The 144,179-nt window shown below is 40.1% G+C and overlaps 1 protein-coding gene and 1 pseudogene across 1 annotated transcript; one reads left to right on the forward strand and one right to left on the reverse strand.

Moving 5' to 3' along the window:
• Window positions 1-44,994: 44,994 nt before the first annotated feature.
• On the reverse strand, window positions 44,995-115,996 carry Arsj (arylsulfatase family member J). Its single transcript, XM_032896633.1, has 2 exons — window positions 115,603-115,996; window positions 44,995-46,696 (listed from the first exon to the last, which is right to left on the reverse strand). Exons 1-2 carry the CDS (start codon window positions 115,992-115,994, stop codon window positions 45,295-45,297), a joined length of 1,794 nt encoding a protein of 597 aa, XP_032752524.1. The 5' UTR covers window positions 115,995-115,996; the 3' UTR covers window positions 44,995-45,294.
• On the forward strand, window positions 63,166-63,772 carry LOC116895325 (annotated as a pseudogene).
• Window positions 115,997-144,179: the final 28,183 nt, after the last annotated feature.

The raw sequence follows: 144,179 nt of genomic DNA on the forward strand, positions 1-144,179 counted from the left end.
CCTACTTTTCCACCTTCTTTTACTCTTGAAGCTTTGACCACTTCCCCAAATCCTGCCACTAATGAGGACCAAATAGTCAACATATGATCCTGTTACAGTATTCAAGCCATAATGATCCTCCATTAAATGCCCAGAACAAACAAACATGTTGTAAACCATGGGACATAGAATTTAATCTGTTCACCATTTTTTGCTTTTATTACTACTATTTCTTTTTCTTGACTTGTCTTGTTTATCTAATTTCTCTCACTAAAAAGTTATTGGTTCCCTGAAGGAAGAGAAATGAATTAAAAACAAAACAAGAGGGTGTGTTTTAAGATTTCTTAAACAAATGCTTTCTTGAGGCTATTCACATCGTGTTTAAGGGATGGAACCAGAGCACATTATTAGGCAGTTTTAGTTAAAATGGAAATCTTCACATTATGAATAAAGGAGAAAGCAGCAGTGTTAAATGCAACTTATATATTTGTACTGTATAAGGTTTGAAATGATAATATCTCTAATATTAATTTTTAAAAATAAAAGTTTCCTCTGGAGATAAATGTTATCATAAGTTTAAGGGGAAATTACTTTATAGAAGTTATATAAATTAGATTTATTTTTTTATAACGGGTTAGGTTATGAAAGGTGTTAGATAATGAAAAGCTAATATTAAAAAAACCAAATTCCTTGAGAATTAATGAACAATTAGTTTTACTTTTTACAAATTATTTTGCCATTCTGTGTTCTTGTCTAGGGCTACTCAGAGTTGAAACTCAAACATAAAATACGAAAAAGAAATAATACTTCTTACTTAATGTGGAATAAAATATTCATATTTAAATGCTCTTGGGACATAAATGAAACCATTATTTTATGTATTTTTATGTGTCTTCTGTTTTAATACATCTTCTAAGTTTCAGAACATTTTCAAATCTTAATGCCCTGAAGCCCACACACTGAAGCCTTACGACAGTCAACAACTCACATGATTTCCTTTGACATGGAGACACGTGGCCAAATGAAAAGACTTGATGGAGATGCCCTCATGACAATGACTTTAATTAATATTTATGTTTCAAGGAAAGCATTTTAGCTGATTCTGGGGGCTCTCAAGAGAAGAAAAAATTTTCCAAGCGGCTTTGCATTCCAAGAAAAGAAGTGAGTATTCAAACTATTATTTGGCTTTTGGAAACAATGCAGAAGTTGATTCCTCAGGAATTTTTTTTTTTTTTTTTTTTATTAGGCACAGAATTTTAAATGATCTCTTCAATCTCTCCATACACAGGCAAAACCATGTGCCATTGAACTTACTGAGCTTGCCAACTACCTAGAGAAGGACACTTATCCCAACCTGCTTAACCAGGAGGCCAGTTCATCGTACCGACCTCCAATGACGGAAGTGAATATGACAGACAGACCCCCTTAACTGCACCTTCATTCACCACCATCCCATACCCGCTTCAGGCCCAGATCCGCAGCACATTTCTTGCCAACAATCATTAAATGTCCTAGAAGACTTTCATCATCATCAGCTACAGAAATCTGGGATATGCTTCTTGGGTATCACCAGAAAGCAAGTCTTGGTGTTCGAGGGAAATGTCATGGAAAGCAAGACAACCGATCGTCTCCTCGAAAATTATCTTGGCTTGGGATTTTTTATGATGATCTTGCCGAAGATCGTGTCGCCACTGGTTGGGCCACTTAAGCCTTGGCAATCTGGTCAGCCATTATCGCTTTTGTCCTTCCAGCCTCGGACACCAGGACAGGAAATCTTAATTATGGATGAGTTTTCCACAAGGATGTTCCCCTCACAAGTGATATAGGAAACAGAATGGACAAAGAAGCATGGGGACTGAAACTAGAAAAATGATGGTCCTGTGAATGGGTGAAGAACTGAGTGCACAACTCTTTAGAGCCAACTTTCCTGTTAAAAAGTAAGGAAAACCTGATCGACTTTTGTAGTCTAGTGGGTAGACAGTGGATGTTTCTTAAACATTAATGTTCTCTCTCAGATGTTCTTTTTAACTCACCTTTAAATACTTCACACATGAAACCAACAATATGTATAAGCAAACGCACATGCAAACACATGTACTCTGTTTAGATTTTTAAGGGGCTAATAATGCTATATATATACAGGTTGTTAATTAGTCACATAGCTTTATCCTCTATTTGGAAATTGTTTATAGCCAGGACTAGTGGTGAATGCCTGTGAGCCTATAATCCCAGCAATTGGAAGGATGAGGCAGGAGGACTGCCTTAATTTAGAGACCAACCTGTACTACATAGTGGATTTCAGGCTAGCTCAGCTTGCATAACAAGACAGTGTCTAAAAAGAATAGAAAAAACCAACAAGAAAACTAAGATAAACTCTAAAAACAATTATTATAAAATGGTAGTAACAACTCTGTACATATGTTCACTATATATACACACACATAATATACTACACACACACACACACACACATGCATGCACCCACACACATAAAATACACCACACACATAATATACAACACACACACACACACATATATATACATATATATATATATATAGACATATACATATTTCCAGGAAAAATTTATACTCTGAAATACACTTTTCATGTAGTTAGGAATAAGGATGTTGATATAGGGCTGCCTATGTTTAAATCCTTCTGGTTCATCACTACTATGTGTGCAACTTTGGTCATGTAATTGGCCTTCTCTCTCCTTCAAATTTGTGTACTAAAAAAGTGGGAGTAACAATAATATTAATACTATATATAATTGTTGCAAGAATTAGTTAACATGTATAAAGGACATGAAATGGGACCAGTACACAGTATTATAAACCTATTTAAATGATTGATATGAATTTATATATTTAAAACTATGAAATAAAACAGGTATGTATTTAGGAATTAATACTCTCTCTATACATATATCCACTCTGTAGAATCATAATTTTCTAACAACTATATTTAATACTGTTTTCGTTGTGTTATTGGGGCATAGGATGAAACCATTATTTTATGCATTTTCTTGTGTCTTCTGTTTTAATAAAATTTCCAAGTTTCAGGACCTTTTCAAGTTTTAATGCCCCAAAGCCCACACTCAAGTTTTAAAGGGTTACTGCAACCATCCATAAGTCAAGGATCTCCTTGACATGAAGGCTGGGGTTGAAAGGCTTGCCCATACTCAGGGATAATAAGAACGCATATAAGTGGTCACACGCCCATATAAACACATACGGATAAAAAAAACACATTCACGCACAATGTAGCTAAGAAAGCTTTATTTTGAAAACTGCTCTGCAATATTGTTTGGGCCTTGAAAACATCCAATGGCTTTCATCTCTTCTTCTCATAGTTCTGGAGTTTCTGAAAGTCAGCCCCAGAGTCCCTGGAAAGATTGAGGAGTCAGATAAGCTCAGAGGTAGTGCCAGCTGATGCTTTTATAGGCTTAGTCTCTATGAGATCCTGTAGATTTCAAGGGTCTCTGTGAGCTTACCATCTTTTAGAAATTATTTCTCCAGTGTGTGTTAGTCTTGATTAAACTAGGCTATAGATTTTTAAATGGCAATGCTTATTCCATATCAGGGATGCATTCATTGTGCAGAGGAAAAGTAATTTTAGGCATTCACTGTACATGCATTTGTTATGAATGTGTGAGGCAGAGCTTATATTTATTTATATTTGTTATGATGAAAGGCCTGATTCAAAATATAAATATAGCTAGAAACATTGTTCACAAATGATATCTGATTTCTTATGACATTTTGTTTCTATGAAAGAGTGCTGTGTCATTTAGAAAATGTTATATATATTTTTAGAAGCAAACTCAGCTACTTATAATTTCCTGGTCAACTTTTGTTATTTTACATCTGTCTTGACTGTCTAGGCTCCCTGAGAGGTAATACAGAATTAGAAAATTCTTAATAAAAGTGCCCTTTCTTCCTAAGTCCTCTACGCATGCCTAATTAATAAAAAATCCTATATCCCAACCACTCATCCTTTGATCATCTAGCATTGTATCAGTTTAGAGTTTCTCCTGCCATAATTTTGGAAACGTTGACTTTAACGCACAAAGAAGCAGGTTAATGATTTGTAAGGAACGAACATGATGTGAGACTTCTTTGCCTCAGTCCTCCATTTCCCCATCAGGCTTTACACTGCTGTGGGAAAAACAGCTGACATGGCCAAATGGAGGGACGGAAGGGAAGGAAGGAAGAAGGAAGAAGGAAGGAAGGAAGAAGGAAGGGGAGGAAGGAAGAAGGGAAGGAAGGAAGAAGAAGAAAGGAAGGAAAGAAGAAGGAAGGAAGAAGGAAGAAGAAGGAAGAAGGAAGAAGGAGGAAGGAAGAAGAAAGGAGGAAGGAAGGAAGGAAAAAAGAAAGGAAAGAAGGAAGGAAGAAGAAGGAAGGAAAGAAGGAAGGAAGGAAGGAAGAAAAAAAGAAAGGGAAAGAAAAGGAAGGGAAAGGAAGGAAGGAAGAAAGGAAGGAAGGAAGGAGGAAGGAAGGAAGAAAGGAAGGAAGCAGGAAGGCAGGCAGGCAGGCATTGTATTTTGTTGAGGTTTGGAGGTCTTAGTTTACTACCCTTAGAAGCTGTGCCAGGAAACAGCTCACATGATGACTGTGACATCACAGTAGGGACAAGGAACCAAGGCCAAGGATGGGACTCCAGTGTCTGACTTCCTTCATTCAGCCCCTTCCATTTCACTCCCCCTCCACTGGTTTTGTTCAGATTTAAGACTCAACACTGATCCCACTCGGGTCTCGGCCAGAGCCTCCATGTTAGCTATCTAGGAAGGCATCCATGACACACACTTGGGTGCTTTTTTCTGGTATCACTGCCCATTAAATCGTGCTGAATTAACCATCAGCTTTTCTTTATTAACACTTAGCACACTTGTTTTCTATTTTAAACAATAAAATGATACAATTTGGCATTATTAGCTCATTCTCTGGGGGCATGCCCAGGAGTACTCTAGCAATTATGCAATGTTTATCTCCCAGTACTTGCCAAGGAAGAATGACCTGGTCTTCTCTACTTAATGCTTTTGTTTTTAAAAGTTGGAATGGATCAGATTAGGAAAAAACAAAGAACAAAGGTTTTATTAGATCTGTGCTCTTTGGGCTGGCTTAAAGGCTAGGCTCACAAACTAAAATATAAGGTCTGTGCTCTTTAAAGTAGCCAGATTCTCTACAATTTATTAGAGACACCGCTGATTTGAGAAAGAGTGGTTTTCTTCCTGTTTGACTTTTCAACCTTTCTTTCTAAAGTCCACATGAGCAAAGAGGCCAGCTCCTCCAGGTTATAGTTTGAGTAATGTAAGCTGTGGAAACAAGCAATCAAGAGTTCTCATCCAGAGGACATGAAACTCCTTAACTTTAAAAGTGTCCTTGAGCAGTAAACAGATATGACAACAGACTGGACACGCTCACTGGTGACATCCCTTTACTTTATGAAGACAGATCTCTGACTGAAAACCACGCCAGTCCTCCATCTACTTCCAAAACAGCTAGTGAATATATGGATTGCAGTTCGCAGCTGTTAGGATCAGAAAGGCAAAATCACACCACCAACACACAGCAGAGAAAGGGAGAGGAAGAGACGATAAAGGTCAGGCAGGAAGTAATTTCCACACATAAAAAGTCTGAGAAACATTAGAAAAATGGGATGAGGATGTCAGTTCATTTTGGAGCTTTAAAATTGAAATCTACCTGACTCTAACACAGACTAGAGGATGTAAATGACCCACTGTGTGAAAGAGCCATATCACAGGACAGTACTCTGGGATTCAGGTCAACATAGAAGATGTTAGATTAAAAAAAATAACTCTTTTTGGAGCAGATTAGACAAAAGTGTCTGCTTGTCAGCAGCATGATATACATTAAGAGTTCCCAAGAAAATGAGTGGAAACTCTTATATGTACAAAATAGTATGATGAAAGGACCAGGCATGCAAGTAAGGGTAAGCTTTTAGGCATATAATTAACTCTTAATGTATGGATTATTTCATAAATGGTGTAAATAGACAATGCAAAGAACTAATAATATGCTCTACATTAAGAAAATTATGAGACTTTACTTCAAGAAAGAAAAAGATAATAAATAAATAAATGAAGAAAGAAGGAAGGAAAGAAGGAAGGAAGAAAGGAAATATTCACATGTCTCATGTGTAGAGGCATAAAGTATTTTTTAAGGGAGGACACAGGTACAGCTCAGGAGTCAATTGACTTATGTTATGTGAAAGTATTACATCTTGAAAAATGATTCTAAGAACATATTTGTATATATTTATAGATATTTGCTTATTTTTGTATGATTTAATGGAAAATAATAACCTAAATAAATATTAATTATAAAGTTGTAAAACAACTTTTTGTTGAATCTAGGAAATGCTATATACTACTAGTCAAAATTAGGTTTTTGAGATTTCATCTCACACCCAGTGAGAATGGCTAAGATCAAAAACTCAGGTGACAGCAAATGCTGGCGCAGGATGCGGAGAAAAGAACACTCCTCCATTGTTGGTGGGGTTAAAGACTGGTACAACCATTCTGGAAATCAGTCTGGAGGTTCCTCAGAAAATTGGACATTGAACTGCCTGAGGATCCAGCTATACCTCTCTTTGGGCATATACCCAAAAGATGCCCCAACATATAAAAAAGACACGTGCTCCACTATGCTCATCGCAGCCTTATTTATAATAGCCAGAAGCTGGAAAGAACCCAGATGCCCTTCAACAGAGGAATGGATACAGAAAATGTGGTACATCTACACAATGGAATATTACTCAGCTATCAAAAACAACGACTTTATGAAATCGAAAGGCAAATGGTTGAACTGGAAAATATCATCCTGAGTGAGCTAACCCAATCACAGAAAGACATACATGGTATGCACTCATTGATAAGGGCTATTAGCCCAAATGCTTGAATTACCCTAGATGCCTAGAACAAATGAAACTCAAGACGGATGATCAAAATGAATGCTTTACTCCTTCTTTAAAAGGGGAACAAGAATACCCTTGGCAGGGAAGAGAGAGGCAAAGATTAAAACAGAGACTGAAGGAACACCCATTCAGAGCCTGCCCCACATGTGGCCCATACATATACAGCCACCCAATTAGACAAGATGGATGAAGCAAAGAAGTGCAGACAGACAGGGAGCCGGATATAGATCGTATCCTGAGAGACACAGCCAGAATACAGCAAATACAGAGGCGAATGCCAAAGCACACCACTGAACTGAGAATAGACCCCGCTGAAGGAATCAGAGAAAGAACTGAAGAGCTTGAAGGGCTCGAGACCCCATATGTACAACAATGCCAAAGCAACCAGAGCTTCCAGGGACAAGCCACTACCTAAAGACTATACATGGACTGACCCTGGACTCTGACCCACAGGGTAGCAATGAATATCCTAGTAAGAGCACCAGTGGAAGGGAAGCCCTGGGTCCTGCTAAGACTGGAACCCCAGTGAACTAGACTGTTGGGGGAGGGCGGCAATGGGGGGAGGGCTGGGGGGGAACATCTATAAGGAAGGGGAGGGGAGGGGGATGTTTGCCTGAAACCGGAAAGGAATAACACTAAATGTATATAAGAAATACCTGCTAATTAAAAAAAATTAGGTTTTATAGTTGTGCATTTGTTATTTTCTGATAGTATCTTTGTTAATGTTTCATTCATTGCTGTGAAGAGACATCATGACCACAGCAAATCCTATAAAGAAAAACATTTAATTGGGGCTGGCCTACAGTTTCAGAGGCTTAGTCCATTATCATCATGGTGGGGAGCATGGGAACATTCAGGTAGTCATGGAGTTGGAGAAGAAGCTGAGAGTTCTGCATCTTGATCCACAGGTAGCAAAGGAAACTCTGTGCCACACTAGACATAGTTTGAGCATAAGAGACCTCAATGTTCATCCCCACAGTGATGTACTTCCTCCAACAAGGCCACACCTACTCCAGCAAGGCCATACCTCATAACAGTGCTACTCAGTATGGGCCAAGCATTCAAACACATGAGTCTATGGCGCTTATATCTATTCAAAACACTACAGATATATAAAATTATTATGAAAAATCAGGAAATCTTAGAAAATTCTTATCATAATGTTGAAATTCCAGTAAATGAAAATCTCTTCTTTCTTGTCAAAAGAATGGACTCTATCTGTAAGTAGAAACAAACCCTTGCTGCATCTCTTAAGGTTTAATCCAGTTGTGGAGGTCAATCAGATGGTCAAGGTGATTTCACTCTTTGTAAAGGCAAGAGATACTTAAGCTGTGGAAAAAGAATGAACATTTCAGTTCACAGATTGGTAATCTGCCTATTTTTCTTTTTATTAATTTCTTAATTAGTTATTTTAAAGAGTATCATACAATGTGTTTGAGGACCTGCCCTCCTTTCTCTACACAACCAATCCTGTATCCTGTTTTTGTTTTTGTTGTTGTTATTATTTTGCTTCTTTTTTTCACTCATCAAGTTCAAGTTGTATTGGCACGTACTCTTAGATTTGGCCTTCCACTGTAGCATGACTGACTTTCCAGGGGCAATGTTCTTAAAGAAAATCGACTCTCCTCTCACCCTGTAGATATCATTGCCAATAACTCCTCAGCTTGGGTTGGGATTTCATGCCCATCTCTTCTCTCCATGCTGGGGTTTGGTCTGGTTTGATCTTGCACAGGTCTTATTCATATTGTCACAGCCCCAGTGAGTTCATACGTGCAGCTGTCCTGTTCTGTCTGGAATACTGTTTTCTTTTATCCACACCTCCCTGTGCCACTTCTGGCTCTCACACTCATTCTGTTTTCTTTTGTGCAATGTCTTCTGAGCCTAGAGAGGTAGGGTGTGATACAAAAACTCTTATTGTCTTATTTATGGCTGAGCACTACACAGTCTCTTTTCTTTGTGGGTTTACTGCAAATAGAAGCTTCTCTGATGAAGGTCGAAAGATGCCTCAATCTATGGGTATAAGGATAAGTCATTAGGGGTTGATTTAATATCTGTACAGCAGGATAACAGTAATAGGTTATCTCCTAGGATTGTTGACTCAACAATGGTGCCAGGTTTTATTCTGTGAAAAGGGACTTAAATCCAATCAGAAAGAGGTTGGTTATGCTCATGTATGGCATTTGAGCTGGTATGGCGCCAGCAGAAATGTACTATAAATTTCAGGTTCATAATGGGGTAAGAATATTGATTACTTTCTCCTCAGGTATCCTGCACATTACCTTTTAGCATCATAGTCAATAGAGATGAAGAGTTCAGGTTAGCAGAGCCTGATATCTCTGTGTTCTATGATGCAAGCACATGATATCTTCAGACACAGAGTTTTGCTGCCAAGTTCTGGAAAGTAACCAATAGCATTAATTGGGGGTCTATAGAAGTTGGCTAATAACTCCAGAAGAGGTAACCCACTCCTGGCATTGAGCTTTTTATTTTTAAACTGTGTCTGGTCAGGCGTTGGTGCCCACTTTTCTGGGTAGAAAAATCATACCTTTCCAATTCTTCTCTCTAAGGTCTTGTCTCAGTATGCTTTCTCTAACACATTGGGCTTGGTTACTGGATCCCCAAGGCTCTTCTTCCCGCCAGTGATCCTCATCTGCCTGCTTACTCAATAGCACCATGTTTTTCCTTCTCTTCTCCATTCTCTTGTTCTTGGCAGCTGCAGATATTTACTGCTTGCCTGTCTCAGAGTTTTTCTTTTAGAGTCTAATAAAACTGTCCTTGAGTATACATTTTAGTCTTCTCCTACGTTCTTGTATTAGTGAGATTTAGTGGAGAATCTCAATTTTTTTTCTGTTATCGTTATAAGCCATCTACACAGAGAAGCCTTTTTCAAACGTGTGATTTCCTCTCCTATTCTTAAAGTTAAAAATAAATTGTACGATGAATTTTTTTTTTACCTGATTTTATCTTAGTAAAGCTGCCCATTGTGGGATTTCATTCCTGGACATGTCTGACTTTTCTTGATTAGAAGGTAAAATTTTTCTTTTGTCCTAAATCCTTTGATTTTCCAGGAAATTAGGCTCTGTTGAAATTATAGAAATAAAGTATGCAAATGAAAAATTTTTGTCCCACTTGTCTAAACAGACAACTGGGCTAGGGTGAAGCTTCACAGGTCACAATTATTATAATGTGTAATGGCCACATTTCAGAAATCTAGCGAGACAGGCTGCCTTATCTTTAAGATTAGAGTTTTCTTAGCAGTTGTGGATAAAACTGAAAACTATGACATCAATTGTATAAACAGTAGTTACTGCTGCTGGCCATTCACAGTTTGCCACATCTCCCAGGCAAAGAGTAGATTTCTCTGTCTTCAGGGTAGAAGTTCATCAAAGAACTGAAAATGGAACTGTCATGTGACCCAGTTACATCAACCTCTGTACATACCAGGACTCAAGTCACCCTCTGTTTTGGTAAGTATTAAAAAACTGGTAACCTCTTATCCCTAGCATCGGCACTTGTGGGGCCACATGGCACTGTGGGATGTCCTTATCTCAGTGACTCCACACTGCCCCCAAGTACTTTCAGACCCAGGTGGTCTGTGAGCCGTTCCAGCGTGGCACCTTGCCACACTAGTCTTTAGAGTTAGTTCCGGCACCCGTGGGGCCATATGGAACCAACCAGAATTTATCTCTGGTTAGTATCTCTCCTGGCGGCTCTCTGCTAGCCGCAAACTCTCTGGTTCCAGCTACCCAGTAAAATCAGGGCTCTAGAAGTCCAACATAGGCTGACCTATCATGGCTCCCTGCCACGGACTCTGCTCACACTCCCAACAACCCAGTGAAATCATGACTCAATAAACTGTAATTTATCAGATTTATATGTTAAATTCTCAATCCACAATACATCCTCACAGTGAACTCACAACCAATTGATAAAGATATAAACTGCCCACCTAGATAAGATAAATCTGCCTACAGAAATCCATCCCAACTACCTTGGCAAGTCAAGACCACCTGGATCTGGGGCATCCTTCTCCATCTCCATCTTGATTCTCCTTTTCCTTCCTCCTTCCTTGTCCCCACCTTAGATTTTTACTGTCCAATCATGACCTTGACCTAACTCGTGCCAGCCCTTGCCTGCTTATTGACATCAGCCTACAACCATCCACGGATACTTACACATCGTGTTTATTGCTTCATATTCACAAAAGCCAGGAAATGGAAATAGTCTAGGGAAAAAAAAAGGGCAGGGAATGCATAGAATAAAATTGTATTTAACTATTAAAATCATATTATAAAGAAAATGGATGTTATTGAAATCATTGCTAATCAAAATAAGGCTGTCTAAAAACAATTAAACACTATGCTTTTCCTCATATGCTGATCCTATACTGAAAAATAACATAGATGTTTGTGGGTATGTGAGGGGTGTGTGTGTGTGTGTGTGTGTGTGTGTGTGGATGTGTGTGTGTGTGTAAATTAGAACGGGAATCCTTCAGAGAGAGAGAGAGAGAGAGAGAGAGAGAGAGAGAGAGAGAGAGAGAGAAGATCTAAAGGGATGAAAGAAAGGAGAGATTAATGGAATTGGAATTCCTATATCATGAAAGCAGAGGGGAAGACTGCATGACTGCATGGAAGAAAAGACCCAGCCAGATGAAGGGAACAGAGCACAGGGGAGAGCACTGAAGACGGAAGGATGAATCACAACAAAATAAATGACCTGAGTGTATGAAAATGCTGTAATGATGCCTGCTACTTTGCCTACTAACTTTTAAAAAATAATTGAGAAGACATATCCAGACACTTCGTAGTTTCCATCCATTATCTCTTAGAGAGCCTCTACTCATATGATGAGTGTCAATCACCTGTCTAGAACAAAAAAGCCTATGGGGAAAAAAAAATCTCAGACGATGAGGATTTATAAGGAGAACAAGAGAGGACCAGCCAAAACTTTATTGTGGGTGATTTGTGGGGGCGGCCCTGTTTGCATCCTCCAGTGCCCACTTTCCTCTTTCAGATATTGCCTGGACAGGCCAGAGACTAGCCTTGGCCTGCTGACACCTATACAGACGGCAGACGTGTGTCACTTCCTTGTTGAGATCTGGAGTGCGTTACTATGCAGTAGCAGGCAGCAGAAATGCAACGTGAAGCAGATGTGGCTCATAGCGTGGGAGTGGCTATCGGCACATTTATCATCCCCCTTCTTTTAGTTGATCCTAAACTATGACTAGAACAAACATAACAGGAGGAGAAAGACCTGAATGTTAAGGACGGCAGAGAAAAAGGATGACCAGGTCTCTGCTCATATTTTATAAAATAATCTATCCTTTCTTCTGCTTACCCCTGCAGGACGTTTCACCTCCCAGCTGAAAATAATTCAGGGCAAGGCAGCAGGATTTTAAATGGCTTGTCAAATGTTCAGGACAGGTAAAAACTCATAATTGCATATAGCAGAATCAGGTTTCAGTCGTAAGGTTACTAATAGTGAAGAAACCATCTATCTCTATTTTTATATATAGTCCCTGCCTTTATGCATATCACAAATGAACAAATAAATAAAATTGATGTACTACATCAAGTGTCCCAATTTTGCCCTTATCAGTCCTATTTAGGGAGTCATTCAATGAGCCTCACTGAGCCATATTCTCTTCAGCAATAACATAGAGTTAAACAGTATATTGGCCTTGTATTCTTGCTGGCAAGTATGAAGTAAGTTATGGTGGTTTGAATGAGAATGGCCATTGTAGCCACAGATGGTTGAATGCTTGGTCTCTGGTTAATGGAACTGTTTCGAAGGATTGGGAGGTGAGGTCTTGTCGGGGGAAGTGTGTCAATGGAGATGGGCTTTTAGGTTTCAAAAATTCATGCCAGGCCTAGTTTCTCTCTGTTCCCTCCCTCTTTCCCTGTCTCTCCCTTCTTCCCTCCCTCCCTCCTTCCCTCTCTCCCTCCCTCCCTCCATTTCTTCCTCCTTCCGTCCAACTCTTTCTACAACTTAAGGATCAGATGTGAGCTCTCAGTTACTTCTCCAGCACCGCATGCCTGCCTCCTACTATAACCCCCACCATGATGATGTTCATGGACTCACCTTCTGAAACTGTATCCAAGCACCCTACTAAACCCTTTATTTCCTAAGTTGCCTTGGTCACAGCGTCTCCTCACAGCAATAGAACAGAAACTGGGACACAAGTGTTCACAGGAAGAAAGATCTTAACAAATGTTAACTATAATCACTTCTCTGGATATTAGATTTTGATGCTCACTTTCTTTTCCGCACTTTGTATTCCTTCTTTTTTTCTTAGAACACCAAGTTACTTTTATATCCAGTAAACAAAACCCAGCAGAATAATCTTGAAGAAAACTCTTGGATAACACAAACTGAGAACAGAAGTCTAAAATAACCATAAAATATCACAGAACAGTCTGATTTTCAAACTATTTTGTGGCTTAGAGATGGTGTCTGTCAGAATAATTCAACCCACTTTCTAAAAGATTTCATCAGCGTCCTTTGAAACCTTAGCAAATAGTCAGCAAAAAAAATGGGCTTTCATAATAAAATGGATCTTATTTTATAGTTTACCCCTGACTGTTCTTGGATATCTTAAGTTGGTCCGACGCCTGCCGGTGAAGGCAGCAGTATTTTTATCTGCCATTGAGGAAACATCCGGTTGAACTTAGAGATTCTTCTGAGCTTCTGGCAGAGAAGTGGGAGCTGACATTTATCCTCGCTGGTCTCAGATTGATGTATTCATGGAACCTTAATATTACTCAAAATAAAGTACAGGAAAAGCACAAGGAATTTGACTATTTTTGACTGCTAGTTGATCCTGGTGTTGATGGAAATCTGGCAGTGATAACATAGCAACACAGACTAATGACTTCAGAGTCCTGGAATTGGAGCCTTTTCACTTCCCACTGGTGGCTGTTAAGGTCCAAGGCAGCTACTGACTAGCTGCCTATCACCATCCCAATGTCTTCTTCCTCTTAAGTGTAGGTTAGCTTTACTGTTAACCTTTTCTTTGTGTTTTGTCGCACAGCTCTTCTTTCAGAATGCATTCAGATGGAGTAGCATAATGTGGATGTTTTGAACAGAATATATATATATATATACATATATAAATATATATATATATATATGAAAATCGTGCAAAGAGAAAAAGAAAATAAACACGAGAGTCATAGCTTGCTTGCCAAGAGCTTCTCTGTGCCTGTTGGAAACGGGTAATGATTTTGACTCTGTGTGTTCTCTATTAACCAGCAAGTGTTAAAGAAAATGAACCATTCAATTCAGGGAATCACTAAACTAAATGTGACCTTACCAACAGGCACTTAACCAATATGAAGCAACGACTCAAAGGAGCTGCATCTCCTCCACAGCAAATATATTACTGCCTTGCCAAGGGCACTTTCTTGTTTCATTGTGACGGAAAGCCTTGTAAGGACTTGAACAGATCCACAGTACTTTCAAGCAGGAGTTTGCTGATGCTCTGAATGAAGCCAAGGACTCAAAGTTCCTAGACAGGCTTGGAAGGACAGCAATGGCAATCCTCTCAAGGAATCCCCACCCAATTACAAAATTTTCAGTGAAGTTGTTTTAAGAATTGTATCACATTATAGCTACATTTCCAATCAGTGTCAACATTGCATTCTTTTGTAGGAGCTGACTTTCAGAATCATCAGGGGAAGCAGGAGCTACCTTGTATCTTCATATAGACAGACCAAGGGACCAGCTATGGGCCGGACAAAATTCTCCCAAGAAAACCAAAATAATATACAGAGAGGAAGCTTATGCAAGTTTGATACAACACTAAAAATATGCAGAAATATCTTTTTAATAAAAGAGAACTTACCTTAAAGAGAAAATATTAATTGACAGGCGTGGGAACATCAACAAAGTGGAAATAAACATGTGCACTATAAGAAGCTATAGTTCTGAAAGGAAAAAATGTTACAAATAAGATTGTAAGGACCTGCAGCATTCTTCCAAATGTTGGAACAATGTTAACTCGTTTTTATTAAAATACAAGGATAGTATTTAAGTTAGGAAAAACTATGTCAGGCATTTATTTGATAAATCATAAAAGTAAAACTTTGAAGTAAGAGTATTGATTACGAATAAATCTTCTATGAATTAGTAATAAGTTTAAGTCCACATTGAGGTGATCAAGAAGAGGCAAAGCTTTTGGAGCAGGCAAAATGGCCTGGTCTCACTCTGGCCAGTTAGGTAGAGGGAATCATTCTGAAGGAAAGTTTGGGAGGAAAGTGGCTTTATGCAGTTATATTTTTTTTCACATAGTTTTCAGAAAAACATTCTGAACATTTAGTTGGATAAAGCATACACAACATTTTCAGGTGTTTGATAATGTGTAATGCCAATTTGCTTTCTGTGGCAGGTAGCCATGTAAACATCTAGTTTTCCTCCCTCTGGTCTAACCTAGATTTAGTATGAAGTATACAAAGGCTATCATATGAGGTCGCATACTGTGTCCTTTGGTACTGATAGTCAAAAGATACCTTGTAGTAAATTGTTTTTCTTCACTAACATTCAGCCAATTTTCCTCCAAGGGAACTTTATTCAAAAACTCTTCCTTTTCTATTTTTTCCTCTCTACTAATTTAAATATAGGCCAATCCAGAATGTTTTAGCTTTCTAATTATACAAGTTAACTGGCAAATGACCTTGGTGCAGTCATTGCCTACAAAACATATGTTTTCAGATTCTTTTGGCTCAATCTGCCCTACCTAAGGTCTGTGCTTGCTAATGCCTTTTCAAGACTGGTCTCACTCCCAGAATTAACATACATTAATTAACATAAACAACATAAATTAACATTATTAATTAACACTAACAATAATTTTAAAGTATACAATTTTTATAGAATAGGAATAATGCCCAATTAGAGACAAAGTTTGTTTTATTTGGAAATGTACAATTTGCTCAGATGATTTCTCGAATGTACTGTTAGTTTAATTAAATGAAAACGAAAGAAATAAAGCTAACTCTATTGTACAAGCAGGAATAGTTGACTATGTTGTAAGCCTTCTGAATCTCTTTTACATCCTTACAATCCCTTAAATCTAGATTGGAGAGAAAACAGGATAGAGGGGAAAAGGGCAGTTTTGGTACAATACAACCAGGTGACTCATTCACGCCATCATGTCTTCCCTGCCATGATGGACTATGTTCTCAACCAGGATCTGACTAACTCCTTTGTTTGTTAAATTGCCTTTGTCGGGACATTTTGTCACTGTAATGAGAAATGTAGCTAGTGTACCTCTTCTTCTGACCGTGAGTAGTCAATTCTTCTTCAAATTTGTTGTCTCTCCTGTCATATACATTTATCAGAACAGATCTTAGGTAGATATTAACATATGCTGGCTCTGGGTGAGTAGAATTTAAAATTAATAACAAAAAGTCCTTTAAGACTTCCTAGTTACAGGATATTGTATGCATGGTTAAGAAGAGGAAAGAATCATATTGCAGTATGAAATCTAATGGCCAAGTTGAGAGGGCTTGAGGTTGGCTCTAAGAACCTAGAAAGACAAATCCCAAGTCTCCAGTGGAGGAAATAATTAAGAAACCAATTTCCTCGCAATTTTCTGAGTTACAATAAAATATTAAAACCACAAGTAGGCAACCAATATGGTTAGCAGAAACAAAAAACATGATGTGTACCTGCAAAGACTGTCAATTTTGTAATGATTCTAAAATCTAGGAAAGGAAAGAGAACCATAAATATGCACAGAGGTTAAGGTGGTATTAATAATAAAAACTAAAACTAATAGTTCTAAAATTGAAATACAAAAGTGAGCTAAAATCTGGCTAATGAAATTTTATTAAATGGATGAAGACAGAGTTCTAGATATGAGATCTATTTTAAGAAATGATCTGGGATACAGCAAGAGAGCAAGAGAAAAACCATTCTGAGTGGGTACAGAGGGAAAAGTTTCCAGATACCTGTGATGACATCTCTGAAACAAGAGGACATTGTGTAATGGAAACATTCGAAGAAAACTGCCGTGCTTCTGAGCCTGGGAGGGCATAAATATAGAATTCAGGATATGAAGTAAGTTCCAAGGAGGAAAATAAAACTAATAAGCAACTAAACATAGGAGAATCAAGACATGAAGAAAGCCAGTCAAAGCATCACAGAGTGAAAACAGATCGGTCACAAAGGAAGAACAATCAGATCATCAACTGATGTTTCAGCAGCAGCTATGAAAGCCAGATAGCCCTTGCATAGTGTATTGCCACCCCTGGAGAGAGACGCTCAGTTGCCATGGAGTTACGTGGAAGGAGGAGCTTTAAGAAATGACGTGAGGGAACATTTCACAAAGATAGGCCATACAAGCTGTGGTTGCTAGTACAGTCTGGTCTCCTCTGGTGCATAAATTCTGGGGCTGCATTCAGACCATTTTCTCTAGTGTCCCGTGGATTGGGACTTGGGTTAATGGGGACAGAAAACCCTTTCAGCCCGTTTTCTTTACAAGCATTTCAGTTTGGTTTGGGGGTGGAGGATGAAAATCTAAAACTGTGTTTCCCATATATGGCAAGCTGGGCATAATTCTTTTGTGATCCTTTTCTTTTCTTTTTCTATGTTAGTAGGGAAAGCTCTTCATTGCTTACATGCACCCTGAGGTGGAAACTCTTCCCTCCTGTGACTGGCAGTTTCTTCTTTGTGGTAGGTTTGTTTTCTAAATGTCAGATGCTTGTTGGCTCTGGAAGGAGTCTAGGCAAATTGCTTTCCTTTATGGTTCTGTAACTTGGTTCAACCAGTTACTATCCCTCATGTCTGCAGTAGAAGACGGATACATTCCTATTGTGGAGTGAAGTGGACATTTCTTGTCTCAGAAGCCCTCATCAATGGTACTGGGAAGATCACTCAGCAACCTCAGCGAGTGTGGGGGATGTTTCATTGCCTCACCTGTACAGTGGCCATGGCATTGCTCTTCCTTTGCAGTTACGTTTCCCTTCTTGCCCTGCAGTTCTGACATGGCATCTGTACGTCTAGAACACCACAAGTCAGCAAGGCTTAGAGAATTTTACTCAGTTACAACTTAATGGAACACCACCCTGGCATCCTCAATCTGGTAGGACAGGAGGACTAAGACTTTATTGACCCCAATTCCAGTTGTCCTATGACTCCTTGCTAAGACTCATGACTTTCTCTCAGGGCTTTTTCTTCCATTTGGAACTTGCCAGACCCTGAGGCAGTGGAGCCTTGAACCCTAGGACCTCTCCAGCCAGCCCGTGTGCTGAGGAAATACAGTAATCTTCCTGTACTCCCTGGCACACTGCTTCCCCCGATCTCCAGCATCTGCACCTGCTTAAGCCACTCTACTCTCTTCGCTAAAGCAGGCCCCAAATCCTGTTCTCTGTCCCATCTTTGTGAATTTGCCTGACTCTACACCTTCCATATCCTCCTCGATTCCCAGGTCTACCTATCATGGATCCCACAACTTTGGACCCAACCTAATAAGCCTTACTGTTTCCTTTACTAACCTCAGGTTTGTTCTGGATGTCATATTTAGTACTTCTGCATATATACCATATTCAGTCCACATGCACAATCGATATAAGATATCCATATGCCCAGATCTCATTCCAAAATCAATTGAAAGGTCAAGGCAGTTTGTCTGTTGTTGGTCCATGTCAAACCATCCCCATCTCCCCACTCATCCCTGGCCCCTCCCTCCCTCAAACCCACCAGTCCTGTAGATGTTCTCTTATGAGAACCACCTAGGTAAAATTTAGGACAGAGAGCTTAAAAGAACAATTATAAACCCCTTCAAAGAATCCATGGAGCTTAAAGAAGACAAACAGGTCGATGAATATAAAGAGAATGAGCGCAAAAGGAGCGCATGCCTGAGCGACACCCAAGAAAATGCAAACAGGAAATGTTAAACAAAATGACACAGATAATCCAGGATTTGAGAACCAGACTGTAACAGAGGGAGAAATCCTGAGGAGAACTCAAGCTGAAATAAGATGGAATTGAAGAACTAAATCATACAATTAGAAAACTCTGGGGGAAATTCTTACAAGTGAAATGAATCAAATAAAAGATCCAATGTCATGACTCAAAAGACAAAGGACTCAGACCACACAAGCATAGAATATGAAAGAGTACACACACACACACACACACACACACACACACACACACACAGAGAGAGAGAGAGAGAGAGAGAGAGAGAGAGAGAGAGAGAGAGAGGGAGGGTGAGGGAAGAAACTTACAGGACATATGAGACACCATGAAACAATAAATATACAAGCTATGGGCATAAATAAAGAAGAATCCCAAATACAGGACATAGACCAGATCTTCGGCAGACTTTTGAAGAAGAAATTTCCTTAAACTAAGACAGAAAGAGACCTGTACAGACACAAGATACACAGAGAACACCCAGTAGACAAGACCAGAAAAAGGAAAACCCCACAGCATATCATGGTTCAAAAACACTGAAAATACAGAACAAAGAAAGAGTTTTGAAACTGGCAAGAGAAAAAAACACAAGTCACACGCAATGGGCAACCCATGAGGTTAAACACTGAATTCTTAATGAAAACTTTGAAAACCAGAAAAGCCTGAAGCATAGACTCTGTATTCTACATAGCCCCATCTGCCCATCTAGATCACTGAATCCCGCAAAACTATCTACTATAATTGAAGGAGAAAGAAACTCTCTGTGGTACAAAAACAAGGGTAAGGAATTCATATTCCTCAAACTAATCCTAAAGAGAATACTAGAAGCAATTCTTGAGACTGAAGAAGGGAAGTAGTACTGAAAGACCTCAGAAAGAAAACAAATGAAGCAGTAATTATTCAAATATCCAGCACAAGTGAGAACACAAACAAACAAATCCCCAAATGATAAACGATAAAGTGCAGTGAGCACACTTCTCAATATAACTTCAGATAGTAAGGGCACCAGCTCCCTGACTAAAAGATAGTATGGCTGAAAGGATTGAGAAAGCACACAATCTCTCTCTTTTTTTTTTCTGTTGAGTACAAGAAACTCATCTTAGCTATAAAGATAGGCTTGAAGTGAAAGGATGGGGAAAAAAGGGTATTCCAAGTAAATGAGACCAAGCACGTGGGCAGAACTGCCCTTGCATCTGGGGGGAAAAAGATTTCATGCTAAAACTTATCAAAAGACATAAAGAGGAACACTTTATTCTAATCAAGGGAGTGATTCACCAAGCCGACATTTCAGTCCTAAATGAATGAGCATTCCGGTTTGCAGAGCTGTTCTGAATGAATAGCCAACAGAGGCACTGGGTCTGAGAACTTCTGGCTGTTTATTTCTTTCATAAATTTAATTTTATGAGACTTGCCCAAACTGTACTGGACTCTGAAGGAAACTTAATTTTTTTTCTATTTTCATTTCTGTTTTCTCCTTAAAAGGATTTGTGCAGTAATAATAAAATTTGGAGATGATACAAACAGTTGTTTCCCCATATCTGTATAAGAAAGTGCAGGTTTCCCCCATACATACTATTGATCATGAAGTAAAATTGGTAAGCATTTGATTGGTGTTTGCACCCCCTCATCTGACAGTAAGCTAGTTTGTTTACAAGTTCTTATGGATTCCATACTGATAGTCCCCACAAGCCTTTCGTCATCCAAAACATTAAGTACTAATGCAGCATCTGTGCTTTTAACATAGTGTGTGTGTGTGTTTGTGTGTGTATGTGTTTGTGTGTGTGTGTTTTCGTGTGTTTGTGTGTGTGTTTCTGTGTGTATGTGTTTGTGTGTGTGTGGTATGCATGTTTGTATGTGTATACATGTGTGTGTATCAATGGGGTTCAGAGGTCAACATAGAATATTGTCCATGATTGTTCTCCACTTTAATTTTGAGACCAGGAAGTCTGGAGCTCACGAATGGCCTAGCCTGGCTATTCAGTGAGGACTCACCTGTTTCCCAGATACGCCCTTGTAGTGCCACCCCACCGTGTCAGGATTTTATGCGGATACTAGGATCCAATCTCAGCACCTCATAAACAACAGGGAGCTGATTAACTGGACAATTTTCCCAAGCCAGGCACAGCACACTTCGAACCACTCTATTTCTTCAGAAAACAAAATTTGTCAGTAGTCCTCATTTAAAATTATGGCAGGTAGTCTTTTTCATTGACGGACTTCTCAATAATTAGAAAAATAGAAAGTAGCTGAAGGAAAGTGAAACCTCCTTTCATTACATTTAGGCATTCGGTGTGTCTGTGAATGGACGTAGGGAATTTGTGATGATTCTCTTGGGGGCGGCATGAGCTTTGGAAGATGCTAAGACTTATGGATGAGTTTACTCTGATACAACATTTTAATAAGCTCTCTGGGGTGAAGTGTCACAAACCAGGATCCTATGAATGGCTGGGAGATGGACTGGTGAGAATTGGTCTGTCTCTAAAGTTTCCACATGAAGTTAAAAGTGGACAACATTTTTTTCATAAATGTACAAAGCCACATACTGAAAGAGAAACCGATTCTATTTTGTGAAAGAAATATAACTTCAAGATACATTAAAGGATGTCATTCTGAAATAACTATTACCTTTGTTTTATTCCGAAGTAAACATATGTATAAATAGCCTCAGATTACTTTGAACTTACTTTCTACTGTCTTTGTTGTTGATGTCGGAGATGGTGTGACAATACTTAGATTTTAATTACTAGAAAGTGATTAAAAATAAAAGTCCAAAGAAAACCCCACAAAGCTTCTTGATCCTTGTTTCGAGATATAATGCACAACTACGAAATGTCAGCTTGTCACCTATGAGCTTGGGCCGCTCACTTACTATTTTTGTTTCTCAGTTAATTAACAGATTAAAACACGCAAGGGAGAAAGGACAGAGCTGCTGAGCTCTTTCCCGATCCTCTCATTTAAACAACCCATCATTTCTAGAAAAGAGAAGCCTGTTTGCTTTCCTCATGCGGTGTTCTTTTAGTTGAATATAGGAAAGTAGAAAACAGAGTTCTTTCCTAGCAATCCCTATTATGAACCAATTCCCCATTTCCTATAAACTCTGAGAGGTACTTACATGTAGTCTGAATGTTAAGAGAAGTGGGTGCATTGTTGTTACCTTGTACCCGTCCACCATTTTGAAGAGCGAAAGTGTGCACATTGCTGCCTTGTTCTTTATGATTTTATGCTTTGGTGACACCAACAGACACTTAAGTCCTCTGGCTTCACTCTTCTGACTTCAATGCCACAAGGGACAGTTTCACATAAGATCTAACATTAGCATAGCACCATAGCTCCTCATAGTCTTTATTTGCAAATTTATGTGAGGCTCTGTGAATTAAACTGTATACGTGTTGTCATGTACTTTATTTACTGGAACAAGGTCTTACTCTATACCTCAGGCTGACCAGGAAGTCACTGCAAACTCACTCTGAATCTCTTGTCTTTGCCTCCTCAAGGTTGGGATTGTAGGGATGAGCATTTGAACCTGAATGATTCCATGTCAGAAAAATAAGAATGGACTTGAAATATCTTCATATTAACAAAACTAAAGATGGTTTCAGAATTATTTGAGATGAATGGAAAATGGCCAGTGATGCTAGGTCGTGAAAGGCTTCCAGAGGTCTGGTGCATGAAGTTTAACACCACAAAGAAAAATAAAGATGATTACATTCATTTTGAAGAAAAATTTTGAAACAAATATAATTCTTTCTTGAAACCTCTCAAGTTAAAAAATGATCAGAGAGCCCAAGTACATTTTTGATATTGATACAAAAATGCAATGCATTGAGCAACAAACATAAAGTATTTTAGATGTACACTAAAGAGTGTTTTTGTACTTATGAGCTTTTAAACTTTTTCATGCAATGCATTTTTATCATATTTTTCTTTTCTCTAACTCCTCCCAGATCTTTCCCACCTTCCTACCCATCCACACCATGCTTTCTTAGAGCTCAGAGGGCCTCCAAAAAGAAACTGGAGATAGCATACACTATCAGCTTGAGAGCACGCCTAAAAGCTCTAGAACAAAAAGAAGCAAATACACCAAAGAGGAGTAGAAGGCAGTAAATAATCAAATTCAGGGCTGAAATCAACCAAGTAGAAACAAAACGAACTATATAAAGAATCAACAAAACCAGGAGCTGGTTCTCAGAGAAAATCAACAGGATAGATAAACCCTTAGCCAGAGTAACAGAGGGCACAGGGACAGTATCCAAATGAACAAAATCAAATGAAAAGGGAGACATAACAATAAAATCTGAGGAAATTTAAAACATCATCAGCTCCTACTACAAAAGCCTATACTCAACAAAACTGGAACATCTGGATGAAATGGACAATTTTCTAGACAGATACAAGGTACCAAAGTTTAATCAGGATCAGATAAACTATTTAAATAGCCCCATAACTCCTAAAGAAATAGAAGTAGTAATTAAAAGTCTCCCAACTGAAAAAAAAAAAAGCCCAGGACCAGAAGGGTTTAGTGCAGAATTCTGTCAGACCTTCATAGAAGACCTAATACCAATACTCCTCAAAATATTCCGCAAAATAGAAACAGAAGGAGCGCTACTGAATTCCTTCTATGAAGCCTCAATTACACTTATACCTAAATCACACAAAGACCTTAAAAGAAAGAAAACTTCAGACCAATTTTCTTTATGAATATCCATGCAAAATTACTCAATAAAATTCTCACAAACTGAATCCAAGAACACATCAAAACTATCATCCATCATGATCAAGGAGGCTTCATCTCAGGGATGCAGAGATGATTCAATATATGGAAATTCATCAATGCAACCCACTATACAAACAAACTCAAAGAAAAAAAACCCCACATGATCATTTCATTAGATGCTGAGAAAGCATTTGACAAAATTCAACAGTTCATCATGTTAAAAGTCTTGGAAAGATCATGAATACAAGGCCCATACCTAAACATAGTAAAAGCCATATAGAGCAAACCAGTAGCCAACATCAAACTAAATGGAGAGAAACTTGAACCAATCCCACTAAAATCAGGGACTAGACAAGGCTGCCCACTCCCTCTCTACTTATTCAATATAGTACTTGAAGTTCTGGCCAGAATAATCAGACAGCAAAAGGAGGTCAAAGGGATACAAATTGTAAAGGAAGAAGTCAAAATATCACTATTTGCAGATGATATGATAGTACACTTAACTGAGCCCAAAAATTCCACCAGAGAACTACTAAGCCTGATAAACAACTTCAGCAAAATGGCTGGGTATAAAATTAACTCAAACAAATCAGTAGCCTTCCTCTATTCAAAAGATAAACCGGCTGAGAAATAAATAAGGGAATCGATGCCCATCACAATAGTTACAAATAATATAAAATACCTTTGTGTGACTCTAACCAAGCAAGTGAAAGATCTGTACGATGAGAGCTTCAAGTCTCTGAAGACAGAAATTGAGGAAGATCTCAGAAGATAGAAAGATCTCCCATGCTCACGGATTGGCAGGGTTGATATAGTAAAAATGGCCATCTTGCCAAAAGCAATCTACAGGTTCAATGCAATTTCCATCAAAATTCCAATTCAATTCTTCATAGAGTTAGAAAGAGCAAACATAGCGTACGCAAATTCATTTGGAATAACAAAAAAACCAGGATAGTGAAAACTATTCTCAACAATAAAAGAACTTTTGGGAGAATCACCATCCCTGACTTCAAGCTGTATTACAGAGCAATAGTGCTAAAATCTGTATGGTATTGGTACAAGGACAGTCAGGTAGATCAGTGAAATAGAATTGAAGACCCAGAAATGAACCCATGGTCACTTGATGTTTCACAAAGAGGCTAAAATTATCCAGTTGAAAAAAGATAGCATTTTGACAAATGGTGCTGGTTCAACTGGAGGTTAGCATGTAGGAGAATGCAAATTGATACCCTGTACAAAGGACATGTCCAAGAAGATTGAAGATGTCCACATAAAACCAGATACACTCAAACTAATAGGACAAAAAGTGGGGAAAGGTCTCGAACACATGGGCACTGGGAAAATCTTCCTGAGCATAACACCAATGGCTTATGCTATAAGATCAAGAATCGACAAATGGGACTTCCTAAAATTGCAAAGTTTCTGTAAGGCAAAAGACACTGTCAATAAAACAAAATGGCAACCAACAAATTGGGAAAAGATCTTTACCAGTCCTATATCCGATAGAGGGCTATTATCAAATAAATACAAATAACTCAAGAAGTTAGACTCTAGAGAATCAAACAACCTTATTAAAAAATGGAGTACAGAACTAAACAAAGAATTCTCAGCTGAGGAATACTGAATGACTGAGAAGCACCTAAAGAAATGTTCCACATCCTTAGTCAGCAGGGAAATGCAAATCAAAACAACCCTGAGATTCCACCTCACACCAGTCAGAATGGCTAAGATAAAAAAACTCAGGTGACAGCAGATGCTGGCAAGGATGTGGAAAAAGATGAACACTCCTCCATGGTTGGTGGGTTTGCAAGACTGGACAACCACTCTGGAAATCAATTTGGTGGTTTCTAACTAAGTTGGACAAAGTATTACGTAGGACCGAGCTATAACACTCCTGGACATATACCTAAAAGATGGTCCAACATAAATCAAGGACACATACTCAACTATGTTCATAGCAGCCTTATTTATGATAGCCAGAAGTTGGAAAGAACCCAGATGTCCCTTTGCTGAGGAATGGATACAGAAAATGTGGTACATTTACACAATGGAGTACTAGTCAACTATTAAAAACAATGACTTCATAAAATTCATAAGCAAATGGATGGAACTAAAAAATACAATCCTGAGTGTGGTAACCCAATCACAAAAGAACACACATAGTATGCACTCACTGATAAGTGGATATTAGTTCAAAAGCTTGGATTATCCAAGATACAATCCAGAGACAACAGGAATCTCAAGAAGACAGAACATCAAAATGTGGATGTTGCTGTCCTTAGAAAGAGAACCAAAAATATTCACAGGAGGAAATACAGAGACAAAGTTTGGAGCAGAAACTGAAGGAAAGGCCATCTAGAGACTGCCCCACCTGGGTATCCAGCCCATATACAGCCACCAAACCCAGATTTTGTGGACAACATTTCTGATGCCAAGCAGTGCAAGTTGACAGGAGTTGACAGGAGGTATAACTATCTCCTGAGAGATTCTACCAGAGCATGACAAACAGGAAGGTGGATGCTCGCAGTCAACCATTGAACTGAGAATGGGTTCCCATTGGAGGAGTTAGAGAAGGGATTGAAGGAGCTGAAGGGGTTTGCAACCCCTTAAAAACAATAACAACTAACCAGCGCTCCCAGGGACTAAACCACCATCCGAAGAATAAACATGGACTGACCCATGGCTTCAGCTGCATATGTAGCAGAGGACGGTCTTGTTGGGCACCAGCGGGAGGAGAAGCCCTTGGTCCTGCCATGGCTTGGCCTGCCCAGTGTAGGGGAATGTCGGGACAAGAAGGCAGGAAGGGATTGGTGGGTGGCTGGGGGAATACCCACATGAAAGTAGTGGGGGGACGGAGTAGGGGGCTTATGGATGGGAAACTGAGGAAGGGGATAACATTTTAAATGTAAATAAAAAAATACATCAAAGGACACAACCTAAAAAGAAAAAAAACTAAACAAACAGAAGAAATCTAATGCAGTAGCAATAAACCGCTAAAATGATTGTCCCAACAAAATATTTTAGTCAACTATAGTTATTTTTTAAGCAGAGGAATTTGTTCCTTATATTTTAAATGTAATTTTTTAAAAGAATAGAATAGAATACAGTTTATTCAGGGCATGGGGTGGGGAGTTAAGAGGGTAGTAGGGCAGAGAAAGCGAGCAGGGGAAAAAGAGAGAAGTAGAGAAATAGGAGAGTAGAGGCTGGCCATGAGCACATGGAGGGAAGGGGACTCAGAGAGCAGGGACAAAGGGGGTTAGAGAGCAAGAGCAAGTGGGGTCAAAAGCACATATAAAATTTAAAAGTAGACACCTGTTTTTAAAGTGAAAGATACTTGCTTTCAAGTAGAGATATGCATTTGAGTTATCAAACATCATCCAGTCTAACAGAAGAAAGGTACACTAGTGAGATTTTGTTTAAAAAGTTCAGTATATTCACATGTTAGTAACACAAAGGCGACATCAGATGAGAATAGAGGGGGACTATAACCAGGTGTTACCGAGTTTCTGGGAAGGAACTCTGCACTTATGCTTCCATGGCAACAACTTTTCTTCTCACGCTCCCCTGTTATCCTTAGTTTTAAAAAACGAGACAGAATCAAATAAATAATAGTAAGACATACTCTTATCTCCCTTTGTGATAGGGTTGGAGAGGAGTTTGGGAGAGGTGTATAGCATCCACAAAAATGAAATTGTGAGAGAAAAATTTTAGGAACCTTAATGTTAGCTTTTTGTCTAAGCTCTGCCCCACAGTTACCTGGCAACGGCCAGGTGTACCTGACTCAAATATAAAAGGGGCTGCTCACCCCTTCAGCTTTCAACCCCTCAGCTCTCACCCCCTCAGCTCTCTCTTGCTCTTGCTTTTTTTCTCCTGTTCTGTCCTCTCACCCTTTCCCCCTCTCCATTCCCCTTCCCCCTTGCTCATAGCCTGGTCTCTCTCTCTCTCTCTCCTCTCTCCTCCTCCCTCCCTCTCCCCCTCTCTCCTCCCCCCTCCCCATCTCTCTCTCCCTCCCCACCTCTCTCTCTTCTCTCTCTCCCCCCATCTCCATCTCTCTCTCTCCCCACCCCACTCTCTCTCTCTCCCTCCCCACCTCTCTCTCTCTCCCTCCCCCACCTCTCCTCCTCCCTCTCTCTCTCTCTCTCTCTCTCTTCTCTCTCTCTCTCTCTCTCTCTCTCTCTCTCTCTCTCATGCCCTGAATAAACTCTTATCCTTACTATACTGCCTTTGTGGCTGGTCCCTCAGGGGGAAGGGATGCCTCAGTGTAGGTCTCAGATGTGTCCCCTCCTCGTATACCTGACTACACATCCACCAAACATATTCCCTCTCTCTTTATCTTTTTATAAACACAACACATATTCTCACAAGCTTCTATGTATGATGGAAATCAGCTTTGTTGTTTTGTTTTGCTTTGCTTCGTTTACCTATCCATTGGAGGTGACTTGGCAGATAGGAGCTGCTCTTGAGTTAAATGTAGACTCCATTGTAGTATGCTCACAATCACTAGCTGGAGGCTTGGCAAGCGACTGTGAGGTCTTGGCTCATTGACTGTACTGACTGCCTTTGCAAACTGTTACAGCAACCCGTGCTAAGTGGGCTCGATATTCCTTAACACACGGAGCTCAAGTGCATTCTGCACATTCAGATTTCCCTGCTACCAGCTTCCTTCCAACAGCAGGAAATGCGATGTCTTTAGAGGCTGCCACGTTCCATTGAAAGGTGCACTAATTGCTGGAAAGATGTTGTTTATGCCGAGCTGAAATGTGTCTTCCAGTAATCTTACCTGATTAGCTTACTTTAGTGAGTCACCCACGGCAGTTCTAAAAAAAAACACTTTCATCTATTCATGAGCTTCAATGACTTTGAGTTAATGCCTCATATAATGTGTTTAACAAAGATGCACACAAATATACCTCTCAGTGGTTGCCATCTTTAAGTCATTACTCAGTATAAATCACAGTAGTATATCGTCATGCTCTATGTAATGAAGTCTTTGTTGGTTAGCAGTAGATCTCACGTATGATGGTTATATCCAGTCATATACCTGGTGATGTAATCACTTGAGTTTGTGACGTTTTTGTGATTCACTTTACCCTGTGGTTTGAATGTGAAAAGTCTCCCGTAGGTTCACACGGTCCCTGGCTGCTGGCACTGTTGTGGAAGGACGGATGTGGAACTTTCAGGAAGGAAAGCCTTGCTGGAGGAAGAGAATCACAGGAGCAGGCCTTAGGGTATGATTTATTGCTCAGTTCCACTTCCCATTTCCTCTCTGCTTCCTGACCATCAACACAATGTGGCCATCCACCTCTTGCTCCTGCCACCAGGCCTTTCCATTCTTGGTGGACTGTATCATCTCAAATGACAGGACGAAAGGAGCTCCTCCATCTTTAAATTGCCGCTTTTTAGGCAAATCAGTCATAGCCTCGCAAGGTCCCTCCATAAGTGACAAATCAGTAGACTTAGCTTACTAGCAATAATAGTGTTCTTCTTAAATTTGGAAGTGTGTGTGTGTGTGTGTGTGTGTTCCTCCCTTCTCTATGGGAGTTGTTGACCCAGGAGGACGAAGGGAGTAAAATTGAAGGACAGGTTTTTGAATGGCCTTTGAATACAACAGAAATGGTGGACTTCCAGGATCAGCATCAGAGAGGCAGCTCAGCTTTATTTGGGGTGAACTAAGGGTCATACAGTTTTTGGAAACAGCGTAGGGATTTCCAAGGTGGATATATATCATTGGCTGGAGTTTAGAATATGAGGAATGTCTCATTAGCATAGAGAGGCATTCCAGGAACTCCAGGCGCTTGCTGGACAAGTTCTTATAAGGATATAGAAAGCTGAACCTGTAATCTTGACGAGGCAATGTGACATTCTGCAGGTAAAGGATGTGGTGGACTATGGCCTTCAGCAGCAGGGCCCACACATATCACTTTATATATTTTTATGAGTAAGTAGGCATAAAACTATTCCTTGGTTCCAACTCTTTTCAGACTGGAGACTAAGAATGAGGTGCTGAGAGAGGTAAACTATGTTAACCTATTAGTAAACTATGTTAAGCTATTATAGCCCAAGGATGAGGCAATAGCCAGTAAGACAGAGGTTGTGTCAAGATAAAAGGTTGGTGGCATCTATTTTTAGACACCATGACTTGCAAAGAATTAATTTTGTCTTTTGTTGAATCACTTTTATTTAGTCCAACTTTTCCCTTCTCACAGATAAAAAGCCCTGTACAAATGTCTAATGTAAGAGCACATGGCTTTCTTATGAAGTATTTGTTTTTCTCATTAAAAACAACAATAACAGTACTGGATCTACCGAATGAATACCCGAGCTTTTGTGTGCTCTGTAGAAGATGCACGTGAACACAAAACACCTTTTGGTACATGTCTTTCCTCCTTTCAATACCAATGATGCCAGTTTGACTTAGGCAAAAGGAGCAAACATAAGTATTGATCTCTTATTTATCTCACGTCATTGACATTCATTCTTTCTATTCCCACACAGTCATAAAGAACAGTCCAAGACACTGATTTAATTTTGAGTACTTTAGGAATTCATAGACAACATATGTTCTGCAATGAAGGGAAGGCTGGGTGAGCGACAATGCCATGGCGATTTGACTGGGTTACATACATTTAGGAAAGCTGCAGGGGATCCAAAATTTGAAGGATGAACCAAGGTTCTCCAAAGAAGTATTAAAGAAAAAGAGCAGCCAGCTCATCGGTGCCCTTTCAAAATTAAAAGGATGTTGAACAATAGTCAAAATTCCACATGCCAAATTGTCTCACTCTGCTTCACTATCGATAGTGAAACTGGGGTTTCAGAAATCAAAAATCTGCAAGCAAATAGTGTATTCCACCTGCTTTAGTGTAAGATCCAAGATAAGAAAACACAGGGTAACTCTCCAGCATGGGTGGGGCAGGATTTAATGAATAAGAACAACTACCAAACCAGCCAATAGGATCTACAGACTGGCAATAATGCTCACAGTGAGGTAAATGCCAAGAAGAAGCTCTCTGTAAAGGGCAGATCAATCATGGAGCCGATTATCTTTAGTAACATGCCGCAAGGAACCCAGAGCTTTTTCACATTAATAAAAAGAAAGACTTACCTGCAAATTGTAAAGAGAACAGAAAAAATTACGGTGAAGTGGTCAGAATATGCTTTGAGGGAAGAGGTTGTTCATAGCATTTTAATGAAAAGTTTACTTCTCGGGCTAAATTTGAAGAAGAAATTAGACAACTCACAAATAGCTACCATTTCTTCAGATTAATCAGGCTTACTTAAGTTGGGAATAATTCAAACCACATGGTAGAAACCGTTTTTTTCATAACGTAATACAAATTAGGCAAATGCATCAATGCCTGAAAGTTAGCAGACTATAATTTAAATGTTTCTTGTTCTTAAAGGGTTAATGCTGTGGTATTGGGGACAGTCATCTATCTTTGTGTACACAAGTTTTTAAATTATTAATTAGTATTATGTGTTTGTAAGCATGTCTGATGTGTATATGCCAGGAGTATATATGCTGTGCCAGGAGCACATGTGTATGTTCCAGGAGTTTATGTGCTCTGCCAGGAGTGTATGTGTATGTGCCAGGAGTACATGTGTATGTGCCAGAAGTATATGTGCTGTGCCAGGAGTATGTGGTATACCATGTTGCATGGTTGGTGGTCAGAGGATCATTGAGGAGCTAGTGTTCATCTTTCATGTTTATGTAGGGTTTATTCTTTCAACCTTTATGGGTCTAGGCACCTGGATCCGCCATCAGGCTGGGTAGCAAGTGAATTACCCACTCACCCTCTTGCTGTTGTTACTCACCACTTCTTAAATTTTATGTCAGTTTTACTAACAAAAAAAGGATTATGATTACTAATAGATAACTAATTCTTATTCAAATCTCATTTCTGTTATGGATTTTTTTTTGATATTGAAAGCATAAATTTAATGAGAAACTTCATAGCTTCTGTTTTGAATGCCAGTTCTATATGTATACAAGCTCCTTAAGTTATATAGACTTTAGGCCTACCTAATTTTGATGTTTGGTGGTTTCATTTTTTGTAAGTATTTTTATAATTAAGATTATTAAACAGAAATAGGCCAGGCAGTGGTGGCGCATGCCTTTAATCCCAGCACTCAGGAGTCAGAAGCAGGTGGATCTCTGAGTTCAAGGCCAGCCTGGTCTATAGAGCTATTTCTAGGATAACCAGGGCTATACAATGAAAACTGCGACTAAACAAATAGAGAGAAAAAAAAGTTATGAATGGAAAACAGGAATAGCTTAGAGAAAGACGAAGTAATATTCATACATATGAACAACTCATAATCCAGAAAGCATAGCTTTAGTTGTCCCACTTCAGGGTAAATAGGCATTCACTTAAAAATGGCTAGCCCTGCAGTATGTCCCTTTTACAGTAGAAAATGCAGCAAGACATGAGGTTGGAATATCATTACTCACACAAGCATAGCCATAATTTAACATGCAAAGATGATTATGAATCTGATAGTGATTAATTAAGTCTTTTGCTATTATTGGATATCCGTAATATCTGTAGCCAAAGGTAAAGATGCTAATATTTGAATATCAGCGGTTAGGGGACAGAGTAAGGCACAGTGACAAAAAGAACACAGTATACATAAAAATGCCATACATAAGGTTACTCTGTATGTTAACTTAAAATTAATAAAACAGGAAACAGGTGCATAGGTTCTATTGTGTTTAAACAGTCAAGTTTCTTTAGTTTGTAGAGCTATTATATTGATTATAATTACTTTAGGGGGTGAAGAAGAAAAGGATGGGCAAGAGAAAAGAGTCAGTGAAAGAAGAGATCAATAGAGTGGTGGGTGGAATACTCTAAGAAATAGAAAGATAGCACAGAAAAATTTTAGAGCAATGGAGTATTCAAGAGGAGTTATGCTTTCCCAGTAGAGCGCCATATAACAGGAGAGCATATATGCAGGGGCAGTGTATTTTTTAATTATAAATTATATTTAACACTTTTATGGGAATTGAGTTTGGACTGTGACTATTGGACATGACTCAATTGTGAATTAAATACACAGGCAGATTTTATTGCACTTATGACTATGATTAATTGTATTCATATTAGCTATGTAATCTTAACTATATTGCCTCACTTGTGATGTAATTGTAAAGGAACTGATTTGAACTATTCAAATCATAATAGGGATGGGGGATGTGGTTCAATGGAGAGTCAGCATTTTAAAATTCTGTGTTCTGTGCTAATTGAATCCTAGAGTGTGCAAAACACTCTGTTAACTCTATCTTGTTTTTTTCTTGTTGGAATTATGTGGATATCTTGAAGTGGAAATTCTGTTTAATGGGATAAGCACAGAGTAGCCATGTTAATATGTTGTATGTAAGGGACTCCATATAGGTGGTGTGAGAGAGAAGTGTAACACAAGTACAGGAATTCCCGTAATCACAGTTATATAGATCAATAAGACTTTAAAACAGGACAGTATTTCAATACATGACTCTCAGGTGAAAACATTGACAAACTTTCATGTCTTGCTTTTAATTGCTCTGAAGTTACACCATGACCAAGGGATCTTACAGAGGAAAGAGTTTGTTGTGGGCTACATTTCAGAGAGGGAGTCCATAACCATGGCAGTAGGAAGCATGGCAGCAGACAGGCTCACATGGTAATGAAGTAGTAGCAGAGAGTTTACACTCTGTCTTCAAACACACACACAGAGAGAGAGAGAGAGAGAGAGAGAGAGAGAGAGAGAGAGAGAGAGAGAGAGAGAGAGAGGAGACAGAGGGAGGGAGAGAGAGAGAGAGAGAGAGAGAGAGAGAGAGAGAGAGAGAGAGAGAGAGAGAGAGAAACTGGATATGGAATGGTATGGGCTTTTGAAACTTCAAAGCCTATCCCAGTGACACACCTCCTCCAACAAGGTCACACCTCCTAATCCTTCCCAGACAGTACCACCCACTGGGGACCATTTAAACATGTGAGTTTTGGGGGACCATTACTATTCAAACTACTACACCCCAGAAGTCCCAACTGTACCCTTTTAAGAAGCACCTAACACTTCTTCCTCAACAGAATGGCATTTCAGTGTATGAGTATATGACATTTGCCCTCTAACAGTTGGGTGTTTGGAAAACTTTCCAGCACTGAGCTACTAAGAAGACTGTTCTCATAAATTTCTACACTTTTATATAAATATTGGTGAATATATAAAACACATTTTTGTAGGTATAAACCTAAAAGTACATATTCTGGGTTGTAGTGGCATACATCAACAACTTGATGTAAATGAAAAATATTCTATATGTACTCAGCTTCACCAGCACGACCAAAAAAGGTCAGGTGAAGTGGTAGTATTGAGTCAGCCTCTTTTTCAGTCCTTTCAGGTGTTTACCATAATCACTAATATTTTGTAGTGCCTTTTTATTGCAGCCTTCCCATAGACGTGCATAGCTGGAGTGTTATGGCTTTCACGTGTATTTCTTTGATGCTTAATGGCTCTGAGATCATTGTCGTGGATTTGTATTATCTTCCATAAAGAATGTTATACTCGTTCTCTTATTGATGTGTATGCATTTGTTGAGTATTTCAGGAGCTAATACATTTTGTGAAATGTATTAACTGTAAACAATTTTCCCAAGTGACAGCTTTCATTTAATCCATCATATACTACATAGTTTACTCTTTGTAAGTGTAAAAGTCGGAGATATTTGGATATTACCTATGCAATTCCTATGGGCAGTTCCCATGGTTCAGTTATAAAATACTCCCTTTATCCCTAAAATTTACCTCACCCCTATCTGTGGCCCTTCCCTATTCCAGTGTGCACCCACAGACAGCTAGGAAGCAAATATTTTCATGTTTCAGAATAGTTAGAGCCTTCTGAGCAAATGTTGCCAGAGGTCAATAAACATTTTTTTCTTCAGAGCCAATGAACGTGTGTCTGTCTGGGTTTTTCACTACCTCTTACCTGTCCCGAAGAATTCGTTTGTATTTCAAAGGCTTACAAATGAGAATCCTAGGTGATGTCCTCAGTGTGGTGCCTGCCTTGGATGCTTGGAGACCAGAGTTTGGATCATTAGTATTCAAATACATGCTCAAGTGACACATATGTGTAACCTCAGCTCTGGTGGTGGTGGTGAGGTGCAAAGCACACTGGAGCCTCAGAACTCCATCTAGCTAATTGGTAAATAAATTCTGGTTCAGTGAGAGACACTCTTTGAAATCCAAATGGAGAGTGGTAGAGGAAAATGACACACGTGCGTGCGTGTGCCCACACCCACACCCACACCCACCCATACACACACACACACACACACACACACACACAAACACACACACTTCTCCCTTCCCTCATCCAAAATTAAAAGGTGAAAGGGGAAGGAGGTTTCTTTTCCTCAGAAAGGAGGGGAGGGGATGCAACAGATGTGATTTCTTTTGTTAAGCTCATGGTTCCCAAACGCAGAGTTCCTATCCAATAGTGACCCTAGACTCGTGCATGAGCTTTGAACATGGGCCTTGTCATCATTACTGTGCTGTGTGGACTCTGGCTTGTGTTCTAGAAGACTCCTTTCTTTGAGATACCATGTAGAAGTGAAACGTAAGCAGAGAAATCTGTCCTGGTTCGCAGCGAGAATTCACTCCACACACACACAGGAAAAATAAGCAAAAAGCTCTTTACTTGCAGTGTGCATCCAGTTCTGGCTAATGCCCCCAAAGGAGCTAGCCTCAAACCAAAACTTTTGCTAAGCTATGTAGAGCGTATGCTTATGCATTCCGCTTACATGATTATACTTAAACCCTTTTCAAGCCTCGGCCCCAGGTTACACTTTGAACAATTTAAACAGAGACAGGAGATTGTAAATCTGGAATCTTAGGCAAACGAGAGACTTGCACAGCAAAGACGCTGCCAGCATTGTTTTGTAAGCTGTGGTGTTGTTCTTTTCCAATTGCTGTCACCCAGGGTCATTTTTCCAAACAAGGCAGAATTATGTTTTTCCTAAAAAAATAAACAGGGCTTTAAGTTGGGCCAGGGCTTAACATGATTGTCACCTTGTGCTGACCCTGAGATGCCTGATAGAGGTGAGGGTCTCTGATAGGCAGAAGAACCTATTGAGTCACTGTCTCCTTTGTTATGGGAATGAAGCCAAATAGTTGATCAATTCTGATCACCATTTACATGTTAGCAATCCTAACCTTGGCTTGTTCCAAACAAGCCTGGTTAGTGCACTACTTATTTTTGGGGTGCTTTAGAGGAAGAGGCTCCTTAGCTAAACTCTACTTTATGTAACCTAATGTCTCCTAAGCTAGTTTATTGGTAAATTCTTTATGACAGCAATAATATTACTTCAAGCTCCTTCTATATCAAAACCTCATTTATTTTGCTGACAATGATGGTAGTTTGTTTGAAATTGTTCCCTTTTCTGTTCTTGCCTCTTCCTTCTTCCTTCCCCATCTTCCTCCTCCCCCTCTTCTTCCTCCCCTTCCACCTCCTCCTCCTCTTACTTCTTCTTCCCTTTTTTTTTTTTAAATCAAGACAGTCTCGCTGTATATAGCCCAGGTGGCCTTGAACCCTGACAATCATCCTACCTTAGCCTCCTGAGTGCTGGGAATCTAGGCTTGCACCACAAGGACTGGATTTTGAAAGATGATTGTGTAGAAGAAAGAGAAGAGAGCCCCACTTATGACTGGTAGGATTTGAGGGAAGCCAACGAGAACTGAAGCAGTCATTTTCAAGAGGGCAGAGAAAGTGCTGGCTTGTGCTGAGGGCAGTGGGGCAGTGGGTCAGGCAGGTCAAATGCTGCTTTCGTCTTCAGTTCCAGAGGAAGGAAAACAAGATCTGGGAACATCCAGGTTTTCTAAAGAGATTGTCTCAGTCCCATCGAAGTCAAAGTGGATCATGCTTTAGGTACATTAGGTACTTAGACATCGCTTTTGCTAAGAAGCAGTGGCTGACAGGGTAGCCAAAAAGATCTGTACTGGTGTCTACCTGATTTTGCATCAGTGCTTCATCTGCAGGTAGCCATGAGAATCATGCAAAGAGTACCTATCCAAAGGCCATAATACCTCATCTTTCTTATCCCCTTCCAAAGCTGCAGGCATAATGATGAGTAACCGGGTGAACTTACCAGCAATGTGTTGCAGCATCCTATTCCAGATCTCTAAAATACATCTAAAGGTCTGTATCCTTTGTTCTAAACCTGCAGTCACCTAGGATTACAAGCAGAACGAGCCCTAGCCAAATAGAATATCAGTGCCCAATGAGGACGAAGCTGTATCCTGAAGTGGTAGTTATCATCTCATGCAAACTGGCTTGTTACCTCAAGCAAGGGTCTTCTTTGAACCACACCGTGGAACCATAATTGAGATAACCATTAAGGAGACTCTATTCAGAACCAGGGCAGTTTAATCAGGAATGCCTTTTGCACCCTGCCCCAATTCTTCCCTTATTTAAGTCTAAAGTTTATGACAGCACCTCGAGGATGAGCTTAGGGTCACTCCATCCCCATTTCTGCTCCCCTTTCCAATGTGCACGCTCATTCAGTCTCCTTTCTCTGCTTTGCCCATCATCCATCTAACAGGAGTACTGGGGTGTGTGGCTGACCATAGCTGTTGAGTCTGGAATAACAATTACTTGGGAGATGTACAACAATGCAGCTTGAGGCCGGTGTGGATGCCAGGGACTTCACAGCACAAGCCAAAGGGTAGTTAAAGTGGATCTTCTCCATCCCACAGGTTGCTTAGGCCACACTGCCCTGCAGCCTGCTGGGAGACAGCAGGACACCTCGGCAGCTGGGAATTTTGTAGCTGGAATTCTGTGGTAACTGTAGCTTTCAGTAAAGCTTGAAGGAAAGAAAAATAATTGATAACATTATGCAGCTGATATTAAATCTAAATGCCTAGTAAAAATAATGAAAGACAGTTTGCTTACTTTTCTCTCAGTATGGAGGGTTGCTTCTATCAGGAAATGCTAAAAATAGAGTGGGATCCTGCATAGGAGATGGTGACAGATATGTTATCCCACTTCTCCTTAAAGGGATCCCTTGGATGTTTGGTGGCAGAGAAATTTTAAAAAAAAAAGTAGTTTTGAGTAATAAAGGATTTTTTTCCCTAACCATGTAAAGAATTCCACTGACTGTCACACACAGATAAGGTGACTTCATGAGGTGACAATTTTAGGTGAAAGGAGTTTGGACCCCAAGACTTAGGAAGGTTTATCATGATGCTTCACAAGATGTATGAAGCTTTACCAAGATACTTACTTGTTTGTTATAGCATGGACCTGCCGAGGAGAAACATACTTATCAATGGTCCGTATCCTGAGTTTTGTTTTTTTTCCCCATCTTTATTAACTTGAGTATTTCTTATTTACATTTCAATTGTTATGCCCTTTCCTGGTTACCTGGCCAACATCCCCTATCTCCTCCCTCTCCCCTTCTCTATGGATATTTCCCTCCCCATCGTCCCCCCCATTACTGCCCTCCCCTCAACAATCACGTTCACTGGGGGTTCAGTCTTGGCAGGACCAAGGGCCTCCCCTTCCACTGGTGCCCTTACTAGGCTATTCATTGCTACCTATGAGGTTGGAGCCCAGGGTCAGTCCATGTATAGTCTTTGGGTAGTGGCTTAGTCCCTGGAAGCTCTGGTTGGTTGGCATTGTTGTTCATATGGGGTCTCAAGCCCCTTCAAGCTCTTCCAGTTCTTTCTCTGATTCCTTCAATGGGGGTCCTGTTCTCAGTTCAGTGGTTTGCTGCTGGCATTCGCCTATGTATTTGCTGTATTCTGGCTGTGTCTCTCAGGAGAGATCTACATCCGGCTCCTGTCAGCCTGCACTTCTTTGCTTCATCCATCTTGTCTAATTGGGTGGCTGTATATGTATGGGCCACATGTGGGGCAGGCTCTGAATGGGTGTTCCTTCTGCCTCTGTTCTAAACTTTGCCTCCCTATTCCCTGCCAAGGGTATTCTTGTTCCCCTTTTAAAGAAGGAGTGAAGCATTCACATTTTGATCATCCTTCTTGAGTTTCATGTGTTCTGTACATCTAGGGTAATTCAAGCATTTGGGCTAATAGCCACTTATCAATGAGTGCATACCATGTGTGTTTTTCTGTGATTGGGTTACCTCACTCAGGATGATATTTTTCAGTTCCAACCATTTGCCTACGAATTTCATAAAGTCATTGTTTTTGATAGCTGAGTAATATTCCATTGTGTAGATGTATCCCATTTTCTGTATCCATTCCTCTGTTGAAGGGCATCTGGGTTCTTTCCACCTTCTGGCTATTATAAATAAGGCTGCGATGAACATAGTGGAGCACGTGTCTTTTTTATATGTTGGGGCATCTTTGGGGTATATGCCCAAGAGAGGTATAGCTGGGTCCTCGGGTAGTTCAATGTCCAATTTTCTGAGGAACCTCCGGACTGATTTCCAGAATGGTTGTACCAGTCTGCAATTCCACCAACAATGGAGGAGTGTTCCTCTTTCTCCACATCCTTGCCAGCATTTGCTGTCACCTGAGTTTTTTATCTTAGCCCTATCCTGAGTTTTCAATAGTTAAGCTCCTATCTCAAGAGCTAAGAATGAAGTCCCTTTAAAATCTCCTTTAAAATTAAATGTATACGTGTATATATAAATTATATATGTTTGTACACATATATATAAAATATTATATATACATATATATTTACATCATTTAGCACTCTTTCCTCTAATTCCCATCTTCCCAAACCCCTTCCCAAATTCATGGCCTCTTTATCTTTAAATACATATAACATATACTTAATTATATATATGTATGAATAAAAATGTAAATGCACCTTGCTGAATCTTAGAAAACGATCTTGCATACACACCATTACAAGCCATTGTCATCCAATACTTTCTTCTAGTATGTTGATCCTGATTATTCTGGTCTTCAAAAGGACTTTGTGCAATCCTTTGTTCTGTGGGCACAATAGACTGTGTCCTTTAAAGTGTCTGCAAGCCCACTGATTCTTCTGTATACCATTTACCCTCCCCTGTTGAGGAAGGGGAGTGGGGAAATCTGCATCCTGTTGCATCATGCATAGACCTTCGCTTTGTGAATACTTTTGTGCCCATAGGTAATTTGTGTCTTTCTCCTATTAAACAGGCCGGCAGTTCACTCTGGGACCCCTTCAGAAGGCCCAGACAAACTCCTCCTTTTGCCCGCTTGTTTATTTGAATTTCATGGTCGTTTAGAATTTAAATGTCAGTTGATGCCACATTTCAGTCAGTTCTCAGTGCACAAGGAACATTAATTCTGGAAGCATTGATCCTGGGAGAATTCACATGACGTAATCACATTGATGGCTGGGTTTGGATTTTTATCTAGAAGACAAATTTTACGTTTGATTTGTGAAAAATAGCATGTTTCCCACTTAATTATCAGTAGAAAAAAATGGCAGGTAGTGAATAGGCAGGGCATTTCTAATGAGCCTTTGTGTTATTACATCTCAACATGGGGAGTTATTGTTCCCTGCAGTTGTATCTGTCAGTTGACAGAGACTGTGACAGGATTGTGGCAAATTTGAGAGAAAGGAAATACAATCAGTACTTGGGTAAGTATAGTTTAAACTGATTAACTTCCTAAGAGAACATCTTGATGCTAGTCAATGAATCAGTCCTATCCAGTCAATGAGTCAATGCCATTCAGATGTCTAGCCAGTAAGATGAGTAAGAAAGGGATATCTTTTCCAAAAACAGAATTCTTAGTCCGTCAATCTGGAGGCTTTTGAAAAAACAAACAAAACCAAGATGTGAACCATAAACATAAGCTTCCATATCCCTATGGAGACACAAAAGTTTATCTGATAACTACATTTTTTTTTCCTTTCCCAAAGTGGTACAAATGGAACATTCACAATTCCAGCCCCTATGTTTCTGTCCTGGAGATTGCTTAAAGCTAGTGCATTTTGTATTACTCAAAGCTGTGTTAGAAAGGCAATGTTCTATGTTACGAGGAAATAAAAACGATATAGATAAAGCTTGCATCCATTTTATTTGATTTTTTTGCTCAGCTTTTTACTGAGACACTCTGTTCCAGTAATAAGTTTTTATGGCGCTAGAAACTTCGGTACTTTATGTCAGTTTTGTTATTATGAGGAATGGTATTACACATAATTAATTCTAAACTAGGCATGGTGGCACGTGCCTGTAATCTCAGCACTTTTAGAAGTAGAGGCAGGATGATCAGAGGTTCAAGATCGCTGTGGTGGTACGGATAAGAAAGATCCTATAAGCTCATATATGTGAATGCTTAGTTTCTAGTTGATGGATTTTTAAGGAAGGACTAGGAGGTGTGGCCTTTTTGGAAGAAGAGTGCCACTGGGCAGGGGCTTTGAAGTTTAAAATCTCTCCCTGGCCCAGTCTCTTTCTGCCTCTGACTTGTACATATAATATAAGCTTCAGCTGCTTTTCCAGCATCATGCCTGCCTGCCTGTTGCTGTGTTTCCCGACATGATGGTTATGGACTGACCCTCTGAAACTGTACATGGACCCCTAATGTTTGTCATGCTGTCTCTTTACAGCACTAGAACTGTAACGGAGCCGTCATCCCCGTGTAGTTCAGTTAAGTGCATTTGTAGCCATTCTGGGCTACATGAGTCCTTGTTTTTTTTTTTTTTTCTTTTTCTTTTTCTTCTTTTTTTTTTTTTTCAGGGCTGGGGACCGAACACAGGACCTTGCGCTTCCTAGGCAAGCGCTCTACCACTGAGCCAAATCCCCAACCCCCTTGTTTAAAATTGAAAAGGGAACCTGGTCATGGTAGTGATGTACTCCTGAGATACAGAGGCAGGAGGATCACAGTGAGTTCAAGGACAGCCTGGTCTACGCAGTAACTTCTGGGACAGTCAACCATAGAGAGACAGTGCCTGGGGAGGGGGGTGATTAGTTCTGTTTTTAATCTATGAAACCCTCACACAAGAAATGAAAAAGAAAATATAAGCAAACGTAGCTGGATAGCAGAGTATGTGATTTCATTTATTCATTCAAATCTATATTGAAAGCACTGTGTTTGGGGTGTGGTTTATGTAGATGAACAGACACACCGGCCTGTGTAAGATAGCATACAATGCCATTAAGAAAGAGCAAGAGGAATCGTGGGGTCATGTTGCTGGGAGGGGATGGCCATACCCTTGCATATGCCACTGCTATGTCACTTAACAGACACTGAACCAATAGGTGATTAAACATGCTTCAATGAGCTCTTCCTCTAATCCTTAGGTCTTTTATACAAATTTTCTGTTTGGCCCTTCACTGACCTTTTCTTTTGCTTGTTTTTATTGAGTACTTACTTGACTAGAGAGTACTTGGCTAGAAAGTAACCTGCAGACGGGTAAACCACTGTAGAGAGCTGTTAAATGAATGAGTATCTGGATGCATTTCCCCCTTAAGAAACAAAATAGCTACTGGCTTATCGGGTGGGGATTGTTTGGTGGGCTAGGCAGTTTCTTCCTGTCAACTGCTGCACAATTTACATGCTTATGAGTATTACTAATAAGAAGAAGCAATCCCGGAGGCAAATTCCTTGGAGAATCAAAGTGTAAAATACATTGACTATAATTATTCAACTTTCAGTGACACAGCTTCCCAGTTAAGATTTCTAATGGAAACTCGATCCAGAAAAATCATAATATCCATCAATTTTTAGAAAAGTGAGAAAAGGCATATAAACGAATATGAAATGAGTTTTTGCAGTAGACTAGACAGCTAAGAGCTCTGTGATTTCAGAGACTGTAAGGTTCTTGGTGCCAAGGTGTTTCATTACTGGCTTCTCTGTTTGAAGAAAGCATTCTTAATCTCCATTTCCATCCTGTGCAAATAGATACCTCCACAAATTATTTTCTGGCAGAAGCAGTGGGGGTTTCTCTGGTCTTTCTCAGTAAAGGATCAGAAGTCCTAAATGACACGGTTTATACTTGAGAGAGCCACAGGCAGCAGAGAAATGAGTCCTGAGGGCCTGCCGTAGCCAGAAGGGAACGGGCAATTCGGCATGGAGCTGGAGTAGGTTAGACGGAGCCCTGCCCAGCCTTTCCTTCTGAGGCATCTGGGGATGCACCGTGATTTGCTGAGAGTACTTGGGAGATAATTTTGTTCATTCTTTCAGTTTCCAAGGAGTGAGACACTGAGACTTTTCTTCCTTAGCCCACCCAGGACCACAAGCTAAGGGTAGGAGGGAAACTTATTGGGAAAGGAAGCTCTGTGGGAGGGGGCAGGGTGATCAGAATACATTGGTTACCAGTACAAAAACGACAAATAATAAATAAACATATTTTGAAAATAGCAACAGATAATTCCAGAGCCATTTCCTGTCAGGAAACTTTTGGCTTGTATTCAGTATTAAGAGTTTACTGTTATTTATAGAGAACCAGTAGTCCCCTCACAATAGGTAACACTTACTGGGCTCTAGTGTGGGTTAAAATTAATAATCTTAATTTACTTCCTTCATCTTTCTTTGGCCCCTCTGCCATACTACAAACATGAAGAAGATTGCATGGTAAGATTCTACGCTTAAAGAACAATCGTACAGTCCGCCAGAATCCTAGTACAATATAATGGATTATAAAGAAGAATTTTTATGATAAAATCAATGGCAAAAAGCTTTGTAGAAATTTTTGTCTTTGTAATTATAATGCAAAGTTTTGAAATTATAATGCATGCTTTGAAAAGGCATGCATTAAAATGATACTGCTAGTTAATGTTTTAATGTTTTTGTTTCTTTGTTTTAGTTTCTCTCCTAGGGTCTAAAAATCTTCGTCTGGCCTGAAAATTGCTATACAGACTGGACAGGTTTTGAACTCAGGGAGATCCACTGGCCTCTGCGTCCCATGTTCCGTGATTAAAGGTGTGCACCAATATGTGTGGATCAACCAAGGATTTTTTTTTAAATCTATTTTTCTTCTAAACTCTGTTTTAGCTTAGCTGTGGTATAACAAAACCGTATGTTATGTTACGTCATAACACCATTTTACATTCTACCGAAAAAAGGCCTGTATTGACAGTGTTCCCATAAGACAAAACTTCAGGAAATGCTCTATAGCAAAATGGAGCATCACTCTTTAGAAACAAAGTAGTAAAAGTAAGCATTTTTTTTAAACTCATCTTGCCGATTTTAGTATAGTTTCAGAGCTTCCACAGGTTTTCAGAATCATGGGCAGCTGCCTCTGTTTTCCTATATTTGCGCAGTAAATGGCGCAGGCCCCGCCCAACTCCTCCGTCACTTCCTGTCTGATCATTGTTCCTAGCCACAGTTGCTGCTGTCTGTGACTCTTTAAATGTGGCCTCGCGCCTTCTGCATTAAGAGAGAGCATACCAAAGAAAGTTCTATGCCAGGACAGTGGCTGCTCCCTGGCCCTGAGATCAGCTCCATTACAGATAATCATTCTTCCATCCTCTCATGTTCCATAGTGGGTTTTAAACTAGGCCCCACTTAATCTGTATTTTCCATTTCTGTTTTTCCTGACTCTGTATTATATGTAAGAGTAGGGTCATTGTAAATATTATTTGTCAATAACAGAACACTGTTCTCAATGCAGTAACCACATTGGGAGGGGGGATCTCTTCATTTGCAAAATATTTATTACTGTGTTAGGACACTATCTCTTCTAAGGCCTGTTTGCAAAGATCTTTTTTGCCTGTAGTCAGGCAAGCTGGTACATGTCCATTAGTCACAAGTTCAAGGCCAGCCTGGGCAGCTAAAAAGACTAACAAGATTTTTATTTGTCAAACTGAATAATATGGTTGTTTTTGGAAGTCTAAAAATTAAATCAGAAAAGTCACACTATTGCCATAAAATAAATCACTTTAATAATTAATATACATAAATAGTTTATGTTGGGAACAATAAAGTCAAATCAACTCTGTATAACAACAAACTTACAAAAGTTTAAAAATATATTCATCTCCCTACATCCAAATAATGGTAAAATATGGTGACTGTAATTTTTCTGAATGAGTTTCCTTTTATAGTTTATGAACAACCATAAAATTACAGTAACTTATGGTATTACAGTGCTTAGGAACCATAAAGAATTGAAATAAAATTCTTACGTAGAAACTAAAATAAAATAATTAAAATCACTTGCTTAACTTTTTTGAAGAAATAAATTAGGCACTTTATATTGAAATTCTTGTTCTATCAAAGTGTTTGGGACATAGTTACATTCACTTCTGGCAATGCTCAGACATTATCCGCTGTTCCTTTAAGCAGGATGAGATGAGGGGCAAGGTGTCCACGGAAGAGAAGCAGGTTTTTCTCAGGCGACAGCAACGTGAAATAAAAGTAGCTTAAAAGCCCAAGTTTCATGTGATACATACACAATTTTTCATCTAGAAGCACTGTTTTTTAGGTCTTTGAGGGAACACAATCTCTGACTACATCCAAAGTCATTTTTTAATCGTGTTACCCTGTAATTACCCTGTACTCAAGACTACCGCGGGTCACAGTCCCTCTCGTGATTCAAGGGATTCAAAGCATTTTGTTTGGTCAACTGACTCATGATTCGTCACGGTTTACACAGACTAGGGATAAATAAGTAGCCGCTTTCTCCTCCTTGTGTGGCCTGCAGAAGCATAGCCTTTGGCACCCAGGAGGGTAGTTTTGTCCACGTGGCAGCCAGGTGCCAGAAGTCTCTGGCACAGAGCAATGTGAAAACAAGCCCGAGGCGCTTGGCTGAGGTACGTCTGAGCCAAATTCTCTGAATTACCTAGAAACCAGGCAATATAAGTTTAACCAAAGCATTTAGCCAGTGGTAACTCTTGGGTGGCATTTTGTTGAGGAGCGAGCTGCCCTCTGCTTCCTCGTCCTAGCCTTACTTTTCTTTTGCAATTTTTTAGCCTTGGTTTTGTTTGTCTTCTTTTTCTTGTTTTCCTCTTTATACCACGGACCCCAGACTCCTCCGTTGAGCCTAGGGTTGCTTCTGGGATCCTTCGGGGGGTACCTGACAGGCACCGCCGTCTTGTTGAACTGTGACAGTCTCCGAAGCAGCTTCTTCACGATGCCTGGGTATCTGCTGGATAGGTCCACCCTCTCATATGGATCAGCTGTGATGTTGAAAAGCCAGATACTCTTGCCAGTTGACAAGGTAATCCTCTCATTGTGCCACCGGTTTGGGCCCAGATTGCTGAAAGCCTGAGGGGGGACCCAGTCACTGTAGCCAGGATTTCCTGTGAGCAGTTTCCAGTGCTGCACCCGGATGGCCGACTGGATCGCGGTGTTCCAGATTCCATAGCCTGCTGCCCAGGAACCATTTTTCGCCTTGGTATAGATGGGGTCAATGTTGTGCAAAATATCCACTCGGGGTGAACGAAGACCTTCGCTTATGGTCTCCCAGATATCGTATCCATCTAGCTGAATGTCTTCATCAATCTGTCCTTCAGCCAGTGAAATCAAGGTCGGGTACCAATCGGTGATGTGCACAAGCTCCTTACACACCGTTCCCTTGTTTTTTAGAAGTGGGCTGTGCACAAAGCCGACTGCCCGGATGCCTCCTTCCCAATATGTTCCTTTGCTGCCTCTGAGAGGCCAGTTACTTCCTCCTGCTGTGGGCTGCCCGCCATTATCTGAGGAGTAAATGATAATGCTATTGTTATAGAAACCATACCTCTTTAGAGCCAGGGTCACATTGTGGATCGCTTCATCCAGGCAGGAGAGCATGGCCGCATACCTCCTCCTGTTTATGTTGATAATGGATCGATAGTGTTCAAAGTACCTGCCGGGGGCTTGCAGTGGTGAGTGGACAGCTTGGTAAGCAACGTATAAAAACAGAGGCTTTGTGGGGTCATGGGAGGCTAAGATTTGCTGCACTCTCTGAGTGTACATCTGTGTTGAGTAGATGCCATTGTCGTAGTCCCAAGCGGCATTGTCGTTTTCATACAAGTCATAGCCACACACCCCAGGACTGTCACATTTGTAGTGTGTGTAATAATCGCCACTTCCCAAAAGGGAGCCAAAAAAGGTGTCAAACCCTCTCTTGGTAGGCATGCAGTCTCTTCTGTAAAATCCCAGGTGCCACTTCCCAACCATGTGGGTTGAGTAGCCGACCTCCTTCAGCTTCTGAGGTAGGGTTGCGTTGTCCAGAGGTAGACAGTTGGGTTGGGTGGGTCTAATGATAGAATGCTGAAGTCCTGTGTGTATCTGATACCTTTGGGGGAAAGAGCAAACATTTGGTCAAGGCAGGATGAAAGGGGCATTCTCTATACAGATGATTCTTAAATAAAGTTTCTGTCAAGATCAACTCAACCCCAAATTAAATATGACCAATTGAGTAGCTCTCTTCTACTTCCCTAGTTTCAAGTGGCTTCCCATTTAACAGTCGAAGAGCATTTTCAGTGCTTTGGAAACTATCAAAGTCTTTTAAAAATCCTTATAAAACTCAATTAAAATAGTCTTTTAATTACATGACAGAGTGCTAGTAATATAGAGACGAATGCACTGGATTAGAGTATTATGGATTTCATACTAGCGTCTGAATCATATCCTGAGATCATGTCTCTCAAACTACCACTAGTGTTCTAGAACACAGGCAGAGTTATGAAAATCCCTGGGTAGCTTGTCGTGCAATATTTCACACTTCATCCTCAACCCACTGGATCTCTGAAATGGAATTGTTCTTCTAGTTCCACAGGAAGTAAGAGCACTTCTGTTTGCCTGTGCCTCCCTCCCCCATCCCATTCCTCCTCTCCTGACCCCTCAGTAAACTGATTAGAATGAGGTGTAGCAAATCTGAGTGACCTTTCTACAATGTATTAAAATGACAAGGAAGCGAATTTCCAGCATTTTCCCTAGATGTTTTCCCAAGGGATTATCCCCCCTCCCCCAAGAACCCGTTACTATCATAGTAAACATATGGGGTTACTGTGAGTCCATTTGCATGGACTGTTAATTCATGAAAACAGAATTGACTACAGGTCAAATATTATTAAGTATGGTCAAAATAACTTTTAAAATAGAACACAAACACAAAGGCTGTAAAAATTTAGGTCAAAAATGAAGGTATTCTTGAACTCAAATGATTTGCAAAGAAGAAAATTAAGATAGAAAACCCAAACTTGGGCTAGTTTCTTTGTAAGAATTTTATTTCAGTTCTTTAATGTTACTGAGCACTGTGACACCACAAGTTACCGTACCATTATGTTTGTTTATAAAGCATAATAGGAAACTCATTTAGAAAAATTACGGCCATCATTTCTTCACCATTATTTGAATGTAAGAAAATGATTATATTTTTATGTTTTTGTAAATTTGTTGTTATGCAGAGTTCATTCGACTTTATTTGTTTTCAATATAAACTATTTATGTATATTAATTATTAGAGTGATTTATTTTACGACTCGGTAAATGAGTTTAGAGCCTCAGGACCCACATAGGAAAAGTTGGTCATGGTGGCTTATACATGTATCCTAATATTGGTAGGGACAGGATACTTGGAGCTACACACACACACACACACACACACACACACACACACACCACTTTTGTCCCCAGTGATGTCATTTGTATTTTGGGTGAATAGGCCAATTTGTGTCTGAGTGCTTTGCAGGCAGTGTGATGCGAGTCTGAGTGTCTCAGTGTTAGTTACACATGCGCGCTGATGAGGTAGTGGGGCCTGTGCTGACCACATCTCACTGTGCCAAGCTGCATTTGCATCTGCCTTTCACCCCATTCATCATTAGCAGTCAGCATTTCACATCAATCCCAATGGTGGGAACTGAAACTAGAGCAACTCCTAAAGACATTTCACAAGCCTCACTAAGGACCAAATGCAGAGGGTGTCATCACTGTTCTTGACAGTTTTGGTCTAGCTGAGGATCCCTAACAATCACTTGTCACATCACTAGTTTGGTACATGAAAAAATTGAGAAAGGCCTACCAAGTTAAACCTGGAAAGAATTTAAAGGAGGAAAGTCTATATTTGTAAAATTTTATCATTAATTCACAGGGCTATGTTATTGCTTAAATAATTATCATACATAAGCCATGCATTGACCTGAATGCATATTTAATTCCTCAAACGGCTAAAGATTTTAAGCCTTTGTAATTAAGTTGGTTATTTTTTACCTAGTGGTAGAGACAAAGGAAGTGATGCTTATGAAAATATAAGAAATGTTTGTTTAAGCTGAGGAATGCCGAATGGCTGAGAAACACCTAAAGAAATGTTCAACATCTTTAGTCATAAGGGAAATGCAAATCAAAACAACCCTGAGATTTCACCTCACACCAGTGAGAATGGCTAAGATCAAAAACTCAGGTGACAGCAGATGCTGGCGAGGATGTGGAGAAAGAGGAACACTCCTCCATTGTTGGTGGGATTGCAGACTGGTACAACCATTCTGGAAATCAGTCTGGAGGTTCCTCAGAAAATTGGACATTGAACTGCCTGAGGATCAGCTATACCTCTTTGGGCATATACCCAAAAGATGCCCCAACATATAAAAAAGACACATGCTCCACTATGTTCATCGCAGCCTTATTCATAATAGCCAGAAGCTGGAAAGAACCCAGATGCCCTTCAACAGAGGAATGGATACAGAAAATGTGATACATCTACACAATGGAATATTACTCAGCTATCAAAAACAATGACTTTATGAAATTCGTAGGCAAGTGGTTGGAACTGGAAAATATCTTCCTGAGTGAGGTAACCCAATCACAGAAAGACATACATGGTATGCACTCATTGATAAGTGGCTATTAGCCCAAATGCTTGAATTACCCTAGATGCCTAGAACAAATGAAACTCAAGGCGGATGATCAAAATGTGAATGCTTCACTCCTTCTTTAAAGGGAACAAGAATACCCTTGGCAGGGAAGAGAGGCAAAGATTAAAACAGAGACTGAAGGAACACCCATTCAGAGCCTGCCCCACATGTGGCCCCATATACAGCCACCCAATTAGACAAGATGGATGAAGCAAAGAAGTGCAGACCGACAGGAGCCGGATGTAGATCGATCCTGAGAGACACAGCCAGAATACAGCAAATACAGAGGCGAATGCCAGCAGCAAACCACTGAACTGAGAATAGGACCCCGTTGAAGGAATCAGAGAAAGAACTGGAAGAGCTTGAAGGGCTCGAGACCCCTATATGTACAACAATGCCAAGCAACCAGAGCTTCCAGGACTAAGCCACTACCTAAAGACTATACATGGACTGACCCTGGGTTCTGACCTCATAGGTAGCAATGAATATCCTAGTAAGAGCACCAGTGGAAGGGGGAAGCCCTGGGTCCTGCTAAGACTGAACCCCAGTGAACTAGATTGTTGGGGGGAGGCGGCAATGGGGGGGAGGGTGGGGAGGGGAACACCCATAAGGAAGGGGAGGGGGAGGGGATGTTTGCCCGAAACCGGAAAGGGAATAACACTTAAATGTATATAAGAAATACTCAAGTTAATAAAAAAAAAAAGAAATGTTTGTTTAGGGGAGAAAGGGAAAAAGAGAGGGAGGGAGAAGAAAGAAGAGACAAAACTGAAGATGGGGAAGATGTTAGCAGATAAATGAGAGTCAGTAGTGAACTAAGAGGTGTCTGCTTCATTCAGAAGATGGGGAAGTGTTGGCAGGTAAATCAGAGTCCAGAGTCACTAGTCCATTAAGAGGCTTCTGCTTCTCTGAAAATAGAAAGGATTCCACATTGGGAAATTTTGAGCTGATAACATAAAGGCTTGCCAATAGCTCCTAAGGAATGAGAGAATTTTCAGGTAATTTTCTCTATTAGTAGTTTCCAGTCTCAGATTACAGAAAAGAGTTTGGAGCAGAGTGTGGGACCTTGATGAAGTAGGCAGGTGTTGGAATCTGATATATCTGAGTTTGGATTTCCACCGTTATCTATGAGATTGCAGGCAATGATTAACCCTCTGATCTTCAGTTTCCTCATCAGGGAAATGAGGGTAATCATATATGCTGGGATGTTGTGGGTCTTCAAAAGTAGCACAGACTCTAGGGTAGGGAGGAGAGTTAGAAAATGGTAACTGTCCCCATGACCACCTGAACGGATAGGCTGGTATGTCATGACATATTTGTAGAAAGTTTTAGAGTTCGTCGATTTTCTGTCATATGTATAATTACACTTAATCTTCAGTACTGTCAGGAGAACTCACATCCTGTGTGTTCATTTCATGGCTGGGACAGCAGGGAGGCAGAGGGTTATAGTACTTTTATGAACTGCCTCAGTTGCCCATCAGGCTGTGACACTGAGTTTGGAATAGCATGGCTATGTCTGTTACTCATTTAGTTTTTTGTTTTTATTTAATTTTTTTTTTCAAGACAGGGTTTCTCTGTGAAACATAGCCTTGGCTGTCCTGGACCTGTTTTATAGACCAGGTTGGCCCTGAACTCACAAAGATTCTCCTGCCTCTGCTTCTGGCTCTGCCTTCTGAGTACTGGGATTAAAGGCATGTGCCACCACGCCAGGGGCACTCGTTTAGTTTTTTAAACTATTAGTTACTATGACTGCTTTCGGAAACATGGAGGGCAGTGAAATGTGAATGGTTAGCAAACCAGATAGTGTGGCTTATACTGATCACAGAAATATTTGAGATTTTTAGCAGAACCCATTGGGCAAATGCAAAAAGAAAGTCTTGCCATGTTATCACCCCACACCCCCACCTCCACCCTCACGCATGACTCCTTCACTTCCTAAAGCTTTGGTATTTCCTAGTCATAATCAAGATATAGCTAACAGTGGAGGTGACTTAAAGGTACAACTTCTCTTGCCTTAAGATCAGGTAGAGATGGAGGCAATGTCTGTCAATCATAAGGAAAGCGAGCATGCTGCTTCTCTTTGCTCCTTCTCCCACCAAGAACATTGGTAGATTGTTTTAATTCAGGCAAGAGAAGGACAAAAGCAGAGATGAGTTTGCCTGAATATTTGGGGTGAGCATAGCTTTCACTTGACAGAAGACAAAGCAGATAACTTCAAAATATACCACCAAATCCTGACTGAACAAAAGGTAGTTTCTTTCTTCTCTGATCTCAACTCATTGAAGAAAGAGTCTAAAGGACCCCTATTAATCAAGAGATCAAAGTTAATGTGATTAGTAATGAGACAAACCAGAACTGCGTGGAATGCTACTGATCTAAAGAGGAAGCTTTAGGAAGGAAAAAACATACTCTCTGCAGCATTCCAACCAAAGATATGGAGCCTGAACTTACTACAGGATCATGTTGTGCTAGGAAGGGTCTCAAAGAAAGGGGTGTTTCCAGTTTGAAAGGAATTAAGGGAAAATGATGATCAAACAAGTGATCCTAAACTACAGTGGGCGTGACTGGAGAACTGAAAGAACTAAAGTGACTCTCGAGAGTAATTGAGAAAAGCTGTGTTGATTTCCTAATTTGATGGTTGCCTGAGTCTACCCAAGAAGAAAAAAAAATGCAATAAGGGGGATGGTGTGTTATAGGATAACAGTATGAGGGGGTAGCGACTCCTCACACTAGAAATTAACTCCAAGAAATTTAAGGTTTCTGGGTATGCCTGCAATTTTTCTACGAATATGAGATGGGTTCAAGTTGAGTAAGACTAGACAAAAAATAATTATAAGTGAAAAGTAATTCGGTTACAACTTCAATTAGTTTAATGTCTACAAATGGAAACTACAAAGGAGGATTCAATGAGGGAAAGACTGGGAGAACACCAACGTATGGGCAAGGAAAGCTGATGTTAATGGCCTTTGGGAAAATCATATGGAAACCCACTATGCTAAAAACTTCCTAATTTATATTCATATATTAAAACAATTTAAATGGAGTCATTGTATAATGAGGAAGACAATACCCCAATTAGACATCTTATTCTCCCATGTAAAATTTCCAGTAGGTTTTACATCTAATTGAATCATTGGTCAAAGGGTTCCATGGGCTGCCCAAGTATCACAGACCATTGTCAATGCTAATGGTTGCTCTCTATAACCTAACGCTAAGGTCCTGGTGCTGAATGTAACACTTATGTTTTCAACCATAGAGAGGTCAAGCTTGTGTCTAATGGCAAGTGTTCATAGTGCCGAAGGGATTTTATGTTATGGAAAGAGAAAGGTGATCATCACTGTCAATGAGCCACAAACCCTGTGACCTACAATAGTGACCAACCTGCAAGAGACACTGGTACAATAGTGGCACAAATGGTGTGAGAATAGCCAGCCACTTTTCGACGACATTTAAGGTCCATTCTGTGACCTAGAATGCACGCCTGATGGCTAAAGCGGCCAAGAACCTCAACCTAGATAGGTCAGAAACCTACGGGGAAACCCAATACTACTATTATTTTGCTAAAAAAGAAAACATAGCAATAAAAATGATCCCTAATGACATTGCTGTACCCATACATCAGTGACTTTTTCAGCCTTCATCAGAGAAGTTTCTTTATTTAATAGATGGTGTTTGTATATGTATGATGCGTGTTAAAATTCATTTTGTGTTATTAAAAATAAAATAATACTCCTTGAAATATAGTTGACTTCTTTGGTCTGGCTACTTTGGGAAGAAAATGCGTGAACCTGGCACCGATGTCCGCTCTGGTAAGAGCAATAGCCATCATTCTCATTTTCCTTCCAATTGAAAAGAAACATGCTAAGTGGCCCTTTCAGCTTCGCAGACAAACATAGGAAGAAGCTTATAATCTTTAAAAAAAAGATACTAATTTGTATCACTAGGTATTAGATATTATAATTAAAAAATAATTCAATTTGCCCAAGAATGTAGGATCAGATTATGGTTTAAACTAATTATCCGTTTAACAAACCTTTATAAACAGGATACAGAGTGAATCCTAGTAGTTCTGTGAAGACTCTAAAGTCCAGAAGCAGAAAATAAGCCATTAGTTCAGTGCAAATTGATTTCAACAGGAGGGAAACAGATATAGGAGATCGTAGCTCATAAATCAAGTAACAGATATTAGTATGCCTAAAATAATATGACATACTGTGAAAGGTATTTATGTATCACTTGCTTTAAGAAGACTCTGCTCTCTTGCAGAATAATTCTATTTATAGGCCTTAATTTCGTCTTTTAGCTAATCGTACCCTGGAGGTTGGTGTAGCTGGATATGAGTGTCAGAAGAGAAGGACTAATTTTTCACTTAACAGTCATTTTTCTACTATCGTCCAAACACAATGCTTACTTTGGGACCATAGAAACAATTAAAATGGTCTCTGCTCTCAAAATACTCAGTCTAGTGAATAAGACCAAAAAGCAATTAGAGAACTCTCTGATTAGCAGCAAACACCCCGGCATACTTCCATTAAGTGCTTAAGGGCAGGATCAAAAGACTGCTCATCTGGGGCCATGTTTAGAAATTTAGTACAATCATAGGAGTATCTTGGAGATGCTGATCAAAGAAATTGAAAGAACAAAGAATAAAGCACACTGTCAGGGGAGCTAGACTCTGAAATGGTTCATTTAAGAGGAAGCATCAACCAGGTGGGGGCTGAAGGAGAGAGGAAGAATGTTCCAGGGACTGGAGCAGAATATTCAAACTTCAACCTAGGGACGCGTGGCTCTTCACTGATGAATCACTTTGAATGCTGTGCTGTCTGGTTTTATGTGCCAAATTGGCATAAGCTGGAGTTATCACAGAGAACAGAGACTCCCTTGAGAAAACGCCTCTATGGGATCTGGCTTTAAGGCCTTTTCTCAACTAGTGATCAAGGTGGGAGGGCCCAGCCCATTGTGGATGGTGTTATCCCCAGACTGGTAGGACTGGATTCTATAAGAAAACAAGCTGAGCAAGCCAGGGGAAGCAAGCCAGTAAGCAGCATCCCTCCATGACCTCTGCATCAGCTCCTATCTTCAAGTTCCTGACCTGCTTGAGTTCCAGTCCTGACTTCCTTTGGTGATGAACAGCAATGTGGAAGTGTAAGCTGAATAAACCCTTTCCTCCCCAACTTGCTTCTTGATCATGATTTGTGCAGGAATACAAACCCTGATTAAGATAAACATGAAAGATTCACACATGTCTTCCTGGGACATAACTTGATGGAGGCAGGAAGCTGCCAAGTGACACAAGCTTGTGTTACAGCGTGGAGCAAACTAAGTATTTCATATAGGTCACAGGTTGGCACAGGAGTGCTGTTCAAAATAATGCATAATAAGACGCTTGTATTAGAAAACTCATTCAGACGGTAGTGAGGACAGATTAGTGAAACAAGACACACTTGGGACTATTTACCTAGTCAAGAGATAAACAGTGTCAGCAAAAACTAAGATTAGCACAGTGAAATTGAGCTATGGGAACATTTGTGTTTATAATAGACACTCGATAGGGCTACAGACTGTGGGTGGGGAACAAGGAAGACAGAATGTTCCAAGTGGGCTCACCTTGTCCGGGTGTGAGGGGGTTTCTTACACTGAGTTATGCATCCCGGGAAGAGACATTGGAGTGAAAGGGAGGACAGCGAGTCCAGATATGTGTTGCTAAAATGTACAGTGAAGTAGGGGAGATTCAAAGCTTACAGGCAGCAGTCAAATTCATTAGACCATAGATAGGATAGAGCCGAAGACCCAAAGTGGGAACCCAGAAAATGCCCCATTTTGGATTAAAGCAAGAAGTGCTAGCAAGAGGCTGAGGATGAAGCAGCCAATGGGAACTAGAGCAATGGAGAATTTTTAAGAGTTAGACCCTGAAAGCATCAACAAGTTGCAATACAAAAATATTTTAATAGAAGTCGGAAGAAAACACAGAAGGGGAAGAGATAGTGTTTTGTGAGTGGAGACACAGATGGGAGTTGGAATGTGCAGATTGTTGAACATGGACGTGGGGCTGTAAGAGCTGATGGGGAAAATGCTGACAATGTATCACCAAGAGAAAGAACAACGGTTGAAGCAGAATGACTGTTGTATTATAAAATGTTTATGACAAACATGTTTAGGTTCAATGAGGGTAGGGTCTTTGTTCACCACTATATCTATGTTACCTAAAACTGTATGTGGTCCATACATCATACATATTTTCTAGAAAGTTGTTAAATGAATGAATAGTGTAGCATATTCGCAAGGAGAGAAAAACAAGTGAGACTGTATGTGAAACTATTACAGATGATTATTTCTATGCTAATAATTGTAGAAGACACTTTTACTTTCTGTTCTATAAACTGATACAATTATATATAACTGAAACTTAGATGATTGCATTAAAATTAGTCTTTTCTGGGGTTGGGGATTTAGCTCATTGGTAGAGCGCTTGCCTAGGAAATGCAAGGCCCTGGGTTCAGTCCCCAGCTCCAAAAAAAAAAAAGAACCAAAAAATTAGTCTTTTCTACTCCGTGTACATAATAATTCTCATTGAGGCTACAAATTGTGTGTGCATGTGTATGTGTATTAAAGGTCCCCTGAGAGGCTCTGCCAGAGCCAAACCAATACAGATGCAGATGTACACTGCCAAACACTGGACTGAGGGTGGGGATCTCAATAGGGAAGTTAGGGAAAGGACTGTAGGAGCTGAAGGGGTTTGCAACCTCATAGGAAGAATAACAATACCAACCAACTAGACCCCCCAATGCTACCAAAGACTAAACCACCATAGAGTACATGGGATAACCATGGCTCTAGATGGATATGTAGCAGTGAATTGCCTTATCTGGCATCACTGGGAAGGGAGCCCCTTGGTCCTGTGGAGGCTTGATGACCCAGGATAGGGGAATGCTAGGCCGATGAGGCAGGAATGGGTGGGCAGGTTGTGGAGGACCCTTATAGAGCCAGGGGGTAGGTAGGAGGGTATCACAGGCTTGTGGAGGGGGAAACTGGAAAGGGGGATAACATTTAAAATGTAAATAAATAAAATGACAAATAAAAATAAATAAATAAAAATTAAGAAAAAGAATTCATTCATATCATCAATGCTGTCTTTCCTAGTAGGAGCATTGACTCTGAAGACCTTTAGAATAAAGGGGTGAGCGCAATAGATTGAACTGTTCTTTCAAAGTCAGAGAACACTCATCCTTTCACTGAACAACTGGATTCAGATCATCTGGCAAGTAACATCCAAATTCCTGACTGTGTCTAATCTTTCTTGGTCATCAAATCCTCCTGTTTGTCCTTGCAATTGCTCAGCTGATCCCCAATTGACTAACATCTATGGCATCGTATATTAATCCACACTAAATGCACTTTTCCTTGTGGAAAAGGCCTACAAAGCACGGGGCTCCTCTTTGCAAATAGTTTCCACCAAGAGGAAGATTTGTCAGTAGCACAGAGTCTTTTCTCTCACACTCTTTTATTCTTTAGGGGGGGGAGTTGATATTAATTATTTAATATGATACTTTATCTCTTCAGAATCATTCCGTGGAACCTGGGTTGGTCTCTGATACTTTCTCCCAAGTGCTAGAATTCCAGGCTACTTCATAGTAAGAAGCTCTGTAGACTTAATGTGTAATGACTAAGATTTCATGTGGAATTTACAAACTACCACATGTCCATCAAAAAGAATTCCGCTGCATGAGATTGATGGATTCTTTCTTTGATAAGCTATTTTCAGGAGAAATTTTGAGGAGCAGCTTTGTGGGCACATTTAATATTCTCGATTAGACACGTTTCGAAGACACAAGTATCACCTGAGATGCTCTGTCCATAATTCCGAGTACTTACAGTGTTCTCAATATGACCGTAGATTACTATGAAATCAGTGTAAAGTGTTCATGTTCAGTCTCTTTATACCAAATGGAAAATAATATTAAATGTTAAACCATTAGTAACGATCAGGCTATGTTACAGAAAATATCCTTAAAAAGTGTCTTTGTAACAGTAATTAGGGGATCACTGTTAAATATAGTCCCTGGAAAAAATTAAAATTCTTTCAATTAATTCAAAAGTATTCCCTCTCTCCTTCATATGCATCAATCTACAGAGATGAGCTTTTTTCCTACAGATATAATTGCCATATTTAAGACATGTAACGTTTCTTTGTAGTTATGCCTTTTTTTCTTTTTTGTGTAGTGCATGTACTTGCTCACGTGTGTGTGTGTGTGTATGTGTGTTGTATGTATGTGTGTGTGTATACATGTGTGTGTATGTGTGTGTATATGTGTGTTGTATGTATGTGTGTGTGTATACGTGTGTGTGTGTGTGTGTGTGTGTGTGTGTGCGCCCACATGCATTCATGTGTGTGGGTGGAATCTGGTTGTCTTCCTCCACTGCTCTCCCTTTACCTTACGTTTTGAGACCGAGTCTGCCTGATCCAGCCGCTCAGGCTCTATAGTTGTGGTTAGAGGTGAGCTCCCATGCCTGGCTAGTAAGGGTTTAAATGTGGGTCCTGACAATTCCAATTCAGGTTTTCATGCTTGAGCAGCAAGTACTTTTCCAAATGAGCCTTCTACCCAAACCCGGAAGTCATATAATTTTGAAAAATAAAAAGAAAGTTATGAATAGTTTCAAATTTATGTTCGGTGAGCGATTCTGTAGCTATTAACCCAAGAAAAATTTCCATTCATGTATAGAATATTTCCTTTCAGCTGTGGTTAGGAAGTACCTGTCAAGCAACTGAATGTCTTTGCTCCTGTTAGACTGTTAGACTTGTTAGATTGATAATGTGAAATTCGGATCTCATTTCAAACTTGCATGGAGGACATTGGCGTCTCCGCTCTAAGGCATATAAAAAGAACTGAAACTCAAGATGGCGGTTCCCAGAAAAATAAGAAACAAAGCACAAATTTAATTTAATAGAAACTTCACTTCTCAAGCCCTTAACCTTCTGGGTACCGTAGTTCTGGTGACGGTGTCGGTGAAGAGAGGAAATACTGTGATATAACATGTATCTAGAGCAGGGGACATTTTTATGACTTACAGGGAGCCAAGCAAATAACACAGTTGTTTATTCCCATCCCAGCTGTTTTTCTTCACTTTCAAAGGATGTTTATAATTCTGGTATGAAGCAGTTTCAGCCCATAATGAATTAAGCAAAATTCACATTAATTGCTATAACTAGAGCTGATGGCTGGGATGGTTGACATAGGCACACTGGAATAAAATGTATCCATCAATTTACAAGTATTAAGTTTCTTTAAAATCTGAAGCTATGGCTTTAATGTGCCTGTGATTCAGCCCTTTTATTAGTGTATCTTGTAAATTCTAAGAATGATAATAGTTGACTCTGTTAAATGCAAACACTGGCCGCTTTTTGTTTTTTTATTTGTAAAATAAATATTATTATTATAAAATAATAAAATAATATTAAATTACAATTATTTCATTTCACTCTTTCTTTTCCTCCCTCAAACCCCTCCCACTACCTGCTACTTGATTCCTGTCAAATTATGGATACTTTAAAAAATCATTTTGTTTTACACACACACACACACACACACACACACACACACACCACACACCACACCCACACCACACACCACACACACACACACACACACACACACACACACACACACACACACACACACACACACACACACACCACACCACACACACACACACACACACACACACACACACACCACCACCACACCACACCACCACACACACACACCACACACACACACACACACACACACACACACACACACACACACACACACACACACACACTTCTCATTCAGTGTACCCTTACTTGTCTGTATATGATTTCGGGGCTCATCAACTGGTATTGGATTACCAAATAGGGCTTTCAGTCCTGTGAAAAACTATATCTATAGCACTGGACCATATTTTAATAGTTCGGGATTTGTTATTAACATGACAATATTATGGATCAATTCATAGAAACAAAAAAAACATGGAATTAATACACAATGAAGTATTAAACTTTTTTAGTAGCTTCAAATGCCACTAGAAAATTAGCATGGCCAAATTTGTTTGTTACCATAACATTTATCATAAATTATTTTCCTTACCCTATCCACTACAAAAGCATAGCTGTTAATGCTTTGATTTTGTACAGCAATTTTTCTTTTCATTTAGCTTTCTCCTTTATGTAGAAAATTACTCAAAAGTATTTGTGTATCCACTTCTTAAGGTTTTCAGTATATGAGATATTTTCTAGTGGCAAGAACCACTTTTAAAATCTGAAAGAAAAGTGTATATACCCAGATGGTCTCTGATAGACACGTCTCTTGCCTTAAGCACCCCTGAGCGAGAAACTCCCCACCCGGCTTTATTCATCTAGCCACCTCTTATTTCTCTTGCAGCAGGGAAAATAGACTTCTATTGTTATCACAAAATACAAAACCATTTTCTCCGTGAGCCTATAGAGATCCTATATTTTCCCCAGGAATGATGTCCTCAATTCCTAGTGAAGCGACCAGGAATCCTTGCACAGAGAGATTACTGCAGTCGGGTCAGAGTCCAGAGCCTCTGTAGGTGAGGCTGCCCACTAGAGGGCTCCACGTTTTATCACACCCACACTCTCCAGAGACTCTCCGAGAAATGTCTCTCTGGTATTCATAGCTGGATCTCAGAGGATCACCACCACCCATTTCCTGAGTGACGAGTTGGAAAGAGAGTATTATTTGTTAGAAACCAGGATTTTGGGATGATTGGTAGGTACCCGAACCGTGCTTCACTTTTGGTTATTCTGATGACAGCAGTAGAGGCATCTTCCAGCATGGAACAGCCAGTCAACATGGTGATATTGTGAGAAGCCTGAGATAGGTTGGTGGAGAGCGTAAAGCCAGTGTGGGTTACATAGTGAGCCTCAGTGAAAAACGTTAGGGAAAAAAGAAAAAGGAAGGAGGGGGAGGGGGCTTAGGGAAGATAAAAGTAGTCCAGAAGAGTCAAAACATACAGGCTCAAATCTTGTTCTCAGGTAAACTGAAACTCTGGTTAATCGAGCTACCCTGAACCTTAGCATCCCCTTTGTAAAGGACACGCAAACAACACCCAAGCTCCACCAGGCTTTGTTTCTTTTTTCCTTTTAAGTGAGGTATAAGTTTAAATAAAACAGAAGGTATAATGCACATGGTATACATTTTAGTAATATTCACTCTGATCTGTCTTATTTCCTCCCCATCCATCATCCTTCAATCTCCTTCTTCCCGTTCGTTGAATGCAAATAAAGAATCTCAAACCAGATTGAGGTAGAGCCTGGAGTTGGGTCCTAGGGCTGCTTTAAGGGCAATAGGATGGATGGCGTTGTCTTCCCTTTCCCTGGGGTTTGGAATGTGTAAGCATCTGTACTCTTATCCTCCTTTTGCTGGACTAATTATGTTAGTCTCTTTAGATGTCTGTGAAGGAAGGCAAAGAGATCTTCCCCACTGTGAATATGGAACATGGTTCTTGCTAATGGCTCAGATTTATTTTCACACACACACACACACACACACACACACACACACACACACACACACCCCAAAGGAGACAATTTGAAAAAAAAAAAGAGAGAGAGAGAGGGGGGTGGCTAGGCATTTGAACCTATAGGAATATTTATGATATGTCATTATAGTTACCAATAAACAAAAACCCACTCAGTTGTTAGACTTTCTAGTGTTAATTTAACATGTACATTTTGATACATCCCAAAATGGAGGTAGATTTGTTCCTGAAACTTCTCTTCGGAGTGTTTAATATGATGTTTAGTGTATGTATGAGGGATGTCTAGTTTTAGAGCAGAACATGGGATTCAGCTGAGATCAAGGACTCAACTGCAAACAGAGCCGATGGGACTGAGAACCTCTAGCAATGAGCAGAAATCTCCCGAGACTGCTGCACGGACAGGCGTTGCAACCAACTTTAAACAGATCCAAGAGAACCACGTTCCAGGCAGCACCTTGGTTACGCTTCTTCTCAGTGCACACGAAGGGGACTAAGAGTTCTTAACAATTAATTAGACATTCCATGCCTTAACATGAGTGAAGTGTCTGTGTTAACTGTAATGTACTGACCCAGTGATAATTATTCACACTGTTCAATTAAACAGAGGAGTCCTTCTTGGATATTTTATGTATTTACATTTCAAAGGTTATCCCCTTTCTCCCTCCCCCATACCCCTTTCCCCTCACCCTGCTTCTATGAGGATGCTCCCCTTCCCACCCACCCACTCCAACCTCATTGCCCTAGCATTCCTCTACATTGGGGAAACAGCCTTCACAGGACCAAGGGCTTTTCCTCCCATTGATAATGGACAATGCCATCCTCTGCTACATATGTGGCTGGAGCCATGGGCCCCCCAATGTGTACTCTTTGGTTGAGGGTTTAGTACCTGGGAGCTCTGGTGGGGTCTGGTTGGCTGATATTGTTGTTTTTCTTATGGGGTTACAAAGCCCTTCAGCTCCTTCAGTCTTTTCTCTAACTCCTCTATTGGGGTCCCCTTGTTCAGTCCAATGGTTAGCTGAACTATCTCATCTGTATTAGTAGGGCTTTGTCAGAGCCTATCAGAAGACACCCATATCTGGCTCCTGTCAGCAACCACTTCTTGGCATCAGCAATAGTGACTGGGTTTGGTAGCTGCATATAGGATGGTAGGGCAGTCTCTTGATGACCTTTCTTTCAGTCCCTACTCCACTCTTTGTCCCTGTATTTCCTCCCATGAGTATTTTGTTCTCCCTTCTAAGAAGGACTGAAGTATCCACATTCTGGTCTTCCTTCTTCTTGAGCTTCATATCCCTTTATAAACATCCTGATTGCAGCTCCCTCCTTCATTTCCTCCCACCTCACAGATCCCTACCCCATTACTCCCTCCTCTTTTCCTCAGAGAAGGGGAAGGCCCCCTTGGGTAGTACTCACCCTGGACTAAACCTTTATGTAGAGATAGAAAAATTAAAACTGCTGTTCAATGATCACAGTGATTATCTGGATCTAATTACAAAGGAGCTTCCATGAACATGAAAGCTTTCACAGAAAAGTCTTGTTTGCATGGTCTTCACTATCATAAAATCTTCTCTAGAAAACATTTGGTGGCTGTTAGGTATGAATGAGAGCGCTTAATCAATATAACACTCTGAGTAAGTGAAACACCATCCAGGATTGCTTTGTACTCTCCCACGTTTGCAGAAAAACATCTGAGTAACTATTGCTGAAAAGCTAAAGGACTTATCACCATCAGAAAAAAAATTAAAATTAACAACATGTGTAAGGAGCCTTGGGTAAGAGGAGTCCGGGGGCCTTTTGGTCCCAATGTGCTAATATAAGAAGTTTTCACCAGCAATTGAAAGCTGAAAGCTGAACTGAATTTTTCTAAAATAAAAACTTTTCATACAAAGAGAAATCACGGGCTGGGGAGATGAAATGGTTCAGTGGATAAACTGACACACTGCTTGCTTGCTGTCAAGTGTGGGGACATGAGCGTGGATCTCCAGAATCCAGGTAATGTTGGATGTGCTGGCATGCAGCTGCGATCCCAGCATTTCTACTGTAATGTAGAAGACAGAAACTGGAGACTTCCCATGAGTTACAGGCCTGCTAGCTTGATGTATACAATGGCAAAGAAACAAAAGGCCTTCGTTTCAAGCAAGGTGAAGGCAACGACCAGGGCTCTCTTCTTCCTTTCACATGTGTCCTGCCATCATGTGATACAAAGAGAAAAGGACAGTCATAGAGAATGCAGAAACCTGGCCAGGAAGGTCAGTGTGTGAACGTGGCAGTAGCAATGTGTCTTCCTGCTGTTGATGTCAGGGTCACCGTGGCAGAACACACGACCCCCGCCTGTCCGGGTGATGGGAAGCCCACTACTGTTTGCTGTGACCTCATGGAGGGTGGCAGAGGAAGTGACAACAAATTCATTGTTAGGTTAGCTGGCTTCTTCAGAGTGGCTTCCTCCATCGCTGCTTTGACCGGCATCCTGCTGACTGGTAAGAACCCCGTCTCTTTATTTAAATGTAGATGTACACTATCTCGTTCAGGATACAGACAAATTTATTTTGCCAACTGGAGCTAGAACCCCAAGGCAGATTTGAACTAGCTTTCTTTACCCTTGGACGATGTTGCATGACAGGGGCTGCATTCGGGACAACGATCTTCCTTTAGGATTGAAGAAAACCCAGGGCGTGGTCTGGTCCCACCCAAGAAATGTACAGATTTTTGAATATGGTGACTAGGCAAGGGGCACTTTGGGCTAATACTCTAGGTTCACTGGCCTTGCTCTATAGTGCTTTCGACGTTATCATTAAGAAAACACGGGGTGCAGAAGAGGGCCTCAGCACAGTAGCAACAGGAATCATGATGGGAATGTTGTATAAATGTACAGGTGGTCTTCGGGGAATAGCACATGGTGGCCTGGCAGGACTGACACTCACCAGTCCCTGTATAACTACTGGGAGCACATGAAAGATTCCCTGCACTAACAGTCACTCTGAAGATGTCTGCCACCTCAGGAATGGGGGACACTTCATAGTCATCCAGATCAATTAATAAGTCAGTCTGGAGTTGCTTTCTCTCTTGTACCTACCAATTACTTTGAACAATTGGAGATTGATTTGCTGTGACAAAGATTGTGGATGCTTAGCCTGGAGTGCACTGCTTGCCCTCAGTGAGTGGAAGCCACACCCTTTGGTGGCTCACTGAGAATGTGGAAATGATCTTGCACCTCCTACCCCCAAACTGGAAAACCACTTACTCTTCAAAATCAGGCCGTACTTTTTATTACCATGTTAATTCATTTAGAAATCTAAAACTTAATATTGCCCTGTTTTCCAAATAAAGGGCAAAAATACAACAACAACAACAACAACAACAAACAAACAAACAAACAACAACCATAACAACAACAAAAACCAAAAACCTGTGTGTCACTCTAAAGGTTGACTGAAGAATTGTGATACACACTCATGACTGAAGTAGGGGTTAAAGTCCATGGTACACGGCTGGTGAGTGTTGTCTGCTGTGATTGGCTACTATGAGGTGGTCAGTCTGGGAAGAATTTTACATATATTATCATATTGTTTAGTAAAAGCGAAGCTTTAAAACTTTAAATAGCAATGCAGCAAATCATCAAATGTGACACTCATAATTGGTGTGGAAGAAGAGCAAACTCTAGAAAGCACCAAGGGGGTTGGGGGGAGATTCCAGTAGTAACAATAGGAATACACCAGGACATTAAGGCTTGGTTAACTACATGGGGGTCTGGGCTATGGCAGTATTATGTGCAGTTAGTTTGTGTTCAAATGAAAAGAGATACTGTTTAAGTGTTTCTGAAACACACACACACACACACATACACACACACACACACACACATGAGAGGGGCCAAGGAGGGAGAGGGAGAGGGAGAGAATTTTCAGTGTTCGAGATTCAGAAACGAAAGTGAAGGAATAAAACTTAGACACCTCACGCAGGTGTGTTGTCACACACCTGGAACCCCAGCCCTTGAATGATGGAATCAAGAAGGTCAGGAGTTCAATATCAGCTTCTATTGTATAATGAGTTTACGGGTAGCCCAGGCTACACAAGACTCCACTCTTGTTCCCCCCAGAAAAAAATGAAAGGACAAATAATAGAAACTTCAAACTTCGGGTGTCTTAGAACGTAACGGCATTTTCAGGAAGCCATGAGAGAGAAGTGTTGACACAGACCTTTGCAGCCACGGTGCTGAGCGTCACTGTGCTGACCACTGCTCACTTCACTACTACCTGAGGAGCGAAAGAAGAGGGCTTAAGGCAGCTGGCTGTTCCAAGCACAGAATACTGGTAAGATTCTTTTAATCCGCATCCTCTTTTGGTTTTATTCTCACTTAAATGCCATGGAGAAGGAATGAGGGGCATTCAGAGTTACTCACCCAAAACTACACAATCTGTTTAAAATTAACATCTGGCTAGAGATGTAAATTTTAACCACGAGGCTTAGAGCTCCAGACACGACCAAGCTAATTACACAAGCTGTTATGAAAAGCCTTGCTCCCATAGCTCAAGGAAAAGCCAGAAGCTATAGGATTTATCTCCCAACATGTGATAGCTCTGCTTCTTAGTTGGAAGCTAGATGCACTAGTGTTTAGCTTTCCTCTTTCACAGGAACCCACCTAGTGCCCTCTGGATACAGGAATATAGAAGCAGTCAGTGGCAGGAACCTTCTGGTTTCTGCCTGCACCTGGAACTGAACTGAACAGGTCCCACAGCTCTCTGTACCCAAATCCCATGGAGGAGAGAGCTGGACCCTCAGAAGTGTGGACCATCCTGAGATCTCAGGGGAGACTGCCACTTCTCACATTCCTGGCCCAAGAGGAACCTGCATAGTAGCCTCTGTGCCCTCTGGGCACAGGGACCTGAGAGCACTCAAGGGCAGGACCCTTCTGGTTTTTGGCTGAGCTGAGAGCTGAAAACATTAACACAACTGTCAAAGATAATGTAAAATCTCCAGGAGACCTGACACACTTGGGAGCAGAGGTAAGACCAAATCGTCTGCTCCAAGCGACCCACATGGTGGCCTCAGGACAAGCATAGGCAGAAGTCTTCTGAGATGGGATACTTCCAGTTTCTGGCCGTGCCCTAAGCTGAACCCAATGAGTCCCACAGTTCTCTGTACCCAAATCCCATGAGGGAGAGAGCTGGTGTCACAGAAGTGCAGACAATCCTGAGAGCTCAGAGGAGACAACTACTTCTGCCCATATTCTTGACCCAAAAGGAACATGTCTAGTGCTCTCTGTGCCCTCTGGGCACAGGAAGCTAGGAGCAGACAGAGGCAGGACCCTTCCTGTTTCTGCCTGAGCTGAGAGCTGAAAGCCAGTCACATGGAGTGCTGACACCTCTGAGAGCAGAGGTAAGACCTCTCTTCTGCTCCAAGTGACCTGCCTGAAGGCTTCAGGATATAAACCCAGGAGCAGCTCTCTATTCCCAGATTCAGCAGAAAGAAAACAGGTCTACAAGTGTGCTGACACACAGGCTTACACTTACGGGAGGGTCAAGTCACTGTTAGTGACAGCAAGACCAGCTAACAAGACAACCTGATGATGAGAGACAAGCACAGGAATCTAAACAACAGAAACCAAGACTACATGGCATCATCAGAGCCCAGTTCTCCCACCAAAGCAAATACTGGATATCCCAACACACTGGAAAAGGAAGATTTGGATTTAAAACCACATCTCATGATGATGATAGAGGACTTTAAGAAGGAAATAAATAACTCCCTTAAAGAAATACAGGACAACACAGGTAAACAAGTAGAAGCCCTTAAAAAGGAAACAAAAAAAAAATCCCTTAAAGAATTACAGGAAAACACAACCAAGCAGGTGAAGAAATTGAACAAAGAACAAAACCATCCAGGATTTAAAAATGGAAATAGGAACAATAATGAAAGCATATGAGAGACAAACCCGGAGATAGAAAACCTAGGAAAGAGATCAGGAGTCATAGATGCAAGCAAGCATCACCACAGAATATAAGAGATAGAAGAGAGAATCTCAGGGGCAGAAGATACTGTAGAAAACATTAACACAACTGTCAAAGATAATGTAAAATACAAAAAGCTCCTAATGTAAAACATCCAGGAAATCCAGGACGCAATGAGAAGATCAAACCTAAGGATAATAGGTATAGAAGCGAGTGAAGATTCCCAAATTAAAGGGCCAGTAAATATATTCAACAAAATTATAGAGGAAAACTTCCCTAACCTAAAGAAAGAGATCGTCATGAACATACAAGAAGCCTACAGAATTCCAAACAGATTGGACCAGAAAAGAAATTCCTTCTGTCATATAATAGTCAAAACACCAAATGTACAAAACTAAGAAAGAATATTTAAAGCAGTAAGGGGAAAAAGTCAAGTAACACATAAAGGCGGACCTATCAGAATTACACCAGACTTCTCACCAGAGACTATGAAAGCCAGAGGATCCTGGGCTGATGTCATACAGATCCTAAGAGAACACAAATGCCAGCACAGGCTAGTATATCCAGCAAAACTCAATTAACATAGATACTAAGATATTTCATGATAAAACCAAATTTACACAATATCTTTCTACAAATCCAAGTCCTTCAAAGGATAATAGATAGAAAACTCCAACACAAGGAGGGAAACTACACCCTAGAAAAAAACAACAAAGTAATCTCCTTAAAACCAAAAGAACAGAGACACATAAACATAATTCCACCTCTAACAACAAAAATAACAGGAAACAACAATCACTATTCCTTAATATCTCTTAACATCAATGGACTCAATTCCCCAATAAAAAGACATAGACTAACAGACTGGATACATAAAGAAGACCCAGCATTTTGCTGCATACAGGAAACACACGTCAGTGAGAATGACAGATACTACCTCAGAGTAAAAGACTATAAAACAATTTTTCAAGCAAATGGTTCGAAGAAATAAGCTAGAGTAGCAAATAAAATCGACTTTCAACCAAAAGTTATCCAAAAAGATAAAGAAGGACAGTTCATATTCATCAAATGAAAAATCCACCAAGATGAACTCTCAATCTTAAATATCTATGCTCCAAAAGCAAGGGCACCTACAATCCTAAAAGAAACCTTATTAGAGGTCAAAGAATACATTGCACCTCACACAATAATATTAGGAGATTTCAACACCCCACTCTCATCCATGGACAGATCATGGGAATAGAAACTAGAGACATAGAGAAACTAAAAAAAAAGTTATGAACCAAATGGACTTAACAGATGTTTACAGAACATTCCATCCTAAAACAAAAAAATATACCTCCTTCTCAGCACCTCATTGGTACCTTTCCAAAACTGACCACATAACTGGTCACAAAACAGGCCTCAACAGATACAAGAAATTGAAATAATCCCATGCATCCTATCATCAGATCACCAAAGACTAAGGCTGGTTTTCAATAACAACTATAATGACAGAAAGCCCACATATACCTGAAAGTTGAACTGTGCTCTACTCAATGATAACTTAGTCAAGAAAGAAATAAAGAAAGAAATTAAAGACTTTTAAGAATTTAATTAAAATGAAGACACAACACAATGAAAGCAGTGCTAAGAGGAAAACTCATAGATCTGAGCACCTCCAAAAAGAAACAGGAGAGAGCATACATTAGCTGCTTGACAACACACCTAAAAACTCTAGAAGAAAAAGAAGGAAATACACCCAAGAGGAGTAGAAGGCAGGAAATAATCAAAGTGAGGACTGAAATCAACCAAATAGAAACAAAAAGGACTATATGAAGAATCAAAAAAACCAGGAGCTGGTTCTTTGAGAAGATCAACAGGAGTGATAAACCCTTAGCTAGACTAAATGGAGGGCACAAAGAGTGTATCCAAATTAACAAAATCAGAAATGAGAAGGGAGACATAACAACAGATTCTGAGGAAAATAAAAAAATCATCTACTAAAAAGCCCATATTCAACAAAACTGGACAATCTGAATGAAATGGACAATTTTCTAGATAAATACCAGATACCAAAGTTAAATCAGGATCAGATAAATCATCTAAACATTCCCATGAATTTTCTTAAGAAATTATTCTTAAGAAATAGAAGCAGTTATTAAAAGTTTTCCACCAAAAAAGCCCAGGACCAGATGGATTTGATGCAGAATTCTATCAGACCTTTGTTGAAGACATCATACCAATACTGTCCAAACTATTCCACAAAATAGAAACAGAAGGAACACTACCCAAGTCCTTCTATAAAGCCCCAATTATGCTATCTAAACCACACAAAGACCCAACAAAAAAAAACTTCAAAACAATTTCCCTTATGAATACCAACACAAAAATACTCCATAAAATTCCCATAAACCGAATCCAAGAACATATCAAAAAGATCATCGATCATGATCAAGTAGACTTCATCCCAAGGATGCAGGGATGGTTCAATATATAGAAATCCAACAACATAATCCACTATGAAAACAAACTCAAAGGGAAAAAAACCACATGATCATTTCATTAGATGATGAGAAAGCATTTGACAAAATTCCACACCCCTTCATGATAAAAGTCCTGGAAAGAACAGGAATTCAAGGCCCAAACTTAAACATAGTAAAAGAAATATACAGCAAACCAGTAGCCAACACTAAACTAAATGGAGAGAAACTTGAAGCAATTCCACTAAAATCAGGGACTAGACAAGGCTGCCCACTCTCTCCCTACTTATTCAATATAGTACTCAAAGTCCAAGCCAGAGTAATCACAAAAGGAGGTCAAAGGGATACAAATTGAAAGGGAAGAAGTCAAAATATCACTATTTACAGATGACATGATAGTATATTTAAGTGATCTCAATCCACCAGAGAACTACTAAGTCTGATAAACAGCTTCCACAAAGTGTCGGGGTATAAAATTAGCTCAAACAAATCAGTAGTCTTCCTTTACTCAAAGAATAAACAGGCTGAGAAAGAAATTAGGGAAGTGACACCCTTCACAATAGTCCCAAATAACATAAAATTCCTTGTTGTGACCATATCTAAGCAAGTGAAAGATCTGTATGACACGAACTTCAATCTCTGAAGAAAAATTGAAGAAGATCTTAGAAGATGGATAGACCTCCCATGTTCATGGATTGGCAGGATTAATATAGTAAAAATGGCCATTTTGCAAAAAGCAATCTACAGATTCAATGCAATCCCCATCAAAATTCCAACTCAATTCTTCATAGAGTTAGAAAGAGCAATTTGCAAATTCATTTGGAATAACAAAAAAACAGGATAGTGAAAGCTATTATCAAGAATAAAAGAATATCTGGGGGAATCCCCATCACTGACCTCAAGCAGTATTACAGAGCAATAGTGATAAAAATTGTATGGTATTGGTACAGAGACAGGCAGGTAGGTCAGTGAAATAGAATTGAAGACCCAGAAATGAACCCACATACCTATGGTCACTTCATCTTTGACAAAGGAGCTAAAACCATCTAGTGTAAAAAGGATAGCACTTCAACAAATGGTGCTGGTTCTATTGGAGGTCAGCATGTAGAAGAATGAAAATTGATCCATTCTTATTTCCCTGTACAAAGCTTAAGTCAAAGTGGATAGAAGAAAAAGTGGGAAAGAGTCTCAAAAACATGGGCACTGGGGAAAATTTTCTGAGCAAAACACCAATGGCTTGTGCTCTAAGTTCAAGAATCGACAAATGGGACCTCATAAAACTGAAGAGTTTCTGTAAAGCAAAAGACACTATCAGGACAAAATGGCAACCAGCAGATTGGGAAAAGATCTTTACGAATCCTACATATTATATAGGGCTAATATCTAAAATATATAAATAACTCAAGAAGTTAGTCTTCAAGAGACAAATAACCCTATTAAGAAAATAGGGTACAGAACTAAACCAAGAATTCTCAGCTGAATGGCCAAAAAAATACCTAAAGAAATGTTCAATGTCTTTATTCATCAGGGAAATGCAAATCAAAACAACCCTGAGATTCCACCTCACACCGGTCAGAATGGGTAAGATAAAAAATTCAGGTGACAACAGATGCTGGCAAGGATATGGAGAAAGAGGATTGTTGTTGTTGGGATTGCAAATTGGTACAACCACTCTGGAAATCAGTCTGGAGGTTCCTCAAAAAATTGGACATTGTACTACCTGAGTATCCAGCTATACCTCTCCTGTGCATATACCCAAAAGATGCTCCAACATACAACAAAGACCCATGCTCCACTCTGTTCATAGCAGCCTTATTTATAATAGCCAGAAGCTGGAAAGAACCCAGATGCTCTTCAACAGAGGAATGGGTACAGAAACGTGGTACATCTGCACAATGGAATACTACGCTGCTATTTAAAAAATACTTCATGAAATCCATAAGCAAATTAATAGAACTAGAAAATATCCTGAGTGAGGTAACCCAATCACAGAAAACAAAACAAAACAAAATAGAAAACAAACAAAAAACACATGGTATGCATTCACTCATAAGTGGATATTAGCCCAAAATCTGAAATTACCCGAGGTATACAATCCATAGACCACATGAAGCTCAAGAAGGACCACCAAAGTGTGGATCCTTCAGACCTTCTTAAAAGGGGGAACAAAAATATTCATAGGAGGGGATATGGAGACAAATTTTATAGCAGAGGCTGAAGGAATGGCTATTCAGATCCTGCCCTTCCTAGGTATACAGCCCACATATATACAGCCACCAAAATTAGATAATATTAATGAAGCCAAGAATTGCATGCTGACAGGAACCAGATATAGATGTCTCCTGAGATACACAGCCAGAGCGTGTCAAATACAGAGGCGAATGCTAGCAGCAAACCATTGAACTGAGAATGGAGTCCCTGCTAGAGGAGTTAGAGAAAGGATTGAAGGAGCTGAAGGGGCTTGCAACTCCGTAAGAACAACAATGCCAACCAACCAGAGCTCCCAGGAACTAAACCACTAACCAAAAACTACACATGGACAGACCCATGGCTCCAGTTGCATATGTAGCAGAGGATGGCCTTGTTGGGCATCAATGCAGGGAGAAGCCCTTAGTCCTGCCAAGTTTGGTTCCCCCAGTGTAGGGAAATGTCAGGGGGAGGAAGCGGGAAGTCGGCAGTTGGGGAGGGGCAACACCCTTGTAGAAGAAGGGGAGGGGGATGGGATAGGGGACTTATGGCGGGGAAACAGGGAAACGGGGTAACATTTGAAATGTAAATAAAAAATATCCAATAATAAAGAAAGGAAGAAAGAAGTACAATAAATGATAAAAAAAAATATAGAGCACTGACTGCTCTTCCAGTGGTCCTGAATTCAATTTCCAGCAACCACATGGCGACTCACAACTGATGCCTTCTTGTGGTGTGTCTGAAGACAGCAACGGTGTACTCACATATATAAAATAAATAAATCTTAAAAGAATATTAAGAAAACGACGGGTAGGTAATTCTGTATAGTAAATCTGAAACAGTTGGCCATTTATTTATTTATTTTTTTTAAAAATCTCATCCCTTTAGACATTGGAGAAGCAACAAGATGCTGTTTTGGGTGTGAAATTGTAAACTAGCCCATATCAACTTGAAACAGTGTTAATTGGTGAGAGTTTGTAATCAGGGAACGAATGTAATTCAACACTTAATTTTCATATTTAAAATGTGAATAGGAGAGTTACTATCACATATTGTAGGTATTCTTTTATGATTAGCTATTGTTCTGGGTTTAATTATGGCCTCTGTATTCACCAAATATATAGTCATTTTGTATAGCACTTGATGCAAATAATAATAATAGCTCTTATCAGTCACTGTTAAAGTCTCACTTGGTTAAAGACAAACTTAATAGTCTTTAGATGCATATTCATACCTTAAAGAAAACAGGCATAATAGAATCAAAAGTTTTAGGATGGCATGAAACTTTATAAGATATAAAACTAAATTATAGAGCCCTATCTAGTGACGGAGTTCCATTCAATCATGTAGAGCAATTTTCTTTAATCAAATTTCCTTCCAGTGAACTCAATGGAAGAATGCAATTTGCTCTACATAGAAACCTGTGGAATGAACCATGTCAACTTGGCTAAGGCAAGGTATCCAGACCTTTCATTCAACAATATTCTAAATAGTTTCTGAGAGAAATTTTAGGTGAGATTAAGACTTAATTCAGTTGATTATGAGTAATCAGATCACCCACTGCAATATGGGTGGGTCTCATAGAATTCGTACAGACCCTTAATAGAAAAGAAAAATAGAGTTCTGCCAGCAGAACACCGTTTGACTTACACTGCCATATCAACCCTGTGGCTTTACTTAAGACTATAATAATAATAATAGTAATAATAATAATAATAATAATAATAATAATAATAATAATAATATGTAGATTTAGATAGCCGAGGAGGCCACATTTTGTCAGGAGCATGTGTGAGTTTCTTGCTGCTGAGACAAAAAAAACAACAAAACCAATTTAATGAATAGAGGGTTTTTCTGTTTTACAGCTCAGGTGTATCGTCCATCGTGGTGGAGAAGCAAGGTGTCAGGAACTGGAATCCGTTGGTCACAAGGCATTCACAATTAGAGATAAGGGAGTGATGAACACAGGATGGTGCTCAACTTCCTTACCTCCACGTTTTAAGCCCAGGAACCCAGTCAGAGAACGGCACATCCCACAGGGATGATCTTTCTGTTTCAAGACAATCAACATCCTCACAAGAATGCCGACATCTCAGTCTCTAAGGTAATTCTAGATTCTGTCAAGTTCACAACCATGACAGTACCTTTCCAACAAATAAGCCCTAATCACAAGCAGCCATTTATATTAAATGTAGTATTATTTAAAACCCAGTTTCTTAGTTAGACTGACTACATTTTCTGTGTTCAGTGCTGCCTGTGGGTAGTGGTTATGGATAGTTATAGAACATTTGGGTCCCCAGTAAAACTCTATTGGATCATATCTCTAGTGCAAGATTATATAGTTACAGATTTTAGTTTCAGAATTTATTAGCAGAGTTCATCAACTTGACTGTTGAGTATTTTAGTTTCCTTGTATATAGTGTGATAATTGTGGATTTTATTAGCTTTGGTTTTTAGATAGTAAAAATCAATATGAAACAGTTTATGTTTTGTAAGCACTTTTCGTAAGTTCACTCTAATTGTAAGACAATTATTTTATGTATTTAATGTAATTCTATTTAACATATTGGGTACTCTAGTACTAATGGCAGCTTATAATCAGTAAATTGTGAAATGCTGTATTCTCAGAGCAATGAATGGATCTCAAATATAAATATTAATGTGCTATATAATTTTGTAACGAGGAAGTCAGGCCAGAACATGGGCATGGAATAGTTTGTAATGTAGAAAATTTGCTTTTATTTTCTCTCATTACAATGAAAATTCAGACCTGGGATAAAGGAGGTGCCCAAGAACCAATGGTGGGTGACCTTAGCTGCAACTCACTACATTGGGGATATGGAACCTGAAGAGTCTACCTCATGTAGCCAGGTAGGGATCCCAATACTAGCCCATGAACTATGGAAATTGAAAAGTAAAATGTCACATAATAGTGTCAATAATGAAGTACTGATTTTTATTATTATTTTTCAACACAGTTCAGCTAGGTTTCTGATTCTACTAACTGTGGGGAAATAGCCAGCAAAAAAAAAAAGCCAGTAAAGTAAAAACATGCAGCAGGCAATACAGCATTTATAATTTTAAACAAGATTAACAGTGATAGAACTGGAGTTTTCTTCTTTAAAACAACTTTGCTCTCTGCTTTGACCAAGAGTACATAAAACGGAAAAGAAATTAATAATGAGATAGTCAAAGAAAAATGAAAGGCAGAGGAGTATAGGGCCAACTGACAAAGGTACGCTAAGAATGCAGCCTAGGGAACAGTTAAGCCACTCAAGGAAAAACAGAAATATTCATCATGAGCCAAGTTTCATGTATGATATCACCAGGGTTAATTTCCATAAATGTCCCAGATAAACTATATTTTTACCTAGTCATAATTAACAATAACTTTTGGAGTTATTTTTAAGTGAAGAGGAGCAAAATATTTATTCTCTGAGCACTCTTTACATATGCAAGCAAAGTGTCACATTACAGGGATGAGAACGTTTGTAAGAAAACGCATTAACTGACAAATAAATACAAATTAAAATAGGGCTGAAGTGTGAGGAGTGTCTTCACCTGGAAGATATTAAAACATAATTTTATTTTCTTATTCAAAACAAACTGAGATGTCAAAGAAGGGGGAACACATATTGGTCTTTATCAGTAAAGAATGATGCTAACTCACAATAAACCAACAACTGAGAATGGAGCTGGAGATCCACCCAAGAGCTGCTAATCAAAGGCTACCAGTTCTACTTCATTCCAGCCAGAAAGGCTGTCATCAAGAAAACAAACATCACATACTTCTGAGGAAGAAGGGAAAAGGGACATTTTCACTATGTGTGAAAGGGACAGATTTACTATGTGTGAGGGTGTAAATTAATCTGTCATATAGAGACATTAGCATGGAGGTTCTTCAAAAAGCAAAACAACAACAACAAAAATATAAAACTAGATGTTTTTTTCATCTGATGTCTGGGGATATATATATATATATATATATATATATATATATATATATGTATATATCCCAAAGAATCGGTCAGTTTACTATAGAAACAGATGCATACTCATGTGTATAATGACACTGTTAGAAACAGCTAAATAATTATAGTGATACCCTATGTGCTCATATGGATAGAAAAGTATAAAACACAACCTCCCCACCCCCACACCACTGGATCTTAAAACTGGATAGAATTAGAGGTCATTGAGTTAAGGGAAACAACGCAGGTTTGGAAAGGTAGGTATTGCATAGTTTTGCTGATATGTAGAACCTATAAGAAAAGAAAGAGAAATAAAGGCAGGGAAAGTAAAGCAGGGACTGCTAGAGATATGGCAGGATAGGGTTAGTTAAGGGACAGTGCAGTCAGGGGAATGAATGTGACCCAAATGCATTATCTGCATATGTACAAATGCTACAACGAAATGCCCTACACTTAGAATTACTCTAAGCCACTGACCTTTCTAAAGTGTGGCTGGTGCCGTCAGCTTGCATGGTTGTGACCTGACTGAATTGTGGGCCCTTTGAATGGTTTAGAGTAATTCTATTCTATTCTGGTTTTATTGCATATTTTTCAAGCATGCTTAAGAGAGAGAAGTTGTAGGCTTGGTGAGTGGACCTTCACATCGGTCCTGATGCTAGGAATGCATTGGATCCTGGTATTACAATAATCTAAAAGCCAGGATATAGCAGATTGAATGAAATCATCTTAGGTCTAAACTCTGAGAATCTGACTGCTCTTTCTGTCACCCAGGACTATACTTCTGTTGCAAAGCTCCAACAAACTGTGCTCTGATTAATCCAGGGTCACTCTGCCTTTTGACAGAGTTGTTCAGGAACAATGGCTACAAACAGATTCCATCAGAAGAGAAAGGAGGCAGGAAAGTAGCCAGGAAACAGCTCAGAGAGGAGAATAATTGATATTACTCAGACAAATGGTAATTACCTAGTTTTCATTCTCACTGTCGTTACTAAGCAGAATTTGAGAATAGACATAGATTGAATTAATTAGCACTCATACATGGGCCAGAAAAATGGTTCACCCAGAGTACTATATCCATCATAACCACACTAAATTTAAGTGTTACTAGTGAAGCTTCGACCCTAAGGAAGTGAGGAGGAATGTAGGACGCAGGAAATTATGTTACAGTGTGTGAAACTACAGATCTGCTCAAGAACACCGTATCAACATGAATGGAACCAAGATGGCAACCTAGATGGGATAAAACTCTCACACACCTAAGCCACGTGTTTCAGAAATTGAGTCAGTTTCTCTGGTCTCCCAGTCTCTTAATTGGTAAATGACTCAAAGCTATTTACATAGAGCACTGTCGGTTACCTAACTTTCATTCTCAAGTTTTGTTGCTAAGACGATTTTGAGAATAGACCTATTTTTAACTAATCAATTAGCACTCATACTCAGGCCAGAAATGGTGAACATTATGAAGCTTCCTTTTTATTTTTCAACGTTTTTACTCTAATTTGGCTTGTTAAATTTTGTTCATGTGTATATTGTGTGCACATTTATATATCTGGTGGTGCAAGTGATCATGGACACTGTGGAGGGTCGAAGAAGACACTGGGTATCCTGATCTGCCACTCTCCACCTCAGTTCCTCAAGAACGGGTCTCTTGATGAACCTGAAACTAGGATGGCAACGGCCAGGCCCCTTCAAACCTCTGTCTTTGCCTCCCACAGTGCTGGGGTTACACAGGTACACCTGGAAACGCCTAGATTTTCGTGTAGGTTCTGGGAATACGTACATGTTCTCGTCATGTCCCCATGTTTGCATAATAAGTCCTCTTAGCAACTGAGGCATAGTTCTAGCCCATATATCTTATTCATATTCAATCCATCTTCTCAGGAAACTCCAAAGAAATCTCATCTCCTAAAAACACCTGCTCTGCCAGCCCCTTTGCAGGTGCTATGCTCGCTGCACTAAGGGCTAGCATCCTGATGTCTGCATCTCTCCTCGGCTCAACTCCAACCCCACCTCGTACTTTAACGTGGCAGATGAACTGAGCTCCTGCGTAATTACGGTTGGCTTCTGACATTTCACTTTCTCTTTTCATCTCTACCGTGCTGGCATATCATACTCTCTGGGGCTCTCACTTAGCTAGGAGCAAAGTTGGCCTTGTCTTGAATTAATAAAGATATATAATAGTATTTTAAAAGAGCCTGTGTTTTCCTGGATGGCGGAGGATGCTCTATTCCGTGGAGGATGAGCCATGCTTCTGTTCCACGCCTTTCATGCACTGCATCTGGAAATGGGTTAGCTACTACCCCTGCATCTTACTACGGCATGAAAATAATTTCTTTTCCTTTTTTCTATACACATAAACTTGAGCATCATGTGATCAGACTGTAGAATCTACCACTTTGGCTTGGTTTTTGGTTTACTGTCAAATGTTACTCAATCCACCCCGTTATCTACAATTGAGTATTCTAATGCCTTCATCTCTTGGTTACTTGACTTCTCCTTCTCCCAGAGTCTTCTCCTTTGAGCTATGGTCTCATATGATCATGATCTGGAGGACTTAAAAGTCACCAGTTTTAAAGGCATACATTACAATTTATAGTACTTCATTTCTGATCACTGATACATTTTTTTTCCTGCAAAAATCTGAACCTACTGAGACTACTACTCTGTCTGTTCTACCTATGTGTTTCACCCTTCCTATCCTTTTTGTCTCCTTGTTGAGTCTCCATGTATGAACAGGTTTTTTTCCATTATCACTATGTCATACTCTTTTGGTAAACTCCAATTCTGTCTCTGTCCAAGGGTGGCAAACCCTGGAGGAAACCTGAAATGATTCACACTCATTGCTCTGGCTTGAACGTAGCCTGGACAGTTTCACACCATGTAATTACCAATGTAATAGCATTAAGCAGGGGGGTCTGTAGACAGTGATTAACTCATGAGAGAGGAGCTACGATGGATGGGATTAATGTTATTCTATAAAAAATGTTGGTGAGAACTTTCTAGACCCTGCTCTCTGCCATAAGGTGACAAATGAAAAGACAGTGTTTTTGCTACAGAGAGCAGCACTTACCTGATCCTTGCTCTGATGGTACTGGACCTTGTAGATCCAGTCTCCGGAGCTAGAAGAAACATCTTTCTGTGCTTTACAAATCACCTAGGTTAAGGTTCATTGTACATTAGTCTAAGTAGACTGACATCATTTTAAAGTTATGCTGACTCCCCTCTGGCCACCCCTTAGTGCTCCACCCTTACTGGGATTCTCTTCCTCATTGCTCTGTTTCCCCAGATAAATATTCCATATCACATTCGCCTCAGTTTCTGCGTCTTCTCCTCTCCAAACTGCTAAACCTACCTCCTTCCTTGCAAAGGAAACAACAGCTCAACTTGGGTTCAGATTTCGGTATTGCCCCAATTTAATACTTCATCACTCGGTGCCCATTCACTCTCTTCCTTCCATGTTCACAGCCATGGCCAACCCTTACTTCTACAACTTTCTAGTCTCCAACCACTCCAAAATGTGAACATGTATGCATAGCACACACACACACACACACACACACACACACACACACACACACACACACACACACTCAAAACAAAGCCCTGACTTGTGAATATTCATATATACCACACATACATACACATACACAAAAGTTAAAAAGGAGCATCTTCCCAGTAATTTTGCTACTCTCCGGGATTAGTAAAACTTTTCTTTCCGTTGGACCCAAGGATTTATGCATGTTCTGCTGCTATCCCATCTTGCAAAGCACCTTTTAAAAATGCAACTTATGTTTTCATATGCTACCTACATTCTCTCTCCACCTATAGCAAACCTCTGTGAAACATGTGTTAACTCTCCTGCTCATCTGTACTCCCACTCTCAACATCATTCTGTGATGTTCTAATAGTTTCTGTAGTCAATCACTGAGTCTAAAAACCATCAACGGCCTCCATGTTAGCAAATCCATCAATTTTGTTTTTCTTCTCACTTGATTTCTGAGTTTTTTTTGACAAAGTTCCTTTTAAAATGTTTACTCCTCTTGGGTTTTGAACATTGGCTATCTTATGTTTTTATATCTCATTGATCTTCCCTTACGCAGAATAGCTTTTGAGTGAAGCCAATTGTATAACCCTGATATTAAAAACACAATTACCTACAGTGTAGACAAAATATCACTTTTTCAGAATACAAGACCTTTGAAATTATGGCCTCAACCTTTTACAAACCCAAGTCTTAAATGTTCCATCACTCAACTAGTTCAAGAAATTTCAAATTTCAATATGACTCCAGTGACTTTACCTGAATCTATTCTGGAGCCATGCCCAGCTATAATGGCCCATTTCAAGTGTTACTTCTTGTTACGGGCTTCCCCCACCCCTTGAGTATGAGGTAGAGTACAATCACTGACTACTTCAATTACATCAAGCAAAGGAAATGAGGGATCTGTTTAGCATTTCATTTTATTTTAGCATCAAGTAGTACTCACAGGACTTCAGAGATTTTTCCTTAAAATGAATGAGTTATAAAATATGAAAAATTAGCACATTTGTTTTGAAATTACTAAATAGGATCCATAATGTTTGTTCCAACATAGCTTAGATTCTACATGTTTTTCAACCGTCCTAATGCCATGACCCTTTAGTACAGTTACATGCTCATAAAATTATTTATTCTAATTTCAGATCCCTGGCATGCCCCGTAGCTTCAGCCAGGACGACTTTCTCCTCTGTTGGCACTCAGGCTGTCATGTCTCAGCGTTCATCTGTGAGTGGGGAAGCTGTCTTCTCACTGGACTTTCATTACCTCCTCACGACTAAGAGGAGCCGGTGACAGATGCTAACTCTGTCAATGCTTTCACGACACCAGAGCAACTCTGAACCCCAAGGTAATGGACTTTAATTATCAAGAAGCTAGTGGCTCCCAGGAGAACCATTGTGGTGCTTTGGTCTAAGATGTGTTGGTTTCTGTGACTTTTCCTGGGTAGCTGTGATCAAACTCCAGATAGGGCACTAACAAAAGCGCAAGAACGAAGTTTTCCTACCCCTGGCTTGATGTACCAGTGAGCTTATTGGAGTTAATCTCATGAGCATTGGATTCTCAAAGGCAGCTGCATCACTGTGGTGTGGGAGACCCACCAGCGTGGATGACAATTTTTTAAATCTGAAAACAGGAGTCCTCTGCAAAATGCACAGTCAGCTTGAACGCTGTGGAGGGTCCTCCTGCCCTAGCAATTCTTACTGCTGGTAAAAGCTTGGGAAGGATTCTTGACAATCTTGTGGCTTCCTGAGCATTCTGAGCCATGGGAGTTTCCATGGATTCTTGAGCCTTTTGAGTGTCTCTCTTCCCTGCAGGATAGAATATTTCCATTTGGAGGAGGAAATATTTATACAACAGCTGGTAATAACCAAAGATTCTCAAGTTATTCTCATAAGTGGGTGTCTGATCAGAGTAGGAAGATGTTCCACACATCCATTTGTTCTTGGTGTTTGCTTGTATGCTACATTCAGTAAATAAATTGGGAAGTTTTAAGCAGAAGAGATATAGGATCTGGTTAGTTAAAAAAAAATCTATGGTAGACTTGCGTTAAATTGATTTGGTGTGGCAAGAAAAAGATAAACTCCTGTATTAAGTTCCTAGTTCCTTGTCATGTAAGCAGATGTTTATCTAAGGTTTCATCATTTTAGAATCAATTAGCCACCAGAAGAGATCTATTCACTAAAAAAGAGAGTTGAAATCAACATGTCCAGCAAAATTATGTTCTGTGTTAATGAGGTTGTCCATGGCCTGGAAACAGGCTAAAGTGATTGCATGGCATACTTTCAGGGTTACACTGGAGAGTGTGGGGGCACGGCAGGTAGAGGACCTTCTGGGGACCATTACTTGTATAAGGTTGTAAGCCTTATGACTGCCAAGGGTTATGTTATAAATGTACATGGTAGCAAATTGAGAACAGTACAAATTATTTTAACCATACCAATGTACCTAAATTTGTTCATTAAGGATACATTTTATTTTCTCTATAGTAAAACATTAGCCCTAATATTATATTTTAAAGCATGTTAACCAGTATTTTGTTCATCAAATTCACTTTAATGTTTACAAGTACTTACACAACACCCTCCCAAATTCTCCTTTGAATTAGTGGCATTTTAATTGCTCTTCCCTAAAATTATGACTTTATTAAAATCTTGAATATGTTTTAATTCAGTATTTGAGCATAATATTTTTAGCTTTTGAAATTATGAGTTAGCGTGGAAAACAGTAGTACACAGAAAAATTAACAAACATTTCTGGGTTCAAATTGACAAATGATGTCATAGTTCTTTTCTAGTTTAGTTCCTCAAAAGGATAGAGGCTCTTCAGCCTTTACTATTGAAATCGATGGCACTGTTCCTGTCACTGAATTTTGTGGAACTGACTCCACAGCATGTAGATTAGGAGGAAGGTTTCTGAGGGATGAAGACATCATAAACAACCATGAAAAAATGATATAATTGCCATCATAAATCTTAGAAATATTAACACGCCCCACATAGGCTACCTTTATATGCTTGCTTGTATAGATCTGTTCATATAAACCAGTATAATCATTACTGTTCAGAAATGGCCTGGGTTCTTTCACTTGGTCTATCTTTTGTCTTTTTCCTTCTTTTTGAAGGAAGGCAAAACACTTCTCTTAAGTAATTTCCACCCAGCTTCTTCTGTAATTTTAACCAACCATTTTGGTTGTTGATGGGACCCTTAGGGGCTTGAAAAATATCAATTGGTTCAGAGTTGCTGGCGGAGTGATTTAGGAAAGCAATTTCTCATAAAATACTTTTCTTTCTATTCTTTAAAAAAGAATTTCCCCCTAGAATCACTTTTCCCTCTTGGCATAAAAGTAATTTACTTTGTAGTTATTGGAATGATTACGTTAAAATAAAAGAGTGTAAATCACGTTTAACCCTGTTCCCTGGTTGAATGAAAGACAGCGAGAGGCAATCCAGTTTCCCTCTTCACCCTTTGCAATCTGTTTTCCATTTCGTTATCTGTCTCCTTTGCTTTCCTTGAACTAGATAAAGCAAGAACTGGACTTACTCTACTTAATTAAAGCAAACAGCTCCCTTAATGTGGCCACCACCTTGGATCTACTTGTAACAGGCATGCAGGAATATGATGATATAGACACAAAAGGGTTCTATATCAAGAAGACTTATGTGTCCAGGGACATTTTAGCACCAAAAATAAATGTGTCACAAGACAAAGACACAGATGACGATTTTAAATATCATGTTTTTCAAAGTGAATTAATTATCACTTCTGTAGGGATATGATTTCTTGTGTATTGTGTGGAAACATCACCTGTCAATAAAAATCTGATGGTCAATAAACCGAAACAGGATTAAAAGGAGGGACATTTGGCAGAGTGAGGTGGGGCGTTTCTGGGAAAGAGTGAGGTGTGAGGATTCTCTGCTCAGACTGGGAGGAAGTCAGACACATAAAACAGAAGAGAGGTAAGTAGCCATGTGGCAGATAAAATGGTATAAACAGGTTAATTTAACTTATGAGATGATGGCCTAGGCATTTTTAAATATAATAAGCTTCTGAGCCACTATTTGGGAACTGGGAGATGGGTGGAAAGGACTGCAGTTACATGCCTCAAATTTTGCACATGATCAATAGTGAACATTAAAGAGTAAAAATAATAACGAAATAAAAGGTTCTTTTTATACCACTTCAGATATGCATCTATATGGAGAAATGATTTATGTCTTTAATATATAAAACTCTCCCAAGTTTCATTCTAATTTGCATAACCTTCATTTCTGTTTGCCTCAATAATAACAATATATTTATAATATTGCATATTTGCATAAATTATATAACTTCTCCCCATACATAGCATTATAGTTGAGCAGTTGGTTTCACATCAAGAAGCAGTAACTATGTTGTTGATGTTGCATGGATTTATCTCTTCTGTTCCCTGTACCGAAGTTTCTTCCTTCTTATTTCCTTTGTCTATATGTCTTTACTTTTTAAATTATAAGAGCCAAGTCACAACAATATTGCACCAGCAGTTATTTCAGAATCAGGCATGACAGTGCAAGCCTGGAACTGAAGAGCTTGACAGGCTGAGGCAGGAGGATCACAAATTCAAGGCTTTCCTTGGCTACATACAGAGTCTCATGTGTCCATTGTCTCCAGAGGAGGGATTGCGGACGTGCATGGGCTTGCGGCTTCTTAGGTGACTTCCGGAGTCCAGTCTCAGGGATGTGTGTGAAGTTGCACAACGGGCACTAACTACTAAGTCCCGGCTATCACTCCAGGCCGTCTGAGGTAGTTACTAACAACGGGATCAATTTTGTTTTCACTCAGGCTCTCCTTGCTTAGATCAGTAAGTACAGAACCACACCCCCTCCCACTACAGTTCTTCACACGTGTAAGGATTGTTCTCATCCTCTTGAGTTGTCTCTTACTTTGCTAGGCATCATGGTCGGTGCTTGCTAGATCTCCTAAGCGCATGCTTCCTTTTGTCAGTCTGCTCTCAAAATCGGCACGTTGAGTTGAATTTAGTACCCTGGATGTGTTCTCAGTGGTGCGGCATTCCATGGGACTGTCGCCTTCCTCGATAGTTTAGTGTCTCTTGGCTGTGCATCTTACTGTGAACTTCCAAGCAGAGAAAACTAAGATTTTTCTATCTCAGTTGATCTTAAGCCAGATTTCCCACATCCTGTAGAAGAGTGGTTCATTTTGTTGATCTTTATCGAGAATTTCCTATTTCTTGAGGCTTTCTCTCAACCTTCCCGCTATTAATAAGCCTGGAAAATGTTTGCTTTCTCATGCAATGTATTACCTCACCCTTCTGTTAATTTTAGCAAATGTGTGCCTTCATGTGAATTATGTTTGAGTTTGAGGTAACAGTCCTTGGGTTAATGATGAATACTAAAATAACTTTGGATGGCACGGTCAACATTTTGTTTATTACTCACCATATTTTTAGAATTAAATCAACTGCCTTTTTTATAAAGCTTCCTTATTGACATTAAGACATAGCATATGTTTAACTTTTCCTAGTACAATGCTAGAACAAATTTAAACGATGTTCTTTTTGCATAAAGTCTTTGTAAGTAATACAAGGTACCTTTTAGCGTTGCCTCCATGCAACCAATTGACTAACAAAAGAGAATGTTTAATCATGGCACCTGTAGTAATCAATGTAATTTCCAATGTTTAAACTTTCTTTTTTGACATAGCACATTTTACACCTTCAGTATGGTGATTTCCTTCATTGTCATGAGTCTTCAATATCTATTCTTAATAGTTTCATATGTGGATCTATGTTTAAAATGCAGCATGTAATTTATTTTAATTTAATCTATTCTGTGCCATGATTCATATAACTGCTCTTATAGTCCCTTAACTAAGAAAATCAAGGGTGTCAGTGGGAGAATAAACCCTGGGTGAGGTAGTACTGAACACAGTCACTAGAGGGCAATAGAAGGTTAAGAAATAGGTACCAAGCTGTGGCCTGGTCAAAAGGACAAATAGATCAGTTGGACCATTTAGGATAGGTAGGGAAAACCAGTTTCCAGTTCTTTGTAGGAGAGGTTAATCTCAGTCAGCTTTATCCCCAAATTCCAGTTTGGAAGAGAATCGCATGGGGACATGGATACTACTGTGTCCAACTTAGCTAGTAAGCATTCAACCAATCAGCAAGCAATGTCAAACGTTTCTACCACATCTAGGTCAGATGTCAGACAACAGCCTTGACAACAGAAGCCTTGGTGTGATGGTTCAAGTGGAAGTCTGTATTCAAAGCTAAGATCAAAACAGTGTAGAGCCAGCATTCATAGACTCCATGTATGGTCTACCTACCACATGTCTAGTAGAGAACCAAAATACCTCCCATGGCTGGAACACCTTTGTAAAGGAGTATTATGCCTGTTTCACTAGAAAGGAACTGGGAACAGAGTGTTAGGAATTTAGACAGCATAGCTGTGTTTGGCATGAGCAGAAGACAGCATAACTGTTTTGCACAGGCTATGCTAAAAGACTGCAGGTAAGTTGCTGTAGTCATGAGAATGGCTGGCTGGGAGGAAACTTGGCTGGGGGATTGGGAGTTGATCTGATGACATCTGTTCCAAGACCTAACCTTCCCTGTTAATCTCTGTAGAGAGGGGTCTGTCTTCTCACTATTCCCTCATTGTGTGGAGTTCATTGTATAGTGGATGTCAATGCAAACAAAACTATTGACACATTTGGTTTTCTTTAAAGTCTTGAGGAAAACATACACCCTATGAATATAGTAGATAACTCAGTTTACTAGTATGCATCTAATAAAAACAAGTGCAAAGTACAGTAGCAATTCTAACATCAGATAAGATATGCACCATTTTCCCCCAAATACCGTACCAGATAAGTGCTATCCTAGACCAACTTAGTGAAAATACATCCAACAGTGAAGGGTGGGCACGCTTTGAGGGCTAGAAACACGTTGTCCATCTGTAAAACTAGGTGGATGGATAAATACAGTTTAAGTTGAAATGACCGTGTGAAAGCTTAATAAATGAACCTTTAAAGAACTGACTAAAGTGACAAAAGACCAAGTACTCAGAAAAATAAAGGTGATCCCAAAAGTTAACTCATGAAATGATAAGGTCCCTGGTGTCACAGACGCATGGCAGGAGTTTAGATGAAATTGTTTGAGGAGGTCTGCAACTCAAAAGGAAGCATTTCTAGAATGTATTTCTAGTATTGTATGTATTTCTAGAACACTCTAGAATGAGCTATAAGTAACTGTAAAAAGCACAATCCTTTTTTAAAGTCCAGTTTTCTATAGTTTCACTGTTATGGGCTTCTAGGGTCTTTCTCAGTAAAGGAGTAATTAACTTTTTGGAATTTTCTAAAGGGACTTCTGTTTCCCAGACTGGCTAACATTTTAAATATTTGAATGAATTTGTTACATGTCTAGATACATAAAAGCTACTAGCAATGACTTCCCATGGCTCGACCTCCCCATTTCTTGTCACATATAAATACAATATTCCTTTCAACTAATTCAAGTTTTTCCCTTAGAATTAACAGACACAATGTCCACAATAGCGTTTTCTCACTTAAAAAAAAAACTCATTTTCAAGAAAGTATGAGGTAGAAAATGCTTCAGATTTATGGACTACAGGCTCACAATCACATTACTTGCTTATATGATTTTTGATTATGTAAAATTTTACTTAAAATTCATCATAAATACTGAGAAAATAAACACCATGCTATATTTCAAAGTTGGCCTCAAGCTGTCAAAAGGTTTGTTTCCTTTATGCCGTTTAAGGCTCAAGCATAAAAAGGAACTTCTAACATCACCTCTCTTATCTTTCTCTATACACGGTATTCCAAGGATGAGGATTCCCATTGTATTGATGGGGACTTTTTTTAATGTACCAACACAATAGGCGAGGATTTATCTCACAGCAGTAGGACAGCTGGTCCCAACTCATCGCAGGCAGCAATGAAGCAATGTGCAACTTCAAAAGTGGGCTGTTTCTAAAATGTCCACAGACATCCCACACCTATGTTCTAGGAGCTGTGGAGCCTCTTAGAAACCATCTGGGGTTTGTTCTAGGGAGACGACCGTCTTCCTCTTGCTGTTCTCTGTGTACTTATTTGTCTTGTGTTATTTTCATCTCCTATTCCCTCCTATAAATGGAGCCCTGCTCTTTTCTCTCCTGTCTCAGTTTCTTGACTGTTTTCTTTAGCGTGTGCGAGCATCTGTTTGCGAGCCCATGACAGATGGATACAATTCATTATTGGGGAAATCTGAGGAAAAAGGAGTTCATGGTTCTTTTCACATGGGCAGGGGATGAAAGGAAAGGTGGGACTGTAAACCTAGACACTGGTCAGGAGTATACCGAAGCCACCAGTATACTCGTCTACCAGACGAGAGGCACTGCATAAACCCAGGATGAGACTGGCCTTCGGCAGTGCAGAAGCTACACTACATTTGCCATCCCTCCACCAATTGTAAGCAACCTCTGTCAAAACCAACAAGCATCCTGGTTGTTATGGAGATAGTCACTTAACGGAATACACCAATGTCTATATGGTCTTAGCGAGCTGCATGGTCGTCGCAGTGATGGTGTAATTAAATAAGAAAAAGGGTTGGGAAAAAAAACCAGTGGAAACATTCAGAAGCCCAGTTGATCTTGCAAGAGCTAGGCTGTGGCTCATCTTGTAAAAGTAGCCCCATGTTCCTGTGGGTAGAGCTCAAGAAATGGCCATGCAAATTATAATGACTGGCATGTTCAGTGTTTTCCAGTCTACTGTTGCTTTGCATAGCTTCAATAACGGTTACAATCGCCTTTTATAGTTGAGGTAACCATTTCTTTAAAAAGTACAAAGCTTTAGCGGCCTATATCTTATAAAAACAGAACTTCTAAAGCACACCTGTCAACTCTGAATGAGAGTTTTGAATTCTAAATCTACTATTATTTCCCACATAATATGCTGGCCCCTTAAAAATGTTTAGCCACAGTCTACACCGCAGGACGATCCTATTATGGTTGAGACTTTAATGCATTTTCAGGAAACATTAATGTTAGTTAATCATTAGGAGCTATGTCCTAACAGTTCCCGGAGACAGTACTTTAGAACCACTGATATTAATGAACACTTAGAATGACATGAAAACCTATGGAAACACCCCTGTTGTATCAAAACTATGCCCTCTCTGTGTGCTGAGTTTTGAAGCTTTAAAGCCATAGAGCAAAAATAAATGTCATCTCCCTGACCCCCACTTTTCTTTTTTTTAAACTATATATATTTCTTTATTTACATTTCGAATGTTATTCCCTTTCCTGGTTTCCTGTCCATAAGACCCCATCCCCCCCTCCATATGGGTGCTCCCCTCCATCCATCCTCCTTTACCCCCCCCCCACATTCTGCTGCACTGGGGGTTCAACCTTGGCAGGACCAAGGGCTTCCCCTTCCACTGGTGCTCTTACTAGAATATTCAGTGCTACCTATGCAGTTGGAGTCCTGGGTCAGTCCATGTATAGTCTTTGGGTAGTGGCTTAGTCCCTGGAAGCTCTGGTTGCTTGGCATTGTTGTTCATATGGGGTCTTGAGCCCCTTCAAGCTCTTTCAGTCCTTTCTCTGATTCCTTCAATGTTCTCAGTTCAATGATTTGCTGCTAGCATTGACCTCTGTATTGGACATGCTCTGGCTGTGTCTCTCAGGAGAGATCTATATCCGGTCCCTTTCAGCGTGCACTTCTTAGCTTCATCAATCTTATCTAGTTTTGGTGGCTGTATATATATGACCCCCACCTTTCTTAAGGACTTCTGCTCGGCACAAATGAGCGACCGAACCATGGACAAATGCAGTGGTTCACAGAGAAGAACGCTGGTCTGAAATGCACTGTGTGAGTGGCAATGTTCAAAACATGCTGCCTGTAGGCACCCTGGCCTGAGTGTTCCAGTGCTGGGAGGTTTTAGGCTAGAGATGCACTGAGGTAAGGAACTCAGACCGTCACACCCTTAGACAGTGTTTTCCCCATGCTATTTGATAAGTTTTCATGCCAAGAATTCTTGGGCTTGCACTGCTCTTTAAGGCTTGCCAGTAACCCTTCTAGTCGTGGAAATATCAAGAGATGTGGAACACGGGTCTTTCAGATTTTAAAGAAACTGCATTCCTTTTCATCAGAACAAAATGTGACCAAGTTTAGCTGAGATAGAAAATAGTTTGAGATGTTCTGAGCAAACTGAGTGCTGCTTTTTAGCACTGCAAAATGTCAAGTTTGTAATTTTTTTTAAGTTTGTAATTTTAATAGAAGCAAAGGATACAATTCTAAGATTTTCCCACTGTTCCTGGAATCCAGCTGAGTTCCTTCACTTTACTTCATCGCAAAGGTTTCCTCTTCATGCATGCCCTTTGGAAAAAGAGCAATTCCTGGTTTTCCTCAAGTTACCTTATTATTGCTCTGCCTTTCTCTGTCTCTACCTACCTCTCAACTCCCCTCCGCATGCCCTGAATAAACTCTATTCCATAATAAAAAAAGAACTTACCTGATTTACCACGACTTAACACTGTGTCTCACTTTATCAGTGTATCTATCCATCTGCGATAGAAACATGACATTTTACAGTGTAGGGAAGCTAACAGAACTGACAATAACAGAAGGTTTATATGCACTCCATCTCAGATCCACCTGTCCTAGGAAGGTGATGTGCCCCGGATTGCTGTACTCTTGTCTATTCTGCTCCACTAGCTCCAGTTTACAAGAGATTAGATAACGTCATTCACTTAGCTTTTTGTGCCACTGTAGTGACTCACTACATTTCACACTGAGTTTTTGAACACTGATAATCCAATCATGAAACAGAGCCAAAAATTAAAACAAAAACAAAAAAAAAAACAATAACAACAACAACAATAACAACAACAACAGCAACAACAAAGCCCAAGGAAAAAAATCACGCATTTACAAGGTAAAGTGACGTGGCATATAGTCTCAGCCTTAGCCAGAGTTCACTGGGAGAGGTAGGAGAAGTAGACACTGCTTCTAAAATTAAGCTGGAGGAAACCATAGCAGCCCTACCCTCAGGCCATAGCTGCCTCACATCCAGCTTTACTGCTATTGAAGAAATAGTGACTCCTCCAGAGTGGGGGCCAGAGGCCATTTTTTTTTTTCAGGACTTGGAAGACAATGGCCTGGGCACCATCTTCATTGTTGAACTAACCACCAGTGTTAACACCTGAGCTAGCCAAAAGCCTGATATCAGAGAACACCCACAGGTCAGAGAGCCTCAGCTCGTTCTGCCACAATCCCCTGGTGAAAGACTCAGGGGTGCATTAGTCGAGAGCAAGAGGGTCGGACGAAGCGTGCAGAAGGCAGGGTTTGGGCTCAAACTGAGAAGGGTCTTAACAGAGAGAGTTTTGTCTTCTGCTGCTAAAACCAGCTCTTATCAGCAGAATTTTCTCACTGAGTTCAACAGCTCTGCACTTGAGGACAAGGGACCACTTCATTCTGAAGTTACTTAGGCGTGCTTCACTGCCGTAGACCCAAGAACTCTAAAGGTCCGGTACTGTATATGACTTCACAGTGGCATCCTATAGAGGGGTGATTGATGACATCTTGAAGGTAGGATGTCCTTGATTTTATCTGTCTCTGTCCAGTGGTTGCTACCCATACTCTCAATGCATTTGGAAGATAACCTTTAGACGAACAGTCCCAACCAGGTATAGGGACTCTTTAAGAAGGGGGGAAGAGCTAAGTGTGGCACACAAGTCCCTAGTCACACAAAAGGAAAACAAACCCTGTTTCTATGGAAACTGCTCTGGCAAACATCAGGAAGTTTAACAGAGGCTCAACAACAGTACAAACCATAGGAAAAACAAGAACTCCATGTTCAGCTGGTCTCCTACACCCCACCCCATGTACAGATATAGAGGTATCTAATGAGAAAATAGAAGGTGCTGGATTGCTTCACCAGATCCACATGGATTCTTGTTCTGGTGTGTTTTGTTTCTTAAGCTACACAATTAGCAAGATTCTTACTTTAAATAAAAAAGTATTTGGCAATACTGTACTTGTATAGAAAGCACACTTGTAGTCAATGCACTGTGATGGTGTTACATTTTAAATTATTAAAATGTTTTCATTTACTGCCTTTAACGTATTCATCTAACTTTTGTTTATGCATTTTCCTCCTTTTGGGAGCAATATTCTTCTTTAGTTTCTTTTTATTTTGCTTGTCTGTGTTTCCCTCTTCCTAGTCCTGTGTATGTGGTCTCATTCTGACTTCACTTTATGTTTTTGTTCTCTTAAATTCTCATGTTTTATTATTGCGAACATCATGTTGAGATGTTCTCATGTAGCCCACATTAGCCTGGCACTTGCAAGGAAGACTCATTGGTCAGAGGAAGCTGAGATAAACATTAACTCATAGAAAGTCCCCTGCAGCTACAGTTACCTCATTTTTACAAAGGTGCTAAAAACACAGATACCCTTGAGAAAAACACTGCTTATTTGGTTTTGGCTTTTTGCTCAAATAGTGTTGGGTCATCTGCAACTCAACTTCTTTTAAGTGTAGAATTACCAGTAGGATGAAACTAAAATTGCATTTCTCACCCTACACAAAAACTATTTTTTTTTTAAATCGAAGAACTGAACATAAGACCCATTCATTGGACACTGCTTAAAGAAATCATAAGGAAAACTCTATAGGATATAGTTAAGGTTTTTGGAACAGGCATGCTGTAGCATAGGAAAGAATTTCAAGAGTTGCCCCCTGGGATGACATGGAATTGCAGAAGACCTGCACAGCAAACAGAACAGTCACCAGATGGAGGAGGAGGCCTTCAGTATAGGAGGAAATCTCTTCCAACTGTGTATCACTTGGGGATTGGTATCTAGGATATGTAAAAGAGCTCAAAATATTTACCAACTCCCATCATCCAATCAATAGATAGGTTGGTGAGATTAAAATACAAAAGCAAGTAAATTGAAAAATATTCAATATCCATGTCATCAAGTATAATAGCTGTTCCTGGTTGTCAACGATATCTGGAATGAACTACAATCCAGAATTGGAGGGCTCACCTGTTATCCAGACCTTAAGGCTTGACGACACAAGTTTCTGATCTGGATCTTTGCATGGAGATCTTGAGGCATAGTAGCTTTGAAAAATGTAAGCCCAGGCAAGGTAGTGTACACCTTAGAAGACTGAGGCAAAGGGATCTCCAAGTTCAAGATCAGCCTGGGACAAAGCAAGTTCCAAATCCAGGTGTGATGGTCACACCTTTAATCTGGGTCACACCTACTGCTGGAGGCCAAATAAGGATATTGGAAGAAGGAAGATTCACTCTTACTAGCACTTACTAGCCAGCACATCTGTTGAAAACTACTACAGAAGACAAGCTGAAACAACTAGCCTCGTGGGACTAAGAAACTAACTAGATTCTTAGACTTCCCATTTGCAACTGGACATTGATGGGTTAGTTGGACTGCAGACTGGAGTTCATCACAATAAATTCTCTCAATATGGAGAGACATCCCATAAGTTCTGTGACTCTAGAGAACCCTGACTAATAATCATGTGAATGAAAATGAAAACTTTGAAAATTCATCTAACTCAGTTCTGGTGATTGTCATGAAGAAATACATCAATACAGGTGCTGGGAAAGAGATGGGGGAAAGGGAACCATATTTTTACTGTGGATATAGCTATAAACTGGTATGGAAATTGCTGCGGAGTTCCCACAAAAATCTGAAATACAATCCATTCATACTGCTTTTGTGAGTACACCTGAAGGATTCCAAGTCAACACACCTCAGAGACGCTTGCACGTATGTATTCCAGCACAAGAAACAACAGCCAGTTGTGGAACTGGCCCGGATGTCCTTCAACAATGGATAAGCAAATGTGGTATGTGTACACAACAGGAATTTATGAGGCCACACACACAAAAGCAAAGGCAAAATCCTGACATTTGGAAAGAAATGAATGCACCTAGAAATCACCATGTTAAGCAAAACAAACCAGACTCAAAAATATTGCCTGGTTTTCTTCACGTGAACCCTAGTTTAAAAGTGTTTGTGTAATTACTGTATGTGTATGTAGTTCAGAAGTCTAGAAAGGAGATCATGAGAGAGAAGCAAGAGATTTCAAGGAGGTTGGGAATTCGTGAAGTTAAGAAACAATGCAATATGAAAACAGATGTTAGGACTAATCTGAGAAAAGGTAGGGGCAATGGGTGGAGTTTTTGCAGGGGAATGAATAAGAAACAAACTACCTGACACATATGTATAAAGATTCCATGGTGAAACCCATTGCATTTCATGTTAATCTAAAAAAAATGTGATAAAGAAAACATACTTTGGTGAATTAAAATATATGTTTAGCGATTTGGGCACTCGAATTGGGCATGGAATTCTTTCTGTAATTCTAGGGTTGGGTAGGGAATCCTTGGGACGATTCCTTATCTGAAAAGTTAACAGCAACGGTCATTAATAGGGTGTCCGAGGCTTTGTGACAGCAATGGTTCTTTTATATTTTGCTTTTGAAAAACTACTGCTACAACTTAATTTAAATGTCTTGATTCGAATTCTTTTTTTTTTTCTCTTTTTTCTCAGAGCTGGGGACTGAACCCAGGGCCTTGCGCTTGCTAGGCAAGCGCCCTACCACTGAGCTAAATCTCCAACCCCTTGATTTGAATTCTTAAACATTAGTTTTTCCTTGTAATATTTTTTAAAAGTCAAGTTGAAAAGACTTTTTCTGAGATGAGTAAACAGAAATGTCCTTTATGTATGGAAAGAAAACTCACTGTAAAATTTAGTAGCTAATAAAATAGAAAAAATGAAGCCAGCATGGTCACATATTTGAGAAGAAACATTATTCATTCAAATTGTTTTTGCTCCATTGAAGCTTCTTAAGCCAATCTTTGCAGGGTGGGCCACCTAAGACTCTGCATCCCCTCTACTCTAGCACAGACGTGCAATCCAGTGCACAAATGGGATTTCATATTGCAGGGCTAATTTTCTTCTACATACTGAACACAATGATCTGCTGTCTCATAAGTTTTTATGATTTTAAAACGAGAAACATTAAATTGCAAAAACGATTATAAACTGTTGGTGTGAGGCAAAAGCAAAAACCCTTAAAAGAAAGCTCGAGTTTAATTAGTTTATGATGTACCTCTATTAGTTTTATGATGAATTGGCAATCTTAAAACTTTTATGAATAGGTAACACACAGAGTACCAACATGGACCTGACATCCTGTCTGGATAATATCTTCCATGTTAAGACTTAGCAATTACCATTTTATATTCCACCTCCCAAGCAAAGCAGCTTCACTCTGCATGACATGTACAAGTGCAGCAAATCTTGGTAAACAATCTTGCTGTTTTGGGAACCATTTAAAAAGAAACTGTAAGCCAGCATGTGGGAAACTATAAACGCAGCCACAGGTTGCCTGGTATCTAATTAGAGATGCGTTCCAGATGTTGCTACTACCTGGAGCCTCTTCCTCAGAGTCCCTCCTTCCAAATGCTATAGGGGAGGGGCAAAAAGAGAAGAAGGAGGAGTAAGAATGAGAGGAGTGGGAGAAAGGGACTGAAGTAGAATAAAGGAGAAAAGACCAATTATCAGATATTGATTTATTGGTTTATTTAAAGTGATTTTACTTAAAGCACTGCTCGTACTGCCTATTTAACAAGAATAACTTCACTTTCTGCCTCAAAAGGAATGACGGAGAGACATAGCTGGATCAATGGGTCATTGCTTTTAAGAACCTGCTGACTTCCTGATAGGCTTCTGTAAGATGTCGCTCGCTTGGACCTCTGCACCTTGTAATTTTAGAATATAAAATGAGAATACAAACCAGACTGATCATTGAAGCCTTTCAGAGCTGTCTTAGCTTTGGTCTATCTTTATTACACTCTCATTGGTGTCAGGGTGCTTGTCCAGGAAAATTTCCATAACAACAGGACCACCCCTGCATTAAGTGCTTCTATGTTTAAAACAAACAAACATATATATATATATATATATATATATATATATATATAAAACATATAAAAGCAAAAAATCAGTATTTAAAAACTGTGGTGGTTTCAATATGCTTGGCCTATCAGAAGTTAGGAGTATAGTCTTGTAGGAATAGGTGTGGCCTTATGGGAGGAAGTGTATCATTGTGTAGGTGGGCTTCGTGGTTTCCTGGGGCTCAAGCTCTGTCCAATGTAAAAGAGAGCCTCCTCTTGGCTGCCTTTGGATCAAGGTGTAGAACTCTCATCTCCTGCTGTACCATGTCTGCCCGCAGGCTCTTATGCTCCCGCCTTGATGATAAAGTACTGAATCTGAAACTATAAGCCAGTCCCTATTAAATGACGTCCTTTATGAGAGTTGCCTTGATCATGATGTCTCTTCATAGCAATGAAACCTTAAGCCAAAACTTATGTGCATTCTAGCAATAAAAAGTGTCATCAATGTTATGACTAATATCACACATGACTTCATGTTTATCTACATGCATGAAGATTAATATATTTATTTATAAGTTCCCTTAAACAGACACATCTTATTTATTTATGTATGCATACATGTATGTATGCATGTATGTAGTATGTATGTACGTATGTATGTGTGTATGTATACATGTATGTCTTCAGACTCTATGCCATGATGCAAACTAGTCCCTATATAATAGATTGGTTGCTTTTCTCTGTGGATATAAACTGATACAGAGGACTGGAGAAGAAGACAGACAATGGCTTATATTTTCAAGGTTAAGTAAAATTTCAAACAGGCTTCATTTCTGTGGTTCAAGTTCACTTCTGTTGATTTAACTGTTTACCTTTCACTAGTTTGTGGGTCCATCTTGAAAACACCTTCCTTTTGAACCTTTGATCTCTTTAAGTACCATAGTATTTTCTCTTGGCTTTAGGCTAAAACCCTCCCTTCATCACAACACTCTTTCCTTTTCTACTCCAACAGCATTTTTAGAATCAAAGCTCTTGTTTAAGGAGTGTTGGTAGTGATGGTTGGTTAAATGAAGGTTAAATGATCTTCTTTTTCGGCAATTTAAAATATAATAAAAATTTAATTATGATTGAAACTCTGAGTAGAACATCGTGACATTAAGTGATACGCAACCAGTCGCTGTGGGGATTGTGCCGAGTGGCTCAACGGAACATAACCACATCATCCGGTTGTAGACTGTGGGGAAATAATTTCTGTTCATGCTCAGTTCAGCGTTCTAACTCATTAGCAGTCTAGCTTCTAAACACACATGCCATTTCTTCTCAAAAAACCTTCTGTTTAATGTTTCAAATGCAGACTCTTAAGTTGGTGACTCAGACGCTCGGTATTGAGTCATTTAGCCAAACATGAGTCAGAGCAATAGCGCCCTCGCAGACCTTCAGCTCTCTGAACTCAAGGGAAATATGTAAACTTGTGAATAACTTCCTGGTCTCAAAGGAGACAGAAGTTTTCGTTGCTATGAGATGCCAGAGCACGAGAGAACCAGCGCGAGACAGTTTTCCTGCTTTATCTTTTCTGAACTTAAGCATCTATTACGGCAATCTCAGTCGTATTATTATTTCCCACAAAAAGATCACAGTGGCCGCGTGTCATCTAAACAAAGGCTTTCAAGCATCTGCTGCATCTCACTTCATGCTAATTCACTGTGGACTTTTAGGCCGTGGGTAACTACAGCCGGCAGAGGATTAACTCTTCCATTGGAATGTGTTTGTTTGGCAGTGTATTATCACGGGAATTTTCTTTTTTCCCTGAAAGAGGAGATAAACACACGAAGCCAAATGGCATAGTTTAGAGTTGCTCTCCACCTCACGTTGTGATTATGTAGCTTGGGTTAATGTCACGACACGCCAACCCCCAAGCAGAACTTTCTCTGTGAAGGTTTTAGCTTCTCTTGGTTTGATTCCAAGGTTCTGCTGACCTGTCGTTAAGTAGCGTCCCTTCCTTCTATCCCATGAGAGTGGTTGTTGATTTGTTCTCAGTTTGCAACATGGTTGGTATTTTTCTTTCACTATTTTAGTTTTCATTCAACAGCTCCCTTCTCATCACCAGCAGTACATTTACGGGACTGATAAGAAACTAGGAAACCGCGATAAAGTGATGGTGAAAGAAAATGGCAGACAAGGCTATTTTTGTACATGCGCCAGGCACCTATTTTTTGCCAGACAGGAGTGAGGAGTGTGCCTGAAGAATGGGTAGTCACAGATCATCAACAAGCATTTTCTTTTGGAAAGGTTTGCCCCTTATCACTGAGGAAGCTTTTGCCACCTTTCCCAAAGGGGGAAATTAGCCTTATCTTAGCCTACTTCAGCTCATTTCCCAGCATGTAGCTCCAAGGCTCCCTTCTGGGAGTTGATGTAGCTGCAAAGGCTTTGTTCTCAAGAGTATCTTTTCATTAATGAAATAAATCCCAAATGCTTTAATGATAGATCTATGTATAATATAAATATGAAAAAAAATCTCATTCCAGATGGTTATGAGCCACCATGTGGTTGCTGGAATTTGAACTCAGGACCTCTGGAAGAGCAGTCAGTGCTCTTAACCGCTGAGCCATCTCTCCAACACCTTACTCTCTGCTTCTGATGTTGATGGGCTATCACTTTTACATTTTCAGTCTGATGTCTATATCTGAAGCATGGTTAAAGGCTCAATGTTTCATTCATTAATTGCATTAACTTGGTAACTTTTCTTCTGAATATGTTTTAATAAAAAAAAAAACAAACAAAAAACAAAAAAAACAAACGAGCCAAAAAAGCCAGAACATTTCTAACAATGACCCAGGAGTCCTGAAACCTGGGTAGAAGGTCTACGAATCTGCTTTGGAGGGCTGTGCTTGGTGTTGGGAACCTGCCGGGTACCCTGCTTTCATGTCTGGGCTTTCCTTTCAAAGATGGCATTTGGATGAGACGTCCCTCAATGGGAAGGAGTTGGTAAGTCACAGAACACTTTCAAGTCCAAGAGAATAAGCCGCTACACCTATGGCCGACATGTGCAAGCCTGTCAACTCCTGCAATGGGAATCGTGGCAGAAAAGTACCCTGTGTACTGTGTACTGTGTACTGTGTACTGTGTACTGTGTACTATGTACTGTGTACTGTGTACTGTGTACTGGGTACTATGTACTGTGTACTGTGTACTGTATACTGTGTACTGTGTACTGTGTACTGTGTACTGTGTACTGGGTACTGTGTACTGGGTACTATGTACTGTGTACTGTGTACTGTATACTGTGTGCTGTGTACTGTGTGTGCTGTGTGCTGGGTACTGTGTGCTGGGTACTATGTGCTGTGTACTGTGTGCTGTATACTGTGTGCTGTGTGCTGTGTGCTGTGTGCTGTGTACTGGGTACTGTGTGCTGGGTACTATGTACTGTGTGCTGTATACTGTGCCCTGTGTACTGTGTGCTGTGCACTGTGTACAGTGTGCCGTGTACTGTGCCCTGTGTACTGTGTGCTGTGTAGCCCGTGTGAACAGCGGGAGGCCAACAGAAGAGGCCGACGATGGGGTGGGAGTCTGAGAAGGCTTCCAGAACTCAAGTAGTAAAATTACACAGGCGAGGTAACCCAGCTTGCCCCAAACTTCATGTTATAATTTAAATTAGTGAATAGGGAGAGTAGAGGGTGAGGAAGTCAAAGCATGTATGATAGATTTTAACAAATGTGGAACTAATAACAATTTTGAGAGAGAGAGAGAGAGAGAGAGAGAGAGAGAGAGAGAGAGAGAGAGAATTTGACATTGTATTCTTTACACTTCACTTCACTGAAGAAAGAGACTGAGCGTCATTTTGTATCAGAGAGAGACCATTTATATCTATGGATTTAAGATCCAGGGAAATGGATGTTTGGGCTTGCACGTCAGATTAGACAGAGCACATATTTTATTTTCAAAATTGGGTGTGGTAACTAAGAGGAATGTAATGTACGAAAGATTTCTGTCTATAGACGTAACTGTTGCCTGACTAAGCCTTACTAAGACTTACTATGTAGTATTACTGTTGGCACAACTGTTTATTCTGTGGCCCGGAAAGCGACTGCAGAAGACAGCAGTGTTGCTCCCAGGCCGGTTCATACCCTGCTCAGCAGTGCTGTGTCCTGGAGAGCAAAGACGAGATCACCATGTGGAAGAGATTTTTCTTTTTTGTTAAGACCATTTTCTAAAAATAAAAGCAAAATGGCATATTTTTAGATATTTCAAAATAAGAAACGAAGGGCGTGCCTTAATTCTTCAGGAACAAAACACCCTAGGCTCTCAGAAATAAATCCCTAAACAAATTTAATTGTAAAAGTTCAAATATGGAGTCAGCTTGACTCACACTTTTGCTCTTCTGAAAGAAAAGAAGATACACACGTGTGTCTGTATGTCTGTGTTGCTGGGGGAGGGGTGACATTAATTCAAATAATAATCTGAAATCACAGTGCTTTCTTCTTTGCGATATTTTGCTCTTCTCTGTAACCAAATGTCTGATAGGAGAACGTGAAGGGAAGTTTACTTTTGGCCTTTTTGGTAAGGCGTGATCATGGGGTGGCATGGTCCATGGCTGTGGCGGCTATACTAGTGTAGCATCTTCACACCTGGATGGATCAGAAAGCAGGATGAAGCTAGCGGGCCTCCTCGTGAATCTCTGTTATTAACTCACCTCTACCAGACAGGCCCCACAGCCTCCCCTACAATCCCACAGTCTACCACATGACCCCACCATCTCCCACATAGCCCCACAGCCTCCCGTAGGATCCCTCAGCCTCTCATATGGTCCCACAGCATCCCATAGTGCCCCACAGCCATTAACACAGCCCCACAGTCTCACATATGGTCCCACAGTCTCCCATAGTGATTCACAAGATGGAGAGAGAGGGCATTCAAAGACCTGAGCTTAGGGACATCTCACATTCAAATCAACATACATGGAGTCTTCTTGTTGGTTCCTTTCCCTCACCAAGCCCTTGAGTGACAGGTTATGCTGATGTGTAGGATCTGTGCCTGTGTGCAGGGTTTGGAAAAGTGATGGGGACTGGTAAATTCAGGCAGTTATTGCTACCCTGGGCAAACACCTTTACCTTGGCAGTACCTCTTGGTGATAGTCACGAGTATGGCTGTGTCTTCTTTTAAAATAGTACCGAGTGATAATGTCAGCACTTGATGCAGATAGTCTGTCTCACCTATTATGATTAATTTAAAAAATGCATGTGTAGCTGCTACTGCTCAAGCTATAGAAACCAAAAGGAGCCAGGAAAAGGCAAGGGGAAAAGAAAGGTTATTATTTATTGGTAGGCTTTAAAGACTAAAGCAGAAGTTTTGGAGATTGCTTTGTTCTAAGCGTTCTAAGTGCTGCTCGAACAACACCTGCTCAGTAAAACACTTTTTGTTTCCCTCATAACATCTGGATTTGAAGCTATCTTTGCGCTTTGCCTAACTTCTGGTTTGATGGCCGTGTTTGATGGATCTGCTCCACAATCAATCAGAACCCATGCATTTCCTCGTGTCTATTACCACCCATCTCTCACACAGCACAGAGTAAAGGATTCCTAGGCAGGCCTTCCTATGTAAACCCGGCCTCTCAATGTACTGTCAGCACAGCTGCTGCAGGACTCCTGCAAATCTTCCTGAGAACATGGCACCCCTAAGACCTCAGCATTCCAGCTGTCCCTACTTGCTCAGAGGAAAGCCCTTGCCTCCAGAAGATGGCTTCCGTTACTGCTTCCATCCCATGTCTTTTCTTCTGTTCCCTTGTCTTTGGCCCAGTTGCACCTCTGAGTGGCCCCTGAGCACACCAGAGGTGCTACTCTGCCAAGGCCTATAGATTTTATGCCCTTCCTTCTTGGAGCAGTGGAATGCAAGGCTATTCATTATTCTCTGATCTCTGTAATATTTCTGGCCCTAATTTTCTTCCTTTCAAGACTCCGTCCTGCCTTCTCATCTTTTGTGAAGAAGGATGTTACCTCTGGCAATGCTGTGCTCTTTGCTTCCTCAGCTGTCCTTGCCCCTGAATTGCAATATCATCAAAACAGGGTGTCTGAGCATTTTATGAACCTGTCTAGTCTGTTATTAGTGCTCAACAGTGAATGAATGGTTGATTAGTGTACAAATGAATGGCAGATGAATTTTATGGAAGTAAATACAGGGTCAATTAAAGCAAGGAACATTAGTTTAGGAAATATTAAACTACCTAGCAGTAGAAAGTTGTAGAAAGGCTTGTAGTTTAGTTAATGCAATCTTCTCCTTTACAGAACTAAGGCTCTGCATGAGCCTCGGAGGCTTCCTCTGTGCAGCTGAGACATTAGAGTCCTTGTCAGTTCACTGGACTCGTGATAAGTCACAAACCGTGTCAGCCTACTTTGGTCTCAAAAATAAACAAATAAACAAACAAACAACAACAAAAACCCAAACCATACGAAAACCAAACCAAACCAAAACAGAAATCATCTTATTTCTAATGAGTTGTATTAGTTCACATCCAAGGGAGTGAGGATACTTAAAGTTCTGTTCTTCAAAACACCTCACTCAATTACTTTAAACCACAGTCCACTGCTCCAACTGCTACAGTTTTCTTTGAAAGGTCAATAAATGATGGCAATGAACTAACTGCCTAGCAAGTTAACATGGCTGTGATACTTCAGGAAATGATGACGTGTAGACACCGTGAAATGGTTGAAAGTGAGCTCAACATCATGGCTTAACTGATTCAAGTTCAGAAATAATATCCATTTTCTTCGAATTGGCATTGCGATATAAAAGTTCAAAAACTGGCAATATTCCAACCTTTTAACAGCGCAAATACCTTTAGTTTTATGACTTAGTTCTCAGAAAGTCTATTGCCTTTTTCTCTTAAACAAATTGCTTTGCCTAAAGAGGGGCTTTTTTTTTCTCATTTATTTTATGGCAGACAGACTGTGTATGAGATCTGGAAGCAGCTTTCATATCAGAGTATGAAGTGGGAGATGCAAGTTTTCCAGTTTGCTCCTGAGATGTTAAGTCAGTGGCAGTGACACACACACACACACACACACACACACACACACACACACGTGCGCATGCGTGCACACACACACACATATACATACACACACTCACACACACATACACACATACACACACAGAGACACACATACACACACAGACACACACACAGACACACACACACACACATACACACACACACACACACACACACACACACACACACACACACACACACACATACACACACAGACACACACACACACACACACATATACACAGACACACACACAGACACACATAGACACACACAGACACACACAGACACACACACAGACACACACACAGACACACACGTGCATGTACACACACACTTATATAACACACAGAAACACATACCACCACTGTAACCATTATCAATAACTAGAACACCATCCCTGACTTCAAGCAATATTACAGAGCAATAATGATAAAAACTGCATAATATTGGTATAGAGAGAGGTAGGTAGATCAATGGAATAGAATTGAAGACCCAGAAATGAACTCACACACTTATGGTCACTTGATCTTTGACAAAGAAGCTAAAACCATCCAATGGAAAAAAGATAGCATTTTCAACAAATGGTGCTGGTTCAACTGGAGTTCAGCATGTAGAAGAATGCAGATTGATCCATGCTTATCACCCTCTACAAAGCTTAAATCCAAGTGGATCAAGGACCTCCACATCAAACCAGATACATTCAAACTAATAGAAGAGAAAGTGGGGAAGAGTCTTGATTGAACACATGGGCACTGGGGAAAACTTCCTGAACCAAACACCAATGGCTTATATTCTAAGATCAGGATTCGACAAATTGGACTTCGTAAAAGTGCAAAGCTTCTGTAAGGCAAAAAAACACTGTCAATAGGACAAAATGGATACAGAAAATTTGGGACATTTACACAATGGAGTGCCACTCAGCTATTAAAAACAATGACTTCATGAAAATCTTAGGCAAACTGATGGAACTAGAAAATGTCATCCTAAGTGTGGTAACCCAGTTACAAAAGAACATACATGGTATGCACTCACTGATAAGTGGATATTAGCCCAAAAACTTGGATTACCCAAGATAAAACCCATAGACCACATGAAGCTCAAGCAGAAGGACAACCAAAGTGTGGATGCTTCAGTTCTTCTTAGAAGAGTGAACAAACATACTCATAGGAGGAGACACGGAGACAATTTTTGGAGCAGAGACTGAAAGAATGGCCATTCAGAGCCTGTCTCACCTAGGGATCCAACCCATAAATATACAGCGACCAAATCCAGATAATATTGCTGATGCCAAGAAGTGCATGCTGACAGGAGCCTGATATAGCTGTCTCCTGTGAGGCACAGTCAGAGCATGACAAATACAGAGCCAGCCATTGAACTGAGAACGGAGTCCCCATTGGAGGAGTTAGAGAAAGGATTGAAGGAACTGGAGGGGTTTGCAACCCAATAAGATCAACAATACCAACCAACCAGAGGTCCCAAGGACTAAACCATCATCCAAAGGGTACACATGGACAGACCCATGGCTCCAGCTGCATATGTAGCAGAGGATGGCCATGTTGGGCACCAATGGAAGGAGAAGCCCTTGGTCCTGCCAAGGCTTGACCCTCTCCCCCCAGTGCATGGAATGTCAAGGTGGGGAGGTGGGAAGGGATGGGTGGATGGATGGAGGAACACCCTCACAGAAGAAGGAGGAGGGGGATGGTATAGGGTGTTTATGGATAGGAAACAGGGAAAGGAGATAACATCTGAAATGTAAATAAAATATATCCAATAAAATAAATAAAACATAACTGGAACAGAAGCTGTTAATAAGTGCCCCTTTCAAAGATATTATTATATCTTACTTGATTAGCAAAGATGGCTGCTTTTACCGTTGTCTTGGACTCAGTTCTCAGCACCTAATTGGTGGCTCACTACTGTGTCTAACTCCAGTATCAAGGGATTCAGTGCCCTCTTCTGGTCTCTGTGTGCCCAAGGCATGCAAATGGTGTGAAGACATATATGCAAGTAAAACATCCATATGCATAAAAATTTAAACCTTTGTAAATGACAAGTTTTAAATTAGAATATCCTTGTTAAAATTTAAGTAATTTTCAGGTATACAAAAACCAAAACCAAAGCAAAAATCCCAGGAAAGTCCCTGAGTCTCAGGGTAAGCTTAAATGTCAACACAAATATATTTTAAAACATGTTCTCTCACAGAGGTACTCATGCGATTCGGTACAGCTGGTGAAGGTACATTTATTGTGAGTCTGTCTCACAACAAATATTATGTGTAGGATTACTATAACATGTTCTGCATGGAAATGGCAAAACAATCAAGGTTACATAGGATCACATATGACTGGCCCTGTTTGAAGGGATTCATGTACAGAGTCCTACTTCACTCTGTCAGTAAGTCTCATAGATAGCTAGTAGAATTATTGTATTTGTTTGTCTTGAAAAATCTGATCCATAAATATATGTACCCTACATCCTACCAACTTTCTTCTCCTCCTTTTCTGTTTCAATCCTCATCCTCTCCAGATGCATGTGTTTGTGTTCAATTGGAGACAGGGTTTCACCATAGAGGACATGTTGGCCTTGAAGTCATGATTCTTCTGGCCCACTAAGGAGATAACTGGCCTTATACATTCACCCTATGCACAGACGTTTTAGGTGAGACTGTACGGGTGTTACAATATTGTGGATTGTTCCATATTTAAGAATTGGGAGGAAAGAGGTATGTGCTTGCAACACATTCCAATAATTGAAATGCAATAGTCACCATAGGAACAAAAATGATGTACTCAGCTCCATTCTGCCTGGGGCAGGGTGAGAAAGTAGTCAGAAACCTGTGGGAAAGGAGGTGAAAGCGGTGGAAAGTTTGCAGCCATAGGATGGGGTTTTCCCAGAGAAGACTGTAGAAGTCTGGCAAGGAAGAAAACCAGGGAAGGGTAAATTGCCCTGTGAGAAACAGCTAGAACCTTGGCAGTGATGATCATGGGTGGATAATGGGGGTCAGGGGGTGCTGAGTCAGATTCCGTAGGTTCTCAGTTGGAGTTAGGAACTGGATCACAGCCTTCGGAGAACAGGAGCTGAACGTGTTAACCGGCAGGACTTGTGCTGTGTTGTGGGAATTTCACTCGGGTTCTTTCTAGAGATGGATTTCGATGCTGCAAGCATAGTCCTTTAGAAGTTACTGAAATGATGGCCATGAAGCCTAGATTTATGGGTTAATTCAAACTGGTTTTGTTGCACCTACTCAGTGTGTCGACTTATGCAGCAAGATGGTGTTCAAAGCTGGATTAGATGTCTACATAGCTGTATATTGTCCATATATGTATATATCTATATCTATATACATATCTATATACATATATATATGTATATAACCATGCATCTATGGATCTCTCTAGAGAGAGATTTATATATAATATAGGATGTATATATATATTATATTTAATTAAAACTGTTCTAAAATAAATGATTGAATAAAGTTAAAGATAGCACTGACTTTTGTATTACCCATTTTCAATGCTACTCACTTAGCACCATATTTGTTATATTATTGTTCAAATATTTTCCTTATCTTAGATTTGGTAGGCTATTGGCAGGCTGTGCCCTTCTAAACAACCAACAATGGATATAAACCTCAAATGCAGAAGCTTCAAAATCCTACTCCTGTCACCTTGGTGGACACCTCAGAACTAAAGCTGTTACATGAAAACTCTGGGAAAATAAAATACACAAAAATAAAAACATTTTTGACACTGAAATTGAAAAAGGAAGATAATTACATTAATGGAATATTTTTTACAAAACAGTTTTTTATTAAAATAGAAGTAAACCACTTTCTCCCTTTCCCTTTTCCTTCTCTCCCCTTCTAGATTCCCTCTTTCCCACCCATTCCATGCCTCCACTCTCAGATTAATAGTATCCCTTTTCTCTGAAAATACATGTGTGAATGTGTATTCATCATTATGTAAATATTATCTGCTGAACCTGTTTTTGTTGTTTATATGTGTATGGTTGGTTACCATGGAAAGCTTTATAAAAGAAAAAGTAGCTAGCTAAAATTAGTGCATGATTAAAGTGATTGAAATACAGTGTAAAAGAAGCTTCACTTCCTCATTTAACATGGTATCAAAAGTTCTCAAAGTATTTCATAACTCAATTTCCTTTGAGACTGGATGAGGCTGGAATGGTAATGAAAGAATTCCTAATCTGCAAAGGAAACTGTGTTTTTGGAAGATTAAATGGCATATTTATAATCACAATGTTCATTTTTATTGAATTAGACTACAATTCAGATATTGTTACTATAAATTCTGGGCCATCTGAATATCAAAAGAAATATACAGATTCAATAAAATTCCTATAAAAATTTAACACTATGCTTCACAGGTCTTGAAACAATTTTCAGTTTCATATGGACACACACACACACACACACACACACACACACACACACTGGAAAGAAGAGAAAAAAAAAGAGAGAGAGAGAGAGAGAGAGAGAGAGAGAGAGAGAGAGAGAGAGAGGGGAGAGAGAGAGAGCGCACGCAAGGCACTAGGGTAGCTAAGCCAATCCTGAACAGTAAAAGAACTGCTGGTTTTATTACTATCTCTGACCTCAAATTGCACTACAAAGCTATAGTAATACACCAGCATGGTACTGCCACAAAGCAGACACGCTGATCAATGGAATTGAAATGACGTATGTCCTAGACATAAATCCACATGCTTACGAATTCCTGATTCTTATATATACTGGAAAAATAGAAAGATAACATCTACAACCAATGGTTCTGGTCAAAATGGATGGCTGTCTACAGAAGAATCCAAATAGATCAATACTTATCACCCTTCATAAAACTCAGCTGCAAATGTTTCAGAGACCTCAACATAGTGCCAGTTACAGTGAATCTGAGAGAATAGAAAGTGGGGCATAGTCTTGAACTTACAGGCACAGGAAAATGCTTTCTAGGCAGACTGCAATTAGCACAGGCCCCTAGAGCAATGGTTAATAAATGAATGAATGATCCATCATGAAACTGAAAAGCTTCTGTATGGCTAAGGACACTGCCATTCAGAAAAAAGCAGTAAGAGTGCAGAATGGGAAAACATTTCTACCAAACACACACCCAACAGAGTGAGAATATCCAAACTGTATAAAGAGCTAAAAAAATCTTGGACATCAAGAAAACAAAACCCAATTAAAATGGGGTTACGGATCTAACCTGGTGAGAGTGCAAACTTGTATAACCACTGTGGAAATCAGTTCCCACTTAGGAAATGGGGAATAGATCTACCTCAAGGTTCAGCTACATCATTCTTGGGTATATTCCAACAGAATATATTCCACAACAGAAACACTTGCTTACCCATGTTCATTGATGCTCTATTCACAATAGTCAGGAGTTGGAAACAGACTAGATGATATTCAGTGGATGGATTACAAAGAAAATGGGCTAAATTTACTCAGCTCTCATTGATTTAAAATTTGCTGGTAAAGGAATGGAACTAAGAAAAAATTATTCTAGATAAGCTAGCTCAAGTCCCAAAGAGGTAAATGTGGTATGCATTCGGTTATATGTGGACATTAGCTGTTAAGTCCAAGCAGGCCACAATCCATATAATCACAGAGGTTAGGAAGAGAGGAACTTTGGAAGAGTTTTAAGCGACTGGAAGGAGACTGGAATAGATAGCTGTGGATGGATGGGGGCAAGGACTGGAAAGAGAGGACCAAGTGAAGAGGAAGAGGTAAGAGGGGGTAAGGGAAGGAATACAGAGAGGGACAGCTAAAACTAAGGGCCATTTGAGGTGTCATATGGAAACCCAAGGATAGTAGCCACCTAAAACATATACATATTTGAAGGAGTTCTAAAGGGAATCACTAAGTAATAGTGAGACAGAACCCTGACTGGACATTTCTCATCGGCAAATAAAGCCTCCACTCCTGGGGATGGGTTATAGCTAATTGGCCCAAAGAGCCCCGTGAGAACCCTAAAACAACCCAGGTTACTGCTAAGACTAATTTTTTTCTCTTCAGAGACTGCCTGTAAGGCCTTGAAGATAACAACTACCCATGTCATCGAACACAGAGAAGGGAAGCTTGTTCCTACGGGGAGCCTGCACCCCTGTGGATTAGTGTTCATGGTACTGTATGGTGATCTGTGTGCTACCGAAGGAGAAACATAAACACCAACCCAGCTACAAACTCTCCTGTCTACCACAGTGAACCACTTGCAATCTGCAGTAGTGGGATAGTGGCACAGGACTTGTGGAACTTTTTGGTCGGATTTGAGGCCCACTGAATTTAGTGGAACCCATCCCCAAGGCTGCACAGGTGGCAAGAACCTAAGAGCAGAGAGCTCAGGGATCTAGGGGAAACCAAATACTACTGTTCTGCTAAAGAAATACAGCAATAAAATGTCTCCTAACAATATTCTCTATATCCATAGATCAGTGTCTTTTTAGCCGTCATTGGTGAAGTTTCCTCTTGCAGTAGATATCAACGAATACGGAGACCCAGAGTTAGACAAAGTGAAGAGAGTGAGAGACCTTGAAACACCCAGTCCTAAATAGCATGTCTCTATCAATTCCCTTCCTCAGGGTTCAGGGATCCCCGGGATAGAAGAGCAAAGAGATTGTAAGAGTCAGATGGAATGGAGGACATAATCAGTCAAGGTCTTCTAAATACCGCAGCACTGGCACACAGATGAACTCCCCAGAGAGTGTGGCAGCATGCATAGGTCCTGCACTGGTCTGGGCCGGATGGCGTGCCATCGCTGAGAGGGGAAGGTGACACAAACTCCCATCCCTAATACAAAAGCTATCTGGAGTTGATAACCCTTCGAAAGTGAAAAATTGTTCTCCAGTGGCGTCTCACTACATACATGAACCACACTGAAGGGCAGGCCTCAGGCCTAGTTGTATGTGACCAACACGAAATGAACTCACTAGCATTGGAGTTTCTTTGTCTCATAATGATTTTTTTTTTTGTATCTATCTGGTCCTCCCCTCCCTCCTCTCTCTCTCTCTCTCTCTCTCTCTCTCTCTCTCCTCCCTCCTCTCTCTCACTCCCTCCCTCTCCTCTCTCTCCTCCCTCTCCTCTCTCTCTCTCTCTCTCTCTCTCTGTGTGTGTGTGTAGTGGTTTCCTGTTTTGCATTTCTATGGGGTCTCTGCATGTGTGAATGTGTGTATCCCCGTATCTATATGTATTATATGAACTTTTTCTTCGGTTCTTTCCTTTTGTTTGTTTTTATTTTGTATATTATTATTGGTTTCTCACTATCCTCAGGTGAAGAAATGGTGTGGATTTGGGTGGGTGGGAAGTTGAGGATCTCAGAGGAGTGGGAGGGTGAAACAGTAATCAGAATCTATTTTATTAAAAATCTGTTTTCAATTAAAAAACATTCTGGGTCATTTTTACCTGATCGCATTGCCTACCTGAGGGAAATAAATAATTGTTTATACAACTATTCCTTCTTTCATTCGTCACATGTTTTCCTAGTGCCTAGGAGTACGGAGCTCCGGGCTGGGTGCTGTGAAATTTATGGAGTTGTAAATCAGCGTCTTGTTTCTCAGGGGGCCAGCAAGAGAGGTAAAAAGGCTTCCTAAGAGCTATGAAGGAGTGGAAAATCATGCCTAATACGACAGTTATAGAGAGAGTTGTGAAAGGTCGCTGTTAAGATAAATTATTTCTGGCTAAGGAATCATGGGAAACTGTATGGGGAATTCGGTGGGTTTTTTTTGCTGAATCTGAACAAGTGGTTGGTATTTGGGCAAACAGTGCAAACCCCGTAAGTGAAGCAGATGGGAGCTAGACTGGCAGGTCCCAGAAACCCTGAGCCATCCATCCCGTCTCTGGTGTGGAGAGCTGAAGAAACTGCTTGAAGACTGGAGTCAGCTGTGCTTCCAGTTCATGCTGGAGGGAGAAAGTACTGAAGAAAGCTGTGAGGGAGCCTGACAGTTCAAGCTTAAATACGTGCTCTCCGGTTTAGAAGCTCTGGGATCATAACCAGCTTATATAACGCCCCTAAAATTTTAATAGTCTATCCATAAAATGAGAACATTTGTTAAATATTTTATTAATATTTTCAAATATTGGGTGTGGAGATTAAAAGGCAGGATGCTTGAAAGGAAAAAAAAAAGCACACGAAAGCCCTCAGAGAAAATTAATTTCTTTTCTCATTTTTGGTGCATTGGGGAACGAAGGGAACTGTTTGCCGAAGGGGCTCTTCTGATGAATCTCATGTGTTAGTAAAGCAAATGTATCCGATGAATTGGAGGAGAAAGTGGGTAAAGGCTAGAAGATGAGAGGCAGGAAGGTTTCCTTCTTCTTTTAATTACAATAGAGCACATGGAGAACTAGATGCCTCAAAGAAACACCACTGCTGGGAATGTTTAATATCTAGACTATTAAAAGAACATTTCATCAAACTAATTATATCATAGTACAATACCCACCGGGTGAGATGAAATAAAAATTATCTGTAGAGTTTTGCTAGTATATTTTACTTGTTAGTCCTCTGCAGCTGAATATCCTTTAACCTTCTGGAATAGCACATTATGAGACTCAACAGTATTAACTGGACAATTATCTAAATTATGGATGTGCCTAATTTTAAATGAATCTTTTGAGGTTAATTTAAAATTAGGCACTTTGACCATCAATCAAGGTGTGCCCCTAGTCTAACTAACCAGAAGTTCTACTATCAGATAATCCAAAAAGTCAAGTACAGCTATGTGCTAGACAGCTTTGGCTTTGAGCTTTACTTTATGAACTGTCTATGAGGTTCTAAAGCCGTTCTCCACTTGTTATAATCACGTTTCAATGACGAAATAAGGATTGAAGAAGATTATTTCTTATTGACAGATAATCATAAACATTTATATTTTCACAAGTGCCTAAGCATGAGCTAAATATCTGTGAAAACAAGGAGTAAATATGTTCAGTATCATCTGGATATAGAACACTACTTACAACTAGGGTTTTAATCAAGTAGGATTAACAAGCATTTTTATAAGAGTAGGAATCAAACATGACTTTGATGTTGACTATGAGTTGATAGGAAGTGTGTGTGTGTGTGTGTGTGTGTTGTGTGTGTGTGTGTGTGTGTGTGTGAAAGGGGGGGATAGAAGTGTGTAAAAGCATTCACCTGACAATAAATGCTGATTGGCCAATGAGCTGAGGCAGGAATAGAAGGTGGGACAACCAGCAGGGAAAGCGATTTCTGTGATAGAGTCAGGCAGGGATTCACCTCAGACTCTGAGGAAGAGACAGACAGATGAAATTGAGAAGTTAATCAGCCATGTGGCAGGCCTCGAAGAGGATAAACTGGATTATTGAGATATAAGCTGGTCAGAATCACAGCCAAAGCTATTGGCCTAAGCATTTATTCACATACAAGAAGTCTTGGGGTTGCTATTTCTGGGAACAAAGTGGATGGGTGGAAAACCACAAGGTAAGAGATGGCAATCTCTCTCTCTCTCTCTCTCTCTCTCTCTCTCTCTCTCTCTCTCTCTCTCTCTGTGTGTGTGTGTGTGTGTGTGCAGGTGCCCACACAAGTGCACACACATATATGCAAGCACACATGTGTGCACACACACACATGCACGCATGCACATCCTGTCACACATACGCAGGCACTCGTGTGACACAGCATGCATGCCCATGTCGTGACATGCTGGTGGAGATCAGAGACCATTCTTGGGGGTCATTTGGGACCTAATTCTCTCCTGCTACCTTGTGGGTTCTGGGGACTGAATTCAGGTTGTCAGGCCAATGGACAGCTATGGGAAAATGAATACTTTGGAACTCTGATTTAATACTACATCAAAAATTAATTCCAGTTGACCTAATATAAAAACGTAGCAATAAAATGTTTAGGAGGGAAAGCCCATTATGATGATATGGTATAGCTAAACTCTCCTAAATAAACACAGGAAGGAAAAGAACATAAATTGAATTGCAATAATTAAAACCTAGTCATTAAAAAAAAAACACACTAGTACAAGAGTAGAAAAGAAAGCCACAGAGTGGAAGATTTGTTTAACACGAACAACTGACCAAGGAAGAAATTATATAGATAATTACCACACTCCATCAAGAAGCAAATAGTCACCTAAACAGAAAATAGAACGATGATTTGCATCAATACTAAGTAAAAGACATTTGCAATAATCAGTTATTATGAAAATGCAAACTTTAATCGGGACAGGCATACCAGTGTACAGTGACTATAATGTCCGAAATGAAGAGAAGCCATACCGAATGTTGGCATAGGTGGGGTTTCCCACACAGTTGCAGTGATAACACTGGCCCAGAAGCATTGCTTTGGGATCTGTTGGGCAGTGTCTACAAACACTGAACACACATATGCCCGCACCTCAGGAGTTCTACTGAACACACACGAGGAATGCAAAGAGATGTTCATCAAGGCACGATCAAGTATGTTTATGGCAGCATTTCCATGCTGGCATTAAACTGGAAACCGCCAACATCCTCGACAGTAGAATGGATAAACGAGCTGCAGCTTATTCACACAGAAGAACAGGATCCCACCATGAGATTCAACACATTGCATCAATGGGCAACAATAAGGGGGAGGGAAGCATAATGGTGAAAGCAAGACTTATTATGAGATAAATTAAATTCCGATTACCAGTCTTCCCTGGAGTCTTCAAAACCGCGTGCCTAATGCTTGAGAATCCTATAATTCTTTTGGAAGCTATGGTTATGTCCTTCTTAAAGAATCAGCGCTGTTATTTCTCTGTGCCATCACTTCGAGCACTTCCTTAAGAATAGTAAAGTTACCTTGACATTGATTGAGCCCAGGCAGCCACTTTCTCATTTGATGTTTATGTCATCAGACGAGCCATGAACATCCATTGACCGCACTGCCTCATTACCTCTCTTGGACTCTTACCAAATGTATACAAGACAGTAGCAACGGTAGCTGCTACAGTACAGAACTGTTGTGAGAATTAAACACATGAGATCACTCTGCGTGACCGTGATCGCTTTGTAGGTGCCTGCATTTAATACTGATGCTTCTCATTCACCGCAAACAGGGTCATCCTCAGAAAACCCTGACATGCTCATACAAATTACTGCTGATTTCAGGACACGGCCCCAGGGCTGCTGAAGCGGAATGGTGGATAGGCCAGGAATTTGATATTCTGGCTGGCATTTGAAGTGATTTCATTCTTCACACTCGAGTTTGAGGACTGCCACCTACAGACCAGGTTTCCTCAGCTGTTCCTCCCAGTACTGGTGCAGCAGTCTGCATGCAGTAAGAGCTTCCTGACAGGAGGACTGCTGTTCAGTGTTACCAGAGTGGTGTGTTACAAATTATAAAAGGAATTTGTTACAGATCCCTGTAGGATACAAAGAAAGCTTCACCTTTTGATTGCAGAGAAATATGAAAAGGACTGTTGTGGTAGTGACATCAAAAGCTAATTCAGCTCCAGCCATTAGACTCTCCTCAAGTCAGGTAAAGATGTTTGACTGACTCCTCAGGTTTCCTTACAAAATAATCCATCCCACTGGGACTTTTACTGCTTCCTTTCTCCCGCCCCCATTAGAGAACTCAGTAGGCACAGACTTGTTCTCACAGATGGGATAAGTACCATATTCTCTGGGCCTGAAATATTCCTGTTAAGCCCAGAACTAGACAGTCATGAACACTTTCATTCTTACATCTGCATTCATTTATAGGAAAGTCCCAGGGAAAACATCAAGTGAGCCTTCTCCCACTGCTTAACTCGAGTAGAAATCTATATGAAATCACAGTAGCTTCTTGAACTATTTTTTTGGTCTACGAAACAATTATGTGACCTATTGTGCTGAATCAAAATTTTCGGAGGAAGCAACATCTCATTGGATGTTTGATTGTGCTGGCAAGGCCTAGTCAGCTTCTGGTTAAAAAGGAAACAAAGAAACCAACAGACAAACAAAAACCCAGGAGTTATGTCTGTCTCCATTTGTCTCATCTAATTAAGTAAGCTTAAAGGTAAAAGATAAAGGTAGAATAAATATTCTATCCACTTAGGGTGTTTCCAAATGTTCTTATTCAGTAGATTATTTTATATACTTTATTATGGAAAGAAAGTTCATGAGTTCGGTTTCATTTTTTTTTTCCAACTACTGTTGGCCCTCTGTGAAAACCTGAATTCTCTAAGTTAACTGAAGTGTCTCTAAGACATGCCCATTTCATTAGTCAAGGATAAGAATTACTGGGAGTAGAGGTGAAGAACTGTATCCTAGGCCACCAGATGGGCTCTTTTCCAGACAGTTGTGATTGTTGATGTACAAATATAAAGACTCTTTGTGATGAAATAATTAACCCGGAAGAAGACTCTGACATTAAGACCTCTCCTTTCCCTCCTCTTTCTCTTCCTCTTCTTTTTCTCCTCTCCTTCTTTACATTTTCAATGTCTGTTTGTTTTTTGAGCTTTTGAGAAGGACCCTTTGTAGCTCTGGCTGACCAGGAACTCACGCTATAGACTAGACTGACATCTCACAGAGATCTGCCTGCCTCTGCTTCCTGAATGCTGGGGTAGAGGTGTGCCCTGCTCTCTACCTCTTCTTTCTAATGCTGAGAAAAAATTATTTTCTGGTAGTGATGGTACATTTTGCTAAGCGATGGAAATTATGCTGTAAGCAATCTTTTCAAGACAGAGGTTTCTACAAAACACCGTAGTCGTAATTTTTCCAGACTGGTTACTGGCTTCCCTTCCAAGGTCCAATTCCAAGAACAACTGCACTTGAAGCAAGGGTTCTCTGTCCTGAAGCCAGAATCACAAGGCACATAGATTAAAGCCATCAACTCGTCAGGACGAGCCTGATCCCTTGACCCTCCTGCTTTGCCTTCCAAACCGAATTTGCACCATGAAAAGTTACAATCATGTGTATTCTGACAAAGTAAAAAAAAAAAAAAAAAAAAAAAGAAAGGAAGAAAAACGTATGAACACCTTAAGGAGAAGAGCTATTTGGCAAACTGCTGACAACATTTCTTAGTTCCCTGAGCTGTGTTAGTGACTCAGAACCCTTCCCCACATGGGAGGGAGGAGGAGGAGGAGGAGGAGGAGGAGGAGGAGGAGGAGGAGGAGGAGGAGGAGGAGGAGGAGGAGGAGGAGGAGGAGGAGGAGGAACAGCAGCGTCAAATCCCACTGAACCCATTGCATTTTGAGAAAGGCCTTGGCAGACAGATACGACACCATGGGAGAAAATCACCCAACAAAGATTCATGCAAAGTCATATTCCACACGGGTCATATTCCATGTCACCTTTCCTGCTTTTGTGGCCTCTGCTCTCTCTGTGATGATCTGGGGTTTCAAGCATGCAATTCTAAATTTTATAACAATCTAAGAGTTGTAAATTGCACTTTCCCACTGTGAATTCTGTTCTAACAATCAAAACAGATTGGGGAAGCAGCAACCATGGAGCTCTCTGATTGGTGGATGAGTATAAAAATACTGACACCACTCAAAAGCTCGCAGCTTTAGACAGAGGGGGGAAAGGAAAGGGAGGAGATTAGGACCTGGGTATTGACACTAATGTTGAAGGGCTGTGTTCAAACAGTCATTCGTTCGTTTGTTCATTCATTCATTCACTTGTTCATTCATTCACTTGTTCATTCATTGGACTGTTTCCCCCAATACTTTTGGATCCTTTCTTAAATTAGCAACCAATTTTAAATAAAGGCTTAAGAGTCTTTCCAAGTAATACATAAAAGCGGTAACACTTACTTTCCGGTTATAAACTGACTCCTGGACGGCGTGCAAATAGGCTGGACATAGTAGTTCTCTAGCTTAACTCCTTCCGCAGCGAGTTTGTCAAGAGTGGGAGTCTTTATCTCAGATCCGTGGTAACCCACATCTCTAAATCCCTGATCATCAGCTAGTATGAAAATGAGATGGGGCTGGGAGGTGACTGCTGTGCCTGCTTCAGGTCTCTCTTCAACTTGAGCCCTTAGGGACCCCTCCTCTTCTAAGTCCCGGCCCCAGCACAGGTAGCCATAGGTGATCAGGCTGAGGACCCAGAAGCCTGCCAGGGCACCCATAGCTACCATCTTTCCAGGCCAGACCCTGGCCTGTGGAGAGAGCGGAGGCAGAGGCTCCGCACTGTCCCTGGGGGCCATTCACTCTGGTCCCAGCAGAGACTCCACAAGCAGAACCCTGCCCCCTTTGCTGCTGCTAGCACGCTCATGCATGCGAAGGGGTAGGTCCCGCGGAAAGAAGGCTGCGAGGGAGTCCTGCTCCCTTCCGCGATGCTACCACTTCCCACAGCTTCAATCCTCTGGAGGTGATGGCTTAACACATGAACGCTGGAAAAACTACCAGAGAGCAGAGGTCCTCTTCATCGACTTGCAGTTTTTATTTTTATTTTTAATTCTTTTTTTAACCTCCTAACATCACTCGGCAGCTTGGCAGGAAAAAAGTTAGTATCTTCATCCAAAAGTTCTCACGAAGAAGAAGGAAAAAAAAAAAAAAGACAAGAAAGGGACTGATAGCCACACAAGACAGGGACATCTGATAGTTATACCGTCCTCCACATCTTCGGGGAGCAGGACTGTGCCCACAAGCAGGCAGGCACCAGAGGTGGTGGGACTGACATCGTCCAGCGTTCCCGGCACCCGGAAAGCCTTGCCAAGTTGCCCTGGGCAACTCCTTGCTTATGGATGAATGACAGGCTGATCCGAGCAGACCTTCTTCCTGCTGGCCGCTTCCCCTACCTTATCAGGGCTGGTTCCCCATTTTCCGCTGTGCATTTGTCAATCCTCTTGACCCCTTTCCGGGGCCCGAAGTGAGAAAGGATCCTGCCCCAGCCGGCCTTCTCTCCCCGCAATTCCTTCTCTACCCTGCCGCGTTCGGGGACACTCACGGAGTCCTGGCCGGCGATCGCAGAGCGCACGTGTCTCCTGTGGGTGCTGCAGCTGCTCCAGCGTGCCCTTGGGTGGCTGACTTAGTTCTAGCCATCTGTGCCTTCTTCCTCTACTCGCCAGGCAGTCGCAGCCGGAGATCCATGCTTGCTGGTTGAGGGCGGGCCCAGACCGGGGAGGCGCTGGCTCTCCGCCCTCCTTTCTGTTAGGAAAAGGATGGACCCGGGAAGGGCGGCTTCGCTGCAGGGCGGCTCCCTGGGGTCTCCAGGGAGACAACCGGGTGCAGGTGAAAGACCATCTTTCTGTGGTTCTGCCCATGGACGGTCCCCTGTCCTTCCCGAAACTTTGGAAGCTACGGGAGGGAGTGAGAAGAGAGCAGGAGAATCAACAGATGGCACCGGATACTCTATGGCTGGTTTTCCTTCTTTGCTCCACTGACTGCAGCCTCCACTCCTCCACCCGCCGCCCATTCCTATCCATCCCTGGCTTTGGCTTTTCTTTTCTCTGCATTTTTTGCTGTCAGACACAAGTGAAACTTTTAAACTAGTACTTTTTCTCTTAACAGTTGACTTTTCCAGCCTCATTACTCTCTTCCTTAGTGAAGACGTTAATAAAGCAGGCTTTCTTGCCTCTCTGCAGACTTCCAGAGGTTTTCCCGCCAAGAATGTAGAGAGAGAAGAGGGTTACACCCCAAAGAAGGAAGCCCATCTATCTGTGTAGTGTTGAGTCAGGGATTCATGTGCTGACCTGGAACCAACTATAGACCAGAAAGTGACTCTGAGCTTCTGATGCTCCTGCCTCCACTTTCCCAGATTGTAAGATTTCTCCAAGCCAGGTTCATACAGTGTTGGATTAACACCCCCACCCTTCCCCACCCTCGGCACACTATTATGTAATGTTGGATCACCCCCTGCCTTCTGCCAACTGAGGTGTGCCTCCAGCCTTTGATTTTTTTTGCAGGGAACATTGCTTCCTGTCTGGTATCACGGGCTATTCCCCTCTCATTCCTCCCCCCCTCTCTCTTTCTTGTTCCACTTGTCTCTCCTTTTATTTTTGACTCTCTCCTCTCCTTATGATAGAAGATGTTTTCAATGAGAAAACATACATTACTTTTATTATAGTTAATCCTTAGAGGATTTCTACAGAAGAGGCAGAGGCATCAATGCCAATATATATGCATATATATATATATATATATATATATATATATATGTTCTTCCCAAATTTTTTCAACATGTCCTCACTGAACACCTAGTGTACAATATGCAAGATTCCATTAATGGCTAAGTCATAGTTCTCACTTTCATTTTGCTGTTACTTTTAATTCCCTGCTGTAACTATAGTTCCTGTCAACTTCCCAGGCAAACTTGGTGAAATGGAAACTGGAAGTCAGAATCTGTCTCATGCAGCTAATTTTGCCAACATGTGCAGGCAGTTGCTTATTCTGGCTGCTTCCAGGAGAGATGTTGAGATTTAGAAGACGGGCTTAGAGTTGGGGGGGGGGGTAACAACTCTTTAAGTTTAAATTTCCAAACTTAAAAGAAGAGTCAGTCAGTCCTATTGGGAGCTAAAAAGTAGCGAGAGGTAGGACTCCAGGTCTTACTGGTCTAATGGGGTGGGTGTCGGAGTGGAAAAGATGCACACATTCCAGAAGACCCAGCTACAGCTGAAGAGAGAATGAGTAACACGGAAGGAGGGCTGTCTGTGCTTCTGTGTGACAATAGCAAGTAACTCCAATTTAGATTTCTGGCATGAATTTTCACTAAGTGGACATTGATGCAATATCTCGTATGAGCTGAGCATAGTACCCTTGACACGGACATATGTATGCACACTCCTGTGCTTCTAAGTGGTGATGTAGTGTCTCTTACACTTCACTACTCTAGACTAGTCCTGAGGAACATTGTTCCACTTGACAGGAGTGGATAAGCTGGGCAGTAATAGCAGTGGGAAGCCAGGAGTAGACTAAATTAGGATGTCTGGGCTCTGTTATACCCTTTACTATAGGGGGGAAGATCCTGCTCAGCTAAGACCTTCAGGCTCCAAGTGCTTATGTGAGGAGGCATTCTGGAGAAGACAAAAACAAAGAAATTATAAAACAAACACACCTAATGTAAGAGGTGTGTGTGTGTGTGTGTGTGTGTGTGTGTGTGTGTGTGTGTGTGTGTGTGTGTGTGGTTAGGAGGTGAGGTACTTCAGAGGACTGAGCTTTAAATGGAAAAGGATATTGTTTTATTTGTTATCTTTTTTTTTTCTGCAGAAATTTTGGATGTATAAACCTGACTTCAAAGCTCCTTCTCTTCAAAAGATTAGCTTACAAATGGGGTTCCCAGCCAACAAGCACAGACTGGTCACAACTGGCAGCCAGGAGTCTATTGTCTGTGTACCAGGATTATATGTACAGACTCAGCATTTCCTACCGTAGAGTTGGGACTCATGTACTCTCTCTTTTTTTTCTTTTTCTTTTTTTTTCTCCATCTTTATTACATGGGTATTTCTTATTTACTTTTCAATTGTTATTACCTTTCGGGGTTTCCAAGCAAACATCCCCCTAGCCCATCCCCCTCTCCTTCTCTATCGGTGTTCCCCTCCCCATCCTCCTCCCATTACTGCCCTCCCCCCAACAATCACGTTCACTGGGGGTTCAGCCTTGGCAGGACCAAGGGCCTTCCCTTCCACTGGTGCCCTTACTAGGCTATTCATTGCTACCTATGAGGTTAGAGCCCAGGGTCAGTCCATGTATAGTCTTTGGGTAGTGGCTTAGTCCCTGGAAGATCTGGTTACTTGGCATTGTTGTTCATATGGGGTCTCAAGCCCCTTCAAGCTCTTTCAGTCCTTTCTCTGATTTCTTCAACGGGGGTCCCGTTCTCAGTTTAGTGGTTTGCTGCTGGCATTCGCCTATGTATTTGCCATATTCTGGCTGTGTCTCTCAGGAAGATCTACATCCAGTTCCTGTCAGCCTGCACTTCTTTGCTTCATCCATCTTATCTAGTTTGGTGGTTGTATATGTATGGGCCACATGTGGGGCAGGTTCTGAATGGGTGTTCCTTCTGCCTCTGTTCTAAACTTTGCCTTCCTATTCCCTCCCAAGGGTATTCTTGTTCCCCTTTTAAAGAAGGAGTGAAGCATTTGCATTTTGGTCATCCTTCTTGAGTTTCATGGGTTCTGTGCATCCAGGGTAATTTGAGCATTCAGGCTAATATTCACTTATCAATGAGTGCATACCATGTGTGTTTTTCTGTGATTGGGTTACCTCACTCAGGATGATATTTTCCAGTGCCATCCATTTGCCTATGAATTTCATAAAGTCATTGTTTTTGATAGCTGAGTAATATTCCATTGTGTAGATGTACCACATTTTCTGTATCCATTCCTCTGTTGAAGGGCATCTGGGTTCTTTCCAGCTTCTGGTTATTATAAATAAGGCTGCTATGAACATAGTGGAGCATGTATCTTTGTTATTTGTTGGGGCATCTTTTGGATATATGCCCAAGAGAGCTGGGTCCTCCGGTAGTGCAATGTCCAATTTTCTGAGGAACCTCCAGACTGATTTCCAGAATGGTTGTACCAGTCTGCAATCCCCAACAATGGGGGAGTGTTCCTCTTTCTCCACATCCTTGCCTCATCTGCTTTCGCCGGACTTTTTGTTTCAGACAATAGTCTCAGCACCCTAGTGAAATGTCCAGTTGAAGTATCTCTACAGCTTAGTAGTTTTTCCCCTCATTTTAGAACTAACATTCTCGATTTCAGCCATCAGTTGTTGCTGTGGAATCTTGTCTTAGGTTTATTTTGGTTTGGGTGTACTTAATTATAAATATGCTCCTTTCAGTTACGGAATGGCCATATGTCTTGGTTACTGTTTTATTGGTGTGAAGAGACAGCATGAATAAGGCAACTAAAAGAAGGAAGCATTTCATTGGAAGCCAATGTTAGCAGCTTCAGAGCGTTAGACAATTATCACCATGGCAGTGAGCAGGCAGGTGTGGCCCTGGAGAGTAGCTGAGAGCTAACATCTAATCCACAAGGTATAGGCAGAGACAGAGGCAGAGGCAGAGACAGAGACAGAGACAGAGATAGAAATAGAGATAGAGATAGCTAACCAGCATTTGTTAGGCGAGTAGGATCTGAGATCAATAAACTCTCATGATATCATATACTCAGGTGATTTAAAGAGCTGACCCACGACTTTTTGGACATTATGAGTGGATAGTTTTATGAACAGGACATGTCATTGTAGTATGGTTTCTTCTAGACTGTGTTTATCAGAATAGAAACAACAAAAAAAACCCACTTCATTACATGAATTTGACTAATTGTTATGTCCTTTCAAGATGACTGACACTTTTAAAGCCTTTTGATTAGAAGTGATGAAGACTAGAGAAAGAAAGCCTGGAGATTTCTTTTCCTGGAGATGTTTGGAGGAGTACAGGTGGATTCTGACAGTTGCCAGGAAGTTTGAAATTATCACAGTAGTGCATTCCTTGATTAAAACACTAGGCTTTGGTTATGAGAACTGATGTTCATTGAAAGCTCAATAACAAAATAATTAATTGACTAGGAGGGAAATAGATACAAGTTTGGGGACCCCAGGTAGAGTTTTTCTTTGATAATAGAGAAGTCGAATGAAAGGTAGGGAAAATTAGGGGCATGGCAACTACTTAGAAGGGCAATCCAAATAAGACAAATGTGGTAGTGGCAGCCCCACCCAGGACAGACAGGCTAAGGGTGTGAGATCACTAAGGTTGAGTATCTGACCGGTCAGTGAATAGAAAAGTGAAGAACATCACCAACAAGCAGCAAAATTAGAAACTGGGCAAACATTACTCTGGGACACTCATATTCAATCCCTCCATAAAATGACATTACTCAAATCCGATTAATGCAAGGATGGAATTGCTGCAGCTCGCACACTGCACATGCTTAGTATTTAAACGCGATCAGACAGTATCTCTGCCATTTTCTTCTTCTTACCCATAGCTGTTTATTTTCAAGTAAACACGTACTCAGATGTTTAAAAGATGCAACACATTTTAAAGGCAGGTTCAGAAATTTGAAAAAGAGTCCATTAATGACTTACAGATGACTTAAGAGCTTCATGGGGCTCATGTGTATGTCAAATACTTAAAAATGAAGAAATATCATGAACTTTAAATTAAAGAACAAATAATGTAAAACAGATGTTTGTCTTAATGTCTTCATCTTGACATGGGCCCCTGTGTCAGTCGGGTTTGCATTGCTGTTACAAAATACCTCAGGGAAGCAGTTTACTTTGGCACAGTTTGAGGAGTTGAGTCAATGATCCATAGCCCTGTTGGTTTTGTTTTAGTGGCAGAACAACACATCATGGTGGGAATGACTAGGACATCAAAGAGAGAGTTGAAAATTTAGAGCTCTACAGTTCACCATTAGCACATGGCCTCAGTGATCTTAAACCTCCCATTAACTACCATCCTTTAATGTTTTTACCACTTCCTAACAGTGGTATTGGTTGTGGAGTGATCCTTGAACTTGTGAATCTTCAGCAAATGCTCCTCCAAACTATCACAACACTGCACAATAAACTCATCACTCACTATGACACTAATACTGCTTGAGTCCTGAAATACCACAGCAACATGAGCTTCCGGAATATGAACAGAACGGTTAACTAGCTGAGTTAGTAGTAATATTCAGAACTCATCTTCTTGTCTATGGAAATATTTGGATGTAAGTTATAACGCCTTTAAATTAAAAGAATTATATTGTAGACAGTAAATACATTTCAATGGATATATAGAAAATTAAATATCTCCAAAACAGCAAAATTAGATATTTTTGATATTAGAAAGTCATGTAATTAGACTGCCAAAGAAGAGTCCTTTTTAAAAAAATTAAGCAATCTTTTTTATGTTAAACCCAACTCTAAAACATTTATTAATGCTAAAACCCAAAATTTTCTATAATTTTAAAATCTGATCTTATTGCTCAAATGATAAATAAACTATATTTTATATATTTACAATATTCTGTTAAAATTTTAAACTCAGTTGTTTATAATAACAACAGATATATTTTTGTTTTAAGGGGTTTTCCAGTCTCTGGTGGGAGGTGGGGCTCAATCGAAAGATCCACAGTGCATGAATAAATGTTATTAAAAACTATCTCTGTGATTCAGTTCACATTGAATTCTGAAGGGCACTAATAGATGGTCAAAAGCATCAAGAAATATTTTAATAGTATTATTTTTTGGATGGAGTTGGTGTCATTTACCTAATACAATATAGGAAATGAAACTAAAACAATGGATGAGTTGATCTACATTCAAAAGATGTGAGAGCCAAGCATCTCATTTTGTAATGACAGGGGGAAGCAAAGTTGAAAACCAGTTAATGGGGTAAAGAGAAGAAGGAGGGAAATACCAGGGGCAGCAGCTTGTGCAGTGGCTGCTGGATGCAGATAATCAGAGTCAGTTAGAGCACTAAGAGGAGAGGTCACCTTTAAATCTAGCTTCTCAAGGCGGTGTCTGGAAGCAGGATTCCTGGACCAGTGGTAGGAGACCCTCCCTTCTTGAGGTTAAAGTGAATAGTGTAGAAATGGGTTTTCACAGAGGTGGAACCCAGTGTCTAAACCAGCCAGTGAGAGTGAATGCCTGGTGTTCAGGAAGTAGTGAAAAAAAATCACTAATGAAATTAGTAGAAGTTGATGGTTTCAGATTTAGAATGAGGAGGAGGGAGGAAGAAAATGACGGGAGAAATGACTGGAAGTGGGGAACATTTCGAGGGCAAGGAGGAAATCTAGTGCAATGGGCACTCCATAGAATCTATGAGAATAACCCTAGCAAAGACTAGTAGTAAAGGGGAACACTGGGCCTGAAGTGGTCATCTTCTATAACCAGGGAAGGCCTCGAGTGGAGGTATTGGGACACCAATCAAGCCCTAAAACCTTCAACCTACAGTTCTTTCTTCTTCTAGAGTGGGCTGGAACTAGAGTCTAGCATAATCATCAACGAAGGAAGATCACAATGGAAATATCACTGCATCTTGATAAACTGAGTAGTGTGTTCCAGTATAGGTATAGAAAGGGGTCCAAATAGAAATTGAATGGGGTATGATCAAAGGGTCTCAGAGAAGATTATTAAGGATGGAGAAAATGAGAAGTAATGAGAGAAACACAACTGCCATGATAACACTAATCAAACATTACTAATCAAAGATACTCTGCTAAGTATCTTTCCAAAAACTATGGCGGGACTGTCAGAACCACTCCACATAGATAGGCACATGTGAGAAACAAATGCTGTTTGTATAAGGGGGCGGGAGATAAGAAAGGAATACTAAGACAGTAGGAAATCAAATATCTAAAGACCAAAAGGGCAAGAAAACAAACAAGACCGCAGCACCAGGAAGGGGAGAGACTGGCAGAGCTGTCAAGCATGACAGTGAGAACCAGGGAACACATATCCTGGGCGTCAGGTATAACTTTGTCAGGATTCTGTTCCTCACATGGCTTATGAGTGCTTTCTTCCTGTGCATTCACAAGCATCAGCAATGGAAGAATTCCAACACCTGAACACACTGACATTCATGGAGTAGGCTTAAGGAGGAAGAGGCTTCAACCCAATCAGTAAAAGTGGATTGACAAATGCGAAATAATAAAAGAAATAACCTGCCGCATGGGACATATGGAGTTTTGACAACAAGAAGTACAGTTGCAAAAGGAGTTGAAAATGTAAACAAATGTGTTCAGAACAATATTTTTGTTAAAACATCAGGACTAGATATAATATAGATGAAAAGTCAATATACCTACTTGCTAAATTATAAGTTTCTTGACCTGTCTTTGCCTCAGTTTTTCTTCTCTGTAAAGGAGAAGCAAAAACAGTACCGACTCTAGAATCTGCTGTTATTTAGCTATTGGCAAACAAACAAACAAATAAACAAACAAAAAACAAACAAAAAACCCCCACAGCCATGGGGAGATTGCTAAACAAATAAACAATTTCAAGCAACAATAATTCAATTTTACAAATCTCAGCATTGGGCCAGTTTTCTTCCTGGTGCTGTCTCTCTTTTTGCGATCAGTGACATAGATAACATGACTCCTGTCATGTCAATAGCTGAGCAGCATAAGCCCAAGGAAGGAATCATAGACTCAGCCCACCTCCTTACAACCCATTGGTCAATAAACAAAATCACAAGATGAACATTAATGTCAAAAAGTAAGAAATGCATTCCTCCCAGGAAGAATCTGTAAAAAAAAATCTATGTATCTATCAGGGGTGATGAATTGGAATTAATAATTAAATTTGCTTTGGTTGACTTGAGAATGATGTGATTTAATATCTAAGAAGATTTCAGGAATTACTGGATGTTTATTAAAGACTATGGTGGTTCGAATAAAAATGGATCCCAAAGGTCCATAGGCAGTGTCACTGTTAGGAGGTGTGGCCTTGTTGGAGTAGGTATGCCTTTTTTAGAGGCATTGGGCTTGCAGGTCTCAGATCAAATCAGTTCTCTCTCTGGTGTCTCCCGATCCTGATTTAGAGCTCTCAGTTCCTTCTCCAGCGTCATGTCTGGCTGCCTGCTGCCATGCTTCCTGCCTTGACAATTCGGACTAAACCTCTGATACTGTAAAGACAGCCTTAATGGAATGTTTTCCTGTATAAGAGTTACCATAGGTTGGGGATTTAGCTCAGTGGTAGAGCACTTGCCTAGCAAGCACAAGGCCCTGGGTTCGGACCTCAGCTCTGGGGGAAAAAAAAAAGAGTTGCCATGGACATGGTGCCTCTTCACAACAATAGAAACCCTAACTAAGACAAAGGCTATCAATATTCATTTTAATTTTTGAATCTCAGTTAGAACCTTTCTAAACTACAGGTTAGCATTATTCTAATAAAAAATATCACCTTAAGGCTGACAACAGAGAATGCAGCATCCAACAATCTCACAGTAAGATGATATTCCCATTCTTATGACATAGCATATACAATATTACATAATCATGATGTGTGTTCATAATACACAGAGAAGGCAAAAATGGATCTGGTGTTGTAGAAAAAACAATATGTAAAGTAAACTTTTCAAAATAAAAAGAAGGCTAAGCAGTCCAAGCAATGGACATAATATTTATGCAGTTATGTAACTATGCTAAAAATAATCCATAGATTGTAGCATATGCCAAAAATCCATCTCATTTAGAAAGAAAAACACCTTTCAAAAGAGTGTTTTGAAACTCCAATAGAAGTCTGAATGGCTAGACATGTGCAGGCAGCATTTCCAGCTTTTCAATGATATGGGATCTTCTGTGACATATGGCTGATCATGAAACAAATTCAAAAGACTATTAAGTTAGAAGTTTTAACTGAGGAACTAAGAAACAAAACTGTGATTTTTCCAATACTCTATGCCAGAACAAGATGCCAATTTTCCACACAGATTATAGAAAACCAGTTGTACAACTCTTACAATCCTTACCTACTCCAATGTATGCAAATGGGCGAGGATTCATGATGGGACATTTTTACAAGGAGATTGTTGGGCCCTGAATTTGTCTACTCCCAACACACAGCTATGGTAGGACTTTCTGACCTTCTGAAATTCACATGGTCTGGTACTTGGCTTTCTATCAGAAATCTATGGGGTAGTTGCTAGTGACCAGAAGTAAAGTATTGGTCCCAGAAGGCTATTGCCTTTGGCCTGTAAAGTAGGGGAAAGAGTAGTGCTGTGGTCCATACAGGGTTCTGCAGAGTATAAAGGGGGCGTTCTACATGGAAGAGGTGACTCTTGAATATATCTCTGGATAAGAAGCCCCTCAGAGGTTGTTGGAGCACCTTTATAAACAAAAGCCACTCCATGACACATGCTGGCTCAGCATACATCGTATTGGTCATTTGACCTAACTGGAGAAGTTAGCTAAGAAGATAGGGAAGAAGGATTAGAAATTCTAGGTAGATACTACTGTGTTCTAGATCTAGGGAGATGAAAAAATGTTTGCTTCAATTCAAGCTTACAGTTTTCATAACTGTATATTGTTGGGCTCACATTTCAGCATTGAGATCAGAGTTGTTATGGATACTGATCAAAAGACTGTTAATTGACAATGCTGCTCAAATTATTGGTTGGGATTGTTCAATGCAGTAGTGTTATTATCTTAGTTAAGGTTCCTATTGCTATGATAAAACACCATGACCAGAGCAACTTGTGGAGAAAAATGTGTATTTGGCTCGTGCTTCCACAGCACTGTTCATCGTCAAAGGAGGTCAGGACAGGAACTCGAGCACGGCAGGAACCTGAAGGCAGGAATATGGCGTAGCACTGTTCAGGAGTGGGCCTATCCCCAACGGACTAGGCCTTCCCACTTCAATCACTAATTAAAATGCACTACAGGTTGTCCTGCAGCCCAAACTTGTGGAGGCGTTATCTTAATTGAGGCTCCCCCTTTGCGATGACTCTAGCTTGTGTCAAGTTGATACAGAACTAGGCAGCACAGGTAGATATGAATGGGCCAGAGATTTGAAAACAGCAAAACTAAATTTAAAATGGAACGAAACTATTTTATTTGCACCATAAAACATGAAAACAGTTAAGCATGTATGGAATTAAAAAGAATTCCTTCAAGTTTATAAAAAATATTTCCCAATAAATATGTAAAAGATTGGACACAGTTAATGTTAATAGGAAGGAGTGGCAGGGAAGTAAAAATATTTGTCTTCTTAATAGAGAAGAATATAAAATAAGCAGCATAAAACATGTTTATTCTCTTTAACAAAAATACTGTTTTATGGTGTGAATGTTGGCAGGATTAGAAAGAAGCTGGTCTTTACATTTACTCTAAGCAAACAATTCAAGATAATAAAGAAGGAACATTTATGAAACTCATCACCATAGCACCAGCTCAACAGAAAACATGAGAGTCATCTAGGAAAGTAGCTTACATAGATTTGGGGGCATCTGAATGATGCAATACTGTGACTATTAGAAGTGTTTACTTTAAATATAGTGAAATATAAACTATTTTTATAATGCATAGAAAATATAAAAATATTTTCTACATTAAACCTATAACCTACCTCTAAGTATTTATGTTGATTCCAGAAGATATATGGTTTTTCAAATTTGTAAGGTTGAGTCACTGGGCAGCGATAGTGTTAAACAGAAGAGAGGATCATAAGAAACAGGGAGGAAAGAACTCCAGCTGGACAGAGTGGAGACCCCTTTCTGGGTACAGGGAGGCCATGAATTCTTGTTCTGCAGCCTCATGTAATGTCTCCTCATGATGTAGAGCAAATCCCTTAACTTTTCTAAGTGTTGGTGACTTCAAATATATAAAAAAAGTTAGGCGAGTTCCAAGCCGAAAATAATATCTCCTTTATCTTTGAGATTTCTTTTCTCTCTCCTTAATAAAAGAACATAGAATTTCTAGGGCAAAAGCCAGTTGGATATCAGCAACAACTCTAAGTCAGAGAATGTTCAAACAGAAACCAGCTCGAAGTCTCTTAAAGACTACTGAGCTGCATCATGGTAGAATTATATATAGTCTTCCCTGTGAGTTATATAGCCTCTTTTAAAAATAATGTTCAAATACTTCACACACTTCAAGGAAAGGGTTAAGACGGGGTTCAACTTTTATTTCTACTGCCTATCAAGACACATCTTCTCAATATTTTTGTCTGTTATTAGTGTGAAGAGTATGGTCTGTCTCTACTGTTACTGTTATTTTCTGAGGATGGGGTCAGAAAAATACACATGAAAACGTTTTGTAGCATCTCCGTAAATTGCTACATTTCTCCAGTTTTCTCCATAGCTCTGACTTCAGAAAATTCTTTGAAAATGTGTCACCCGAGAATTCAAATGATTCCTTTTGTATCTAAGCAGTTGAGGAAGGGCTAAAGCCAACGGCCTAGTGTGTGGCAGCCTGGTATAGCAGCTGAAGCCAGAGAAGACTCATTCAAAATCAAACCCTGGTGAGGCCATCCCTCAGTTTTGTGGGATGGGGTCAACTTTTTTAAAGTGGAAGATCATATATCATTAATTGTGTCTAATTGTAACAAGCCAAGCTAACAGCCAGATATGGTTGCTTACATCTCCTTAATTCCAGCTGTTAGGAAGTTGAGATTGGAGGACTGCTATGAATTTTATGCCAGCCTGGGCTATATAATGTAACTGCCTAAATGAAAAAAAAATACCCCCTCCATTAATTCCATTAACAAACTAATAGATTAGGTTAAAACCTTCTATCTTCTACATTGAATTACTTTGGTTGGCAACTATTTGAAGCCTTTCTTCAACCTCTGTCTCTGCTCCTGCTCTCCAATGTTCTTGGGTGTAGGATACAGACATCCAGGGTTCTTATGTAAACTTCACATACATCAGATAGATTTTGGCTTTTCATATGATCTAGAGGACACATATTAGCTGAGTGGCTATTGAGGCTCTATATAGTCTCTACATTTATCCATCTATCCATCTATCCATCTATCCATCCATCCATCCATCCATCCATCCATCCATCCATCTATCCATCCATCCATCTATCATCTATCTATCTATCTATCTATCTATCTATCTATCTATCTATCTATCTATCTATCTATCTACCTACCTACCTACCTACCTACCTATCTATCTATCTATCTATCTATCTATCTATCTATCTATCTATCTATCTATCTATCTATCTATCTTCAGGACACGCCTGGAGAAGGATCTGTGCATAGAATATTGTACTGAGACATACTAAAATTAAAGGGAAAGGGGTGAATCTTCTAGGTGGCACTTTGTTCTCTAGAGAAAACAGAACCAGAGAAGGTACAGAGAATAACTCCTCCCTGATGAGACATAGGAAAAATGGCTTTTGCCTTGGTACATAATGTTCCTAGATCCCGAATTCATTGATTTCTTTAGCTGCTTTCATTCAATTTAGTCACTACTGTGATCAGTTTTATTTGAGTCATTTTAATCTTGGGAAAGAAATAATCTCAGTGAGTATTTTCCCACCAGAGTATTTCAAACTTAAGTTGTCACATACTGTTTAGTACTGCCTGGTTTTTACAAATTACTTTACCTCATATATGTTTGAGTTATAAATACTTTTATGATAACTTGCTTCAAGAGAGTTAAAGTTATCACATAATTTAACCTGTAACCTTGGCACTCCTCCCTGAACATCAACTGGGCATGGAGAAAGAAGGGATGATGTCAAGAAGCCGTCATGCATAGTACACATACTATGAATGTATAGTTCAGGTGACCCTGACTGGAGTATCTGCTGCACAGGAAGTCTTCAATCTATTACTTGAATTCCCAAAATGTCATGTAGCAAATCTCTGACTATGTGATAATAAAAATACCAGCTTCTTGCTATGTTCCTTGCTTTCTTTTAATTAATTTCTTTCAATTTGAAAAAGTATGGGGCTGGAAAGATGGTTCAGCAGTTTAGAGCCCTTGCTGCTCTTCCAAGGGACTCAGTTTCAATTTCCAGTACCTGTGTGGAAACTCATAACCATTCATTATAGCTCTGGGGATTCAGTTCCCTCTTATGGCTTCTATAGGCCATAGGCATCATGCTTTGATTACACAGACATACATCCACACAAAATACATACATACATACATACATACATACATACATACATACATATATACACGCACACATTAATTTCATTTGAAAAAGAAAAATATCTATGTCTTTTTTGTTGTTGTTTGCTTAAAAAGCCAGAAGATTCTTTTTGTTTGTTTGCTTGAAAACCGTGGTGTCTTAAACTTTTTTTTGGTTTATTTTTGAGTTTGTAATTTAATTTCATTTCTCTTCTCCCACTCCTTCCTCCAAATCCTCCCATACTCTGCTCCCTGTTCTTCAGATTCATTGATCTAAATACATAAATCACTTATTAGGTCAATTGTTGTTACATGAATCTATATATTTGCATTCCTAAACATATTCCTAAGTATACCCTGTTGAGTTCATGTACTGATGTTTGTATGTTTGTTTGCACAGCTGACTGTTTCGCACTCAACAGCCAAATGTACTTCCCTGAGGAGTACCGTTCTCTCCCGTGCCAGCTTTACTCTGTTGCTTATATTTCTTCATGAAGCACTGAGTCCTCTCAGATTTTCCACAGTGCGATTTGGCATTTTCATTGGTGTTTGCCTTGTTCATTGGCTGGTCATGGTGATATTTTATATGGATAGTTTCTGATCTCATTATTAGTGATAGCCTGGCTATTAAGGATGGGAATCTACAACCACCAATTTACTAAACCAGCATAATCCCTCACAATTCATAAACAGTTTTATACCCACGGACAAGAGCTGTCCTCATCTCTTATCAAGGAAACTTCTCTTTGGAACAGATGGAGACCGCTAAAGAAAACCATAACCAGTCAACACACGATATTGTGGAGCCCAGTCTCAATGGACTTCTGTAAAGCACTCTCACACCCATGGGTCAGGGACCATTGCAGAAGAGGTGGCAGGAAGATTGTTAGCCCCAGAGGATCATGGGTTTTGTTGTGAGATTGTGTCTTCTGATAATGTCAGACTATAATTTTAGAAACATTTCCAATCATCATAATGTAAGGAAATCATTTATTAGGTCAAATTTTATATTAGCTCAGAAAACATAATTTCTAAAATATGAAATACACTGGCTACGGCAGTACTTTCGTATTATGTATGACAGGAGCCCTAGAGGGCCTCCTGTTTTCTTTCCTTGTCAGTATTTGAGACTGTAAATCTTGGCCATCAGATTGAACGTCACCTGCATAATTGACCAAGTTCATTTTGTGGGGCGGGGGGGGCGTGTCGGGGGTGTTTAGGCTGACTGGTGGGTTATCACACGACATGGCTGAGACCCACATTGAATGTGCTTGGCACATTCTGTAGACTGGAGATCTGGATGGGACAAAATACATTAAAAAAATAAAAGGGAAAGGTGGGACGCAGCTACAAGGTTGGTACCCGGTTTGCTGCTGACAACCTGCTCTAGGCTCCATGTTCATCAGTTTTCCTTGATCCTCTTAGTCCTCAGCCTGGACTTGGTGCTCTGCAGTCTCTTGCTCTTGTCCTGAGGTCCCGGCTTAGAAAGAGCATCTGCTTGTGTCCCATGATCCGGCCTGTAGACAGCCACTGTAGGGATGTTCAGTCTCTGGTTGTGTAAGTCAATTTAACTATTTTCCTTTTATAATATATGTATTTTATCAGTTCTAGTGCTCTAAGGACCCCTAATATGGCCCCACCCTATCCTCTCAGGAATTCCTTGGCTTTAAGTCGCTGGGTCAGCTGGAGCAGTGAAATTGTTGTTGAGCAACACTGAAGCAAACACAGATACTTTGGAATAATTCTTGTACAAAACAGCAATTTTATTCATAAGGTTTTGAAATATACGTCTTAAAAGTTTTAATGTTTTAAAATGCTATCAGGATTTCCTCTAAAGTTTATCTCATGAGAACTGGTTTGGATACTTTAATCATTTAAACATCATTATAATGGGCATAATTTCTTTTTTTGTGTGTCAAGGATATGGCTCATAGATATCAGATAGAATATTTCCCTCACGATTATCTTGTGATTCCTTGCAATAACAAGTAGGAAAGCAGATTCTTTGCAGATGTTTCTATTGTATGTTGAGTATTCTGAGCCAGAAAGTCTTACTTAAATTTAAAGAATACGTCTTTAAAAACCCTTGAAATTATTTATTTAGTTTTCTTTGTCTAATGCCATATGGAAACTTGTCTTGTGATATCCATGAATTTCTTTTTCTATGAGTAAATTTTAAGGGGATCTGGTCTTCCTTCACAACAATGTTTCGATACTTTTGGCAAAAACACATATAAGGAAACGCAATCATAAGCTATCTCTGCAGAACCAACAATAAACTTGCACGTGTTTTAATTTAAGATAAAATAACTAATAATTTTATGTGGACAACTGGTATAATGGGAGCTTTCCAAATTCACAAATGAAGTGGAAAATAATTCCAGCTAATTGCTTTTTCCTTCAAGGCTGTAATTTTGTTCGAAGTGAAGAATCTTTTTGCTCAAAGTCATTGCTGTGGTTTGGACATGGTTTGCGTTAATTCCTCAAGGGTCATGTGTTGACATTTAGCTGCCCTGCTCATCCTCCTCCAATCTTCATATTATCTTTCTGCTAAGTTCCACATATGAGAGGGAAACATGTGTTTATCATCTTTCCAAGCTTGGCTTATTTTACTTAATGTTCTCCAGTTCTACCTCCTTTCCTGTAAATATGATTTTTGCCTTATTAAACATGTTCTATTATGTGTTTGTAGCACATTTTCTTTATCCATTCATTAGTTTCCAAGCCTCTGAGCTGACTCTGTATCTTGGCTGCTGTGAATATTGCCATGGTGAACACCGGTCTGTATGCAGGCACCCCTACTGCAAGCTCTTACTCATTTCTTTCAGTGCACACCCAGGAATTGTGCAACTGGGTAACATGGTAGTTCTATTTTCATATTTTCAGGGAGCCTCCTTATGGAACCCCAGAGTAGCAACATTAATTACTTCTCCCCCACAACATATAAGGTTCCTTCTCAGCCTCAGTGAGAGACTAGTTAACTTCTGATTATTTCCAGTTTTCTTGTGGGAGAATACACTGTGCATATAATCACAGTCTGTGCATTTTCCTGTTTAGTCCTAGGATCAAGGCAATTATGAAAGCTAAGTCTTCTACTGGGGTGTTTGGGGAAAGATAAGCCAAGGACTCACGATTGTAGATTCTCTGGAAATTTTCAGGAAAACAACAATTGCAACAATAACAAGTCAAGCTGATAGCCACAGCCTTTATAAAGACTAGAACATGGTAGCTTCTGGGCACTGTGAGGACCAGTATTCAGAATCACCACTCCATTAGTGAACTCCGTGGTTGAAGGGGAGCTGTGGAAGAGTGGAACAGTGACATAGCCCTTGTTAGTGAATACATTTCAGGATCTCCCATCCGACTACTTTGTAGTTTCTTTTCAGAGGTCTTTCAATCTCTCCGTTATGTTAACCACCAGGCGTTTTATCCTAGTAAGATGAAGTTTATCCCAGCTTTAGCTTTAGAGCTTTGGGTATGGTGTTTAATTTTGTTAAAGGCATCTGTTGAAAGTGGGCTTCCTGCTTTGATTTCTTTCCTAATGGATTCCTTACTGATATACCAAGAAAAAAACTAAATAATAAAAAGATGCTGATTTTTTTGCACTGGAAGTTCGTATCATTGTATGTGGCAAATTTGTTAAGTCTAAAGGCCCTTTAAGTCCTCTAAATACAGGATCTTACCATATGCAAGTAGGGATTTGACTCACCTTACTTTGTAATTGAAACGTCAAGCCCTGTATTGAAAAGGCGTGGTGAGAGCATGCCTCCTCATCGCTCACAACACCAGAAGGTGGTACGCTGTCAGTCTCCCCCATTCAGTTTCATGCTGGCGCTGAGCTTATCACATTTAGCTTTTATGATAGTGACATGTGGTAGCTTTTCCCTTGATTTCACAGTTGCAGGGTTCCTGCCCCCAGAGGAAATCAAACTGAGGGTACATTATTACTAGCAAGCACTCGGCAGCTCAGGTAAAAATTGTCCTCTCTCCCCTTTAGTTGGCTTAATTACATTCAGTTCTTTGCCCAAGTCAACTCTGACTTTACTTTCAATTTGCTTTCCTCCTATATTAGCCTTCTGAAAGGCTGGGCTATAGCCTGTTCCACCAGGCTTAGCTTCAGTGCTTTGAGCGTGATGTTTAATTTTGTTAAAGGCATCTGTTGAAATGGATTTGTTCTTTTTAAAACCTAGATTTATTTTTAAAGTGTGTGTGTGTGTGTGTGTGTGTGTGTGTGTGTGTGTGTAGAGGGGAGGTATGCACACATATGAATACAAATGACACCAGAGTTCAGAAGACAGAACTAGATCATCTGGAAGTAGAGTCACACGTGGTTGTGAACTGTCATGTGTAGGTCGCAAGCAGTGAGTTGACATCCTCGCAAGAGTCGTACAGCTCTGACCCACCTCTCCAGACACTGGATTTTGTTTATGGCTGTCTAATATTTGTCAATGTGTATTTGTTTAGCCACCATCGAATCCTTAGAATGATACTAACTTCCCTCGTTAGTCTGTATTTGTTGGTGAAGTTTCTTTCCTGAATACAGTGAATAATAGGAGTTGGTCATCTACCAGCCAGTCAGTCTTTTCTTTGGGGGAGTTAAGATAATTTATATTTAGGGTTGCTATTGAAAAGTATGTATCAATCTCTACCATTTTGACTTTTGATGTTTGGTTTTTTCCTAATTCTTATTTGCTTCTCTGTTTGCTTTTCCAATAGAACTTATTCTTTTCTGTGCTCCCATGATTCTATTTGCCTTCCTCTTCTGTGTATAGCACAGCTCTTAGTATTTTCTTCAATGCAGGCTTAGTGGCCAAAAATTGTTTTACTAGAAAATTTTTATTTATTTGTTGATTCTTAAGTGCAGGGGAATGTCAGAGCAGGGAGGTGGAAAGGGGTGGGTAGATGGGTGAGGGAACACCTTCATAGAAGAAGGGGGAGAGGGGATGGGCTGGGGCATTATAGATGGGAAACCAGGAAAGGGGATAGCATTTGAAATGTAAATAAATAAAAAATCCAATAAAAAGTATAACTTTGCTGGCTGTAATAATTTTGGTTGGCAATTATTTTCTTAGTCTCCAAGACATATTATTTTAGGACTTCTGGCACTAAAAGTTTCTATTATTATGTAAGTTTAATAAATTACTTGACCTTTCCCTCTAACAGGCTATTTTATAAATACTTATTTACTTTTATTTGATGTGAAAGGATGTTTTATTTGCATGTTTATCTGTGACATGTGTGTTCAGTATCCCCAGAGACTGGAAGAGGATGTTAGGTCTTCTGGATTAGATTACAAATGGTTGTGAGCCACCATGTATGTTCGGGTATAAAACCTGGGCTGTCTAGAAGATCAGGATGTGATCTTAGTGACTATCCCATCTTTCCAACCCATCTCATGTTAATTTTTTTTCTTTTTCTGTTCTTCTGGCATTTTAGGTATAATATGCTGTGGGGAAGCCCCTTTCTGACCACATTTCTAAATGAAACCTGTATCTGGAAGCCCATATAAGGCTTTCCTCCATGATTTAGGAAATATCCTCTGGTTACTCCATTGAATAGGTCTTCTGTGTTTTTAGTCTGGACCTTTTCAAGGCTAGGATTATAACGGCGCTCCATGTGTTGTTCATGTTCTGCTCATAATTTGTATTATTATTTAAATTTGTGTATCCATCAATTTCATCTTGGTACCAATTCTGTCTAGAGAATGATTCACAATAAGTATACTTCCAGTTTTATATGAGAAAGTTCATTAAGTGTGTAACAAGTAAAAGAAAAATAATAGCAAAGAGTGGTTAAGTGAAAGAACATAAATTTGGGCTCTTAGAGTATTCAGCATAAGTGACCAGAAAGGCCCCTTCAACATAGCTAGGTGTAATTTTCTATTGAGATCCCTGGGAAGAAAATATTTTCTCTTCAGGTAAGGTTTCTCATGTCTCATCTTCACCAAATGCTTTTTTATACCATGAGCTATGCAATAATGATGCATGTTAGAAATGATTTACTTCCTGGCTGTCCTCGGGGAACACAGTGTTTGAATACCCCTGGCTGTTCACTGTTCTCCATCTTTCTTATAACAATGTCAGTGGGCCAGCTCTCAGATAGGCAGTCTTAGGATCACTTGAGATTAAACATGGTTGAGTCTCAGACAGGAGGCTCTCCGTTGCTCCCAGAGTTTGTTTTCAACGAGTGTGAACAGCGCGCTCTAATTTATTAATATGATTTATGTTAAATGTCCTACATGTTCCTCCTCTGCTAAAGCTTGTCCATTATTGATGTTTCCACTGAGTTTTTCATTTGACATCTTGAGCTCATCATTTCTAAGATTTCCATCTGGTTTGTTTTTCTAATTCACAAGGCATATCTACGTCTTATATTCATGTCATATATTATGTTCTTTATTGCTGCCCTTAATTCAGCCATTTTTGTACTATCTCAGATGTTATTGGTTTAAATAAAACATTCCTCTACATTAGTTCTCTGATATTTCATCCATTTCAATATAGCTGGCTTAAACTACTCCAGAAATATGAACTGCTGCTCCTGATGGTATGTCTGTCTGTCTGTCTGTCTGTCTGCCTGTCTCTCATATGTATGTGTGTGTTTATATGTATCTATTCATATATTGTATTTCTATATTGTTTTTGAGCATATGCTGTGATGAATATCTTCCATTTTTTTGTGAAAATCTTGTAGAGAGTGTTCTTTTGCTGATGTTTTCTGGTATATCACTTTAGTATATTATTGAGAACTGTAGCAGGAACAAAATGAGGGTAAATCATAGCTTTATAAGATGATCTTCAGACAACTCCAGCTGCCAGACTTGATGAAAAATCAAACTCGACTTTGCTTTCTGTCCTTAACTGGAATTCCACTTCATACCAAGTTTGCTTCCAGAGGGAGTCAGCCTCGGCCACTGGGAACAACTGGGTAGATGCTGGATGAGATACGGAGATACCATTTGTTCCATGGGATAGGGAACGTTAGAGGCTTGTGTTTCCCCATGTAGTATGTTCAGGCATAGCCTTTCCCAAACATCTTCTCATTACGACTCTATGCGCATGTGCAGGGAAATGCAAAGCAATATTCAAGCACCGGTGATGATGCAGCTCCCAGATCAGCTAAGCTCTGCTTCTCTTCTGCACTTATTATCAAGCCCACATTCCTCCTGTGTCCCCTACTTCCCTTTTAATTATATCTTTGTCCTGCCACACCCAAGCTGGGGCATGCTAAGTGTTGGTGTCCTCTTTCTTACTATTTGTTTTAGAGAGATCCCCATATTTCCCCATGTCTTGGAGTGTCTAAAATTGAACTATAGTGCATTTCCTCAGTCACCCAACTTGATGAATGGCTATTCTCTGGTTGCTTTGATTCTGAGCTACAGAATAATTGGAAAGCTCTTCTCACTTCTAAGACTCACCAAACATCTCCAAGTATGACTTATTAAATCACTTTTAGTAAGAATGACATTTCATCTATCAACTGTCGATATTTTTATATGACAGGTAACGGATGCATTTCTTTGTCAACATTATTTTCTGAAGTTAACTAGTCTAAATACAATATGAAGAGGAATTTTTGCATTTCACTTATGTTTGATATCTACTATGATTCACAGACAAAAATCAACTAGTCGAATCTGGTTTGACTGGTAACTCTTAAGACAAATGATTACAGCAACTTTTAACAAAGGGTATTTACCTTCTTACTCAGACTCTACTCCAGTTAAAGACACATGAAAGGCATGCACAGGAGGACATCAAAAGTACCGAGAACACAGGAAAGCGTTATTTACATGCTTCCCAGTATGCACGGTTTTGTATAGAGAATAGAGTTTTCTTTTCAAATGTTCTAGACAAGTGCACATAAAAAGAAGTTTCTCTAGTGTTTTTTAATAACTGAATATAAAAAGCCAGTTCTCTTTCAAAGGCGCATCAAAACATTTTACCACTTTATTATTCAGATTCCCCTCAATAGATTCTCTTTATTCACCATAAGTGCTAGCTTTCAAAAAGCCACACATCTGAAAAGTCATCAGTTCTGTCCCTCTATGACATGTGTGTTTTCTTCTGTACACCAATCTCAGTTCTTACAGGTAATGTGGCTCCTTTATTAATTCCCATCTCTTACACATAAAATAGGATAGGAATAGCCTGACTTTCCCCACAAATATAGTTTTCTTTCAATTTGTTTTGTCCTATGCCTTCTTGTGTCTTTTGTAGACAGGTTTTTGCTGTGGATGAGTTTGCCATCTTGGATGGCATTTGTGAGCCTCCATGACAAATCGGAAAGATAGGGTGGAGTAGGGCAGGGATCAGAATTTAAGCCATGTCACCTGAAGTAGGGGAAACCTGCACAGTGCTGCTGTGATGGGTTCAGAAGCAGTGACAACGTCTGGCCACCTCAGTTGCTACATAGTTACCATTGCTGCTGCTGCTTTGCTACCTCAGGGACTGCCTCTGCCAGCGCGTTCATCATTTCTTTGGCTTCTGCTACTATTGTGGTAATCACCATCGCCATTGCCAGCCCAGTAGTTGATGGGCCTACAAGGCTTTGAAGAGGATTTCCCTGCCATCTGGTGATGGTAGTAATGAGTCCTTCATTGTCTCCTGACAGCTAAGTGCAGTGGAGCCCATCCTGGCAGCACCCAGTCATGTAACAGAGTCATCCACCTAGAACAAAGAACAGGAATATGCAGGAAACACTTGCGTACTCACTTTGCTTAGGTAAGAGTCATTCCTCTTGTCCTCGGAAAGCTGGTTTTGCGACTGTACCCTATACATTGTCTTTATCATGTTCAAGACAAAGTCCAAGTAAATCCTTGTTTAGATGATTTCTCACATGGAGCCAAAGAGCCCTCAACTAAAGTGATAGCGCTAAGAGCTAGTGACACTGAACAATGAGAGCTGGAGGCTTCAAAGCTATATTTAACTTTTCCATAATGCCAGATTGAGCAATCCTATACCACCACTGTTTGCGGTCAATATACATATATGGGGGGGGCACGAGACAGGTTTCTTTTTATTTATCACTCTAGTCCCAGGTTTCTAACACATCTATCTGTTCCATAATAAGTGATTAATAAATATAAGATGGATAAAAAGAAACAAGGGGATTGATGCCACGTGCGTCAGCTAGGGTTCTTCCCTTTCCACGTTCCATTCTTTCAGGGAATAGTAAGGTCTAGGATGCTTCCTATGCATCCTTATCTTCTAAAAATATCTGATGGAGAACTCCATTTTATCAATTTTGAAAATGAAAGGTTAGTTGGGGAACACTTAGTTCTATGTTGCCAATCAACGGCATCCAGCTGAAAAATTAATCATCGTTTTCCACAAACACATTGAGATAGGTCAGATCTTAAATTCACTCATTTTATCTCTCCCCCCCCATCCGGTCAATAAACATTTACAAAGTTCAGCACACTACTGTCTGTAATAGAGGATATTAGAACTCTGACCATTTACCTAAGGCCTCTTTTTGTCGCTGGTAGAGAGGTAGGATACTGGAATGGCATGCTGGTTCACGGACCATGTTCCTTGCTGGGAGAATCTCTTACTTCAGAGGATTGTAAAAAATTAATGTGTAGTTCATGTAGTGCAGATATTGTTGTTTATGCTATAGAGTAAGAAGCCCAAATTAAAATTAAAAAGTCAACCTTCCTTGTCCCTCCTATCACCTTATGGAAACTTTGGTAGAATTGTCTCTTGGTTTGTCTTTAGGAATTTAGGAAAAGGGTAGGCATTGCTTACATACCACTCCCCATGGGGGTGTGGGGAAGAAATTTAGAAACACACATAGTATGCTATATATGTTATTTAAACAGTTTTTTCCTTTTGTAGTGCTGGTGAGGAAATAATGGTACAAAAAGATCCATATATTTTCATAAAATCAAAATTTTTAGGAAAATATTTCTGATCTGTGATTGGTAGAGCCATGACTACAGAATCAGTATTTGCTGACCTCAGGGACCAACTGGCTATGCTTTAGTGTGAGGAACAAGGAGGAGTTTTCTAGGGTCTCTTGTCCAGCTGGTCTTCCTCCTAAGACTTGGAGGAAGCTTGTGGAGTTGATGCCTATATGCAGGCTCCCCCTAGGTCTTAGGCTCCCAGAGCCTATTGTTCGTCATTTATATCAACATATAACCTTAACATTTTGTTATACTTTATTTTTTTCTTCTTATTAGGCATCTTTGCCTGTGTTTGTAAATCATTCATGTGGCTAGTTTCTTCTGGGAGAGATTTTAATATTTCCTACAGTTCGGTTTACTCAATGGCTTTAAGCTTTAAGCTCACAGATGAGATTAAATAACTAGAGATTATCCATAATTTTCTCACTGTTAGGTTGGTAACAACACCTCACTCCAATGTCTTCCTCTAAGTAGCTATGGGGCTTCCATTTTCATTTGAAACTCTCTTGTGACTTTTCATAAGCTATGCTCCAACTAAAAGCTGAATCCTACCAGAAGAAGATGATTCTCATGGTGTGGGATTCTGCTCTTAACATTTCCTCAGAGCAAGTGCAGATCATGGACTGTTGGATTCAAATAAATGGCTCTATGGGAAGGAAGTAGGCAGTGTCAGCCCAGAGGTCAAGGATCAGTTCATCTAGAATGATGTGACACTATTTCTTGGGAGATGTGAACAAATGTCTACTTACTTCAGATAGGATGTCGGTGACATACCGAAGTATGAATACCACCAAACCCAACTTGGTAAACCACTGATTCTTACTGGGTTATGAAAATCTGGGTGAGGCATTTTTGGGTTCAGTCAGAGAAGATCACCTAACCACCAAGAGGCTGGAGGCCCCAGGGAGTTTAAAGGTCTGGTGGGGTGGGAACATCCTTGTGGGGATGAAGGTGTGGAGTAATGGGGAAGGAGATATGGGATGTGGAACAGTCAGAGGGTGGACCAGGAGGGGAATAAAATCTGGAGTGTAAAAATAAAAAAAAAATTTAAAAAGGACACAAATTTCAGAGAGAATAAGGGGTTGCATTGAAGTATCTGAATGAAGTAAAGAAAAGAGGAAATTAAAAAAGAAAATATGGGTGACAGGTTAGTTATAGGAACAAAACGACTGAAAGAGAGCTACATCATCAAAGCCTATGCCAGCATTGGGGACAAGCTACAAAAGCTGACAATCTGAATACTGTATTCAGGTAGTGCGACAGATTGGAGCATGTCCGTCTTGGGTAGGTCAGCTGGTGAGAGCCTCTGAAGTCAGTTCAGCTGGTTTATTTCTTCTAAGTTGTTCCATTGACTTCTGCTTCTTCCAGGTGGCTGGGTTTGTTAGAGAGTCTTTCGTGCAGTCTTGTTATATACCCTGGGAGGGAGGAGTCTAGTGAATCTGGTCAGTTTCAGGAACTTCTGAAGCTACTTTGAGTTATTGACTTCTTGCCTTAGGGGAGCTTTTCTGTAGGATAGAGTATTTCACTTCTTCCTAGAACATTCTGTTGTTTAACCTCTTGTAAGCATTCTGTCCTAAAATATCCTGTTGCTTTACTTTTCTTTTATATTATATGTCTGAAGAAGTTTCCCTACAAGATGGAAAGATTTGACCTTGGAGAAAACTGCTATGCAACAAAGAAGTTGCATGCATTTCTTCACTTCCTTTGAAAATCGGTGGGGGAAAGTATACAGGCTTTTAATGGTTTACCGCACTGAAGGACTATTTATTTTCTGGAAGTTAAGTTAGTAAGAGATGTACAATTTTGGGCAAAATTGGCATGTTTTTCCTGGAGATTGGTGGATAGTTCAATGTAATATTTTATAGTAGTACACAATATCTGCTTAAGGTGGTATTATATAACCAATAGCTCTAAGATTTAGTGTCTTTAAATAACGGGCACATATTGTCTTACAATTTTTATGAGTAAGAAAGCCAAGCATGCCTTGGCAGGTTGCCTGGAAGTCAGTCTCTTGAGGACTTAGTCCTTTGACATTATAGTTTCATCTTAAGACTAGCCTGAGGTAGAGACTGTGGAGGGATCAGCTTCTAAGCCTATACAAGTGGGTGTTGGTAAAGTCTGGCTCCTTTCCATACCCCTGAGTCTTGATGTGACAGCTGCATTTTTACATGGGAAGAGTGATGGAGAGAAAGCAAGCAGGAAAGCGTGTGCAAGATAGGAATCAGTGATTTGCAGGGCAAAAACTAAAAATGAGAGCCCGTTACTCAGCCATGTTCTGCTGGTTGGACTCTGTCAATAGGAACAGCCTTTGTTCATGAATGTAAATGATGTAACATGGGGATCATTGGTATTCATGTCAGAGGCTGCCAACCATAATGGCTGGATGTCTGTCTTACCTATACCTGATAAAAATGCAACAATGCCTAGAACTGGTAAGCCTTACAGGAGGAATATATACATGACTAATATATTTAAAGGTGCAATAAATTTGTTTAATCATAATATTTTATCCATATTCTGTTTTTCAATAATTTTCTTAAAGACATGTTAATAGTTAACTATATTTTGGTATTGGCTAATTCAGTATTTCATCTTTTCAATGTATTAATTTTGTTTGTTTTTTTTTGTTTTTTGTTTTTGTTTTGTATTGCTCTGCTTTGTTTTTGGTAGCAATTTATTAGTATCATTGGGATCTTTTCCCACTTTCCTTGGGAAAGAGGAAGGGTACAATGTTGAAAGATTGGGTCTGGGATATGGCTCAGTGGTAGAGTATTGCAAAGCATATGAAAAGACCTGAGTTCAATCCTCAGCCTGGCTCAAAATTGCAAAAGAACCAACAATAACAAAACCACAAAAGAATTTCAAAATGAGAAAATTTGGGCAACAGTCAAGTATGTTAAATAAGAAACTTAATTCTTTTTATTTTTAAAATTTTTTGCAAATTTTTTCCATCTTTATTAACTTTCGTATTTCTTATTTACATTTTGATTGTTATTCCCTTTCCCAGTTTCCTGGCCAACATCTCCCTAACCTCTCCCTATCCCCTTCTATGTGGGTGTTCCCCTCCCCATCCTACCCCCATTACCACCCTCCCCCCAACAATCACCTTCACTGGGGGTTCAGTCTTGGCAGGACCAAGGGCTTCCCCTTCCACTAATGCTCTTACTAGGCTATTCATTGCTACCTATGAGGTTGGAGCCCAGGGTCAGTCCATGTATAGTCTTTGGGTAGTGGCTTAGTCCCTGGAAGCTCTGGTTGCTTGGCATTGTTGTTCATATAGGGTCTCAAGCCCCTTCAAGCTCTTTCAGTCCTTTCTCTGGTTCCTTCAACAGGGGTCCTGTTCTCAGTTCAGTGGTTTGCTGCTGACATTTGCCTATGTATTTGCTGTATTCTGGCTGTGTCTCTCAGGAGAAATCTATATCCGGTTCCTGTCAGCCTGCACTTCTTTGCTTCGTCCATCTTGCTAATTGGGTGGCTGGTGGCTCAAGCACGGTGGAGACAGAATGAAGGTATGGGAGGAGCAAATTGATGAGGTCAGAGTTGACAGACAAACTGAATGTGAGTGAAGCAGCTAAGGGAGGAGGACAATTTTACAGGCTGCCCGCTGTGTGCCTCAGTTCTCTGGGGGCAGGAGACCTGGGAAGCCACAGGTGAGATCTGAGATTGCAGACTCCAGTCTCAGCAGGATGCTGGGATGTGGTGATTCTGGTCTGATCTTTGCAGTGTTTCTGAAATTCCAGTTAACAATTTTGGTGGGGATGAAGGGAGGTAGAACTGGAAGATGGTGGAGGAGGGACGGCAGCTGACATGACAGAACAGCCTTGAAAGCAATTGGCTGGATTATTTTCGTTGATTTGGAAACCAGTTATAAAATTAAGTTGTGTTGGTTCTCAGAGATAACTAAGAGTGTTTGGAGAAGGTGTTCTCTTTCGATCGACCCAACAACAATTTCACTGCTCAGCT

The sequence above is a fragment of the Rattus rattus genome, chromosome 3, assembly GCF_011064425.1.
Source record: "Rattus rattus isolate New Zealand chromosome 3, Rrattus_CSIRO_v1, whole genome shotgun sequence".
NCBI lineage: Eukaryota > Metazoa > Chordata > Mammalia > Rodentia > Muridae > Rattus > Rattus rattus.

What these genes read in the sequence shown, in the direction of transcription:
- Arsj (XM_032896633.1), bottom strand. Translation starts at nt 115,994, where the DNA reads ATGGCCCCCAGGGACAGTGCGGAGCCTCTGCCTCCGCTCTCTCCACAG. An exon ending in AGTCAGTTTATAACCGGAAA is followed by an intron (nt 46,697 to 115,602) that starts GTAAGTGTTACC and finishes TTTCCCCCAAAG; the next exon opens with GTATCAGATACACACAGGAC.